At 34.4% G+C, this 114528-nt stretch overlaps 6 protein-coding genes, 1 long non-coding RNA gene and 3 other non-coding genes across 11 annotated transcripts; 8 read left to right on the top strand and 2 right to left on the bottom strand.

The window, feature by feature from the left end:
• The first annotated feature begins 9217 nt into the window (after positions 1-9217).
• On the top strand, positions 9218-9324 carry LOC131182653 (small nucleolar RNA R71). Its single transcript, XR_009150915.1, has one exon. It is a non-coding gene; the product is annotated as a small nucleolar RNA R71 (small nucleolar RNA).
• A 17078-nt stretch (positions 9325-26402) lies between these two features.
• On the top strand, positions 26403-26509 carry LOC131182772 (small nucleolar RNA R71). Its single transcript, XR_009151032.1, has one exon. It is a non-coding gene; the product is annotated as a small nucleolar RNA R71 (small nucleolar RNA).
• Positions 26510-33813: 7304 nt separating this feature from the next.
• On the bottom strand, positions 33814-33920 carry LOC131182775 (small nucleolar RNA R71). Its single transcript, XR_009151036.1, has one exon. It is a non-coding gene; the product is annotated as a small nucleolar RNA R71 (small nucleolar RNA).
• Positions 33921-41807: 7887 nt separating this feature from the next.
• LOC110638858 (beta-glucosidase 12) lies at positions 41808-45295 on the top strand. Its single transcript, XM_021789578.2, has 13 exons — positions 41808-42013; positions 42133-42199; positions 42543-42601; positions 42715-42790; positions 42909-42986; positions 43206-43293; positions 43445-43706; positions 43808-43923; positions 44019-44236; positions 44372-44406; positions 44503-44605; positions 44701-44809; positions 44894-45295. The coding sequence occupies exons 1-13, from the start codon at positions 41858-41860 to the stop codon at positions 45129-45131; spliced, it is 1605 nt and encodes a 534-aa protein (XP_021645270.2). The 5' UTR covers positions 41808-41857; the 3' UTR covers positions 45132-45295.
• Positions 45296-47765: 2470 nt separating this feature from the next.
• LOC110638824 (beta-glucosidase 12) lies at positions 47766-51019 on the top strand. The gene is made up of 13 exons (XM_021789515.2): positions 47766-47974; positions 48097-48166; positions 48285-48343; positions 48438-48513; positions 48636-48713; positions 48926-49013; positions 49161-49416; positions 49525-49640; positions 49734-49951; positions 50048-50082; positions 50179-50281; positions 50385-50493; positions 50579-51019. Exons 1-13 carry the CDS (start codon positions 47807-47809, stop codon positions 50862-50864), a joined length of 1662 nt encoding a protein of 553 aa, XP_021645207.2. The 5' UTR covers positions 47766-47806; the 3' UTR covers positions 50865-51019.
• Positions 51020-73893: 22874 nt separating this feature from the next.
• On the top strand, positions 73894-75429 carry LOC110638823 (uncharacterized). The gene is made up of 2 exons (XM_021789514.2): positions 73894-74304; positions 74852-75429. Exons 1-2 carry the CDS (start codon positions 74097-74099, stop codon positions 75079-75081), a joined length of 438 nt encoding a protein of 145 aa, XP_021645206.2. The 5' UTR covers positions 73894-74096; the 3' UTR covers positions 75082-75429.
• Positions 75430-75987: 558 nt separating this feature from the next.
• LOC131182199 (thylakoid lumenal 19 kDa protein, chloroplastic-like) lies at positions 75988-76824 on the bottom strand. The gene has a single exon (XM_058150906.1). The coding sequence runs from the start codon at positions 76753-76755 to the stop codon at positions 76039-76041; it is 717 nt and encodes a 238-aa protein (XP_058006889.1). The 5' UTR covers positions 76756-76824; the 3' UTR covers positions 75988-76038.
• A 394-nt stretch (positions 76825-77218) lies between these two features.
• LOC110638822 (putative RING-type E3 ubiquitin transferase C3H69) lies at positions 77219-81427 on the top strand. 2 transcript variants are annotated; one of them, XM_058150904.1, is made up of 5 exons: positions 77219-77571; positions 78287-78374; positions 78481-79271; positions 79626-79695; positions 80816-81427. In XM_058150904.1, exons 1-5 carry the CDS (start codon positions 77561-77563, stop codon positions 81065-81067), a joined length of 1212 nt encoding a protein of 403 aa, XP_058006887.1. In that variant the 5' UTR covers positions 77219-77560; the 3' UTR covers positions 81068-81427. The 2 variants fall into 2 exon arrangements, with proteins under 2 accessions (XP_058006887.1, XP_058006888.1); XM_058150905.1 differs by lacking the exon at positions 77219-77571 and having other exon boundaries at positions 78287-78384.
• A 3827-nt stretch (positions 81428-85254) lies between these two features.
• LOC131182200 (uncharacterized) lies at positions 85255-87108 on the top strand. The gene is made up of 3 exons (XR_009150447.1): positions 85255-85446; positions 85560-85626; positions 85801-87108. It is a non-coding gene; the product is annotated as an uncharacterized LOC131182200 (long non-coding RNA).
• A 10138-nt stretch (positions 87109-97246) lies between these two features.
• On the top strand, positions 97247-97837 carry LOC131182440 (arabinogalactan protein 23-like). The gene has a single exon (XM_058151993.1). The coding sequence runs from the start codon at positions 97314-97316 to the stop codon at positions 97608-97610; it is 297 nt and encodes a 98-aa protein (XP_058007976.1). The 5' UTR covers positions 97247-97313; the 3' UTR covers positions 97611-97837.
• Positions 97838-114528: the final 16691 nt, after the last annotated feature.

Genomic DNA, 114528 nt, shown 5'->3' with positions numbered 1-114528 from the left:
TTCATCATTGCTTTTTGGATATGTTTAAGTTCTATATATCTAGAAGTCATGGTTAAATTTGGTAATTTTTCAACCGTTGGATTTGGAGAAGTAAATTATTATACATAGGCTGTCTAGATTGGAATTCTGAATTTTGGGGCTATGGAAATTTGAGGAAATTAAATAGTTAAAATATTAAAAAAATTATGAAATTTGGTAGAGATGATCTTCAGAATGTTGGGACTATTGTGTTAAAATTTGGTAAATTTTAGACTTGTGGTTTGTGAGATATAATTTGAGAAAGATTTATTTCTAAAAAATTCAGAATTTGAAGGATTGGATAGATTATTTGATATCTCATGATGTAGAGATATTTTAATGCTAAAATTTTTGCTGTTTTTGAATTTGAATGTTTCGAACTTATGGTTAAAATTTAGAGTTTATTTGATGATTGCGTACTCTGCAAGTATACGGGTGGTTCAAGTAGTAAAGAAAAGATATCGTCCCACAGAGATTTGTTGTTTGAGTACCAAACTATAAAAGTCACGATTATTTGGGCTATTGATAATTTATGCCAAAAATAGAGTAAGAGATGCAGTAAATTAAATTAGAAAAATAAAGAAATTATGATAAATGAAGCAATTAAAATTCTAAGCACTATACTAATTTACTAAAATTTTCAATAGGTAATTAAGGATTTAATTAATTAATGGCAAAATTGATTCCAGAGTTGAGGTTCATGAAGTAAATTTTATTAACATTTGGATAGGCAAAACCAAGATTAAGGAAAATACAAGCTTGAAGGAAATTGATTCTGATTTTCTTTAATTTCTCTTTCAAGCAAACTAAAGAGTGTTTTAAAGGAAACTAAACCCCATTCTCATGCGATGTTTAATTACCCAAAACCCTTTAAGCATTTTAATCAACTTGAAATTCTTCTTAACCCACTAGTTTATTTCTAACACTAGGTGATTAAGTTCATTATCTTGATTATATATCATAGATTTTCACCTCTCGGTTCTTCAATCTAAGATTAAAAACAAAACCCAAAGGGTACCAACAATGGGTATGTAAATAAGCACACAAGATAAGAATCAAAGCTTATATATACTAAAATCTGGTTAAAACCAGTCGAAATTCACAAATAAAACTTAAATCATTATACCCAACTATGAAATCTTAAGTATCTACTCACTCATGCTTGTATTTACAAGTAGAAAATATGAAATAGAGCAAGAAAACATAAAAATAAAATTAAAAATAAAAAAACCCAGAAGAAGAGAATCTAAATCTCTGAAAATGGAAGCTGGAAAACGTCACTTTGTAGGTGTTCTTCCTCCAAAAATGGCGTGGTTCCTTCTTTCCTTTTTTCTTTTGATTTTTCTTTCTCTTTCTCCTTATGGTAAAGATGAGAATATAATGCTTATATATTCCCTCAAGGTTTACCCTAAAAATGGCCTCTAAAGGGATAAAGACAAAAGGTGTAAAATGTGTGAAAGGATAAAATTTTTCCATGTCAGCATATCTGCCAGTGCCATCACACATGCCTCACGTTGATTCAAGTTATTTTCAACATGCCTCATGTTGATTCAGAAGAGGAGCCTTTAGATTCTACGACCAGCTACACGGGGCATGTGGGAGTCCCTGAAACTTTCGATGTGTTTTGTTCTGAAATCTCTGTTTACACGACCCGCTACACGGGGCATGTTGAAGCCCTTGAAACTTTTGGCGTGTTTTGTTCCAAAATCTCTATTTATATGACCCAATGTGAATTTATATGCCTCATGTGGATTCCTGCTGGCTGATTCTTATCTTCACACGACCCTCAACACGGGGCATGTTGAAGCCCTTGAAAGTCTCGGCTGGACTTCTTCTTTAAGCGAATTTTCTTCATTTTTCACACCACTTTAGGCTTCCAAATCACTTTGAATTTCTTCTATATGGACCTTTTTGCCTTTAAACCTTATTAAAACCTATCAAAAACATTAAAATTCCGAAAATCAAATATAATGAAACTAAAATTAACAAATTAACTAAAATAAGCATTAAAAGCATAAAATTACTAAGCTAAAAAGGAAAAATGGATGCAAAACTACTCTAAAATACTTATATAAAATGAGTTTATCAAATTCCCCCAAACTCAAATCTTTGCTTGTCCTCAAGCAAATTAAAAACAATTGTATGCAATTGGGGTACCTTTTCTTAAATTCATGAAAATCACTCATTCAAGCTTTCAAACTTACCTCTAGTCACTAATAAACCATATACCCACCTTTAAGGTATAAGGAATTCAATTCTCACCAAAGTTATCACCGCTTAGCCTTAGGTCAATTATTCATTCCATCAAACCCAAGCCAATCAATTACATAGAGAAATCATGCTAAAATAGACTCTAAAACAATCCATAAACTAATGCGTCTCAAATGATGATGGAAATAGTTTAAATGGATGAATAATGTGCCAATCCCATAGGCAAACTAACTATTCCAATCTCCACTAATGTAGCAAAACACAGTCAAGAGATCAAAAGGACTTTTAATTGTTGTAATGGGGTTAAGGGGTAATAATGTGGCTAAAAAAGAAAAGGCAAAAGGGAAGCAAAACATGAGAATAATTAAATTGTTAAAAAGATTAAGATATACTTTTCTTTTATTTTTTATTTTTATTATTTTTTTTTTGAATTTTTATTTTATTTATTTATTTATTTATTTATTTTTAGAATCAAATGGGAGGAAGAACTTTATAATAAATCACCAATGTTAGCATACAATTTTTGCAACTCTTTTAGGACTACATAAATAACATTGAATTTTGCATTGCAATTGTCTCTTTTTAATCTACCCCCAAACTCATTTCTTTGTATACTTGGGTGGTAAATATTTTTTTTTTTTTCGCAATATGATATGATTGCTAGCCAATTTTATGTTAGTACTTCTCCCACTTGATTGTTATATACCTTTTTTTTTTGGCATATCTATCACTTAAACAAATTATTTTCATGAAGGGTAGGTAAGTGTTTAGGTTTATGGCTAGGAAAATTATGGGTGCCAAGGAAATAAGGGGTATAAATGAAGGCCCAAATTGGTTTCAAAGGGAAATTTTTAAAGTGAGGTTGGTTAAGGCTAAAAATGTGGGTTTAAAATTCAAAGAATGCCTTAATCATCTCTCTTTTCAAGTGAATGCTAAAACTTCGCCTTGAAAGGTCTAGAAGGCTTGTTCTAGGATTGGTGAGACACAATTAGTTATTTCTTACTCTAAAGTTTTCTATAAGCACTCAAAACTCAATGTAATTAATTGGGTGGCCCTTGATACGGTGTTGTCCACAAGTGCACGGGTCACAGTAGTATAGTTTTTAAAAAATGATATCGATCCCACAAGGAATTGTGCTTAAATTAGAAATAAAAGTATAAGCTAATTAGAATGACAAAAATTAAAGATGTAAAATGAAATTTGGAATTAAAATTGGTATTTGAGGAATTAAAACTAAATCAAACAATTAACTAAAATTAATTAAACTAGATTACCAAAAATTAATTCGAAATTTCTATTTATGAAATTTGAGAGGAATTAAATCTAAATTCAATAAAAATTAAAGTGATTCTAGAGATTGGATTTTCAATATTGTTTGCATGTGGTTTATCCCTAATTTAGCCAAACACATGAGAATTGCAATTTTGAGGGAAATCAATTCTTAAATTTTTGAAACCTTTTTCAAGCATTTCAAAGTTGGTTTTCATTAAATCAAACCCTGTTTTCACGGTATTTCAAACCTAACAAAAACCCAATTAAAGCTCTAATTGATTTTGGAAAGTCCCCTTAATTCTCCTAGCTTATCTCTAACACCAAGAAAACAAAGTTTATTGCAAGATTATCTATCCCTAATATTCACTTTTCAGTCCATCTATTAAGGATTAAAGCTTAACTTAATGAGGGCCCATTCATCAAGCAAGGCAACAAGCTCACAAGCAATAAATCAAAATGTAACAATACTCATTTAAATGGCTAAATCAGTTCAAAACCACAATACAAAACAATATTTACAAACCCATCTCTAGAATCTCAAACAACTACTCACTAATCATAGTTTCAATACAAACCCAAATGTATAAATGAAGAAATAATGGAAATCTAAGTTAAGGAATAGAAAAACCCAGAAAATTGCAGAAGATTCTGCTGCAGAAAAGTGCAGAACGAGCTCCTGCTGCTGCTGCAGAAATGCCCTTCACGTGCTCCCTCTTCCTCTCCTTCTTTTCTTGCCAAAAATGCCTCTCTTCCTCCCCTCTTTTCTTGCCAAAAATGCCTCTCTTCCTCCCCTATGGAAAGAAAATGATAAAGGGGACTTTATATAGGTGAGGGGACTGCCCTAGAATGGGTAAAAAGGTGGAAGATTCCAGAGAAAGTGTAATGGCCCGGCCCACTAGTGATATTGTCCGCTCTGGGCCGAAGCCCTCACGGTTTTAAAACGCGTCACTAGGGGTTAGGAACCTCCATCTTATGAACCCAGCATCTCTCCCGTGTTTTACCGATGTGGGATTTGCCTAGGGTGTTACAATCCACCCCCCTTATGGGACTCAGCGTCCTCGCTGAGGTTTGCCCCACCATCGTTCAAGGTTGCACGCGGAGCGGCTCTGATACCACAAATGTAATGGCCCGGCCCACTAGTGATATTGTCCGCTCTGGGCCGAAGCCCTCACGGTTTTAAAACGCGTCACTAGGGGTTAGGAACCTCCATCTTATGAACCCAGCATCTCTCCCGTGTTTTACCGATGTGGGATTTGCCTAGGGTGTTATAGAAAGTGAGGTATAAAATCAGAGTAACGGAAATGCCATGTCAGCCATTTCCAGTAAAAGTGACATAAGCTGCATCGGTTGTGTCGCGAGTTGCGTAACAATCTGCCTGTATATCTGACGCTCGACACAACCTGCGACATAAGCTAAATCGGTTGTGCTGCAGGTTGTGTCGCTCTCGGCCATTTTTTTTCTTAACTCTAAAAATTTTTGCAATTCAACTCTAATCTCCTCTAAATGGCTACTTTGATCAAAATACACCAAATTTCTCCAAATTTAGCCTACAAAACAAATAAATTCCAAAAATTAGACTAAGAAGTGTGAAAATTATAAAATTGACTAAATATATGCTAATATCTATAATAATAGCTATGAACAAGGGTAAATTATGTGCAAAAATTACACCTAAATGATGATCTAAAATGCATGCATTAAATTCCCCGATACTCAAACTCTTGCTTGTCCCCAAGCAAAATTTCATTACAACTCATTTGGAAGGGAATAGAATCAGTCTTTGAAAACTCAAAAATCACTAATCCAAACCACCAACTTACCTCTAGCCACCAACATTCCAAATTCCCACCAGCAAAGCACAAAGAATGAAGCAATCACTCTCAACAATTACAAAATAGCTAAGAATTAACCAATCAACCCAAGCAACAAATACCAACCAGCTACAAGAGTCAATTGTGCCAAAACAAACCTAAATGAAATAGATAGCCAATGTGTCTCAAATAGATGGTGAGTAATGTATGGAAGATTATATTGCCAAACCCATATGCAAGCATAAAAGATCTAACTCTACTAATGTAACAAGCATTTTTCAAAGAATCATTAGGTCTTTTTAAGGGTTGTAATGGGGTCAAATAGGGTAAAATTGTGGTTAACAAAGAAAGGGAATAAGGAAAACAAAATATGAGAATAATATTAATCATGAAACTCAAAGTGCATCCATTTTTTTTAATAGAATTTTTTTTTTATCAAGAGGAAAGAAATTCACAATGAATCTCAAGTGCTATCACAATAAAGGGACTACTTTTATAATATATATATATATATATATATATATATATATATATATATATATATATATATATATTTTATTATTTTGTATGCGTCCCTATTTCATGTCACACCCAAAAATTACCTTTGGGATATTTTGGTGACCATTTTTTTTTTATCAACTTTTCACAATTACTCTAGCACTTTTCAAGATGTTTCAATCCTCCAAGTTTTTTTTTATATCATTATATATTTTTTATGCACTTAATTGCTAAAATATTATTCTCATAAATAGGTGGTAGTGTTTAGGTTTTATGGCTAGGTAAATGATTTGGGTTCCAAAGAAATTAGGGAATTGAGGTTCAAGGGGGTTTGCATGATAGGAGCTGTTGTTAAGGCCGTCTTCAACCTGCAAAAAGCAACCATACAATCTTGATTAAAATCAAATTTAACATCATGATTCAAAAGATTTGTTAAGGGTTTAGCAAGTTTAGAAAAGTCCTGAATAAATAGCCGGTAAAACCCAGCATGTCCAAGAAAACTCCGCACTCCTTTGACAGTGGTTGGAGGGGGTATTTTTTCAATAATTTCTATTTTAGCTCTGTCCACTTCAATTCCCCTATTTGAGATCAAATACCCTAAAACGATCCCCTCTTGGACCATAAAGTGGCATTTCTCCCAATTCAACACCAAATCATTATCAGCACACCTCTGCAAGATTTTAGACAAATTAGTCAAGCATGAATCAAAATTAGTGCCATATACTGAAAAGTCATCCATGAAGACCTCCATAATTTCTTCAATAAAATCAGAAAAAATGGCCATCATGCACCTTTGAAATGTTCCAGGCGCATTACACAATCCGAATGGCATCTTTCGATAGGCAAAGGTGCCATAGGGACAGGTAAAGGTAGTTTTTTCTTGGTCATCAGGATGGATTGGAATTTGAAAGAAACCAGAATATCCATCTAAGTAACAAAAGAATGAATGCTTGGCCAATCTCTCTAACATTTGATCCATAAAAGGAAGGGGAAAATGGTCTTTTCTTGTAGCATTGTTCAACTTCCTATAGTCTATGCACATTCTCCAACCTGTAATAGTTCTAGTGGGTATCAATTCATTATTCTCATTTTTAATAACTGTCACCCCACCTTTTTTTTGTACAACATGCACAGGACTCACCCACTCACTGTCAGAAATGGGGTAAATAATTCCAGCAGCTAGTAATTTTAGGATTTCCTTTTTCACAACATCCTTCATTTTAGGATTCAATCTTCTTTGATGTTCAATGGAAGGTTTACTATTTGGCTCTAGGAAAATCCTATGCATACAAACTGTTGGACTAATTCCCTTTATATCATCAATTGCATAACCCAAAACTCTTCTATATTTTCTCAAAACTCTCAACAATTTGTCAATCTCAATATCAGTCAAACATGCATTAATTATAACAGGATATGTTCCATTGGGTCCAAGAAAAGCATACCTGAGGTTGGAAGGAAGAGGTTTAAGATCTACCTTTGGGGCATCTTCTACCTTTAATGATGGTTGTTTGATCTCCAAATTTTGCACTTCTTCAAGCTGAAAAATCATGGCTTCAGGATGTGGTGGAGAACTCTCCAAGTGTTGTGCAAAAGCAGCTATGTTATGATTGTCATCATCAATGCTCCCACCATGGACTAAGCAATTTTCAAGAGGGTCTTGTGGATAGCTTTTTCTGAAATGCTCTTGAACAACCTCATCAATAATGTCTACCTGCAAATAAGACTCAACTTCTTCATGTTTCCTTTTCATGGCTGGATTGATGTTGAATATCATTTGATCATCTCCCACTCTAAGTGTCAATTTCTCACCCTTTACATCAATTAATGCACCAGCTGTTGCCAAAAAGGGTCTTCCCAATAAGATAGGAACTTTTGTGTCTTCTTCCATATCTAAAATGACAAAGTCCACCGGAATGTAGATTTCCCAACCTTGATAGGCACATTTTCTAGAATGCCTTCTGGATACTTAATTGAACGGTCAGCCAATGAAAGATACATATTTGTGGGCTTCAACTCTCCCATATTCAACTTCTCATATATTGAAAGTGGCATTAGGCTGACACTAGCTCCAAGGTCACATAAGGCATTGGCCACACAATTATCACCAATATGACAAGGAATGGAAAACACACCCGGATCTTTGAGTTTGGGAGGTAACTTCTTCTGAATTATAGCACTGCATTGCTCTCCCAAGTTGATGGTATCATAATCTTCTAGCCTTCTCTTGTTGGAAAGAATCTCCTTCAAAAACTTGGCATAACTTGGCATTTGGGATAGTGCCTCAGTGAATGGCACATTGATATACAACTTCTTTAGCACTTCAAGGAATTTGCCAAATTGTTTGTCTAGCTTATGCTTGATGAATCTTTGAGGGTAGGGAAGGGTGGGCTTGTAAGGTTCAGGTGGGATGTATGGTTTCTCTCCCTCATCTTGCTCACTTTTGCTTTCTTCTTCTTTTTCATTTTTCTTGCTCTCAACTAAATTTTCTTCTTTTGTGCTCTCTTTTTCTTCTCTCTTGTTTTCACTCTCTTGATCAACTTTCTTACCACTTCTCAAGGTCACAACCTTACATTGTTCATGAGGGTTTTGTGGTTGGCTAGGTAGTTTGCCATAGGAATTCCTTCCCGATGAGCTTGCTTGTTGAGCCAATTGAGTCTCCAACATGCGGTTGTGGACTTGTAATTGATCCATGGTTTGTCTCATGTGTTGCATTTCTTCCTCCAATTTGCTATTCATCTTGCTTTGTTCAGCGAAAAATTTCTCCATCATGCTTTCCAAGTTTGGCTTCGGTTCATGAGGTGGAAGGGATTATTGTGCTCTTGCTCGATATCCAGGTTGTGGATGCCTTGTGGGCTGAAATTGAGGCTGAAATTAAGGCTTATTCTGCTGCATAAACTGCTGGTTATGAGCATAATTTGAGCTTTGGCCTTGTTGAGCAAAAGTTGCTTGTGGTCTCCATGTTGAGTTGTTCACATTAGAGTAAGAATTTCCCATAGGTTTTTGTTGATGACCTCCTGCATAAGCAGCTTGTTCTTGCAAAAAATCATCACCATAAGAAGAGTAATCAACTCCACAACTTTGGGTTCCATCTGTGAAGGCAACTTGTTGCATAGTTGTAGGAGTTGAGGTTGTTGCCTTTGTGTAAAAATCACTAAGAAGCTGAGTCAACTGATCAAATCTTGCATTCATGTAGCTAACTGAGTCAAGTTCATAAATCCCAGCCTTCTTTGGCTCAAGTGCTCTAGGATTTCCCCACAAATGGGTATTATGAGCAATCTTCTCTAATAAATCATAGCATTCTTCACTTGTCATTCTCATGAAATCTCCTCCTGCTTGTGAATCAATTGTGTTTCTTATGGTGGAGTAACTCAGTGTAGAAATTACGAACAATCATCCATTTCGGTATTTCATGATGAGGACATTGCCTTTCAAGCTCCTTAAATCTCATCCAAGATTCATACAAAGTTTCATCATCTCTTGGTTTAAAAGCTACCATCAAATTCCTCAAATGAGTGGTCTTCCCAGGTGGGAAAAATTGAGACAGAAAAGCTTGAGATAGCTGCTCCCAAGTAGCTATAATAGCTTGTGGAAGTGAGTCATACCACTCCAATGCTGAATCCCGAAGAGAGAATGGAAATAAGGTGAGCCGAATCACTTCATCTGAAACTCCAGGCTGCCTTTGTGTACCATATATCATCAAAAATTTCTTCAAATGAGAATGAGGATTTTCAAGTGGACTACCTCTAAATTGTGAATTCTGAACCATTTGAATAAGACCAGTCTTTAACTCAAATTGATTAGCTCCAATAATAGGTCTGTTATCTCTCACATCAACACATCTAGGAAAAGCATAATCTAACATGGATCTTCTCTGAGGATCATTTTGATTAACAACTTCATTATGCCTATTTTGCTCATTTCCTCTATTGTCTCCACCAATAGCTCTATTTTGATTCTCCATATTTTCAATTGTCACCTCTTGCTCAAATCTTTGTTGTTCTTCTTTTTCTGCTTCCTTTCTTCTCTTATATTCCTTTTTGTTGGCTCGACTGAATTTTTCAATTTCTGGGTTGAACAACAATTCAGTGTCACTTGTGCTTTTCGACCGTCTCATAAACAAGAAAAGTACCTGAAAAACACAAGGAGCAGTAGTGAAAATAAAAGAAAATAAAAATTTTAATTAGCTTAAAACAATTAAAATCCAACTTAAAAAAAAACAATTCCCCGGCAACGGTGCCAAAAACTTGATACGGTGTTGTCCGCAAGTGCACGGGTCACAGTAGTATAGTTTTTAAAAAATGATATCGATCCCACAAGGAATTGTGCTTAAATTGGAAATAAAAGTATAAGCTAATTAGAATGACAAAAATTAAAGATATAAAATGAAATTTGGAATTAAAATTGGTATTTGAGGAATTAAAACTAAATCAAACAATTAACTAAAATTAATTAAACTAGATTACCAAAAATTAATTCGAAATTTATATTTATGAAATTTGAGAGGAATTAAATCTAAATTCAATAAAAATTAAAGTGATTCTAGAGATTGGATTTTCAATATTGGTTGCATGTGGTTTATCCCTAATTTAGCCAAACACATGAGAATTGCAATTTTGAGGGAAATCAATTCTTAAATTTTTGAAACCTTTTTCAAGCATTTCAAAGTTGGTTTTCATTAAATCAAACCCTGTTTTCACGGTATTTCAAACCTAACAAAAACCCAATTAAAGCTCTAATTGATTTTGGAAAGTCCCCTTAATTCTCCTAGCTTATCTCTAACACCAAGAAAACAAAGTTTATTGCAAGATTATCTATCCCTAATATTCACTTTTCAGTCCATCTATTAATGATTAAAGCTTAACTTAATGAGGGCCCATTCATCAAGCAAGGCAACAAGCTCACAAGCAATAAATCAAAATGTAACAATACTCATTTAAATGGCTAAATCAGTTCAAAACCACAATACAAAACAATATTTACAAACCCATCTCTAGAATCTCAAACAACTACTCACTAATCATAGTTTCAATACAAACCCAAATGTATAAATGAAGAAATAATGGAAATCTAAGTTAAGGAATAGAAAAACCCAGAAAATTGCAGAAGATTCTGCTGCAGAAAAGTGCAGAACGAGCTCCTGCTGCTGCTGCAGAAATGCCCTTCACGTGCTCCCTCTTCCTCTCCTTCTTTTCTTGCCAAAAATGCCTCTCTTCCTCCCCTCTTTTCTTGCCAAAAATGCCTCTCTTCCTCCCCTCTTTTCTTGCCAAAAATGCCTCTCTTCCTCCCCTATGGAAAGAAAATGATAAAGGGGACTTTATATAGGTGAGGGGACTGCCCTAGAATGGGTAAAAAGGTGGAAGATTCCAGAGAAAGTGAGGTATAAAATCAGAGTAACGGAAATGCCACGTCAGCCATTTCCAGTAAAAGTGACATAAGCTGCATCGGTTGTGTCGTGGGTTGTGTAACATAAGCTAAATCGGTTGAATATATTTCTGCCTGTATATCTGACGCTTGACACAACCTGCGACATAAGCTAAATCGGTTGTGCTGCAGGTTGTGTCGCTCTCGGCCATTTTTTTTTCTTAACTTTAAAAATTTTTGCAATTCAACTCTAATCTCCTCTAAATGGCTACTTTGATCAAAATACACCAAATTTCTCCAAATTTAGCCTACAAAACAAATAAATTCCAAAAATTAGACTAAGAAGTGTGAAAATTATAAAATTGACTAAATATATACTAATATCTATAATAATAGCTATGAACAAGGGTAAATTATGTGCAAAAATTACACCTAAATGATGATCTAAAATGCATGCATCAACCCTTGGCTAAGAAGATATAAACCTAGATAAAAATCTTATAACCTCATACTAATCCGGAACTTTCAATCCATCAAACCCATCTAGAGGTAAGCTCAATTACTTTTCAAAATGATTCTCAATCTTCTAAGAATTAGGTAAAAATTTATTTATTTATATTTTTTTATGTATGCATGATTCCTAAAAATTAAATAAAAAAAAGAAATAAAAACTATACATAATCTATATGATATCTATATGCAAGTATATATATTTACATGGTGTAAATGTATAGTGTATGTGAACTAAGTAACTAAGTATAAATAAAATACAATGAAATGCAATTTAAGTAATGTAAATAAAAAGGATTAAAAATTTTGCCCTCCCCTAAATTCAAATTAGACAATGTCCTCATTGGCTTAATCGAAGTGGCAGAAATATCAATGAAATCAATAAATGATAACTTGGAGAGATATAAACTAAGAAAGAGTGGAATAGAGTTATCATGTAGAATGTACATGCCTAGTGGTGAATGATCAGAATATGTACATGAGGCATGTGAATTATAAGTATTGGGAGCATGAGGCATGTTAATAAAAAAGCATGAGGTGTGTTGAAGTAAAGGTAAATTAGCATGCCCTGTGCCAACTGCTAAGGAACTGATATGGGGTATCAACATGGGGCATGTCATGCTCCATGAAAATTTCGGTGGGTTTTCAAAAATTTTGAAAATTTGAGGGAATGCAAATAGCTCATAGGAGAGCATAACGCTTAGCATGAGGCATGGTAAAGGGAAGAAGTGTCAACATGTGGCAGATGAATGTCGAGAAGTTACCTTAGAGGCTGAATTGTCAAGGCTAAGAAGAAGCATTTCTTTGTATTGTCAATAATTCAGTCATATGACTATTAAAAAACAATATCAGTAATGCTATTACAATAGCCAATAGAAACTGAAATTAAAGAAAATGATCAATTCAATAGAAATCTGGATAACAAAGATAGTGCAAGTATCATAGCAAAAGAAACCAAGGCAGCCAGTAACAATGAACAAGCCAACGTAAGATTCATGAAACAAACAGAATTAAAAGAAACAAAAATCAAATCATTTACAAATAGATAAAACATATAAAAGTTCCAATAACCAGGAAATTAACAGTTGAAAAATAAAGCAAACTGACCAATGTGCTCAATTAAAGGCAAAAGTTTCAGAAACTAACTGAAATTAACAAAAACAAAATTTCAAAACTAGACAGCTGGTTGGTCTTCTTCATTGGTGGATGGCACTGGCTCATTTGCTGCTGCAGGTGCTTGCTCATTGGATTTCTCAGAAGCAGTATCCAGGTCTTCTACCATAGCCTTCATCTCTTTAAAAATGTCTTGGCCCCATTTGTACAGCTGGTTGAAAGAGGCTGCCAGTTTGTTGTAAATGTTAATCATTTCTTTTTCATGAATTTTCTGCTTTTTCCTAAATGAAGAAAACTTCTTTTTAATCTTTTTCTCAAGCTTGGCTTGCTTCTGACCAAGAGTATCAACCTTACCTTCTAAAGCTTTTAAAGCAACCACAATATCACAATTAGCATCAGAAACAGGCTGTTGTGCTGCACTCATTTTGTCAATTTTTGCTTCCAAATCTTTAAGAAAAACAAGTTTGATTGTCCAGCAGTAGGTGGGTGTGAGCTAGAAGGACCAGCATTAGTATGCTGTCCTAAACTCTGTGGTTGCTGTTGCTCTGTACCCTCATGTCTCCCATTTACCAACACATAAACATCACCCCTCTTTACACAAATTTTCATTTGAGTCATAATAATTCTATCTAAAAAAAACTGGCCAACCATAGACAACACAGCATACTGGTCAGAGTTAAAACCAAATGATTTGGCAATTACAGTCACCATCCCTCCAATAACTATACTGCCAGCTGAATGCTTAAAGACTATGTATTCCATATGAGAGCAAAGAAAATAAGAACCATTTATTTTTTTTCTTCTCTTTCATGCACCATAAAAAGAATAAATCATTCTTTCCTATAACCCCATTATTGTGCCCTCTACCTAGTATAGTGTAAGACATGAATCTTTGCAAGTATCTCAGAGCAGGGTCTTGAATAGCTGAGGCCTTATCAGAACTAGGGTTGTAGTATTTCCCATATGGTGCAATGAACTTCCAAAATGTAGGGGGGTCATAAATAGTCATTTTCCACTCTATCACTTTTGCTCCATCATTTCAAAAACCAAATAAGGCATTCACTTGAATAGTGTCAAGTTCTCTGTCCTGAACCAAACACCTAAAGGAAATGGTGTCCCTATGGTTACTTTGCATAGGCTGGAAGTCCAATTGCAATGAGCTTAAAAACTCAATTGTCAATTCCCTAGAAGCAGGTCCTTGAATCCTAGCAAAATCACTCCAACCTATATTTTCCAAATATTCACTAACAGATTCATAAAGCCCTATCTATCTCTCTAAGACTGTGTTCATCAATGTACTTGGTGACTAAAATTTTCTTTTTAGCCAGAGCCTTATAATTTTTCCTCATTTCAAAGTCCCTAAAAGTCCATGGGTAAGATGAGTTTACCTGATTTCCAAATTGAGGGATAACTGAAGCAGTTTGAGACACTGTTGGTGAGTGATGCAGGGACGATTGGACCCTAATTGGAGCAGAAGAAACCTGCGGTGAGATAGGATTTTGGGCAGCAGAGCGGGTTCTGGCACTAACGGGCCCTGGGGAAACAACTCTAGGCTATTTCGGTGCAACAGAGGAGTGGAAAACTAGTTTCTTTCTTTTTCGTGTCTCATATACAGCTGAAGGGGCAAATTTGGTGTGTTTTTGGGAGTGAGGTGTGGTGTTTTTGGTGGAATTGTCGGGATTAGGGGTGGAATGAGAGGATTGGCAAGGTGGAGAATTGGGTTCGTATTGGGAATTTGGGGATTTGGGGACGAAATGGGTGTTTCGGGTTGAGCATTGGGTGGTGTAGGGTTTGGTGTTGGGGTTGAAGAATTACTATTAGCAACCATTTTTATGGCTCGCAGCTTGGGTATGTGGGTTGAAAGCTGTTTGGTGCGCACTGTAACGGTCGGGCTCCAACCACTAGAGGAATTGTCCGCTTTGGCCATAAGCCTCACGGTTTTGTCCCATATGTGGAATGGAGAACTTTCCAGGAGGTCACCCATCCTAGGATTTCTCTCAAGCGAGCCTGGAGTTCTTCCAACTCTCCAAGCCATTCCACCAAAAGGCGCCTCTAGTAATTAGTTCCCCATTTTATATATCATTACTTTTGGAATCCAAGACCATCTCCGTACTTTGCCGATGTGGGATTTACCTAAGGGACCTTTCTCCCTCCCTTTCGGGACTCAGCGTCCTCGCTGAGGTTTGCCCCACCATCGCTCAAGAGGACAAGCGAGCGGCTCTGATACCAATTGCAACAGTCGGGCTCCAACCACTAGAGGAATTGTCCGCTTTGGCCATAAGCCTCATGGTTTTGTCCCGAATGGAGAACTTCCCAGTAGGTCACCCATCCTAGGATTTCTCTCAAGCGAGCACGCTTAACCCTGAAGTTCTTCTAACTCTCCAAGCCATTCCACCAAAAGGCGTCTCTAGTGATTAGTTCCCCATTTTATATATCATTACTTTTTGAACCCAAGACCATCTCCGTGCTTTGCTAATGTGGGATTTGCCTAAGGGACCTTTAATTCTTCCCCTCTAAATAAAATTTCGTCCTCGAAATTTACACAGTGTAAATAATCAAGGGATCGCTATCTCCTTGTCTTTTTGCCTTTTTGTGTTATAATACTTTACTTTTTCTTTAGTCTGTCTTATTAATCCTAGTTCTACAATCTTATCCTTATCTCGATTTACTATTGGAAATACGTAGCTCTACACAATAGTCCTAAGTCGGTACTATAATCTGCAGCTTACAGCGCAAACATCAAGAGCATTGCATAGTTACCACGGTATATCCTAATAGACTAACTCTTTTTTTTTTTTTTTCCCTCAACCAGTTCTGTACTCATCTTCTTTCATCTCATATACAGCTTCCTTCTCATTTCCATCTATTATCTTTGATACGATCCTTTTCGGTTGATAATCTACCATAACCTTATGGTTTAAAGGATTGGTGACAAGCATGTCATCTTCTAACCCATCTCTTGGTATTCTCTTTTTAACAGGAGATATAATGTATATATAGGGGTGAATATAGTTAGGGTCTATCAATACATACTTAAAGGTATTACAATTAGTAAATGTACCTTTGATAACGTATACCGAATTTGGCTCCTTTTAAGCCATAGCGTACACACGAGGTGCTACTCCAGCCTCAGGCCGTTCTGCAGTCTCATAAGCCCTCTGTGATGTACCAGCTATCTCAGGCCTCACAGGTCTTCTACCCCTCTGTGCTGCCGGGGTAGTCCTCTCTGTCTGTGGTAGTGCTGTGGGAGCACTCCCCAGTGGACAACTTCATATGAAATAATCCGTAGACCCATATCTGAAATATCCACCAGTCAACAGTCGACACTCCCCTTTGTGTATCCTGCCATAGTGGGTACATTCTGGCACTAAAATTGATTCTCTTGTTGTTGTACCTGGGGAACTAGCTATAGATACTCCAGACTAGCCCCTCTGGCCTTGTGTCTGGCTCTGTGAACCCTTATGCTTCTTACTAATAGTAGCTGGTGCACTAAACTGGTCCTGTCCAGGACCTCTCTTATGCTGTCTGTCCCTCCTGGACTGCTCCTCATTTCTGACTCTCTCCAAATCCAGAGCTGACGCTACTAATAGGGAGAAATCTGTGAAGTGGTGAGATGTAACTATCAGTCGGATGTTGTCATTCAGTCCATCCTCAAACCTTCTGCACTTATCAACCTCTGTAGGCATTAGATCTAACGCATATTCACTAAGTCTCACGAATTTCCGTTCATATTCGAAGACTGCAAGTTGCCTCTGCCTCAGTGCCAGGAATTCTCTCCTTTTGGCCTCCAAGTACACATGGCTGATGTATTTCTTTCTGAATTCAGCTAGAAAGAATTCCAAGGTGATCTGTGCCATCAATCCTATAAAACAGACAAAGAATATATTTGCATTAGTGTCACCTTGACTCTTTCTAAAGGCCCATGCATGTGATGCAACTATTTCTTTCTATCTATCTAGGTCTAGGACCACCTAAACCTCTACTCTGATACCACTAAATGTGATGCCCCTTACCCGTCTACTGTATAGCCGAGCAAGAAGTGCCACATTCGGTGCTGGAGCACCCTATCTTGTTTTATCATATCTATTGTAAACTTTTGATGTCATTTAAAAAATATATTCTGTAACGGCCTGGCCCACTAGTGATATTGTTCGCTCTAAGCCGAAGCCCTCACGGTTTTAAAATGCGTCACTAGGGGTTACGAACCACCAACTTATAAACCCAGCATCTCTCACGTGTTTTACGGATGTGGGAAAGGTTGCACGGGGAGCGGCTTTGATACCATAAATGTAACAGCCCGGCCCACTAGTGATATTGTCTGCTCTGGGCCGAAGCCCTCACGGTTTTAAAACGCGTCACTAGGGGTTATAAACCACCAACTTATAAACCCAGCATCTCTCCCGTGTTTTTCCGATGTGGGATTTGCCTAGGGTGTTACATATTCTATGTGTAGAAAATTTTTTTATATCTTATTTCTGTGGAGACCCGGACAGAGCCTCCCCTGTTTTATTAGCATCTGGCGGGTTTCCACTAATCACCTGTTAACATGTCCATATTCATTTCACACATTTCCATATCATATTCTCTTGTATCATATCATTTACAATTATTTATGAGATCTAAAAATGAAATATCATCTATTGCATTCATATAGAAATTCATAGATAATAAATTACAAGTTTTCATTTCAATCTCAAAGTTTAATTACAAGTCCAAAATGAAATACATCATGACTAGGCATAATGAACCAAAATACTAATCTATACATGGGCCCTACCAAAATACAAAAGACCGGTGAGGTGACTCTGGACAGTGGCAGATCTGGTCAGAGCTCTATCAGTGCACTACTGGTGCTGCTGCTGTGGCTGCTGGGACTAATCTCCAGTACCTACGCGATGGAAAACCAACGCGCTAAGCATAATGCTTAGTAATGCATAATTTATAATAACAATAATTTAACAATTGAAATAATATCTACAAATCATAATTTCTGGGTCTTTTACATTTTTATTACTCTTTGGAAGCAATTAACATTATCGGGATCTTTTATGATTACTTATTGTATTTTAAGTCTTAATTAATTTTTATCAGTGCCCAAGAAACCTATAATAAATTATAAAAGCTGGATGCACGGGTGTATACTAGTTAGACAGTCATATGTCTGTCCAGTATACGTCTGTCATGCATGAGGCCAGCTGTCGGGTACGAGACCCGCTGTCAGGCTTGTAAAGCCAGAAATAAAGTTAGGCATAATGACCAATAAGTAGGCATATAGCCTGTAGAACAATCATACCAGACATATTTTGTCAGTTCATGATTTTTTCGGTAGGCAATACTGCTATCTGTAGTCCCTAATTGGTATACCAATTTATCCAAACTAAATAAATAAGTCTAGGTATACTATGGGCAATTAAACATTTTTAATTATTTTAGCACTATTCACTGTTACTATTTTTTGGTACTGTTCATTGATACCATTAATTTCATATTAATAAGACATTAGTCCCAATTTACATATTCATATCATTTTTAATATTTAATTATCCTTATGAGTATTTTAATTATCATATATAGCATTTTTTCCATGAATCTTTCTTTAAGTTCATGTTGATGTGTTATCTTTATCTAGGAATTTAACTAGGTTAGGATGTCTATTTAGTCATACTTCCTTCATAACAATTGCTCCTCTATGTTTAAACTTGAATTTCAATTTTTGAATCACTAAATTTGGGTTATAGAACTCAAGTTATGGTCAAAACACCATAACTAGTCCCTTTGCCTCTAAGCTGTCCAGAATTTACAATTTCTGGTCAATAAACTTTGACCAGTCATTTGATCATTTTATTGTCATTTTTAGACTTAGGTTCCTTCACAATATATGTTCCTCTATGTCTTAGGGACTCCCAGGTACAATTTCATAATTTTTCAAACTTGGTGTAGTGAGTTATGGTCAATGTATTAACCTGGACTCTCAGTCCTATAAGGGTAATAACCAACTTCAGGGCAGTATGTTTGACCCTCTTTTTAGGGTCTTTACACTTAAAATTTGATAAAGGTGTCTGAATCAATGTTGTAGCCCTAAGTATCATGTTTCCAGATCATATTGGCACATCTCAAATGGAATTTCCTAGTGAGAGTTATGGCCAAATGAACACACGGGTATCAAATAGCATTTTGGGTTCAACTTAACATTTTCCAGATTTTAATTCCTAATTTTGGCTAATATTTTCCCAGGAAGCAATGGTTTCTAGAGCTTGGTCAAAACATAAAAATTGTTGTGCTATGTCTTATAAAACTTTTGGCACTAGTTTCACTCAATTTGCAGGTTTGGAGACCAAGTTATGGCATTTTTGCCAAAACTGGTCAAGCATACCAAAGGAACAGTATTTTGGACAATTTCTGGGTTGGCAGTTTTAGTGACTTAACTTGTGCTAACAATTTGATTTGGTTAAAAGCAAAACTGGGTCAAGTGGTCTTCATGAAAAGTGTAGCCCTATGTCTAAGCTTTCCATTGATGTAATTTTCGGTCATTTGGACCAGTATAGAGAGAGTTATGACCAAATGAACACGTATTTGGTCATTTTTTGGGTTGACAGTTTTAGTAACTCAACTTGTGCTAACAATTTGATTTGGTTAAAAGCAAAACTAGGTCAAGTGGTCTTCATGAAAGTGTAGCCCTATGTCTAAGCTTTCCATTAATGTAATTTTAGGTCATTTGGACCAGTATAGAGAGAGTTATGACCAAATGAATACATACTGTTCATTTGATCATTTTCTGGGTTTGGTGCAGGGTAATCCGGATTTGGGTAGTATTTAGGTCAAGTTTTGAACAGAATTTGGCCATGGTTTCTTCATGGAAAATGGGCTATTTTGGGTCTAGTTTCACCTCCAATAGGCCTCATACCAATTGGAGTCACATATTTTCAGTTATGGCTCAAAACTCATGCTGGACTCATGAGTCCCAAAACCTGCAGAAAACAAGTACTTCCAAATTCAATTTCCTCCATCTTCCTCACTTCAATTGGCATGCATAGCACTTCTATAAGCAACAATCTCAACTCAACCAAGTCAATTTCAAGCATTTGCATAAAGTCCCCACATCATATACATAAACCCTAATTCCAATCACCCAATTTACACAAACTCAACTCTTTTACACTTCTTATTGTATCAACTATCCAAACATCCTTATGGAACCATTTTTCATCATTTAAAAATAGCAAACCTCACAAGATTCATGGCTGCCAAAATTAGGGTTCTTCAATTCCTTTTTATTTGTTTTCATTTCCATGGAATACTCACTCACCTCATCATTCTTACAAGATTTAAAGAAGAGAGGGAGTGGTATTTTTGCACTTACCTTGTGTCCCAACTTGCAAACTTCAATTTCACTTCTTCAAATGGGTATCTAAAGCTTCCTTATGGAGTGGGCAGAATTATTTGTGAAGAGAGCTATGGGTTTTGATGGGTAAATGAAGAGGAAATCAAGCTTTAAGCTTGATAACAATGGTGGGGAGGGAGAGACCAAGGGAGACGGTAAGGGGAGAGACAGAGAGAAGAGGAAGAAGAAGATGGTTGGAGCGATTTTGTCTCTTGTGGGTATTTATATATATATATATACATTTATGTGTACTTTATTGTTTTTAAATTTCATAAATCTATTTCTTTTCTTTTCTTTTCTTTCCTTTTCTTTTCTTTTCTTTTCTTTTCTTCTTCTTTCTCTTCTCATTTTTCAAATTCAAATTCACAAATTTAATTTATGTTAATTATTTTATTTCCTAATTTTTAATTTGACATTTAGGTCAAAATTCACCTCTAGAGGTGAAATGACCAAAATGCCCTTCATGGTACTCATTGGGTTATTTTTATTATTTTATAACAATTAATAAAATCTCTAAATTTTTCTTATATTTTCTTAACATTTATTTCTTCAATATATGCCTTCTCACTATAGTTTAGGTGTAGTTCCAGATATTTTTGACTGTCCGAACAGACATGAGTTGTCAGAACAGTAAAATATACGGACTACCTATGGTGAGGGTGCTACACGCACCATGGAAGGAACAGTGAAAGCTTAGGTCGTGTGGCTGATGAGATGAAATAGGATAAAATGGCTAGGGTAAAGGTTTAAGTGGTGATATACCTAGTGTCTAACATGAGGCATGTTGAGAATAGTGAGGGGTGACATGCCCTGTGTGATTTGGTGTAAGATGAATAACATATTGAATGAGTGGAAGCATGAAAAACACAAGTTTATACCATTGAATTCAAAAATTTTCACCTAGGGTCACATGCATCATGCAAGATTTATTTTTATCTATTTGATTTCAATGATAAACAACATATTAAAACACTTTTAATATGTTTTTAGATCTGTATTTGCCATTTAAGATTTTAGAATTAATCAGATTAATTTTAGAACCCTAGATTAGATCAAGAACAAATATACTAACCTCTTGATGCACTACAGTGTATTTGTGCCTTTCGGATGCGTCTTCAGGACACCAGATGTTGTCCCTCTAGCTTGTCCACACCAAGATCACCTATGGCAGCCCTTGAACAGCTTCTAAAGCTTTTTTTATGAATTAAAAAATCAAGTTTTGCCTTTTAAGAGATTAAAGATGTAAACAGGACACTAGAAATGATTTCTAGTATTTTTAATTCAAGAGATTGTTTGTTAATCTCTTGGAATAGATGAGAGAAGAAGATGAAGAGAAGGGAGAGCTTCTTGGGCGGTGGCACCAAAGATATCAGCTGCTGGTTGTATTGTTTTCTTTTCATAACAACACTTATATAGCTAGGTCAACACATAAAACCCTTGCCACATGTCACCCTCTGATTGGTTCTAGGTTTAATTGAGCCAGTCACATTGTGCCAAGTGTCAAACCTATATTTAATCTTAATTTTAATCATCTTACATGATTAAAAGATATTTGACAAGCTTAAGTGTAGTGCAATGTGTCACCATCTCATGGTGCCACATGTCACCCTGTGAAATGACCAAAATGCCCCTGTGTCTTAATTTTGAGTTCTCAACCCAAAATAATTATTTCTCTTCTTCTAATCAATTTATATCAAATATAAATCAATTAATTAATCTTTATTAATTAATTTCTCATTAATTAAATTCATATTTAAACACTTTAAATATAAATTTAACTTATACTGTACATCCAATAACCTAGATTTAGTTTCAAGCCATGCTAGGGACTTTGCAATCTAATTGCAAACCAAACCTATTTAATTAATCAATTAAGCTCTTTAATTAATTAATTAAATCATATTTAATTTGGTAATTACTTGTGTATGTGTGTGACTTACTAGGCTCATCACTAATTGGCAATGAGACATGATATTAACTCTTAATATCATCAGAACTCTTTCTTACCATAAATGATTTCTCTAAATCATTTTATGCACTTCATAGATCATGGTTAACACCTAGCATAGCATGCCATGGCCACCCAATCAGTAATAAGGTTTACCTTAAATGAACCTATAATCATATGTTACCATGCACTAGAATCTCTCTGTTACAAAATCCCAACTCAAGCTAGAGTCATGGTTTATTTCAAACCCCATTTGCTATGAATATTATGTTCTCTTTTAATTCTAGTTCTTGATTAAAAGATTTTCTCATTAGAAACTCTTTTCTGATTAAATCTATCTGTCCTAGCCAGGAACTTGAAACATCAAGAATAATTAAATGAACATGGGATTTTATCCCTATTTACTTAGAGGAACAGATTCCATCTTGATTAATACCTACCTCTATATATAACTAGTAGGAGCCAACACATGCCCATATACCCATACATAGTACAAGTATGAAAGCAGTATCAAACTCAAACCACCTATATACAAGATAACTGTGCTATCTCAGGTCCAAAAATTATATGCACTGATATGATTTATGACAATGCATTGACAAGAGTAAACTCTAAGTGCTTGTCATAAGTGTTACTGGTTCGGCCTACTTATCATGTATAAGTGCCTATCATGTTTGTCATATGGCATGAGACTCACCATTCCATCTTATTTATATCTTATATAAATAACTTGGGAACAAACATGAATACAATCTTTCTGGATAAGTCATGTCCTTATTATGAAGTATCCTCGATTGTGAACCTATTTATGATACTTTGTACTAGAAATACTGTCACTCATATTCTTAACAACTTAAGAATAGAATTTCTAACAAATTATCAATGGACCTTTTCTATTACACATAAATATATTATGTAAACGAAAAAGTGAAAATGCCTTTTATGAATAAAAACATGTACAAGATACATACTAAATGATATGCTCTAGGGCATACTACTAACACGTGAGGCATGTTGGAATAAAAGGAAAAAATGACATGCCCTGTGTTATTGTACATGAAGTGCTACATGAGGCACGTGAGACCCCTTGAAACTCTAGGCAGGTTTTACATTTTTAGCAATTTAAAATGCCAAGAATAGGTTTTGGTGGTGACACTACCCCCAGCATACAACATGTTGAACCTAGTGTTAAATGACTTGATAAAAAACCCAGAAATGTGATCCCAAACACACTAAACCAAACCCAAAACACAATTTGCACAGAAATTTCACTCAAAATTCAATTGAAACCCAATTAATCGCTAAGAACAATTAAAATCTATCAATCCACCAAACACAAACTAAAACATTATTCAAGTAATATTCACATTAACAATCACACCACAAGGAATAACACCCAAATTCACCCTAAACTCATCATTAAAAACTCATGAATAAGGAATAAAATTCTGCTGTAGACACTGTTCACATGATTAAAAAAATATGCAGCAAACTCAATCTTTAATGCATGCTTGAAACTCAAAATAACAAAAATCAATACCTTGACACTTTATATTAAATTTCTACCAAATTAACACTTCAAAACACATATATCAACCAAACGTCCTCATTCCATCAAAGTATATTCAAACTAATAGTAATTTGGCATAAAAAAAAATACTGTTCACAATGAGATAAAAGTGCAGAATACTTCCCCAAATAGCAGTTACCCTTTCTTCTTACAGCATATTACTTACTCCAAATTATAGCAATCATCCTTTCAAGATTAACAAATTTAAAATAAGTTGAATTGGCCAAACTAACACATATAAACATAGCTAAAACACTGAAATAAGCCAAAATTAAATATAAACATGTTAAGCATCATTGGACAATCCTAGAGCAAAATTTAATCCTTATCATCAATTTCTCTCAACTAAATTTTCTGATTTCATTCTAGCTCAAGCAACACATCATCATGGCAAAAAATTTACTATTTACCAACAAATTAAAAGAAACATAGAAAACTTCTCCTAAATCAGCAACATGGTTTTCTTTGCAGCAATTTTTAAAACATCCAATCTTTGCATTTTGCCTACAAACCAAAAATTAGACAAATATCAAAATTTGAGTTATAAGGGATGAAATAAGAAAAAGAAAATTAACAAACTACTAAAAACAAACTTGGGTTGCCTCCTAAGAAGTGCTAATTTAAGGTCATTAGCTTGACCCCTTTTCAGTTCATAGTGGTTGGAATTGGAAAGTGTTGCCTCCCTTCTTAACAAATGATGTAATAAATTTGTACTTCAACTTTTTCCCATTGACTATGAAAACACATGTTGCTTTGTTTAGAATCCCAACCATACCTTGCAAATTACTCTTACAAACTTGAGATGAACCTTCTACTTTGAGTTGTTTAGATGGAGCCTTAAGTTTTACTCTTAGAGTTTCATTCTTATCAAAAGGAAGTGGCAAAGGAGACTTTTTTTCGCATTGTATGCCGATTACACTGAGAATGAAGAGTAATTTGACTTCCCTCCAACTTAATATCTTCCATTCCAATATCATTTTCTATAGCATCCACCCTATAGCAAGAATTTACTACAGTCGATTCCTTGGAATCTTGGAAAAAATTGAATTTTATTTCCTCTTCTCCCACTTTCAACTTTAATTTCTTATTCTTCACATCTATATTAGCTCCTGCTGTAGCCAAAAATGGTCTTCCAATTATGATGGGTGTTCTTACATCCTCCTCCATCTCTAGAACCACAAAATCCATAGGAATAAAAAATTTTCCAACCTTCAATGGCACATTTTCCAAAATTCTCACTAGATATTTGATAGATCAAATTTATCAACTAGTTGCAAAGAAATGGTGGTGGGCTTCAAATCTCCTACCTTCAACTTTTCACAAATGGAGAGTGGCATCAAACTTACACTAGCTCTAAGATCACACAATGCCTTTTCAATACTTGTCTCTCCAATGTGATATGGAATAGAGAAACTTCCTGGATCCTTCAATTTTGGTGGAAGTTTATTCTGTAAGAGAGCACTATACTCCTCTGTTAATGCCACAGTTTCATAATCTTCTAATCTCCTCTTGTTTGACAAAATTTCTTTCAGGAATTTAGCATATGAGGGCATTTGAGAAATTGCATCTGTAATTGGAATGTTGATGTATAATTTCTTCAAAACTTCCAAAAGTTTTTCGAACTGCTTATCTAGTTTTGCTTTCTGAAACCTCTGAGGATATGGCAATGGTGGCTTGTATGGTGGTGGAGGCACATACTTTTCCTCTTCTTCTTTTTCAACTTCCTTCTTCTTGTTTGCTTCCTCATTAACTTCATCATGATTTGAAATAGATTCATTTTTGTCTTCATCTTCTTTCTTCTTTTCCTCTTTTATCTCATCTTTCTCTTTTCCTCCCACAATTTTCCCACTCTTTAGGATCACTGCGTTGCAATGTTCTCTAGGATTCTCTGGTTGACTTGGAAGTTTCCCTTGTGCTTTGCTAGAAGAACTTGCTTGTTGAGCTATTTGGTTTTCCAACATCTTGTTATGAGTGGCAAGCTGGTCTCTCCTTTAAGTTAATTGTTGAATCATTTCTCCTTGTTTTTATTGAGCAGTTAAGAAATTCTCCATCATAGACTTAAAAATTGAATCTTGGTCTGAAGACTGAACTGGTGGTTGTGGAATAGGTGCATTTTGATTCCTTTATGGTGGAAATCTAGGTGGTACTCTATTTTGCTGAAAATTCTGCTGTTGTTGCTGAAAATTAGGAGGTTGTTGATAGTTCTATTGCTGCCCTTGTCGACCTCCCCAAGAAAAGTTAGGGTGCTTCCTCCATGCTGGATTATATGTAGTAGAAAAAGGATTACCAACTGGTTTCTGATTGTAATTCCCAACAAAATCAACTTGCTCATTTCCAAACTCTTGCCCATAGGAAGGAAAATCATTGATACAATGCATATTTCCCGCACCAACATCTTCTGTATGACTAGATCCTCCAATTGATGAGTCAACCTTCATGCTTAACTTATCCATTTTTCTCGTCAAAGTATCAAATTTGGCATTGAACATACTCATGGCATCTAATTCATATACACCAACTGGTGGCTTCTTCATTTCATTTCTTTCACAGCTCCATTGATAATTGTTGTAAGCAATTTTATCCAATGCTGAATAAGCTTCATCTTCTGACTTTTCCATAAGATCACCTCCTGAAGATGCATCAATTATACTTCTAATTGCTGGAGAAACACCATTGTATAAATGTTGAACTAGCATCCATTTAGGGATTCCATGATGTGGACATCTCCTTTGAAGATCCTTATATCTCTCCCAAGCTTCATAGAGACTCTCATCATCCCTTGGTCTGAAAGAAGTTAATTCATTTCTCAATTTTGCAGTCTTGCTAGGAGGAAAGTATTGAGCCAAGAAAGCTTGTGACAACTCATCCCAAGTAGTTATTGAACCCAGAGGTAATGAATGCAACCACTCCCTAGCATGATCCTTCAAAGACAAAGGAAATAATCTCAATCGGATGGCATCATTTGACACTCCATTTATCTTCAGCATGTCACTAATCTTAAGAAAATGTGCAAGGTTCACATGTGGACTCTCAGTAGGACCTCCCCCAAACTATGATTGTTAAACCATTTGACAAAGTGAGGGCTTCAACTCAAAGTCGTTTGCTTCCACTCTAGGCCTTGTAATACTCAGTCTAAAATCTCCAAAACTAGGAAAAGCATGATCCTTAATTAATCTGTTGTTGTTGTTTGCCATAGCAGCAAATCTGTCAGCGCCATCCCACATGCCTCATGTTGATTCAAGTTATTTTCAACATGCCTCATGTTGATTCAGAGGATGAGCCTTTAGATTCTGCATGACCAGCTACACGGGGCATGTGGGAGTCCCTAAAACTTTCGGCTTGTTTTGTTCCAAAATTTTTGTTTACACGACCCTCTACACGGGGCATGTTGAAGCCCTTGAAACTTTCGGTGTGTTTTATTCCGAAATCTCTATTTACACGACCCAGTGTGAATTTACATGCCTCATGTGGATTCCTGCTGGCTGACTCTTATCTTCAAACGACCCTCAACAAGGGGCATGTTGAAGCCCTTGAAAGTCTCGGCTGGACTTCTTCTTTAAGCGAATTTTCTTCATTTTTCACACCACTTTAGGCTTCCAAATCACTTTGAATTTCTTCTATATGGACCTTTTTTCCTTTAAACCTTATTAAAACCTATCAAAAACATTAAATTTCTAAAAATCAAATATAATGAAACTAAAATTAACAAATTAACTAAAATAAGCATTAAAAGCATAAAATTACTAAACTAAAAAGGCAAAACGGATGCAAAACTACTCTAAAATACTTATATAAAATGAGTTTATCATTTGACAGTTGAAATATTATATATAAATTTGAATATACAAATTGCCAGATTTGGTATTAATCATTGGGTTAAGTTGAATAAGTTATTTTAATAGAACTAAAATTATTTTGGGATAAGTTATAAAGTTAGTTGAATTTTTAGGTGATTTTGGATTACTTTTGGGAAATAAATATATGTGTTTAGTTGGATTTTTGGTTTTTGGATATATTATGAAATATTTTGATTGAGATTTGATATGAGGTATTGGAAAGAATATTTATATAGAGATATGAGTTAAGAATTTGAATATATTGATATAATTATTGAATTGTGGATTGATTTTTGTGGCAGGGAATTTAGTTTAATTTGAAGAGGGAATGCTATCAACTTTTTATTAGAAATTTAATATAGAATTAAGTTTATGGTTGAACCTGATTAGAATTTATATCATAATATTTTTAGGAGGAGCTTTGAATATGGTTTTACGTGGATGGAAGAATGATATTTATGAATTGGGATATTGCAATGTAAGTGAGTGGATAAATATTTAATACTAGTAATTTTTATTAAATATATTTATGCATGTTATTTTTCTTTATGCAAAATTGAGAATAAATAATGATAATTATGTGTTTATTAATTAAATAAAATGATATTTATAATTACAGCTGAATAGATGGCTAAATGCACTTAATATATGCATTGAATAGATAGCACCTTGATGGCAAGTGATTTATTTTCGGCTCAACTTATATTGATATTTTCTTTGTGACAATGCTTAATATACATTTTGGCTTTAGGGCTTATATCAAGTGATCCGCCTTTAGAGGTAGCTCTCCACATGTGTATAACCAACATTTTTATTGTTTTTTAGCCGATAGGGTTATCATAGAGCTTAAGATATCAGCATTGTTCTCAAGCTACTAGAGTATATTATATGCACTTGAAATGCCAGCATATCTACAGGAAGCGAGTTGCAAGTGTATGAGAATTTTGTAGATTTTATAATTTCAGTATATTTATTTCAGTAATATTTTTACAGCATAAATTTTATTTTAATTCAGCTATTTTATTTGATTTAAATGATATTTATTCAACTGATTTATTATAGCATAGCAAATTGGTATTATTATTAAATGCCAAAATTTTATATGTTCTTTGTTCTCCTTTTATTATTTATTTATTCGCTCACTAAGTAATTATATTCATCCCTCCCACCTCAGTAGTTTTGCAGGTGATATAAAGTGAATATTGACTAATTATCAATTCGAGATTTTAGAGCTCCGACTGATTAAACTTCACAACCCTAGAAAGCAAAAGAAGAATGATTTTCAGTGGGGATAAGGGTGTTACATTCCACCTTTTGATTCCTTCAACTACAAGCATTAATTGAATACGGTGTATGAGAAGTAATCATTCACGCATTTCATTCATGCCGCTACCCTGTGAAAAATTATACTACAAGGAGAAATGTGACTGCATGGAACCGCATTATTGAAATTCATAAGTTCCCCTTGACTTGAATATCTGCATGATAAGTCATCTAATATGGAAGTAGCCAGAATAGCCTTTAGTTTCACGTTTGGAATGCAAGTCTTTCTTTCATGTGCAAAATATTAAAATTCCTTGCAAGATATGACTGAAAAAATGTTTGAGCTTATAAAATCTATATTTTTTTATTTATTACAGAAATTAAAAATTAGATAATAAATTATAATTATGATAGTAGACGGGCATGGTTTCTAGGGATTTTCATTCGAATTGAAAATCGTAGTACCAAATTAAATTTATTTTATTATTTTAATTTGATTCTATTTTTTAACAAAGAATTGATTATATATATATAATTGAATATTTTCTTTCATTCGATTACCTTTTCTTGAAAATTTTAGTTATAAATATATTAAATTATTTTATATTTTTTAATTATAAATATATTAAAATAATATATAATATATATTATAATTATTAATTATTCACTCGCCGGTTAACTATTATCATTTTCTTCATACTGTGTAGTTAACTATATATTTAAGAAATAGTTGGAATGTATATTATAAAATATATTATGTTATTATTAGCAACTAACTTTAAAGTCTAAATTATAATTTAGCTTCATGACATGCAATAATTGCATATAAAGAATCAAAACTCGAATTAAAATTCAACAAAATTGAATCAAAATTAAAAATCCAATTGAATTTATATAAAATATTAAAAAATAAACTACATTACAATACTAAATTTAATTCGATTTCAGTTTTTATTTAAAAGAAAAAGTGAAATCAGATTCGAATGCACCCAGTGGCTGGTAATCCGTGATACCATTAACTATAGATAGGGGAAGATCAAACTTGTATATCAATTCATAAAATATTATTATCTAATAACGCTGTAACTTTTTTCATTTCTGAATTAGATTTAAAAAAAGTTAAAAAAAGTTATTTTTGCAAGATATATTAATAGCTGAAATAAATAGATCTCAATTCTCCCCCTCTGAAAAATTACTGTGTGCTTCTAGAGCACATACTTCTTCTATTCAAAATCATAGGTCATACTTTATATTAACATGAAAAAAGTAAAAATATATGTCTAAGTGAGTATTAAAATTTAGTGCTCCTGATATATTGTGTAATTAGCTCTCCTCTCCTACATCCGGGCATGGCTTTACTAATGACCTTCATGATCCGTTCATGATCCAGATTGATAATCTAGGACATTATCAATCCTAGAAAGCTTTGAGCATTTTATCCTTGAATTTGATGGTAATTAGCATGTAACATCTGCCTAAGACCCAATCATCAGACATATCCAAAACATCCAATCTAGAACGATGAATACTAAGTGAAAAAATATGAATAAAGACAAAATAACAAAGCAGAGAAAATGGTCCCAAAAACAAACGAAGAGTTCAGCAATTGGGACCCAAAGGACTCCAAGAACCTTTATCACTCAATACTGTAATAGATCATTTGTCATCAAAACACACAAAATCAATATAACCGATCCCACATCCAGACATCCTAAAATTAAGTCCAAGGCTTGTTGATGAAATCAACAATTAAAAGAACCACCTCTTCATGGATAATCACCTCAGCACCTCTATCAACAGTCAAGAGTGTAACACCCTAGGCAAATCCCACATCGGCAAAACACGGGAGAGATGCTGGGTTTATAAGTTGATGGTTTGTAACCCCTATTGACGCGTTTTAAAACCGTGAGGCCTAGTATGGGCTAGGTCAGAGCGGACAATATCACTAGTGGGTTGGGCCATTACATTTGTGGTATCAGAGCTGCTCCGCGTGCAACCTTGAACGATGGTGGGGCAAACCTCGAGTCCCATAAGGGGGGTAGATTGTAACACCCTAGGCAAATCCCACATCGACAAAACACGGGAGAGATGCTGGGTTCATAAGATGGAGGTTCCTAACCCCTATTGACGCGTTTTAAAACCGTGAGGGCTTCGGCCCAGAGCGGACAATATCACTAGTGGGCTGGGTCGTTACAATTTGGTATCAGAGCTGGACTCCCTCTAGTACGGTGTGTGGTGCGAGGACGCGTGGGCTTGTCACGACCCAGGGATGGGGTTGGGACGTGCTTGTTCAACCAGCTACGCACTGGGGTGGAAACTTCGTGTCCCACATCGGAAACGAGAAATCTCTCCCGTGTTTTGCCGATGTGGGATTTGCCTAGGGTGTTACAATTTGGTATCAGAGCTGGACTCCCTCTAGTACGGTGTGTGGTGCGAGGACGCACCAGGCGGAAGCTGGTGGGCTTGTCATGACCCAGGGATGGGGTTGGGACGTGCTTGTTCAACCAGCTACGTACTGGGGTGGAAACTTCGTGTCCCACATCGGAAACGGGAAGGAAAGATTTGGGCCATATATGTGGGAGTCTTCCTCACCTGGTCAGCGCGCTTTTGGGAATGAAACCTCCCAAGAGACAAATCCGTGAGGCCCATGGGCCAAAGCGGACAATACTAACTGGAGAAGGATCAGGCTGTTACAAAGAGAGCGTCACAAGTTCATCAGCTCTACATTACCGAACCTCATATTTGATAAACTCATTTTATATAGATATTTTAGGGTAGTTTTACATCCATTTTGCCATTTTTAGTTTGGTAATTTTATACTTTTAATGCTTATTTTAGTTAATTTGTTAATTTTAGTTTCATTATATTTGATTTTTAGAATTTTAATCTTTTTTATAGGTTTTAATAAGGTTTAAAGGCAAAAAAGTCCACATAGAAGAAATTCAAAGTGAATGGAAGCTTAAAGTAGTGTGAAAAGTGAAGAAAATTCACTTAAAGAAGAAGACAAGCCGAGACTTTCAAGGGCCTCGACATGCCCCGTGTTGAGGGTCGTGTGAAGATAAGAGTTAGCCAGCAGGAATCCACATGAGACATGTAAATTCACACTGGGTTGTGTAAACAGAGATTTCGGAACAAAACACGCCGAAAGTTTCAAGGAATTCAACATGCTCCGTGTGGCTGGTCGTACAGAATCTAAAGACTCCTCCGAATCAACATGAGGCATGTGGAAACTAACTTAAATCAACATGAGGCATGTGGGATGGCGCTGACAGATTTGCTGACATGGAAAAATTTTCTCTTTTCACACCTTTTGTCTTTATCCCTTTAGAGACTATTTTTAGGGCAAACCTTGAGGGGATATATAAGCATCATATTCTCATTTTTACTATAAGGAGAAAGAGAGAGAAAAATAAAAATAGAAAGGAAAAAGGGAATCACGCCATTTCTAGGAGGAAAAACGCCTGCAGAGTGACGTTTTCCAACTTCCATTTTTCAGAGATTTGGATCTTCTTCTTTTGTTTTCTTTTATTTTTAGTTTTATTTTCATGTTTCTTGTTCTATTCCATATTTTCTACTTATAAATACAAGCATGAGTGAGTAGATACTTAAGATTTCAGAGTTGGGTGGAATGATTTAAGTTTTATATGTGGATTTGGACTGGTTTTAGCCAGATTTTAATATATATAAGTTTTGATTATTATCTTGTGTGCTTATTTACATATCCATTGTTAGTACCCTTTGGGTTTTGTTCTTAATCTTAGATTGAAGGACCGAGAGGTGAAAATCAATGATAGATAATTAAGATAATGAACTTAATCACCTAGTGTTAGAAAAAGCTAGTGGGTTAAGAGGAATTTCAAGTTGATTAAAATGCTTAAAGGGTTTTGGGTAATTAAACATCGCATGAGAATGGGGTTTAGTTTCCTTTAAAACACTCTTTAATTTGCTTAAAAGAGAAATTTAAGAAAATCAGAATTAACTTTCTTCAAAATTGTATTTCCCTTAATTTTGGTTTTGCCTATCCAAATCCCAATAAAATTTACTTCATGAACCTCAACTCTGGAATCAATTTTGCCATTAATTAATTAAATCCTTAATTACCTATTGAAAATTTTAGTAAATTAGTATAGTGCTTAGAATTTTAATTGCTTCATTCATCATAATTTCTTTATTTTTCCAATTTAATTTGCTGCACCTCTTACTCTATTTTTGGCACAAATTATCGATAGCCCAAATAATCGTGACTTTTATAGTTTGGTACTCAAACAATAAATCATTGTGGGATGATATATTTTCTTTACTACTTGAACGACCCGTATACTTGCGGAGAACCATCAAGTTTTTGGTGCCGTTGCCGGGGATTTGTTTTTGTTTGATATTAGACGATTGATTGTTTGGTTAATTTGGGCACTTTATTTTTTTTTATTTTAATTTCTCTTCTTTATCATTTTACTTTGAGATTTTCTTATTTTGATTTTTTAGGTACATATCTTTTATATGAGAAGAACAAAAAGTGCAGAAATTTAATTTTTGATCCTGAGATTGAAAAGACAGCTAAAGCTTTAAGAGCAGAGTCTAAAAGAAGAAAAGTTGAACTCAGAATTCAAAGATAGCAAGAGCAACAAGTGATAGAAGCTATGACAAACAACAACAACCGATCAATTAAGGATCATGCTTTTCCTAGTTTTGGAGATTTTTGATCGAGTATTACAAGGCCTAGAGTGGAAGCAAACAACTTTGAGTTGAAGCCCTCACTTTGTCAAATGGTTCAACAATCACAGTGTGGGAGAGGTCCTACTGAGAGTCCACATGTGCACCTTGCACATTTTTTTGATATTAGTGACATGCTAAAAATAAATGGAGTGTCAGATGATGCCATTCGGCTGAGATTATTTCTTTTTTCTTTGAAGCATCGTGCTAGGGAGTGGTTGCATTCATTACCTCCGGGCTCAATAACTACTTGGGATGAGTTGTCACAAGCTTTCTTGGCTCAATACTTTCCTCCTAGTAAGACTGCAAAATTGAGAAATGAATTAACTTCTTTCAGACCAAGGGATGATGAGAGTATCTATGAAGCTTGAGAGAGATATAAGGATCTTCAAAGGAGATGTCCACATCATGGAATCCCTAAATATGCTAGTTCAACATTTCTATAATGGTGTTTCTCCAGCAATTAGAAGTATAATTGTTGCATCTTCAAGAGGTGATCTTATGGAGAAGTCAGAAGATGAAGCTTATTCAGCATTGGATAAAATTGCTTACAACAATTATCAATGGAGCTGTGAAAGAAATGAAACGAAGAAGCCACCAGTTGGTGTATATGAATTAGATGCCATGAGTATGTTCAATGCCAAATTTGATGCTTTGACTAGAAAAATGGATAAGTTAAGCATGAAGGTTGACTCATCAATTGGAGGATCTAGTCATACAGAAGATGTTGGTGGGGGGAAATATGCATTGTATCAATGATTTTCCTTCCTATGGGCAAGAGTTTGGAAATAAGCAAGTTGATTTTGTTAGAAATTACAATCAGAAACCAATTGGTAATCATTTTTCTACTACATATAATCCACCATGGAGGAACCACCCTAACTTTTCTTGGGGAGGTCGATAAGGGCAGCAACAGAACTATCAACAACCTCCTAATTTTCAGCAACAATAGCAGAATTTTCAACAAAACAGAGCACCACCTGGATTTCCACCACAAAGGAATCAAAATGCACCTATTCCACAACCACCAGTTCAGTCTTCAGACCTAGATTTAATTTTGAAGTCTATAATAGAGAATTTCTTAACTGCTCAACAGAAACAAGGAGAAATGATTCAATAATTAACTTCAAGGATATACCAGCTTGCCACTCATAACAGGATGTTGGAAAACCAAATAGCTCGTCAAGTAAGTTCTTCTAGCAAAGCACAAGGGAAACTTTCAAGTTAACCAGAGAATCCTAGAGAACATTGCAACACAGTGATCTTAAGGAGTGAGAAAATTGTGGGAGAAGAAGAGAAAAATGAGGTAGAAGAGGAAAAGAAGAAAGAAGATGAAGACAAGAATGAATTCACTTCGAATCATGATGAATTTAATGAGGAAGCAAATAAGAAGAAGGAAGTTGAAAAAGAAGAAGAGGAAAAGTATATGCCTCCACCACTATACAAGCCACCATTACTATATCCTCAGAGGTTTTAGAAAGCAAAGCTAGATAAGTAGTTTGGAAAATTTTTGAAAGTTTTGAAGAAGTTATACATCAATATTCCATTTACATTGGAGAGACAAGTATTGAAAAGGCATTGTGTGATCTTGGAGCTAGTGTAAGTTTAATGCCACTCTCCATTTGTGAAAAGTTGAAAGTAGGAGATTTGAAGCGCACCACCATTTCTTTGCAACTAGCTGATAGATCTATCAAATATCCAGTGGAAATTTTGGAGAATGTGCCATTGAAAGTTGGAAAATTTTTTATTCCTGTGGATTTTGTGGTTCTAGAGATGGAGGAGGATGTAAGAACACCCATCATACTTGGAAGACCATTTTTAGCTACTGCAGGAGCTAATATAGATGTAAATAATGGGAAATTAAAGTTGAAAGTGGGAGAAGAGGAAATAGAATTCAATTTATTCTAAGATTCCAAGGAATCGACTGTGCTAAATTCTTGCTATAGGGTGGATGTTATAGAAAATGATACTGGAATGGAAGATATTAAGATGGAGGGAAGTCAGATTATTCTTCATTCTCAGTGTAATCAGCATACAGTGCGAAAGAAAAAGTCTCCTTTGCCACCTCCTTTTGATAAGAATGAAACTCCAAGAGTAAAACTTAAGGATCCATCTAAACAACTCAAAGCAGAAGGTTCATATCAAGTTTGTAAGAGCAATTTACAAGGTATAGTTGGGATTCTAAACAAAGCAATAGGTGTTTTCATAGTCAATGGGAAAAAGTTGAAATACAAATTTATTGCATCACCTGCTAAGAAGGGAGGCAACACTTTCCAATTCCAACTACCATGAACTAAAAGGGGTCAAGCTAATGACCTTAAATTAGCACTTCTTGGGAGGCAACCGAAGTTTATTTTTAGTAGTTTATTAATTTTCTTTTTCTTATTTCATCCCTTATAACTCAAATTTTGATATTTGTCTAATTTTTGGTTTGTAGGCAAAATGCAAAGATTGGATGTTTTGAAAATTGCTGCAAAGAAAACTATGTTGCTGATTTAGGGGAAGTTTTCTGTGTTTCTTTTAATTTGTTGGTAAATAGTAAATTTTTTTCCATGATGATGTGTTGCTTGAGCTAGAATGAAATCAGAAAATTTAGTTGAGAGAAATTGATGATAAGGATTAAATTTTGCTCTAGGATTGTGCAATGATGCTTAACATGTTTATATTTAATTTTGACTTTATTTCAGTGTTTTAGCTATGTTTATATGCGCTAGTTTGGCCAATTCAGCTTATTTTAATTTTGTTAATCTTGAAGGGATGATTGCTATAATTTGGAGTTAGTAATATGCTACAAGAAGGAAGGGTAACTGCTATTTGGGAAAGTATTCTGCACTTTTATCTTATTGTGAACAGTATTTTTTTTTTAATGCCAAATTGCTATCAGGTTGAATATACTTTGATGAAATGAGGAAGTTTGGTTGATATATGTGTTTTGAAGTGTTAATTTGGTGGAAATTTAATATAAAGTGTCAAGGTATTGATTTTTGTTATTTTGAGTGTCAAGCATGCATTAAAGATTGAGTTTGCTGCATATTTTTTTCATGTGAATGGTACTTTCTTGACTTTTATTGAATAAATTGAATATGCTTTGATGGTATGAGTATATGGGTTGACAATACATGATATTAAGTTAAACTTTTGTGTTTTGAGGTGTGAATTATGGTTGAGATATATTTTGAAGTGTTTTGGAAAATAATTCATACTGATTTGATTGTTCTTTGGTAGAGTATTTTTAGAATTTTGGGTTTTATAGTGAAATCTTGAGTTTTATATCAGGTCTGATAGCATTGAGTATGACATGCCTCATATTAAGGGTTATGCTATCATGTGAGCTATTTGAATTGCTTAAAATTGCAAAATTTTTGAAACCCACCGAAATTTTCAAGGGGCATGACATGCCCCATGTTAGTACCTAGTATCAATTGATTAGCATTCAGCACAGGGCATGCCAATTTACCTTTACTTCAACATGCCTCATGTTACTTAATTAGCACACATGTTCACCTAAAAATCAAAAAAATATAAAATTTTCTAATTCACTTTTCCCTTTTTCACCTCACTCACTTCCATTTAATTTTATATAATTAGGATACTTTTGCATATATTTTCTTCAAGCTACATTGTTCATATTATTTTGAGCTTAATTTTGAATTAATTATTCTTATTTAATTCCCAATTGTACATATTGTACGAGCTGATTAGTTTATTTACTGTTTGTCCATATTTTCACTCATTTAAGCCAATGAGGATATTGTCTAATTTGAGTTTGGGGGAGGGCAAAACTTTTGCAAATTTTTTAATCCTTTTTATTTACATTACTTAAATTGCATTTCATTTATACTTAGTTACTTAGTTCACATACACCATATACCATACACCATACACCTACACCATGTAAATATATACACTTGCATATAGATATCATATAGATCATGTATAGTTTTTATTTCAATTTTTTCATTTTATTTAATTTTTGCATTCATTTTAGGAAGCATCCATACATAAAATATATATATATATATATATATATATATATATATATATATATATATATATATTTTTACCTAATTCTTTGAAGATTGAGAATCATTTTGAAAAGTAATTGAGCTTATCTCTAGATGGGTTTGATGGATTGAAAGTTCCGGATTGGTATTGGGTTATGAGATTCTTATCTAGGTTTATATCTTCTTAGCCAAGGGCCACCCAATTAATTACATTGAGTTTTGAGTGCTTAAAGAAAACTCTAGAGTAAGAAATAACTAATTGTGTCTCACCAATCCTAGAATAAGCCTTCTAGACCTTTTGAGGCGAAATTTTAGCATTCACTTGAAAAGAGAAATGATTAAGGCATTCTTCGAATTTTAAACCCACATTTTTAGCCTTAACCAGCCTCATTTTAAATTTTCCCTTTGAAACCAATTTGAGCCTTCATTTATACCCTTTATTTCCTTGGCACCCATAATTTACCTAGCCATAAACCTAAACACTTACCGTCCTTCGTGAGAATAATTTGTTTAAGAGATAGATATTAAAAAAAAAATGTATATAACAATCAAGTGGGAGAAGTACTAACGTAAAATTGGCTAGCAATCATTTCATGTTATTTATGTAGTCCCTAAAAGAGTTGCAAAAATTGTATGCTAGCATTGGTGATTTATTGTAAAGTTCTTCCTCCCATTTGATTCTTAAAAAAATAAAAATAAAAATAAAAATAATAATAATAGAAGAAAAGTGCATCTTGATCTTTTTAACAATTTAATTATTTTCATGTTTTGCTTCCCTTTTACGTTTTCTTTTTTGCCACATTATTACCCCTTAGCCCCATTATATCCATTAAAAGTCATTTTGATCTCTTGATTGTGTTTTGTTACATTAGTGGAGATTGGATTAGTTGGTTTGCCTATGGGATTGACACATTATTCATCCATTTAAACTATTTCCATCATCATTTGAGACGCTTTAGTTTATGGATTGTTTTAGAGCCTATTTTAGCATGATTTCTCTATATAATTGATTGGTTTGGGTTTAATGGAATGAATAATTGACCCAAGGCTAAGCGGTGATAACTTTGGTGAGAATTGAATTCCTTATATCTTGAAGATGGGTATATGGTTTGTTGGTGGCTAGAGATAAGTTCAAAAGCTTGAATGAGTGATTTTCATGAATCTAAGAAAAAGGTACCCCAATTGCATATAATTATTTTTAATTTGCTTGAGGACAAGCAAAGATTTGAGTTTGGGAGAATTTGATAAACTCATATAGGTATTTTAGAGTAGTTTTGCATCCATTTTGCCCTTTTTAGTTTAGTAATTTTATACTTTTAATGCTTATTTTAGTTAATTTGTTAATTTTAATTTTATTATATTTGATTTTTAGAATTTTAATATTTTTGATAGGTTTTAATAAGGTTTAAAGACAAAAGGTCCACATAGAAGAAATTCAAAGTGATTTGAAAGCTTAAAGTAGTGTGAAAAATGAAGAAAATTCGCTTAAAGAATAAGACCAGCCGAGACTTTCAAGGCCTCAACATGCCCCGTGTTGAGAGTCGTGTGAATATAAGAGTTAGCCAACAGGAATCCATATGAGGAATGTAAATTCACACTGGGTCGTGTAAACAGAGATTTCGGAAAAAAAACACACCGAAAGGTTCAAGAACTTCAACATGCCCCGTGTAGCTGGTCGTGCAGAATCTAAAGACTCCTCTGAATCAACATGAGACGTGTGGAAAACAACTTAAATCAACATGAGGCATATGGGATGGCGCTGGCAGATTTGCTGACATGGAAAAATGTTCTCTTTTCACACCTTTTACACCTTTTGTCTTTATCCCTTTAGAGAATATTTTTAGGGCAAACCTTGAAGGGATATATAAGCATCATATTCTCATTTTTACTATAAGGAGAAAGAGAGAGAAAAATCAAAAGAGAAAGAAAAGAGGGAATCATGCCATTTCTAGGAGGAAAAACGCCTGCAGAGTGACGTTTTTCAGCTTTCATTTTTCAGAGATTTGGATCTTCTTCTTCTGGGTTCTTTTATTTTTAGTTATATTTTAATGTTTTCTTGTTCTATTTCATATTTTCTCCTTGTAAATACAAGCATGAGTGAGTAGATACTTAAGATTTCAGAGTTGGGTGTAATGATTTAAGTTTTATCTGTGGATTTGGACTGGTTTTAGCCAAATTTTAATATATATAAATTTTGATTCTTATCTTGTGTGCTTATTTACATACCCATTATTGGTACCCTTTGGGTTTTGTTCTTAATCTTAGATTGAAGGATCGAGAGGTGAAAATTTATGATAGATAATTAAGATAATGAACTTAATCACCTAGTGTTAGAAATAAACTAGTGGGTTAAGAGGAATTTCAAGTTGATTAACATGTTTAAAGAGTTTTGAGTAATTAAATATCGCATAAGAATAGGGTTTAGTTTCCTTTAAAATACTCTTTAGTTTGCTTGAAAGAGAAATTAAAGGAAATCAGAATCAACTTCCTTCAAAATTGTATTTTCCTTAATTTTGGTTTTGCCTATCCAAATCCCAATAAAATTTACTTCATGAACCTCAACTCTGGAATCAATTTTGTCATTAATTAATTAAATCCTTAATTACCTATTGAAATTTTAGTAAATTAGTATAGTGCTTAGAATTTTAATTGCTTCATTCATCATAATTTCTTTATTTTTCCAATTTAATTTGCTGCATCTCTTACTCTATTTTTGACATAAATTATCGATAGCCCAAATAATCGTGACTTTTATAGTTTGGTACTCAAACAACAAATCTCTGTGGATATCTTATCTTTACTACTTGAACGACCCGTGTACTTGCGTAGACGCATCAATATTACAAACCACGAAGACAATTAGCGAAATTCCACCCCTCCATAATCAAAACAAGCACCAAGCCCAGAATCAAAGCAACAAATATATAAATTCGTCCCTGCATTAACTTCATGACTGAAACCCAATCCAAGCCTCAACCAGCAACAAAAGAAGGCCACCTGTACAATTTCCTTCTTCTAATCCTAATGTTACTTTTTGGTCATTTTTCTTTTGCCAACTTTAAAACTGTAAAAGAGAATATATATATATATAGTGCATTAGAGCATAGACAAAGAAAATTATAGGGCATTTCCTATGTTTGTTTCTAGTATAGCGACTTTCAATTCTTTAGGCTTTGTCACAAGGCTAAAGCACCAATAATTATAAATGACATATTTATTACTTCCTATGCGAGCATTATAGTTATTTAATTTTAATTTATTTTAATAAGAATATTTATTAGTTATTCAATTTCAATTAAGATTAGTTATCTTCCTATTCTATCTAGATTTCCTATTGTATTTAAATTTATCTAAAACTCTTATATAATAGTTATCTTATTCTAATTAGTTTAGAACGATCAAACCCTATAAATATTCCCATTATATTCAGTTTTTGTAACTTTATTTATTTCTTCAATTTTTAATAAAACTTTTTTACTTATTTTTATCTCTTTCTTGGTTTGGATTAAACCTTTGTTGTTCTTTAGAGATTTGTTCTCATGATAATCTCTACATGCTACAAGTTGCGTCAACTTGGATGAGTTTTCTTTATTTAAAATTATTACCCTAATTCAAACAGTGATTATTGGTAGTAATTAATTTTTATTTAGCCTGTCAATATAATATAAACACGTCTTATTTGAGAGAAATATATAAACTGTTTATACTCACAATCAATTTTAATTAAGTAGTCTAAATTTAAAACACTCGTAAAATTAAATAAAATCAAAATTAAAGATTAATCATATAAATTTTATGATCCAATTTAAAGTTCATCCGTTTTGATTTCACCCAGATCAATTCGAATTTAACTTTAACGAATATTATTCAATTTTCTCTAAAGAAAATTAACAAATTGATTCAAAATGATTGCAATCTAAAATTGGTTCGAATTTATTTTAAAATCTTTTGCATACACAGAAGATGTTTTAAAGTGTGGGCCATGCTTACCAAAATGTGGGCCAATTTACTGATTATGTTTTAAACTGAGATGATTAGTTAAATAGGTAAGGAAGTGTAGGCTAAGCCAAGATATTAAATTATTACCATAGAAGTTTCATATAATCCTTGATTAATTAATATAGCGAATGATGATCGGTTGTTTCAGAGAGTACAGAGTTCCTGTCAAAGGTTACTTTTGTTGGACAACTTGAAATCATCGATGGTTATACTTGAAGGTTCAGTATAATTTCTTAAGGATAATTTCTTTGCAAATTGGAACAATTTCTAGCTTTGCATGAGCTCTATATAAAGGGGGCATTTCCATAAGCGAAAACCACAGGCACTTGAAACCATAACAGCATCAATTATGGCTACTAAACACTCTCTTCTATTATGGATTCTTGTCTTCCTCGTAAGCTGGGTGCCTCCTACGATAGCAGATGATGATGATATCCCATCAAACTTTAGCCGTGGTTATTTTCCAGATAGCTTCATTTTCGGGTCTTCCACTTCTGCTTACCAGGTACAAACCTTCTTTAATGTGACCTATTTCCTGTTCAGATAGAGTGGAATATGCACAAATTGTTTACACTTACAAACGTGCAAATATATATTAATCACTATATTGATTGACCTATTCAGATTGAAGGCGATGCACTTGAAAAAGGCAGAGGACCTAGTGTATGGGACATATTTTCCCATACCCCAGGTATGCATGTTTGAGTGTATGTTGCCTATTTATATATATTGGTATATCGGAAACATATAAGGGATGCCATTATCAGGGTTTGAACATTTAACTTCACATAGTACGAGACAAACACTCAACTACAAGGCTATTTACTTAATAAATAAAATTCTTATTTATATCTAATCCACTATAAATTTAAAATACAAATATGTAAAATTATATATTTAACAGATGGATCTCAACATATAACTTGTATCTTAAATTTATAGTTAACTGGATTTAGATAAGAAATATCCTAGATATTATATATTATATATGCAGGTGAAAAATGTTAATTATTTCTGTATGTAAAACCTTGCAGGGAAGATATTGGATAACAGCACTGGAGATGTAGCAGATGATTTTTACGACATCCACAAAGTATAATTTTCGTTTTTTTTTTTTTTTTTTCTCTCTCTCTCTCTCACAATCATTGTTTACTATTAAAACAGTAAATTATTAATTGTGCAAGATCTCTAAAACAAATATTACAGGAAGATATTGAAAGAATGAAGCAAATGGGTTTAAATGCTTCTAGATTCTCCATTTCATGGTCCAGAGTAGTACCTAGTAAGTACTTCAATCATCAAAGTTTGAATTTTTCCAGATATTTGTTGACTTGATATGAAATTTTGCTACGTTGCGTATTTGAAATTTTTTTCTTTTTTTTTAATTTTTAAATATTCAGGTGGAAGGGTATGGGAAGGAGTGAATCAGCAAGGAATTGAATTTTACAACAATATTATCGATGAAACTATAGCAAAAGGTGATGGTTATCTCTTTTCTCCTTCAAAGATGCAAAATAGCAAATAAAAATAAATAAATGGGATGTGCCCATATATAAGGTTTTATTTTTCCCCACAAAAAAAAATTCTTTGGAAAATTTGAATAACGCTAAATAACTAACCATCTTACATCATCTTTTAAATCCTTAATGATGCTTCAACGTTCCAAAAACTTCTAATTTATTCCACTGCAAAATCAGGTCTTGAGCCTTTTGTAACTATTTTCCATTGGGATACTCCTCAAGCCCTGCAGGATAAGTATGGTGGCTTTTTAAGTCCTAATATTGTGTAAGTGTGCACAACTTTATCTCATATTTTCAAAATATCAAAAGTTCAAATCATACATTCTTATCAGTTTCTTTGAAAAGTAATATATTCTCTTCTATGGCTCATTAATTACTATTAATAAAGAATCTTATTAAATAATTGAATAAAATAGGGACGATTTTCGTGACTATGCGGATCTTCTCTTTGAAAATTTTGGTGATCGAGTGAGGTATTGGATGACTTTAAATAATCCATGGGCTGTCATTGAATATGGCTATGATGAAGGTATCTACGCCCCTGGTCGATGCTCATCTTGGCTGAATCATAATTGCAGTGCTGGAGACTCAGCCACTGAACCTTACATAGTTGCCCATCATTTACTCCTTTCTCATGCTGCAGCTGTACAAGTATATAGAGAGAAGTACCAATACCAGGTATGTAAAACACATATATATAATAAATTACATTGATTTGATATTTTTCTTTCTCAAATAGAAATATATGTAGTTTTGAGCTTATTAATTATTATGTGTAGGGAAAACGAAAAGGCGAGATCGGGATAACACTCTTTGCCTTTTGGTATGAACCTATATCCAACAAAACTGAAGATAGGGAAGCAGCAAAAACCGCCCTTGATTTTATGTTTGGATTGTGAGTCTTCCTTCTAAATCAAGTTAGTAAATAAGCCTTTGTTATATGCATGGAGTCGTCAATTAATATACAAGTTTCATTTTCATACTTTCTAGGTTTATGGAGCCTATGACAAATGGTTGGTATCCAAGGAGCGTGCAAAGGCTAGTTGGAGATAGATTGCCAAAATTTACTGACAGAGAATCTCAATTACTTAAAGGATCTTATGATTTTATTGGATTACAATACTATTCATCTTATTATGCAAAAGCAAATGCTACTACTGATCCAAATCATACTAGATACAAAACGGATAGCCATGTTAATGTAACAGGTAAGTTCATATAAAAACATTGTAAAAAAAGAGTATATGTGTGTATGTGCACGTGCTGATAAGTGGTTTCCTTTTTTTTAAAAAAAAACTTAATTAATAACACAGTAATCTTCATTTTCTTTTTTAAATTTACAGCTTATGATGAAGATGGTCTACCCATTGGTCCAAGGGTTAGTATATATGCAAGAAATTGAATTAATAAAAATATAACAAAGAGAATTATATTTTTTTTTAATAATATTGCTGATGTATGTTAAAACTTACAGGCTTACTCACCATGGCTTTACATTTACCCGAAAGGCATTCGATATCTTTTAAACTACACCAAAGATAGATATAATGATCCAGTAATTTACATTACTGAAAATGGTATGTTGTTGATACCTTTTATCAAGCTTGTTAATTTGTTAATATTAAGTATATTTTGGAATGATTTTTCTAATAATTATGTACATAAAACTCAGGGGTGGATGCGTACAATAACAAAAGCCAAACTGAGCAGCAAGTGGCTAAGGATGATTTCAGGATAAATTATCATAAAGAACATATGTGGAATGCGCTTGGATCCATTAAGTTTGTCCAATCTCCAATATTTAATTATAAAGAAGTTTTGTATAATCCTAAATTAATTAGACTAATGATGATTGGTTTTGGCAGGGATTACAATGTTAGTGTCAAAGGTTACTTTGTGTGGTCATTTTTGGACAACTTCGAATGGAATATGGGTTATACTTCAAGATTTGGTTTGCACTATGTAGACGATAGCTTGAGAAGATACCCCAAGGATTCAGCTATTTGGTTCTGCCGATTCCTAACAATTGTGCTTCGCAAAGGTGATTGTGAACTGAATCCATACAACAGCTCTTCCTCAGAGGTCACTACTGCTCAATTCTAGTGACCTTGTGTTGTAATAAAACTTGTAATGATCCCATGTAATTCCCTATGTGAATTTCGTCTCCTGTTGGTTTTTGATGTGATAATAAGCTGTCTAATGCATACTTATGTACTAGTATTGTGCCTTTGAAATAAAAAATAATAAATTGTGTTATTTTCGTAAAATTGATCCCAATACTAGTTTGTTGTAGGAAAGTAATAAAAAATTCATTTAAATAAAAAAAAATGTTAATACTTAATTATTCTCAACATTCCAGCATCATAATTGTTTCCAATGGGTTGTACAAAGAAGGCTAATTTACAATTTAATCCCTGGGGTATGACAAGAGTCATAATTTCGTTCCTTCATTTTTCACGAGAAACAAGTTAATCTTTAAATTACGCTTCTATTAACAAAATAATCTATTTTTTTAATTCACTATTAATTAATTGAAAATTGCAACGGCTTACTCCATCATATTTCATTTTTTGTAATAATCTCAAGCAAAGTATTCTCCTAAAGGGGTATGAGAAGGTGGAGCTATATCCCTTCAGAAGCGACATCGATAGAATTGCTATACTTTGCTAGAGAATAAAAAACTGTAAAAGAGAGGTTTTCTTCGTTTAAAATTATTACCATAATTCAAAACCACGGTTAGGGGTAGTAATTTTTTATTTGGCCCATCCATTTAATGTAAACTTATCTTCTTTAAGGATGATTTTATATATATATATATATATATATATATATGAACAAAGGAATTTTTTTAATATTAGAAATTACGAAAAACTGAACATGATCACACAACACTAAAATTCACTAGCCATTGAGCTTCCCTAAAATTGTCCAGCCAGTAGGCTTCCCTAAAATTCCCAACTTAGGCACGGCATGTTAAGTGAAAAAAAAATTGGTGAGAGAGTAGGATACAAAGATGAAACGAGATGGAACAAACAAACAGGATGCAAAATTGGCTCCAACTATAATAGACCAAAGTAAAAGATTAAAACAAAACTTCAACAGATATAAAAATGCAGTCCAGAGAGGTGGGATACGCCCAGAAATCTCTAAAGATTATTCCACAAAACTTGTTACTATACAAGCAACCCCAAACAATCAACAACGACTGGTGAGCATCACTTGAAGTAGTTATTGCATTAATAGGAAAAGCTAGTAGTACCCGATCCTGCACCTTTCACCAAAACTCAAACAACAACACCCTTATAGCAGTAACCATCATTATTAAAGCAGAACCACAAAGCTCAAACAAATCAGAGGCACCTAAATGATAATCAGCAACAGCTGCTCTCACAAGAGTTAAAGAAGTGCCACAAAATCAGAGTTACGAGGGATACCTTGCTTTGCCAAACAATCAGCAACTGAATTTGCCTCTTTTGGGATATGGGAGAAATTAACTCGAGGCAATGATTCCAAGCAACAAGCAATCGAATTCATAATCGAAGAGAGGCGCCAGGGTGCTGTTTCTGAGTTTAAAACCCAGAAGATTGCATTCCTAGAGTCTGATTCAACTTGAATGCTTAAACCATTTGATAGCTGAGGTGTCAATAGGGACAATTCGAGTGCTTAGAGAATTGCCATTAATTCTGCAATATTTGAATCAAAAGAACCCGTTGGACAAGAAAAAAGGCAAAGGAAGTTACCAATGGAATTACGGAGGACAACCCCCAGTCGCACTTGGACCCGGTTTGCCAATAGCCGATCCATCGACATTCCATTCGAATAGGACCATTGAACTTCTGGTCTTTCAAATTTCAAATTGGTCCAAAATTTGATGATTTATAAAGTATTTAAACTCGTACTCAAATTAAATTAATTGATTTAAATTTAAAAGACTAGTAAAAATGCAGGTCAAAGTTAAATTGAATGTCAACCTGATAAATATGATCCAATTTAATGTTCACCAATTTTAATTTCACACAGATCATTTCAAATTAAATGAAAGTATAAAATTTTTTCTAAAGAAAATTAACAATTTGACTCAAAATGATTGCAATCTAAAATTGGTTTGAATAAAGTATGAAGTCTTTTCTATATAGATCAAGAGTTGAATCAATATGATTTGAGAAAAAAAAAAACTGCACAATCCATCTCACATTAATGTCCCGAATCCAAAACAACTTAAACCCCTTGGCAGCTTTTCTTGATAATCAGAATTTTTATTAATACAATTATCCAAAAATGACTTAGCACGTGAACATTCAACTAGATTCCCAGTCATCAGACCACCCCTCTTGTACTCATCCTCAGATGTAGCATACCAAGTGAAAAAAAAATCTAGAGATGCAACAGAACTCCAAACTCATGACTAACCATGCTTACCAAAGTGTGGGCCAAATTATAGACCATGTTTTAAAGTGGGATAATTAATTAAATAGGTACCGAAGTGTATGCTAAGCTAAGATATTGAATTATTAATGTACAAGTTTCGTATAATCCTTGATTAATTAATATACGTAATGATGATTGGTTGTGAGGGGAAATAGCAGAGTTACTGTCAAAGGTTACTTTTGTTGGACAACTTGAAATCATCCAGGGTTATACTTGAAGGTTCAGTATAATTTCTTTAGAATAATTTCTTAGCAAATTGGAACAATTTCCCGCTTTGCATGAACTCTATATAAAGGGGGCATTTCCATAAGCGAAAACCATAAGCACTTCAAACCATAATAGCATCAATTATGACTATGGCTACTAAACACTCTCCTCTATTAAGGATTCTCATCTTGCTAAGCTTGGTGGCTGTTACAATGGCAGATGATGATGATGACAGTGTTATCCCATCAAACTTTAGCCGTGGTTATTTTCCAGACGGCTTCATTTTCGGGTCATCTACTTCTTCTTATCAGGTATAAATCTTCTTCAATGATGACCTATTCCCTGTTCGGATAGAGTGGAATATGCACAAATTTGTTTACGCTTGCAACATTCATATATATATGTTAATTAATTTATTGATTGGCCTATTCAGATTGAAGGCGAAGCACTCAAAGATGGAAGAGGACCCAGTGTATGGGACATATTTACCCATGAGACTCCAGGTCTATACATATGAGTGTGTGTTGCCCATTTATGCGATTATTAACTTGATATATACTACATGGAAAACACTCGACCACTAGCAAAATATTAATTATTTCTATATATGAAACCTTGCAGAGAGGATATTGGATGGCAGCAATGGAGATGTAGCAGATGATTTCTATAACATCTTCAGAGTATAATTGTCAACTTTTTTTTTTCCCCTCAAAATCCTTGTTTTCTATTAAACACTAAATTAAGTAAGCATGATCCGTGAAACAAATATTGCAGCAAGATATTAAAAGAATGAAGCAAATGAGTTTAGATGCCTTTAGATTCTCCATTTCATGGTCCAGAATAGTACCTAGTACGTACTTCCAACTATCAGAGTTTGAATCTCTCTACATATTTTGTTGGCTTGATGTGAAATTTTGCTACATTACAAATTTGTAATTTTTTTTTTTCTTTTTTTAATTTTTTAACATTCAGGTGGAAGGGTATGGGAGGGAGTGAATCAGCAAGGAATTGACTTTTACAACAATGTTATCAACGAAATTATAGCAAATGGTGATGGTTATCTATTTTCTACTTTAAAGATTCAAAATAGCAAATAAAAATTCCCTTCTCTCAACATTTAAAGAAATATGTTGAGAATAGTAACAATAAATGGCAACTTTCCTATTACAACAACACAATTAATCCCTTGCCTATCTTCTTTTAACCCCTTAATGATGCTACAACACTACACAAACTTCTAACTTATTCTATTGCAAAATCAGATATGAAGCCTTTTGTAACTATGTTCCATTGGACTACTCCTCAGGCGCTAGAGGATAAGTATGGTGGCTTTTTAAGTCCCAATATTGTGTAAGTGTATATAACTCTATCTCATACTTTTGAAATATCAATAGTCCAATTAATACATTCTTATTAGTTTTTTTGAACAATAATATATTCTCATATATAGCACATTACAATTAATAAAGCATCTTATTAAATAATTATGTAAAATAGGAATGATTTTCGTGATTATGCGGATCTTCTTTTTGAAAAATTTGGTAATCGAGTGAAGCATTGGATGACTTTAAATGAACCATGGACTGTTGCTGGATTTGGCTATGATGATGGCATCCATGCCCCTGGAAGATGCTCACCTTGGGTGAATTATCAATGCCCTGCTGGAAACTCATCCACGGAACCTTATATAGTTGCCCATAATTTACTCCTTTCTCATGCTGCAGCTGTACAAGTATATAGAGAAAAATACCAGGCATGTAAAACACACACCCACAAACATATTACATTGATTTGATCTTTTTATTTCTCAAATAGAAATATATGTGGATTTGAGATTCTTAATTAACTTACTGATTTGTAGGGAGAACAAAATGGCACAATTGGGATAACACTCTTTACCTTCTGGTATGAACCTATCTCCAATAAAGCTGAAGATATGGAAGCATCCCAAACCGCCCTTGATTTTATGTTTGGATTGTGAGTCTTCATTCTAAATTAAGCTAGAAAATAAGACTTTATTATATGTATAAGTCTTCAATTAATGTACAAGATTTTTGTCATACTCTTCAGGTTTATGCAACCTATAACAAATGGTTCGTACCCATGGCGTGTGCAAAAGCTAGTTGGAGATAGATTGCCAAATATCACTGCCAATGAATCTCAATTGCTTAATGGATCATATGATTTTGTTGGGTTGCAATACTACTCTGCATATTATGCAAAAGCAAACGCTTCTCTCGATCCATATTATGTTAGATACAAAACTGATAGCCATGTTAATGTAACTGGTAAGTTAATACATATATATTGACAAATTTTTTTCTTAAAAGAAAAAAAAGAGCTTAATTGATAACACGATAATTTCATTTTCTTTTTAATTACAGCTTTTGATGAGAATGGTACAGCCATTGGTCCAAAGGTAAGTATACAAGAAAATGAATTGATTTGATAAAAATATAACAAAAAGAATTATACATTTTTTAATAATATCACTGACGTAAATCAAAATATACAGGCTTACTCACCATGGTTTTACATTTACCCGGAAGGCATTCGATATCTTTTAAACTACACTAAAGTTACATATAATAATCCAGTAATTTACGTTACTGAAAATGGTAAGTTGTTGATACCTTTACCATGTCGGAATGCTAGCTTGTTAATTAATAAATATTAAGTATATTTTGGTGTTTCTCTAATAATTTTATACGTGAAATTCAGGGGTTGATGAGTACAATAACCGAAGCCAAACTCCAAAGGAAGCGGCCAACGATCCGTTCAGGATAAATTATTATAAAAAACATATGTGGAATGCGCTTAGATCCATTAAGTGAGTCCAATCTCCAATATTTAATTGTATAAAAATATTTGTATAATCCTAAATTAATTAGACTAATGGTTATTGATTTTGGCAGGGAGTACAATGTTAATGTCAAAGGTTACTTTGCATGGTCATTTTTAGACAACTTCGAATGGAATATTGGTTATACTGCGAGGTTTGGTTTGCACTATGTAGACTACAATCATAGCTGCACAAGATACGCCAAGCATTCAGCTAAATGGTTCTGCCGATTCCTAAACAATTCGGGAAGCGATCCGGAAAGCGATCCTTGTCCACTTCTTCCATACAATGGATCAACTGATCTTCCTCAAAAGCTGGGAGATACAAATAGAGGTGCACTGCTGCTGAATTCTAGCTAGTGACCTTGTGTTGTAATAAAATTTGTGATTATCCAATGTAATTCCCTATGGGAATTTCATCTCCTGTGTGCTTTTGATGTGATAATAAGCTATCTAATGCATAATGTACTGGTATTGTGCCTTTGAATAAAAATAATTTGTGTTACTTTAGTCAAGATGTGTATAAAGTTGATTCGAATAGCATCTTATTACTGTACCTTCATAAATTCTCAACATGAGAAGAAAAAACAGAACATGAGAAAATATTGTGAAGAAAATGAAGTGTTCATATCATTGTTTAGCTCAATTGTACTGGAATCATCTCCAATACTATGAGGTCTCAAGTTTAAGTCCAAGTAAGAGCCATTTGTACCCCAAAAAAAAATTCTTAATATGAGAAAATAATTTATTCCATAAGCACACAGCTCACAAAATAGAGGAAAAAAAAAGGATATTCGACTCTAATGTCGACGTTTACATTCTCTTAGAACTTTTTAAACCTAAATTCCAATAGGTTTAGCCAAGTCTCACTCTGGTGCAACAAGCAAAATTTACAACATATTGCAGCACAAAGACAATCAAAACACAGTAACAAAATCTTCACTGCGATTTAACCCCTACTTGGCCAACGTATCGGCGATAGAGTTAGCTTACCAAAGAATATGACTAACATAAATAGGGGCAAGAATACTCACACACTCGCTAATAAAATTAATTGGTGATGCAAATTGCCAAGGAGCAGATTATGGGTGCAAAACCCAGGAAGATGCAATCTTAAGAGTCTGATTCTATATAAATAGAGTGACCAAAGCTACATAAATCAGGCATGGTTACAGATAATGTAACGCCCTCACCATAGGTAATCCGTATATTTTACTGTTTCGACAACCAATGTCTGTTCGGACAGTCAAAATGTCTGAAACTACGCTTAGACTATAGTGAGGAGGTATAAATTGATGAAATAAATGTTAAGAAATTATAGAAAAAATTTTAAGAAAATAAAATAATAAAAATAAACCGCTATGCACCATGAAGGGCATTTTGATCATTTCACCCCCAGAGGTGAATTTTGACTTAAATGTCAAATTTAAAATTTTGACAAATAAAATAATTAACATAAAATATTTTTGTGAATTTGAATTAGGGAAATGAGGAGAGAAAGAAGAAGAAAAGCAAAGAAAAGAAAGGAAAAGAAAAGAAAAATGGATTATGAAAAATTAAAAAAATTTAAAGTACACAAATAAAATATATATATATACCATAAGATGACAAAACCCACCAACCTTTTCTCCCCATCTTTTTCTTTTTTCTCCATTGCGCCGCCACCCCTGGTCCTCATTTCCTCCATTCATATTCAAGCTTCCAAGCTTGATTTCTCAAGCTTAATCCACCCAAAACCTATAGCCCACTTCACAAAAAATACTCCCCACACCCTAAGGAAGCTATAAATACCAAAAAGAAGCAAAGAAAGTGAAGTTTAACAAGTTACAAAAAAAGGTTATTACTCAAAACTTTTAATCTCTTCTTTAAGCATGAAAATCATGCCAAATCAAGTGAAGATTTACATGAAATTAAAAAGAAAAATTTGGGCAAAAAACCCTTGAATTCGGCAGCCTAGAGGAACCATGAAAATGATGGATTTTGTTTTAGTTAGGGAAGTTAATTAACAAGGTATTATATGTGGGAATTGATTTCATGGTTATATATGTGAATTTGATGTTTGAAATTAGGGTTGTACACTTGAAAGTGGGGATTTTGTGACATTTTTGAATTTCACCTAATTGTGTTGAGATTGATGATAATAGATGTGACATGTATGCTTATTTGGAGTTTGGAGAAGGAGGAGATTGAATTTTGGGAGTATCAAATTTTCTGCAGGTTGGGACTCAATGAGTCTAGTGTGTTTGTTGAACCCTAACTGACAATGTGTGACTCCAATTGGTATGAGGCCAATTGCAGGTGTTTTGGGACATCGAAACCTTCATTTTTCAAGAAGAAACCCTGCCCAAATTCTGTTAAAATCATGACCAATTCTCTGCCCAAACTTGGATAACCAAACACTGTGTTCATTTGGTAATAACTCTCTCTATACTGGTCCAAATGACCTAAAATTTCATCAATGGAAAGCTTAGACATAGGGCTACACTTTTTATGAAGACCACTTAACCCAGTTTTGCCTTTAACTAATTCAAATTATTAGCACAAGTTGGGTCACTAAAACTGCCAACCCAGAAAATGACCAAATGAACAGTACGTGTTCATTTGGTCATAACTCTCTCTATACTGGTCCAAATAACCTAAAATTTTATCAATGGAAAGCTTAGACATAGGGATACACTTTTTATGAGGACCACTTGACCCAGTTTTGCCTTTAACCAATTTAAATTGTTAGCACAAGTTGGGTCACTAAAGCTGCCAACCCAGAAAATGACCAAATGAATAGTACATATTCATTTAGTCATAACTCTCTCTATACTGGTCCAAATGACCTAAAATTTCATAAATGGAAAGCTTAGACATAGGGCTACACTTTTCATGAAGACCACTTGACCCAGTTTTACCTTTAACCAAATCAAATTATTAGCACAAGTTGAGTCACTAAAATTGCCAACCCAGAAATTTGTCCAAAATACTGTTCTTTTGGTATTTTGACCATAACTTGAGTTCTATAACCCCAAATTTAGTGATTCAAAACTGAAATTCAAGTTTAAACATAGAGGAGCAATTGTTATGAAGGAAGTGTGACTAAATAGACATCCTAACCTAGTCAAATTCCTAGATAAAGATAACACATCAACATGAACCTAAAGAAAGGTTCATGGGAAAATGCTATATATGATAATTAAAATACTCATAAGAAAAATTAAATATTAAAAATGATATGAATATGTAAATTGGGACTAATGTCCTATTAATATGAAATTAATGGTACCAATGAATAGTACTAGAAAATAGTAACAGTGAATAGTGCTAAATTAATTAAAAATGTTTAATTGCCTATAGTATACCTAGATTTATTTATTTAGTTTGGATAAATTGGTATACTAATTAGGGACTACAGATAGCAGTACTGCCTACTGTGAAAATCATAAACTGACAATATATGTCTGGTATGATTATTCTACAGGCTATATGCCTACTTACTGGCCATTGTGCCTACTTTATTTCTGGCTTTACAAGCCTAACAACGGGTCTCGTGCCCGACAGCTGGCCTCGTGCCTGACAGACGTATACTGGATATACATATGGCTGTCTAACCAATATACACCCGAGCATCCAGCTTTTATAATTTGTTATAGATTTCTTGGGCACTGATAAAAATTAATTAAGACTTAAAATATAATAAGTAATCATAAAAGATCTCGATAATGTTAATTGTTTCCAAAGAGCAATAAAAATATAAAAGACCCAGAAATTATGAGTTGCAGATATTATTTGAAATGTTAAATTATTGTTATTATAAATTATGCACCACTAAGTGTTATGCTTAGCGCGTTGGTTTTCCATCGCATAGGTACTGGAGATCAGTCCAGAAGACAACACCGATGAGTGCAATCGACAGAGCTTTGACCAGATCTGCCATTGTCCAGAGTCACCTCACCGGTCTTTTGTATTTTGGTAGGGCCCATGTATAGACTAGTATTTTGGTTTATTATGTTTAGTCATGATGTAATTACTAGTTTATGATGTATTTCATTTTGGACTTGAAATTAAACTTAAGATTGAAATGAAAACTTGTAATTTATTATCTATAAATTTTCATATAAATGCAATAGATGATACTTCCTTTTGAGATCTCATAAATAGTTGTGAATGATATGATAAAAGAGAATATGATATGGAAATATGTGAGATGACTATGAATATGTTAACAGATGATAGTGGAACCCGCCAGATGCTAATAAAACAGGGGAGACTCTGTCAAGGTCTCCACAGAAATAAGTCAAAAAAAAAATTCTACTCATAAATTACCTGACTTAAATGACATTAAAATTTACAATAGACATGACAAGACAAGATAGGGTGCTCCGGCACCGAATGTGGCACTTCTTGCTCGGCTATACAGTAGACGGGTGAGGGGCATGACATTTAGTGGTATTAGAGCAGAGGTTTAGGCAGTCCTAGACCTAAATAGTTAGAAATAAATAGAGTGCATCATATGCATGGGCCTTTAAATAGAGTCGAGGTGACACTAATGCAGATCTATTCTTTGTCTGTTTTATAGGATCAATGGCATCTGATCCTTCAGAGCACAGACCTCCAGGACCGATAGAGGAGAAAGTAGAGAGTCACACACCTGCTCCTAGTCGGGGGAGAAGTGTAACACCCTCCCGGTAACCACTCCGTACATCCTACTGTTCCGGTGACCGGTGTCGGTCCGGACAGCTAGAACGTTCGGAAAAATAATTAAACTAAAGTCAGGAACCATAATTAACCCAAATATTAATAAGAAACACTTAGTAAAAATTTTAGAAATAAAATACAATCAAGTAAAACGAGCCGGTGCCCAAGCGATGGGTAACCGGAGGGAAGTTGCGGTTCTCGCAACTAGGAGCCCTAAACCCAGGGGAAAAATTATAAAATAATTTTTGGGACTCCAGAGAAGGGTAATTGAGGTTCCCATGGCATTAGAATGCCAAGAAAATACCTAGAAAAATTTTTCAATCGGTATAGACGATTTTGACCCGTTAAGCCAAACGGAGGGCATTTTGGTCATTTCGCCTTCCGAGGTGATTTTTGGCCGACTTGCCCAGTTGATTAAATAATTAATATGACATAAAATATGAATAAACATTACTAGAAATCAAATTGAAAATGAGTAGTGGAGGAAAGGAAAGAAAATGAAGAAAAAGATCAATTATGGCATCATGGTGATGTCATTAAGGGAGTTTGGACCAATCACACTTAAGCCATTGTTTGACTAACTATTAAAAGAGATTAAAGAAGACCAAAATAACACCAATTGCAGCAGCTACCTCCCTCCCCAAAGACCAGCCGAAATTGCCCTAGACACCTCCATGAAAATTTTTCAATCAAGCTCAATCTCTCCCTTTCTTACACCACTAAACCCTAACCCCTTTCATTAAACCTTGACCATATCACTTGGAGAACCTCTTGGCAGCCAACAAGAGGAAGGAAATTGGAGTTTAGGGCTTTGGAAAATCTGCCACTCAAGGTTAGTGCTACAAATTTCATTCTTCTTCTTTTAATTTTAGTTAGAACATCATTTGAGCTAAGAGATTTTAAGGAAATTAAAGTAAATTGCATGTGTTAAGTGCACTTTCAATTTTTGGCAGCCCTATTGGAGATTGAGTTTGATTGTTTAACAAACTTAGAAGTGGTTGGAAATCATGGTTAAGGTATTAAAATGCATGAAGATTGAACTAAGTATGTTAGACAAGGTTTATGAGTAAATTTAGTTGAATATTAGGGTTTGGGAAGGTGACATTGTGACTTAGCTTTGGAAATGGTTAGAGGACTTTTTAATGGTCAATTAGTGACCATTTTAGGTAGGTTGACCCTAATTAGAACTGAAAAATGGGATGGTAAAGTGAAAGTATAAACTGCCCTATGGATACAAAGATAGGACTGAAATTTGATCCTTTGCACTGCCATAACTTGGGCTGTGCTTGTCCAATTGATGTTTGGCCAATTGGACATGAAACTAGGCTTATAATGGCACATTTCTGAAGAAACCATGCCCAAAAGACCAAAGAAAAAGGGTCAAAACTCAGCCACAATCCGGAACCCTGAAACTGCCTCTGCAGAATTTGACCAAATGAACAGTAACTGTTCATTTGGCCATAAGTCACTGTAGATTTGGTCAATTGGTCTGAAATTTTTACAGCAATAAGTTAAGACATAGACAAACAACTTTCATGAAGGAACCTACTCCAAATTATGGCCAGAACCCATTCAACCAAGTGACTCAAGTCACTGTTCATGCACTGTAGATATGGTAAATTTCTGCAGACTGCATATCCGGACAGCTTGGGTTTTTGAGCCATATCTGGAGCTACAAAACTCCAAATGGAGTTATTCAAAAAAGGAAATTCAACTAGACAAAATAAGGAACAACTTTCATGTTTTACATTTCTTCAAATTCCAACAGTAACAGTGTCCAATGGAACAGTGAAGTTGACTCACCAAAACTGAAATTTTCTGCTTGTGTGGGTTACACTTTGAAATTGCAAAAACACTTAATGCCAACAAGTTTTAAACATCAAATGTGGTATGTTGGGAGTGCCAAAGTTGATGTACACATTTTTATGCTAAAAGTCAACATTTTTGTTGACCAATGATGAATAGTGACACAAAAAAAGTTGAAATTCACAAATTGAAGAATTTAAAAGTTTCAAATGCCCTAGTATACCTAACAAGATTGGTTTGGATAGTTTGGCATGCCAATAGGGTTCGATTAGCGATCGCACATGGCAAAAATGCCATTCGTGATTTCATGGCTTTTAGCCATTCGACTTTGCATTGAGACTTGGCCTTGTGCACGATATCATTTACGCCTTGTTAGCCGCTCATGCACACCGGGAGATGCATATGTGACCGATGGTGTGACGGCCCGAGGTACTAGGTACCCAGTGCCAGTTTACCCGTTATCCAGTCCAGTCGTCTAGTGTAGGTTACTTGGGCAATCAAATTAATGAAAATGAGCAATGTAGAAGAAATAAATGAATGGATATACAAATACATGACAAACAAAACATGTACATGCAATACATATTTATATCTGTCATTTCTTGTTATTTTATTATTGCACCACTAAGCATTATTGCTTAGCGCGTTGCTTTTGCCACGCGTAGGTACTGGAGACCCCGATCGTGAGCCCAGTAGACCACAGACTGGGTGAGGCCATCCGACAGTTCTGCTCAGTGTCTGTGTCACCTCGTCACCTGCAGTGCATTGATAGGACACTAGATGCCATTTTGTCATCTTGTAATTAACTTTTTATTTTCTCATATGTATTTGGGGATTTATGTAATGTATTTTGAGGTTCATGTAAATAATAAAGATTTATGGTTATGTATGGTATTAATTTGAGTATTTAATGGTTGTTTATGTATGAGAACCCTGAGAAAGGGATGTTTTGAAAAATGAAAAGGTTGTTGAGACCTGAAATTGACAAATTACTGAGATATTGATATTGAGTTTTATTGATGATATTGGAGTTGAGAATGAATGAAATAAAAATATTGGAAGTGTTTTTAACAGGTTTCGAAGAACGGTTTTCTCCATTTTTAGCCGGTACTCCGCCGGATTTTCTTAAAAATTTTCGGAACCTTAAATGAATGATACTTTTGATAAATGGTTTAAATAAATTGTATTTCATAAATTATATGCAAAAGCATTGTCTAAATTAATTGGGGAATATTAGAGTGTGCCGGTACACCAGGTGGCATTACTTACTCGGGTATACTGTACACGGGTAAGGGGTGTCACAAGAAGTGGTAGTAGAGCAAAGTCATCTCGAGGTACTGTGAGTAGGGCACAGCAGGCCTTCTATGAACAGATGACACAGCTGTTCTGTCAGATCACCGGAGTCATTCCCCAGCCACAGCCACCTCCACCTCCACAGCCACAGCCACAGCCACCACCACCACCACCACCACCTGTACAACCACCTCCACCCTCACAGCCGCAACCTGTACATAGATCTCCACTAGAGAGACTGTGAAAGTATGGGGCAGTTGACTTCAGAGGTAAGAGGGATAATGATCCAACCGCAGCAGAGTATTGGCTGGAGAGGACAAAGAGGGTATTGCAGCAGTTGCACTGCACCCCAGAGCAGCAGTTGGAGTGTGCTTTGTCACTGCTACAGGAGGATGCATATAGATGGTGGGTGACAGTATCTAGAGTGGTACAGCCTGCACAGATCACCTAGGATTTCTTTCTGGCTGAATTCAGAAAGAAATACATCAGTCATGTGTACTTGGAGGCCAGAAGGAGAGAATTCCTGGCATTGAGATAGAGGCAGCTGACAATCTCCTAATTTGAGCGGGAATTCGTGAGACTTAGTAGATATGCATTGGAGTTAATGCTGACAGAGGTTGATAAATGCAGAAGATTTGAGGACGGACTGAATGACAACATCAGGTTGATAGTGACATCTCACCACTTCACAGATTTCTCTCTATTGATAGCATCAGCCCTTGATGTGGAAAGAGTCAGAAATGAAGAGCAGTCCAGAAAGGATAGGCAACGCAAGAGGGGTTTTGGGTTTGGTCAGTCCGGTTCAGCAGATACGGGTAGTAAGAGGCCCAAGGAGTCTCAGGGTCAGACTCAGGGTCGGGGCAAGAAACAGAAGTCTCGGTTTGCTCCAAGGAGAGGAGGAGGACTATCTGGTGCATCAGTGGGTAGTTCACCTGGTGCAGCTACATAGGGATCAGCCCCACCACCTGCTTGTGTGCATTGTGGTAGACCCCACAGAGGAGAGTGCAGATTGTTGACGGGTGGATGTTTCAGATGTGGGTCTACGGATCACTTCCTGAAGAATTGTCCACAGAGGAACACTAGTGCTCCCACTGCTCCACCTCAGATAGAGAGGTCTACCCCAGCAGCACAGAGGGGTAGGAGACCTGCGAGGCCTGATACAACTGGCACATCACAGAGGCCTACTGCAGAGACAGTCCAGAGGCAGGAGATTAGGGTAGCACCTCATGCTTATGCCATGAGAGCTTGAGATGAGCCAGAGCCAGCTGATGTCATTAGAGGTACATCTTCTTTTTATAACCTACTAGTATGTGCATTGATTGATCCGGGTTCCACATATTCATATATGTGTATCACACCACCACTTAATAGAGGGGTACAAGTAGAGGAGCTAGAGGAGGACATACAAGTCACAAACCCTTTAGGCCATAATGTCATGGTGAAAAAGGTCTACAAGGGTTGTCCTCTGAAAATACAAGGGTATGAGTTTTTAGCTGACTTGATTGAGCTACCATTCTATGAGTTCGATGTGATATTGGGTATGGACTGGTTATCACGTCATCAGGCGATGGTAGATTATCGGCTAAAGAGGATGTCACTATGGATAGTAGATGGGGATGTGATTACAGTTGTGGGTGAAGGAACGGGTTGTCTTTCCACTATCATAACAGCCACAACAGCCAGGAGATTGATAAGAAAGGGCTGTGAGGCTTTCTTAGCACATGCGGTTGACACCAGGAAAACTAGCCCAAGCATGCAGGAGATCCCCACTGTATGTGATTTTTCGGATGTGTTTCCGAAAGAGTTGCCAGGTTTGCCACCCGATAAAGAAGTGGAGTTTGCTATAGAGGTTATGTCGGGTACTGCACCAATGTCCATTGCTCCATATAGGATGGCACCTACTGAACTGAGAGAGTTGAAAGTTCAGTTACAGGAGCTACTAGACAAGGGCTTCATACGCCCTACTGTGTCACCCTGGGGAGCACTAGTGCTATTTGTGAAGAAGAAGGACGGTACCATTCGGCTATGTATAGACTACCGACAGCTAAATAAGGTGACTGTGAAAAACAAATACCCTTTACCTAGGGTAGATGACCTGTTTGATCAATTGAGGGGAGCTAGAGTGTTCTCTAAGATAGATCTCAGATCAGGCTATCACCAGTTGAGAGTGAAGGAGACAAATGTTCCTAAAACTGATTTCAGGACCCGGTATGGACACTATGAGTTCCTAGTGATGCCATTTGGGCTAATAAATACACCAGCAGCTTTCATAGACCTAATGAACTGCATCTTTCATCCCTACTTGGATCGGTTTATTATGGTCTTTATAGATGATATATTGGTGTATTCTAAGAACCGGGAGGAGCATGATGAACACTTGAGAGTAGTACTACAGACACTACGAGAAAAGCAGTTGTATGCCAAGTTATCCAAGTGTGACTTCTGGTTGGATGAGATATCTTTTCTTGGACACATTGTGTCAGCAGATGGAATCAGGGTAGATCCAAGGAAGATTGAAACAATAGTTGAATGGAAGCCTCCCAGAAATGTAACAGAAGTCAGAAGCTTTTTGGGGTTAGCTGGATACTACAGGAGATTTGTAAAGGGATTTTCCCTTATAGCAGCCCCACTGATTAAGTTACTGTATAAGAATGCAAAGTTTGACTGGAATGATAAATGTCAAACCAGCTTTGAGAAGCTGAAGGCTATGCTTACAAAAGCTCCAATGTTGACACAGCCAGAGTCAGAGAAAGACTATGTGATCTATAGTGATGCCTCTCACAATGGGCTTGGGTGTGTTCTGATGCAGGAAAGGAAAGTAGTTGCCTATACTTTTAGACAGCTAAGGTCACATGAAAAGAACTACCCAACTCATGATATAGAATTGGCGGCAATAATATTTGCATTGAAGATATGGAGGCATTACCTATATGGTGAGAAGTGTTACATCTACACTGATCACAAGAGTCTAAAGTACTTGCCAACTCAAAAGGAACTTAATTTGAGACAGAGGAGATGGATTGAATTCCTTAAAGACTATGACTGTGTGATCGACTACCATCCTGGGAAAGCAAATATAGTGGCTGACGCCCTAAGCAGGAAGTCCATGATGGCTTTGAGAGCATTGAATGCTCGGTTGTCTTTAGCACAGGATGGGGTACTTTTGGCTAAGTTGTGTGTAAAGCCAAGTTTGTCACAGCAAATACAAAAAGCACAGTTAAGGGATGAAAAGTTGCTAACTGTTATGGGCAAAACTCAAGAGGGGAAGGAGACTGATTATGAGTTGAAAGGAGATGGGTGCCTGTACTATAAAGGCAGAATATGTGTACCAAAAGATAAGGAACTGAAGAAGAATATCTTGAAAGAGGAGCACAGTAGCTTCTATGCTATGCACCTAGGAAGTACCAAGATGTACCAAGACCTGAAAACACATTATTGGTGGTCTAGAATGAAGAAAGAGATTGGTGATTTTGTGACTAGATGTTTGACATGCCAGCAGGTTAAGGCTGAGCATCAGGTTCCATCAGGGTTGTTGCAACCTATATCCATACCAGAGTGGAAATGGGACCGCATCACCATGGATTTTGTGACTGGGCTACCATTGACACAGAGGAAGCATGATACTATATGGGTAATTGTGGATAGATTGACAAAGTCAGCTCATTTCCTACCAGTTAGAACCGACTACTCATTAGAGAGATTAGCAGAAATTTACATAGATGAGATAGTCCGGCTACATGAAGTGCCAACATCGATCATATCTGACCGAGACTCGAGATTTACTTCGAGGTTTTACAAGAGGCTACAGGAGTCTTTAGGCACTCGACTACACTTCAGTACGGCTTTTTATTCACAGACAGATGGACAGTCAGAACGGGTGATTCAGGTAACCCTTAGAACCTAGTAAATTATTATAGATGTTAAAAGACTACTAAAAATGACATGAATCACATGATAGGTATTGGAGGATATGTTGAGAAGCTGCATCATTGATTTTGAAGGAAGTTGGGAGAAGTATCTTCCTTTGGTAGAGTTTGCTTACAACAACAGCTACCAAGCCAGCATAAAAATGGCTCCATATGAAGCATTGTATGGGAGGAGATGTAGGACTCTCTTATGCTGGAAAGAAATGGGTGAAGAGAAAGTAGTGGGCCCAAATTTAGTGAGACAGACTGAGGAAAAAGTGAAACTCATCAGAGATAATTTAAAAGTCGCCTCGGACACACAGAAGTCATATGCCGACCTGAGGAGGAAGGATATAGAGTATGAGGTTGGCGATAAGGTGTTTCTTAAGGTATCACCTTGGAAGAAAGTGCTGAGATTTGGTAAGAAGGGTAAGTTGAGTCCTAGGTTTATTGGTCCATACGATGTGATTGAGCGTGTGGGTCCAGTAGCCTACAGGCTAGCTTTACCACCTGAGCTGGACAAGATCCACAGTGTATTCCATGTGTCGATGCTCAGAAGATATAGATCAGATCCTTCACATGTCATTTCAGTAGAGGAGATAATTGTGCAACCTGATTTGACATATGAAGAAGAACCCGTCAGAATCTTGACATGGGAAGTGAAAGAACTCAGAAACAAGAGGATCCCACTAGTGAAAGTCTTGTGGAGACACCACAACACAGAAGAAGCGACATGGGAGAGCGAGGAGACGATGAGGCAATAGTTCTCTCAACTCTTCACATCAGGTAAATTTCGAGGACGAAATTTTTATTAGAGGGGAAGAATTGTAACGCCCTCACCATAGGTAGTCCGTACATTTTACTGTTCCGACAACCAATATCTGTTCGGACAGTCAAAATGTTTGAAACTACGCTTAGACTATAGTGAGGAGGCATAAATTGATGAAATAAATGTTAAGAAATTATAGGAAAAATTTTGAGAAAATAAAATAATAAAAATAAACCGATATGCACCATGAAGGACATTTTGGTCATTTCACCCCCAGAGGTGAATTTTGACCTAAATGTCAAATTTAAAATTTTGACAAATAAAATAATTAACATAAAATATTTTTGTGAATTTGAATTAGGGAAATGAGGAGAGAAAGAAGAAGAAAAGAAAAGAAAAGAAAGGAAAAGAAAAGAAAAATGGATTATGAAAAATTAAAAAAATTTAAAGTACACAAATAGAATATATATATACCATAAGATGACAAAACCCACCAACCTTTTCTCTCCATCTTCTTCTTTTTTCTCCATTGTGCCGCCACCCTTGGTCCTCATTTCCTCCATTGATATTCAAGTTTCCAAGCTTGATTTCTCAAGCTTAATCCACCCAAAACCCATAGCCCACTTCATAAAAAATACTCCCCACACGCTAAGGAAGCTATAAATATCAAAAAGAAGCAAGGAAAGTAAAGTTTAACAAGTTACAAAAAAATGTTAGTGCTCAAAACTTTTAATCTCTTCTTTAAGCATGAAAATCATGCTAAATCAAGTGAAGATTTACATGAAATTAAAAAGAAAAATTTGGGAAAGAAACCCTTGAATTCGGCAGCCTAGAGGAACCATGAAAATGATGGATTTTGTTGATTTTGGTTTAGTTAGGGAAGTTAATTAACAAGGTATTATATGTGGAAATTGATTTCATGGTTATATATGTGAATTTGATATTTGAAATTAGGGTTGTATACTTGAAAGTGGGAATTTTGTGAAATTTTTGAATTTGACCTAATTGTGTTGAGATTGATGATAATAGAAGTGACATGTATGCTTATTTGGAGTTTGGAGAAGGAGGAGATTGAATTTTGGGAGTGTCAAATTTTCTTCAGGTTGGGACTCAATGAGTCCAGTGTGTTTGTTGAATCCTAACTGACAATGTGTGACTCCAATTGGTATAAGGCCAATTAGAGGTGTTTTGGGACATCCAAACCTTCATTTTTCAAGAAGAAATCCTGCCCAAATTCTATCAAAATCATGACCAATTTTTTACCTAAACCCGGATGACCAAACACTGCCAACCCAGAAAATGACTAAATGAACAGTATGTATTCATTTGGTCATAACTCTCTCTATACTGGTCCAAATGACCTAAAATTTCATCAATGGAAAGCTTAGACATAGGGCTACACTTTTCATGAAGACACTTGACCTAGTTTTGCCTTTAACCAATTCAAATTGTTAGCACAATTTGGGTCACTAAAACTGCCAACCCAGAAAATGACCAAATGAACAGTACGTGTTCATTTGGTCATAACTCTCTCTATACTGGTCCAAATGACCTAAAATTTTATCAATGGAAAGCTTAGACATAGGGCTACACTTTTCATGAAGACCACTTGACCTAGTTTTTCCTTTAACCAATTCAAATTATTAGCAAAATTTGGGTCACTAAAACTGTCAACCCAGAAAATGACCAAATGAACAGTACGTGTTCATTTGGTCATAACTCTCTCTATACTGGTTCAAATGACTTAAAATTTCATCAATGGAAAGCTTAGACATAGGGCTACACTTTTCATGAAGACACTTGACCCAGTTTTGCCTTTAACCAAATCAAATTATTAGCACAAATTGAGTCACTAAAACTGCCAACCCAGAAATTTGTCCAAAATACTATTCCTTTGGTATTTTGACCATAACTTGAGCTCTATAACCCCAAATTCAGTGATTCAAAAACTGAAATTCAAGTTTAAACATAGAGGAGCAATTGTTATGAAGGAAGTGTGACTAAATAGACATCCTAACCTAGTCAAATTCCTAGATAAAGATAACACATCAACATGAACCTAAAGAAAGGTTCATGGGAAAAATACTATATATGATAATTAAAATACTCATAAGGAAAATTAAATATTAAAAATGATATGAATATGTAAATTGGGACTAATGTCCTATTAATGTGAAATTAATGGTACCAATGAACAGTACTAGAAAATAGTAACAGTGAATAGTGCTAAATTAATTAAAAATGTTTAATTGCCCATAGTATACCTAGACTTATTTATTTAGTTTGGATAAATTAGTATACCAATTAGAGACTACATATAGCAGTACTGCCTACTGAGAAAATCATAAACTGATAATATATGTCTGGTATGATTGTTCTACAGGCTGTATGCCTACTTACTGGCCATTGTGCCTACTTTATTTCTGGTTTTACAAGCCTGACAGTGGGTCTCGTGCACGACAACTGGTCTCATGCCTGACAGACGTATACTGTATAGACATATGGCTGTCTAACCAGTATACACTCGAGCATCCAGCTTTTATAATTTGTTATAGATTTCTTGGGCACTGATAAAAATTAATTAAGACTTAAAATACAATAAGTAATCATAAAAGATCTTGATAATGTTAATTATTTTCAAAGAGCAATAAAAATATAAAAGACCCAGAAATTATGAGTTGCAAATATTATTTTAAATGTTAAATTATTGTTATTATAAATTATGCACCACTAAGTGTTATGCCTAGCACATTGGTTTTCCATCGCGTAGGTACTGAGATCAATCCCAGCAGCCGTAGCAGCCGAAGAAGCAGCACCAGTAGTGCATTGACAGAGCTCTGACCAGATCTGCCATTGTCTAGAGTCACCTCACCGATCTTTTCTATTTTGGTAGGGCCCATTTATAGACTAGTATTTTGGTTCATTATGTTTAGTCATGATATCATTACTAGTTTATGATGTATTTCATTTTGGACTTGAAATTAAACTTGAGATAGAAATGAAAACTTGTAATTTATTATCTATGAATTTCTATATGAATGCAATAGATGATACTTCCTTTTGAGATCTCATAAATAGTTGTGAATGATATGATAAAAGAGAATATGATACGCAAATATGTGAGATGACTATGAATATGTTAACAGGTGATAGTGGAACCCGCCAGATGCTAATAAAACAGGGGAGGCTCTGTCCGGGTCTCCACAGTAATAAGTCAAAAAAAAAAAATTCTACTCATAAATTACCTGACTTAAATGACATTAAAATTTACAATAGACATGACAAGACAGGATAAGGTGCTCCGGCACCGAATGTGGCACTTCTTGCTCAGCTATACAGTAGACGGGTTAGGGGCGTCACATTTAGAAAAGGTCCCTTAGGCAAATCCTACATCGGCAAAGCACGAAGATGGTCTTGAGTTAAAAAAGTAATGATATATAAGATGGGGGAACTAATCACTAGAGGCGCCTTTTGGTGGAATGGCCTGGAGAGTTGGAAGAACTCCAGGGTTAAGCGTGCTCGCTTGAGAGAAATCCTAGAATGGGTGACCTCCTGGGAAGTTCTCTATTCCACCTATGGGACAAAATCGTGAGGCTTATGGTCAAAGCGAACAATTCCTCTAGTGGTTGGAGCCCGATCGTTATAATTGGTATCAGAGCTGCTCGCATGTCCTCTTGGGCGATGGTGGGACAAACCTCAGCGAGGATGCTGAGTCCCGAAAGGGGGGGAGAAAGGTCCCTTAGGCAAATCCCACATCGGCAAAGCACGGAGATGGTCTTGGGTTCAAAAAGTAATGATATATAAGATAGGGGAACTAATCACTAGAGGCGCCTTTTGGTAGAATGGCTTGAAGAGTTGGAAGAACTCCAGGGTTAAGCGTGCTCACTTGAGAGAAATCCTAGGATGGGTGACCTCCTGGGAAGTTCTCCATTCCACCTATGGGACAAAACCATGAGGCTTATGGCCAAAGCGGACAATTCCTCTAGTGGTTGGAGCCCGATCGTTACAGATAACTCTAAAGCTTTCTTGATGGCTAATAGGTCAACACCATTCGAATCTAAAATACCTGTGGGGCAAGTGAAGATACATATGAAGCTGCCTCTTGAATCCCTCAAAACACTACCCATAGCACGTCTACCAGGCTTACCCAGAGAGGAGCCATCAACATTCCATTTGATAAAGTTAACAGTGAATCATAGATGTAAGAGGCATGTGAAAATGATGAACATATCAAAACTATTCTTCTCAAGAATCTTTGTTATATGAAACCATCGGTGTCTGAAATCTAAGACAACGGCAATGCAAAATGCTTTAATCGGATGTTAATTTGAGAAAGAAAATTTGTTAATATTTATATTAATATATCAAATCATATGCAAATTACTATTGGAAATTCCAAGTTAAAACAACGCATTAATATAATAGCATATTGAAAAGCTCAATATGATAAGAAATGATCAATGGAATACCTACATAAAAGCTAATTTCCTGAGCTTGCTCTTCAGATTTGAACTCCATTGCAATCTTGCTCCAATCTTAACCAATGCAAGAATTCACTCTGCATATCTGTTCATACAAGTTCCAACCATTGATTTATTTGCATGAATACCCTTTAGCTTATCTCTAATGACCTTGATTTTATAAGCCATTTTAAGACCAGAAGCAAATTGATTAGAACTAGAAAAGAAAAGGCGTAGCTCCTTGGCTATTCTACTTCCAGCCACCAATAAAGCCTCTGTGGAAAATTCATCTAACAAATCATCTGCATCGTAGAAGGCTTCTTTTAATGATTCAACCCAAATCTTCTCTTGGTTACTCTTAGAGTACTGCTCCTCAGCATCAATAAGCACAGCTTGGATCATTAAACGGTTTCCTCAAGCTTCTTAAGTTCACCTTTGACACCTCCCCATAAGCCAACCGCATGAAGGGGTGGAGAACCCAGCTTTGTAATGAGTTCCCCTGCAATGTTGAACAGGACTCCTTCTGCCATTGCTTTCTGATTGAGTAGAAAAATAAAGCTACAAGGCACAGTGTTTCAGAGTTCAGACTTAAATCATTGTATTCATAATCCATAATCCATAATTGACTATTCATAATACATAATTGAACATTTAAATGACTTTTCAATAAAAAGGACAAGGATACTTGATAAATAAGAAAACAATTTACTATTCATAATACATAATTTACTATTCGTAACACATAATTGAAAATAATTTTCTATTTATTTTAAAATGAATTAATTTTTTTATTAAAAAAATTAAATTTTTTCATTCTAAAAATAAGAATTAATAAAAAAAAAGAGAAAAAAATCATTTAAATTGAATTTTTACAAAATTACAATTTCCAAACAAATATATAAATTCAAATTTCAAGGAAGTAATCACATTCAATTCTTAAAACACACACACACACACATATATGTATATATATATGTCCAGAGTCGTTCAAATGATATCTCAAAATGAAGCTATAAGCTGCAGAGTGTGTTTCAGAATTCAGACCTAATTTTTGTATTACTAATTAAACAATTGAGTGACTATTCGATATAAAAATAAAAAAAAAAAAGAACGACTTAGCATTTTTTTTCCCTTTTCAAAAGTAAAGTTTGAATCATCTTTTTATCTTATAAAATAAAGTATTATGTTTGATTTTGATAATAACAAATTCATTAATTCTAATTATTAAAATTACAAGAATATTAAATTGAGAGTTCGAATCCTACCATCTTCCTTAATAAGTACTTTATAATCCTTAAAGGAGAATGGTAATATGGTCTGGCTGGAACCATGAGCCTCCTCACACTAAACTTATATATATGTGTGTGTGTGTGTGTAAAACAATTTATTAGAATTATGACTCAAAATTCTAACGGAATTTAGAGAGCGATCTTTTTTTAATTTGAATGGGAGAAATATTCCTCAAAAGGATTGAGGAATATTTCCTATATTAAGTAGAACTCTTATTTTAGTGTTATTCCTAAATTGAGTAGGACTCCTAATCAGATTGGAATTGAGGGAATTAACACCATAAATAGGAGAATGGTAAAAAATATTATTTGGCTTTTGCCCATTGAAGATAGTAGTTTTCAGCCCATGCAATACAGCCGTCGCCCATTGTAAAGAGGAGCCTTGTCAATTGCTATGGATTTGACTTTATCCATTGGTAAGAGGGCTTTTGCCCATTTAGTTGAAGACACCCTTGTAATGTAGTGTTGTAATAGTAAATATATTAGTATTGGTATTTTATGTGTTTACTTTTTTTTTTTTTGCAGTTTATACGCTTCTACAGTGCACAACAAATTGGTATCAGAGAATGGGGATGATCTTGATGAGTTTAGTTGAAAGTAGAGCTGTTGCGACATGTAGAAAATCGCACATGAAATAATGGTGGTGGTGGAGAGTTGAAATTGAGGTGGAGCTTTTAATGCAAAATCAAAATGGTTGATGATGTGAAGATTTTTTGAAAAAATGAAGCAAGTTACACTCAAGATGAAGATTCAAGAATTGATGATTTGAAGGGTTTAAGCTCAAGCATAGAGATTTAATGATTTGATGACACCTAAGAATTTGAAGTATACAACGGTTGATGGATTTTGAGTCAAGGTGGAGATTGTTAGAATTATGACTCAAAATCCTAAAGAGATTTGGAGAGAGATCTTTTCCTAATTTGAGTGAGAGAAATACTCCTCAATAGGATAGAGGAATATCTCTTATATTGAGTAGAACTCTTATTTTAGTGTTATTTCTAAATTAAGTAGGACTCCTAATCAGATTGAAATTGAGAGAATTAACACTATAAATAGGAGAATTATGAAAAAGTTTATTTGGCTTTTTCCCATTGAAAATAGTGGTTTTCAGCCCATGTAGTGTGGCTGTCACCCATTATAGAAAGGGGCCATGCCAATTGTTACGAATTTAACTTTGTGAGAGAGCTTTTACCCATTTAATTGAAGACACCCTTTGAGGTGTAATATTGTAATAGTAAATTTATTAGGTTATGTCTAGAGGAGAATGAGAGAGACTAATTAATATATTTATTATAAGTAGTTCCATGTAGTGTGGATTCTCTTGGGTGTAATTAGGTTGATAGGTAGTATAGTTTTGAGCTTGTAATGATGATTTATTATTGATGATAGTGGACGATGGCATGCCCGTGAATGTAACCCTATGTTGGAAGGGTAACTACGTAAATATTGATATTTTGTGTGTTTACTTTATTTCTTTGCAGTTTATACACTTTCACAGTATACAACAGAATTAATTTATGGAGCTTACCTACTATCTAAGAAAAAGATCTTTTATATCAGCCATTAATGGTAGAGTGCTCACCTTGCATATGAGAGGCACGGGGTTCGATCCCCCACGTCTCCATTTTCTTAATTTCTTGGCAGAAGATCAGTTCAAAACCCACTAAACTCTTGTCCAATCGTGGGCCAAAATACTCTTTTGCTGATGGCAAAAACCGCAGCAAATTTTAGAAGGTTTCTTTCATTATTGTTTATTGTGTAGAGGCTTAATTGAAGTTATTAGAAATGCACACCTTGAATGCTACGTAGAAGTATTCAATTTGAATAGTATCGCTAACCTGTGAGAAAGGCCATTCTCAATGCCCGTTGATGGGTGTTATGACCTGTTCCTATTAACAGGCAAAAATACCCACCTAGCCTGAAGCCTGATGAGGGTGGAATAACTAGGCTTGGCATTAGTGAATGTCTCTGGTTTTTGTTCTTTAAAGTTGAAGAATAGAAAATTCTTATTTGTTTCAGGGTTTTAGTACATGCATTTGTTTTTCTTTTGAGTGGGGTCTCAATTATTTTCCATACCACATGCTGCTGTAATTACCTAATAATATATACATGGTTGTTTTTAACCCCTAATTTCGGATGATCCATTCCCCCATTTTTCTTCTTTTCTTGATAGTTTTTTATAAGGCCACAACATAGCCAATTGGGATCGATGATAATGTATTGAGATTGCCTTGAATAAAGCTCTTGGAAGTTGTCTCTTTCATATTTCAGCAGTGGAACTCATTGAGTGGTCTATTTTCTGCCACCTTAAAGTATCCTTCTTGGCTAGCCATTCAACTCACTCAACTTGCAATATGCTCTACGTAAACACTACAATAATCACTCACTATTTTGTCAAGACAAAAGTAAAACTTCTTTTCTTTGCTTTGTATATGTATCCATTGAATGCAAGGGTATTAAGTTCCCCATATATATCCTAATGTTTGTGAAATGAGAAGCATTATTGAATCAGACAATGATATGCCACTTATTATACGTAGAACTACCCTAAGTTTCTAAAGTTTCTATAGCATGGAATCGATCAGCACTCAAAACCCATTAAGCTATTCAACTAATGGAAAGGTGTTACTTCTTTTTCATTTTTCCAACCGTAATTTCTTGTGATCTTTGGTGTTATTTCCCTTCAACTAAGTGGCATCAAAGTCAAGGTATACTTACCTAATAGCAGATGTTTTCATTTTGTTGTATTAACGTTCATTGATTTGTATTATGGAATTGAAAATTAAAATTAGAAGTCTGACGTTTTTTCAGAAGAATGCCATGGAAGTGATAGTTTGCTTGATAGATTTTTGATAGAGTAAAACAATTTATTGCGGACCCAATACTGACTTTTGTGGATTGTTTATATGGACCAGTACTTAAGTCTTCTTTGACATAAAAAGCTTGCAGGCTGCCAGAGACTGCATGCTGTTAATTAATTATTACCCGCAACTGCAAGGTTCCATTTTCTTAAATGACAAGTGAAATATTAATGTTTCAAATTATATATATATATTGCAAATCAATCTCTATATAACTTGTAAAACTAGAATTTGTAGTTGCTTTGCTTATAGATTAATTTTAGTCCTGAAGCTAAGACCCATTAAGGTACAGCATTTCACGAGACTTTTTGTTGATGTCATAACTAATAACCCAACATTGATGAGAGGGCTCTTGCCCATATGGTTGAAAACATCTTTTATGGTATAGTATTGTAATAGTAAATATATTGGGTTATGTCTAAAGGAAAATGAGAAGTACTACCTAATATATTTATTATAAGCAATTTGATGTAATATGGGTTCTCTTGGGTATAATTAGGTTGATGGGTAATATAGATTTGAGCTTGTAATGATAATTTATTATTGTTAATAGTGGAAGATGGCATGTCCGTGGATATAGCCCTATGTTGAAAAGATGAACCACATAAATATTGGTGTTTTGTATATTTACCTTATTTCTTTGCAGTTTATATGCTTCTACGGTATACAACATATATCCATTAATTGCAGGTATTTATCTGTCATCCTCCATGCTCCATCATATCCCTTGTATTTTCAACTCACTATAGCTTCTGTTAGCCTGCATTCTTGTGGGGCGAATTGTTAATTACTGTCAAAATTCTAAATTAACAATAATTTAATTAATTTTAGGGTAACTTCAACTAAACTTGATTTTTATTTTGATTATCATCTCATTATATAATATAATTTTAAAATTAGGATAATTCGATTGACTAACTATGAATTAATTCAGTTACCAAAATATAAATTTATAGATAAAAAAACATAAAATTCAAGTTTTATTTGAAATTCAATATACATTTCAGCTTTTATAATATGCGAACGTTATGCTTGTGCTTGCTAGCTATAGGTTGATAGTTGATTGTTTGTCTCAAAATATGAGAAGAATATTAAGCAATTAAATTTTGATACATATAATTGGAATAATGAATATGTTAATTACACATGAATCTAATAGTAAATATTCGATTTAAGGGTTTTTTTTTTTAATAGTGCAAATAGGAACACATTACTATTTATACGCATTCATTTAATACAAATGCACATTTTCTCATCCCATTGGAATGCATTTATTATTAAAAAAATTGATACACTATGAAATAATCACATTTAATATATTTAGAAATATACTTCTAAAAAATATTTCTTAAAATATGCTAAAAATTATACTCCTATCACTTTCTCATATAAATAAGATCAAGTAAGAATCTAAAAGGATTCATTCTCTTAATATCCTCTTTCTACCTTGCTTCTCTTCTCTCTACTGCTCTCTATTGTATTTTTACTGTACTACTGCCCTCTCTAATTTGAACTTTGGAGTGTCTTCAACAGGAACCTCCCTTTCTTTTTTGATAAGCATAGAAATTTTACTAATTGAAAAACAAGAAGACAACAGGTGGCCAAAAACCAAGAGTATAGGATCACTAGATACTAGTCTATACACCCGCCTATCAACTATTCTGCAATGTTGGTGAAAACCCCAACAAAATACTAAAATAAGGTGTAGACAATGAAATCAAAATTGTAGAAATAAAAACAAAGCAAAAGATTACTTTTTTTGGTGAATTTCTGACTATTTTTTTTCTTTTTTTCATAAATTTCTTTAATTAAGACGATTAAAGAAAAACCTTAAAAAGGAAGGAACACATGGTTATTTGATTGGGTGTTTATTGGAGTTAGTATCCAAATTGTCTTTGGACACAGAGACTTAATAAAGAAAAAAGCTTCTATCATTTCCCATTTTTCACATACACACTCATGCCATCGGTTTGTTTACTTACTCCATCATCAACTTGCTAGTTGTTTAAATATTTTTATTAATCAATTTCAATACACATCTAATTATTTCTTACGAATTTCGGATGTATAAAAAAAAAAAAAAATACACGTTTATAATATGCGCGGCCATCAGCTAAAAGTGTCACGTTTCATTCTCTACTTTCCCAATTTTCCTTTTTTTTTAAAAAAAAATCTATAACACCAAAGTAGGAGTGAAAAAGACAAATGGGCTTCTTAAAGAGAAATGACAAGAAAAAAATAACAAAAACTAGGCCCAAGTTGTGTATAAGAATTTAAAAAGGAAACAGAAGGAAGCCCAAGAGTGAAAGGATTTTTCATCTTAAAAATAAAAAATAAAAAAAAGGAAAACCAAGAGAGAGGATCACTTCTCCATCAGTCTCAACTGTAAAAGAGGCATCTTCCTGAGTTCGCTCTAACCATTCTTGTAAAGCGGCGCTGGTCAACCACTCAGGATACTCTCTGTCTCTCTCCCCACCTTCACCAACACAACACCCCCAACACCACAACCCAAAGTGAATTAGCAAAATGGCTTTGACATACTATCTTTCTCAAACCCTTCATTGCAAGCCATTCAATCTATCGATAATAAGGTCATCTTCAAAAATTGATGAGACAAAACCAAATATATCTCAAATTCAAGCCACCAAGAAGAAGCGTTGCTTGAGGTGTGAGTCCCTTTACCTTGACAAAGATAACTCCCCAACTGTTTGCTATTTCCATGGCGACACCACAGGTACTGTTTTTCTAATCTTATCTCTCTCAGAAACTCATTAGTGGGTTTCTTTCTTCTAATTTTCTGTTCAATATACTGTCATTTAGTCCATGTCTTGACTGCCAAATCCCAATATTATGTCTTATTAATTGATTTCTTCTGTAAATTTCCAAAGTATGCCTATTTATAAAAGCAGGATCATTATTTTTTATTGGAGGTTTACTTGAGAAGCATAGGAGGGCACACTACTGGAGATAAAACTATAAAAGAGTTGTAAATTTTCCCTTTGTTCTTTTTTTTTTTTTTTTTTCCCACGGCCCTTCTCTAAGCTCAATGGGATTTGAACTTAACCGTATAGCAAAAATCCCAAGTTTCAATTTTTGGGATGTACCCTTGGCTTCAGAAAGACTTGAACTTTCAAAAGTCATTTCATGTGACAACTAGATTTCCAGACTCTTTTCTAAATTCTCTCTGGCTATTCTATTTTTGATGGGTCATGATTGTTAGTGATCTTTAATTGTGTTACTTTGATATAGAAGTGATGTTTAGTTGTTTACAATGCTTGCAGGGGAAAAGGGATTATTTTCTTTGGCTCCACCACACCAAGGGATTGATGGAGAATGGTCTGATCGTTCTGGGGTGATTGTCTATAAATGGAACGAGAAGAGCAATAGACCAAATACTGGAAGTGCAAATTGGAAGAAAAGATGGAGCTGCTGTGCTGAGTATGATGAAAATGCACCACCTTGTCGACGGGGATGGCATGTTTCCTACGATGATGGCTTCACTTTTTATTAGCCAAATACTCACTTTTTATTAGCCAAATACTGGCCTTGAGACTGCAGTTGGATTGCATAAGAGGTATAATGTAAAATACTTCTTGTATGGGTAAAACTTGTGGGCATGCTTCTTGTTTTCATGGTAGCCATTCTGTAGCACTTAGGTGAAGTGGAAATGCATTCATAGAATTTGCTTGGACGAAACTTTGATGCTTAGGTGATCACTCAAAAGGGTTTAGTCTGGAATCTTTTATAGTTTGATTGTGTTGTTGAAGAGCAGGTCCATTAGGCATGGATGCAATAATGTACACATTTATATTACAATGAACCACTAATTATATTTCCCTTCTTGTTCTTTTTGAGATCATGATATTCTCTTAAGCTGCATTTGATTTTCCAATGGAGTTTTCTTTATTTCAAATTCTTATATTTTTGGGCTGCAAGGCTGGCATATTACAGTGGCAGAATAGTGAATGGGATTGACAACCCCTGCTCTGAAGCTGGAAATAAATGGAGGAGAAAAATCCATGTAGCTAAACCCAGTTAGATTGAATAAAATCTAAGAACTAATAGATATTCACCACAATACCAAAGAAACTGCAGCCAGATGAACTCTGTCAGATGCATTGTAATTTTTTTTTTTCAGGGCAAATTGTTACTGAAACCAGAGATCACAAAACAAAATAAGGATTTACAAAACCATTTAATGGAAGGGGGCTTCCTCAACTCTATTTGACAGAAATCATATGTTAATTGGAAAATGAGAAAAGAAGAGTTAGGCCCTGTTCACAAGTTTTGAAGAAGCAAAATCCAAGCATATAAACCAGAATTAAATGAGACGCTAAAACAATAGCTTTAATCAGTACAGAAAATCTTCCTCTGCATATATATATATATATATATATATATAGATCGAGTGCAGTCAAAACAAGCAATTAAGCTTCAATTCATCTCATATATGCGTATAGAACTGTCCCTAAAATGAACCAACAGTCTTGAAAGACTCATGGAGATGCCTCAATGTTTCTTCATCCCTATTCCAATCAGGGGTTGGTGCATTCACAAAATGAGCATAAAGCTTATTCTTAGCACAAGTAACCTTAATCAAGCTATGTTTCCCAATCCCATCAATCTCATATACATAATACAATTGCCCATCTCCATCTTTCTTCTCTTCACTCTTCACACTATCTGCTCCAGATATCAAGTCCTGCAAGTCCACATCAGACAAGGCCAAGTTGTTTAACACGACATCTTTTGGAGCTAGCTGCCCGAATCCTGCAAGAAACGTCAAGTATTCCTTTTCAGTCCTCTTCTTTGGTTTGTAGAACTCGCTATCGGTTCCATTCGTACCCTTTTCAACTTTGGAGACTAGGCGTTCTTTCCACCCTTCAGGGACATCGTAGACGTATTCAGCTGAGGCCTTCTTGTCCGAGTTCCCGCCATATCCGCCGTAGTTGGCCGCGCTGGCTGCATTGCCGTAGTAGATGTTGTAGGTTTGTGCCGAATCTGCCAGGGAAGGAGTAGTGGTGGTTAATATAGCGGTGGCAGCAATAGTAGCCGTTAGTGTAGTTAGGAGGGGTTTGTGGGATGGGATAGGGAGGTGGGTTTTGGATGGTGGCGGTATCAGAGGCGGCTTTTGGGTGGAGGCGGAGGAGGAAAGGCTGGCTGATGGTGAGAGAATGGCGGCCATGAGATCGGATTGGCTAGCAGTGGATATTGTATTTTATTTTCTTTTCAGTTTTATGTTATCTCCAATCCTTTTTCGTTGAACGTCACATTATCTCCAACCTTGGGGAATATGTCTTCGGCCAATCGAATGCTGCCAGGTCATACCCGTTTTAAAAGTAAAATTAAAATTTCATAGTGAAGTAAATTATTATTGTTTTAAACTAAGAAAATTATTTGTCAAAATTGAATATTTAATTAAAAAAATCATTTAGTTATTATTTTTTTGAGGTAATTAATTTTATTTTTTTTAGATAATCATTTTTTTTTATTTTAGTGGTTTTGACGTGCCGAAATTTACTATGGCAATGCCCACGTTATGATCCATCAAGAAAACCCGAATATCCTCAGAAGAAACCGACGGCCCACTATCACCAAAATGCCATTCATGCTCTATCATAATTACAACATCACCCTTTCGTGCACAGCGGCAGAATCTACTAGGAGGACATTTCCGGAAATTAGTCCAAGAAATTCGATGGTTTCGAGAGCCAAGCTTCCTTCGCCCACCAACAGCCAAAACAATGGAAACCCTAGGCGATATAGAGCACAAAATTGAGAGAGAGATGGAAGAGACGCAACTTCTCTTAATTATTCATTGCATTTTCACGTGATTGCGTCCTTTAATTTCTCTCTGTCTCTCTTCTCTTATTCTCTAGTGATCGAATTTCAAATACGATCCTTTTCAGCTTCAAATCAATTCTCTCACATCAAAAAAGCGATAGATAGGGGAAAATTCGCTATTTTTTCACCCTCAAGCTTCAGTCTCAATGTCTAGGAGGTGATATTCCTTTCTTCGTGATTGTTTGTTTTTATATTCGTTGAAATTTTATCGTTATTTTTTCATGATCATCATGATTGTTGTAAGTTCACGACTTTTCCAGGCGAGGATTGTGTAATTAAGATTTGAATGGATTGTAAGTAAATAGGAAAAAGTTTTTTAATTTTGTTCATTGATGGGTTTTGAAAGGGTAGAAACGTGGTTGTGCTTCTGAAAATTGAAGTCGATTGCTGTTTGGTTTCTGAGAAGAATTATGAAGAGTGGAATTGAATTTAAAAAAAAAAAAAAAGGGTTCATTTTTTTTTTTCCCCTGCTCTACTGGAAAATTCCCCCTTCACACACAACCCACCGCGCCCGCGCGCGCCCCCCCCTCCCGGCGGGGGTATTTGATTTTACTCATTAATGGTAGGTGCTTATTTCCTTGCGTGTAGCAATTTGTGGTACAAGTTAGATAAATTCAATAGAGAAAATTATTTTATCTCAGCGAGAAGAATAAAAAAATTGGAGAAATTGCATTCATTCATGAATTAGAGAGAGGTTAATGTGAAGGGAATAGCTTTCTCTTCTATCATTGGGGAATGGAGGTGAGAAAGAATTTAACAATTTGCTGTTGATGGAAAGTGATCATATCATATAATATCATGCCAGTCTTAAGTTGTTATTAGGTTAGCATAGTTTTTTTTAATTAATAATTTTGTTTAGTTTATTGTTCCAGGGTGCTTTGTAAGTTCTTTGCACATGGAGCATGTTTAAAAGGGGAGCATTGTGAGTTTTCACATGACTGGAAAGATCCGCCAAATAATGTAAAGAAATGTACTTCTGCTTGTTTTATCTGCTCTCCTGCCAATTATCAATGAAGTGATTGTTTTAGTTTTCTCATTATTAGTTTGTGCTTGTTTATTGACACAGATTTGTACCTATTATCAAAGAGGAATCTGCTCTTATGGCAGCCAATGCAGATATGAACATGTTAAACCATCTAGGTCAGATCTTGCTTCTTCTTCAACAACAACTCCTCAGCAATCTATGGTATCAACTTCTGTTCCTGTGGTCCATCCTGTGAGAACTGGATTTAGCAGGGGAACATCAGTCCCAGGTGCTTCTGGAGAGCTTTCTGCTTCAAGTAGACCTTACTTTCCTCCCACCAAGCCAGCATGGAATTTGGTGTTTGCGCCTAACAACATTTTAGAAAATGGTGGCATTATAGAACCTAGGAATGTTAAACCAGAAGGCCATTCTCTCTGTTCATTTGCTGCTGCTGGTAATTGCCCCCGTGGAGTTAAATGTCCTCATATTCATGGTGACATTTGCCCCACTTGTGGGAAACATTGCTTGCATCCTTTCAGACCAGAAGAAAGAGAAGAACATTTGAAAACATGTGAGAAGAAGCAAAAGCACCTTGAGGCATTAAAACGTAGTCAAGAAATTGAGTGCTGTGTATGCCTAGATCGTGTTCTTTCAAAGCCTACGGCAGCTGAACGAAAATTTGGGCTGTTATCAGAATGTGATCATCCATTCTGTATATCCTGTATTAGGAACTGGCGTAGCAGTGCCCCTACTTCTGGAATGGATGTCAATACTGCATTGAGGGCTTGCCCTATATGCCGCAAGCTGTCATATTTTGTTGTTCCAAGTGTCCTTTGGTATTCCTCTAAAGAAGAAAAGCAGGAAATTATTGATAGCTACAAGGCAAAACTAAGGTAATCTTTTGATTGTTGTGCATGCTTACACTTTATCTTTGACCAAAATTCTATGCCTTTGGCAATCTAATCCTTAAAGTCTTTTGAAGTACTTTACAAGATCAGTGCCTTGAAAGGAAGCATTTTAAGATGTCAATGGTCTTATTTATTGACATGGTTTTATATATCTGAGTGCATAGTGGTGTGGTTGCTTCATAGTTCAAAGCTACGTAGAGGGTCTATATCATTTCAAATGGTTGATGGTTTAGATAACTTAAAAACTGGGGGCGTTTGAATGTGTTGTAGTTCTTTCTTGTCCTGTTTAAATGAAGTAATGTAATGTATATTTATGTTCATTATTCATTCTGTTGACAGGTCTATAGACTGCAAGTATTTTGACTTTGGGAATGGGAACTGCCCCTTTGGGACAAGTTGTTTTTACAAGGTAAAATAATTGTCTCATTTGAATTTGCAGCTGCAACTTAGATACTGTGATGCATTCTTTGTCTTTCTATCGGGCATCATGTGTAGATTTTGTTGTTGTTTGGACATTTTGCTTATAATTGCTTGAAAATTGAAGACTAATCTTTTTGTCAACAGTACATGTGCTTTTCTTTTTTTTTTTTTCTGTTTCAAGCAGTGGCTTCTGTATATTTGCCTCACTCTGTCATTGGTTGTCTTGAATGTTGCTGCCCTAGGGCATGTGTTATCTTTTCCCTTTCGGGACTATGAATGTGCCTTTGAGAAGTCAGAAGTGCCTTGTAAGTTTGCTAGAAAATATTCCGACCTGAGGAACACAGAAATTTGAGATAATGCATTTTCCTTCAGCATATCTGGAGTTAGGAAAATAGGTTTAATCTGGATGTTATAATTGATGGATGGCATGATTTGAGTTGAGCATAAGGTAATATTCTCGTGCTATTTTGAAAAGACTGGTTTTTGAGACTGAAGAATGGAGAAACTAGAAAGTATAATGGGGGATGGAATGCAGAAGACCAGTGATTGGTTGATACACTGTTTCTACTTTTTCTTTTTTCTTGGGTTGGGGATGGTGGGTGAAGGGAGGTTTAAAGCTTGTAGGAAACTCAATCTTTTATTGAGAAAAGCGTATTGGTTTTACCAATACAGCTGTCATTTATCACCTTGGTCTCATGGATAATTTAACCACCAACTGTTGCTGCCTGTTGCCCTTTTCATTGGAACCGTTCAACAAAACCAGCCCTGATTGTGGTGTGTCTACCAGCATCATGCAACTTTCGCTCACCATCATTTTTACCATGTGATACTTTATTCACCATGTCTGCTTGTAATGGTACTCTTCCTCTTAAATATATGAAAAAAATATATATTAGCTTGAGGATAGAATTCCATGTGCTGTTTTGTTTATCAAATTTTCACATTTCATGACATACATGAAGGTGCAGTTGAATTGACTTCTTCCGAGTATTTTAGCTTCTACATATAGTTCTCAGAATTATGAACGTTTAAAATCATTTACTTTTTTTTGCGGAGAGCGTTTTGCTTTATGTCTCCTTTAATGGATACAATGTTGTGTTGTGTTCCAGCATACTGTCAAGCCAGGCTCATACACATGGAAATATCACAGACCTCCTCCACGGAGACCACGTCCTCGCAGAACCAGTTTTGCGGATAATATGACATTGTTTGATGTTTTTGAACACTTATTTGAAGAAGATGAACTGGACATCTTTGATGCTGAGGATTATTTTGATGAAGATGATATGGCTTTTTTATTAATGCAGATGGATATTGGATCAGGCGACACCTCCAGTGATGATGAAAACTATCTCTTTTAAGCTATTAGCTTTAGCCATATTGCAAACTTTTCATTCTTCTACTGGAATTTTGAAGTTGGTGGCTTTGGACGTCTTAGTATTTTAAGCATTTTGGAATATATGAAGCTTGTAGTTTGTTTCTTATAAGCCCATGTTCTGTGTTATGTTTAGACAATGAGTATTCAAAGTAAATCTATGGTGCCTGCCAGGACATTGGTTCCATCTATTTATATGTTTGTAGCACTATGGTGTGGAAGATAAACAGCCTGGAAATGTGTTTGTTGGTTGATGTATTGTCATTAGCTCAACTGAAGGCTTAGAGCACATGCTTATACTTTAGCTATATAATATATAATGAAAAGGTTGAAATTCTTAGAGTTTTGATCACTCCGAATTTATTAATTTTTTGTTTCTCAGAAAATTTCATGCTGCCTTAAAGTTTATATTAATGCCTCTTTTAGGCTGATTTGTGCTGTAGAAACTTTTACAATGAGCAGTAATTCTTAAATACTTGGAAGCCATTGTTGAAGAAGAAATGCATTTTGTGTTGGATTTCCTACTAGTCTTCTTTTTTAGCCTACTAAATCTTTTCTTTCAGGGAGGATGGAAGTTTTTTATGCTATATGATAATAGTTGTCATAGTGAGAAGTTGCTCTATTTTCTTTCTTTCTTTTTTAATTTTTTGGTACTTTGGAGGAATGGCAAAGTGAAATTTGCTCTTTACTGTACAAGGAAATAATAATGTGGTTTTGTGCCTAAAGAAAAAAATTGTAGCAACTATTATGTCATCACATGGATGGGCCATTATGGATAAAACATTATGTTTGAAGCTATATTAATACTTATGGTTTGTGACTTATTTAACAACAAATGATGTTATCCAGTAGCACATTATTCTCATAATTCCCATTTGAATACTCAACTCAACTCAACTCAACTAAGCCTTTATCTCAAAAATTTGGGGTCGGCTATATGGATTCGTTTTTTCCACTCTGAACGATTTTGGGTTAAATCCTCAGAAATGTGTAATGCTTCTAAGTTATGCTGTACTACCTTCCTCCAAGTCAATTTAGGTCTACCCCTTTTTTTCTTTCTATCCTCTAGCCTAATGTGCTCTACTTGTCTAACTGGAGCCTCCGTATGTCTACGCTTCACATGACCAAACCACCTCAATCTCCCTTCTCTCAACTTATCTTCAATTGGCACCACTCCTACCTTTTCTCTAATACTTTCATTGCGGACTTTATCTAGTCTAGTATGGCCACTCATCCACCTTAACATTTTCATCTCTGCAACTCTTATCTTAGATGCATACGACTCTTTCAGTGCCCAACACTCACTACCATATAGCATAGCCGGTCGTATGGCTGTACGGTAAAATTTTCCTTTTAATTTATTGGGAATCTTACGATCACATAAAACTCCCATGGCACGTCTCCACTTCAACCATCCGGCTTTAATCCTATGACTAACATCCTCCTCACATCCCCCATCTACTTAAAGGACTGAGCCTAGATATTTAAAGTGATTACTTTGGGACAGTGCCACTCCATTCAAACTAACTCCTTCCCTATCACCAGTTTGGCCTTCACTGAACTTGCAATGCATGTATTCTGTCTTCGTTCTACTTAACTTAAAACCCTTTGACTCTAGAGTACTTTTCCAAAGTTCTAGCTTCCTATTGACTCCTTCTCGTGTCTCATCTATCAGAACAATATCATCCGCAAACATCATGCACCAAGGAATACTCTCTTGTATATGTTTCGTCAGTTCATCTAAAACTAATGTAAAAAGGTAAGGGCTTATGGTCGATCCTTGGTGTAATCCAATTGAGATCGGAAAATCTCTTGTGTCCCCTCCCACTTGCGCACAATAGTAGTTGCTCCTTCATACATATCTTTCAATACTTGTATATACCTAATAGATACCCTCTTTTGTTCTAACGCATTCCATAAGACCTCTCTTGGAACACTATCATAAGCCTTCTCCAAATCAATAAAAACCATGTGTAGATCTTTCTTCCCATTTCTATATTTCTCCATCAAGCTTCTAATGAGAAAGATCGCTTCCATAGTTGAACGACACTGTGCATGAAACCAAATTGATTGAGAGAGATAGAAGTATCAAGACATAGTACATGCTCCACAACTATCTCAAACAACTTAATACTATGGCTCATGAGTTTAATTAATATATATTTTGAGAAACTCTGTATGTCTCCCTTATTTTTAAAAATAGTTAATAAAAAACTCTTCCTCCATTCATCAGGCATTTTCTTTGAGTTTAGAATCTTATTAAATAATTTAGTTAACCATGCCACTCCCATATCTCCCAAATACTTCCACACTTCAATTGGTATTTCATCGGGTCCACAGGCTTTACCTACTTTCATTCTCTTAAGTGCTTCCTTTACTTCTAAAGATCTAATCCTTCTAGTATAATTTACATTCTTTTCTATTGTTCTATAATCTATATTCACGCTATTTCCATTTTGACTATTATTAAAGAGATCATTAAAATAATTTCTCCATCTTTCTTTAATGTCCTCATCTTTCACCAACACTTTTCCTTCTTTATCCTTAATGCACTTGACTTGATTGAGATCTTGACATTTCCTTTCTCTACTCCTTGCTAATCTATAAATATCTTTCTCCCCTTCTTTAGTTCCAAGTTTCTCATATAACTTTTCAAAGGCCTGTGCTCTTGCTTGGCTAACTGCCTTTTTTGCCTCTTTCTTTGCTATCTTGTACTTTTCATATGCCTCATTATTATCACATTTAGGTAATTTCTTATACCATTCCCTTTTTCTCTTCAACGCTTTTGTACTTCCTCATTCCACCACCATCTCTCTTTTGAGGGTGGTCCATGTCCTTTAGACTCCCCAAGTACTTTTCTAGCTACTTCTCTAATCTTTGATGCCATCTGTATCCACATATCATTGGCCTCCATATCTAGCTTCCATACTTCGGACTCAAGAAGCTCATTTTTGAACTTCACTTGCTTTACTCCTTTGAACTCCCACCACTTTGTTCGAGCTACACTATTTCTTCTGACCTTACTTGAATTGTTCCTAAACTTGACATCCAAGACCACCAACCTATGTTGACTTGTTAAATACTCTCAATGAATGACCTTGCAATCCTAGCATAGAGCTCTATTTTTCTTCATGGTTAAGAGGAACTCGATTTGGCTTCTATGTTGCCCACTTTTGAAAGTCACTAAATGTGACTCTCTTTTATAAAGTAGGTATTTGCTAGTATTAGGTCGTATGCCATAGCAAAATCCAGGATGCTTTTTCCCTCCTCATTTCGACTGCCAAAACCAAAACCTCCATGAACATTCTCATAACCTTGCCTATCACTTCCTACATGTCCATTCAAATCTCCACCAATGAAAACATTCTCTTCATTCGGTATGCTTTGCATTAAATCATCCATATCTTCCCAAAACCTTTGTTTACTCTCACTGTCTAGTCCTATTTGTGGGGCATAAGCACTAACTATATTTATTGTTTCTCCGTCTAGTCTTTACTAGTATAATTCTATCTCCTACTCTTTTCACAGCTACTACTGCGTCTTTCAATGTCCTGTCTATGATTATACCCACTCCGTTCTTGTTTCTCTCCTTTCCTGTAAACCACAATTTGTACCCTGAATTACCCACTTCCTTACTTTTCTCTCCTACCCATTTAGTCTCCTGAATGCAAGCAATATTCACCCTTCTCCTTTCCAAGGTATCCACAAGCTCCATTAATTTTCCTGTAAGTGACCCAACATTCCAAGTACCAACCCTGATCCTCCTCCTATCCTGCTCCTTCCTAATTGGTCTCCTTCTATAATATCTTCTATTATTTTCTATGTCTATCTTGTGTTCTGTTCCACTATTTGTTCTATTATCTGTCTTATGGACTAACTTCTTTACCCACACCCGTCCATGATGTGGGAACCCTTGCTCACTTAACACCACACACGGGCGCCGGCATGGCGCGTCGCTTTCGGTGAACGCCCTACACCCTTGCATATTTATCACTACACCCGGGCTCCGATGTAGCGCGTCGTTAGTAGAGGACGCCTCAACGTTTATATCATTTGAATCCATATCATAGGGTGTGACGAAATTTTTACGCTGGTTGTCACCTACCGCAACCCTCCTCCTTTATCCGGGCTTGGGACCGGCTAAGCGCAAACTACTTAGGCTGAGTTATAATTCCCATTTGAATAAATAAAATTATTCCTTATGTGCTGGTTTGCTTGGAATTGCCAGTCTGTGGGGCCTTGAAAGGTATATATTTAAGGTATTCGAACTTTGCAGCATGCATATCAAGATGGCCGTGTAGAGGAAGTTGCATCGCCTCATCTCGGGGCTGAAGATGGAAATACTGTGATCGCTAAAAATATCAGGTTTGATGGAAGACTTTCTTACCCTTATGCTTCATAACCAACTGATTGCAGTCTCGTTTTCAATTGCTCTCTTATTATTGTATTTTTATTTGATAAATATATTGTACTTTCAGGCTTTCAGATTTCCTTGGTAGCTTGCAAATAAGTTGAATCACGCTGCTTAATAATTCCTGTGTAAGTGTAAGTGTAAGTGTGAATTAATAACTTCCTTTTTTCTGATCACTGATTTTAAGTGTGTGCATGTGCGGACAATTGCACGTGTGCAGTTGCATGCATAGGAACACTTTTACATGCATGCATGATCAACCAAAAGTATTCTAGTTACTTTTAACCCTGCTATCTTGAAATATGCAGGTTATCAGATAATGCAAACATATTTATATTTTCAACTTGTGAAAGGTCTTCAATTTCCTGTGTCAAGCTCTTGTTTTTTGTGAGGTAAAAGGCCATTGTTTATAAGTATGGTATTCCATTCTGACAGTTCATTTTTCTGAGGACCATTATCTTGCAGGGATTTTTCTGTGGCCTCAATATACCTGCAATGTTTCCATTTCCTCTTTACATCCTTCTGTTTGGAGATCAGAATTTTCAAGAATTCAATTTAATCGATTTCTTTTTTATCAATTCTTATGTTTGGAAACTTAATCAGTTGAAGAATTCAATTCTTTTTATGTTAAAAAAAATTATTTTAAAAGAAATAGAAATCATGCCAAAAAAATATGATTGTGTGAAAATTGAATTGAATTTTTTTTTGGCAAATTATTTTTTCCAAATTTAGCCAACAGCGTTTAACGTGGGATCTATTTGGGCTTTATAACCCTGCACTGCTTTATGTTTGCACAGTTGTTTGCATGAAAATTCATTTTAACGAAAGCTTATAAGCGATCAAAATAAAACAGTGGTTGGATGATGGGTCGCGGGTGTACTACAAGTTACTTGCAGTTCTTTTTAAAGAAGTGCTAAGCATGTATAGTGTCTGTATAGGTGTTACACGACATGTTTTCTTGTCAAATAACATATATATGTGTCACTGCAGTCACAGTGTGAATGCTAGCATCCTCTCTTTCTCTCTCTTCATTAGTTGGCCGTTCTGGCATAATTTTGGGGTCACTCGACATATACCTGCTTATCTAATGTGATGTGGCATTACTTGAGGGTATTTTCCCATAGAATATGCCCTCTCTAATTTTATAGTTGCTGTTGTTTCCAAAAATGCAGGATTACTTACTCGGTTGGGACTTAATTATGGGAAGCTAGAAGGTGTGTAACAAACTGCATATCACGTTAAGATGAAATAACAGTGAAGAAAATGTCAACCCCACGCAAAATTACATTTAATGATGAGTTATGAACTTGCCGATGAAAATCAATTTGAATAATGGATTTTTGCCAATACAGCTTACTTCCCTCACAGCAGAAAGGGAAGTGAACTATCTTTTGCTATAGGATTTGTTCCCCTTATCATCCTCAATGTTTGGAGGTATGGATATCATAATTTCCAAGAACTCGATTATCAGGGTAGGTGTGTCGAACCCATTTTAGATCTTCCTTGGTAAAGATTGCATTGTGTGGTTGACTGTATAATAATTTTGACATTGTGAAATATGTGAATGAGATTTTAGTGGAGTTATGCTATAGACTTGTGCTTAAAATTTCTTAAAACTTGCCTAGTTGTGTCAGTGGTTACAAACTGGATATTTACTCGTCTTCAACCTGAAACAGCTTTCAATTCATTGCTGTCAGAGACGAGAACAGCAGTGTTTAACATACTGTATAACGTTGTTATTAAGTTGGACTGGCAAATCGAACCTGAAATTGGTTTGGATTTGTATTGAGCTAAACAAAAAAAATTATCTGATGTGAATCGGTTGACTCGATAGTTGGATTAATGAACTGGTGTGATTTAATTGACTAGCTTGGTTCAACCAAGCAATTGGAGAAATTTTTAAGTGTTAGCAAGGAGAATTAATTCAGAACATGATGAAAGGCAATTAAACTAATTTAGTAGTTATTACATAATAATGTAATAAATTTTATAAAATAGTGGTTTTTTTTTAACATATAGTTAGTATTTTATAAATATTATAGAAATTTTTTATATATTATTTTACTCGAATATTTTTATATAAAAATTTTCAAAAATTATTAAAATTTTTATAAATATAATTTAATAAATGTTAAAAAATTTATTTTAAATGATTAAAATTAATTAATTGTATTTACTTATTTATTTATATTAATAAATATTATAATTAATTAATTTTTTAATAATACACTAATTGAGCTATTATCCATTAAATTAATTAAATTATTAAGTCATTCATTGGTCCCTTCATTCTTCTAAACCTAATTTAATAACATTAATGTTCACAATTGCTGCATCCCATCTCTCTCTCTCTCTCTCTCTCTCTCTCTCTCTTGGTGGTTAATGGCGTTATTTTAAAACTTCAAATCTGAAACCTGGTGCCCTTATCATCGCATAAGGTTGCTTGGGTTACTATTGATGACAATACAACTAGAAATTATTTATTGAATTGAGCATTTAAAATAAGCATTAATATATTTGGAGCTCTGTATGCTTTTGCTGTCTTCTTTCCATTCAATCATTTTAGTTTCAAACTTATTGCGACACTATACTAAATTTAATATATCAAGATTTTTTTTTTAAAAAATTTATTTATTTATTTTTATATTATTTTAGAGATAAATAGATATTTATTTCAATTATTGTTCTTAAATGTAATTAGAAATAAATATATTTGACATTTATTTAACTTTTAATAATAAATATATTTGGATATACAAATAATTTATAGGAGCAAAAATTTTTTCTTTTTATATATTTTTATAAATTATATTCTTTGCCCCTGAAATTATTTTTAGAGATAAATAAAATTACTTCCTTTTTGTTTTTAAATTTATTTTCATAATCAAATCTCTAATAATATTTATTAAAGACAAATTATCTTGTCTTTAAATATTAATTACAACATATTTATTTATCTCTATTTTTTTTTTATAAAATTTAATATTATGTCATTAATTTTAGCTTAAATATAATTTAAGTTTTAATATATTTGAAATATTGTTTAAATTAAATATAATTTAAAAAAAAAAAGCTAAAAAAGCCCACTTTTAGCATACCTTTAATTTGAATCGAGAGGAGGGTGGCTTCCCTCCTCCTAAGGCAATTTCAAAACGAAGTGGGACCAAGTCCCACACATCGTTCTTTTTTTTTAATAATTTTTTTTATTTTTTATTTTTTAATTTGAATTTTCGAGTCACATAAGTAGTTTATCACTTAATAATATCTTAAATTTAAAAAAAATGTTAAATTTTATTATATTTATTATAATATTTATAAATTTTTAAAATATAAATTTCATTAAAAGCAGTATTTAAAAAAGAAAAAATACAATTTCATTATTTTTATACGTATAAATATAATATAATAAAAGTATATATATATATATATATATGTGTGTGTGTGTTATATATTTAATTTAAAAAAAAAAATTGTTGTTCAACACTTTATATACTTAACACCTTACAAAATTTATTTACATATAGTTAACTAATTGTAAAAAAATTTTTGACATTTGGAAGAGGAAATTTTTAGTGATAAATTTAAATATAAATATATACATATATATTTAAAACTTTCTTATACAATAAAAGTGTACGTTATTATATTAGAAATAAATAATATAATATTTAAATACTAAAGAACTTCTTATTTAGACTCAATCTATCATATATCCAATATATAAATATATATGAGCCGTGTATTTAATAGGTGAATCACACTATTCATCTTTTGTCTTAAGTCTATAGTGGATTAGATTTAAGTAAAAAAAATCTTACAAACTAATTAATTTTTGCTTCAAAAAAATTATTTTTAGAAGCAAATAATATAACATTTAGAAACTAATAAAATGTCTAGACATAGCAATCTAAAGTCAAAAAGAAAAAACAATTAAAAAAAAGAAAATAAACAACTTTAAAATTAATTATGCAAACAGTTCAAAATTTGGAGTTTATATCAACCTGTTGAATTGCTAAAATTAAAATAAAATCAAAGTTTAAGGATTAAATTGATATACTCAATAGTTTTTGGGTAGAAATGAAAATTTATGTAAAGATTTGAAATTTTTTATCATTGAGATTATAAGTGTGTCTAATTGTTGAATAAAAAAAATAATATTTAGATTATGAAGATATATTAATGGTCCCAAAACTTAATCAATTATTAAGGCTCAAATATTCTTCAATCATTATTTTACAGTGGGTTCTCTATCTTGAAGCATAAACTATATTTTTTATGTACTTAGATCCACTGCAAGTTTTTGTTTTGTTCTGCATTATATCTTACCATATGAGATGGAATGCCAAGCAATTGGCAACTTCCTGGAAATTACTTGATTTACATTGATTGGCTAATCTTCTTATAATTCACCAACTTTGATACTTCATAGCCTATAAAATTGTATTTCAAAAGAATACATGACAAAAATTAAGGAATGTCAAGTATTTATCTTGTATGTTATAATTAATCTACGCTGATAAAAATAATTAAAAAAACAAATAAAAAGATTCTTCCTCTACCTCTTTAGCAGACAGATATTTATTCAGCTCCCAAAAGAAACCTTTCCATGACAGTTGCTTGTATATTTTGTTGGTATCCAGACTACATTTTCTTGAACCAGTTAGCTTAATAGTTGGTTTATTTTTCCATTAATTATGATGATCTTTCTAATTCTCTGTGTAAGCTTAGTATTTTACATTGCTTTCATGTTTGCATTTCTTCTTGTTTCTACCAAGTTCATGTTTGTTCTTCTTTGTGTATTTGGTCCAAGATTGTTCAGAGTTGTGGTCTTGTTCTGTTGTATTCTTTTCTTCTTCTTCTTTGTTGGCCAAGCCATAGATAAATCCATCGTCTCCATTTTGTGACAAGCAGATTAAAAATTCTCCAAGCTAACTAGAGGGCAGTGGCGTAGAGTTTATGGCAGGATGACAGAAATTATTATCCTCTCTCTGAGTTGGAGAAGTGAGTAGAAATATTCCTGAGAGTTACTGTACAACTCCATGTTCAAAGAATGATAAGGAAAATGTGCAGTTGATGTATTTGTAAGCTCCACAAATCTTGCAATTCCAACATTTTAACACCTTTTTGCAGATTTTTTTTTTTTTCCAATTACTTCATATATATATATATATAATTTGATTTATACATTTAACTAATAGAACGTTATTTTTCTTTTTCTTCTTCATTGAACTCTTGAACTTTACTAGCAAGATTCTCACCCACACTCTATATATATATATAATTTGATTTATGCATTCAATGATTTATCACAATTTTTTATAAGATTTTCTATAATTTTAGCTTTTCTTTTTCTTCTTCATTGAACTCTTGAACTTTACTAGCAAGATTCTCATCCACACTATATATATATATATATATATATATATATATATATATATATATATATATATATATATATATATGAATTCAATGATGTATCACAATTTTTGATATGATTTTCTATAATTTTAGCTTTTCTTTTTCTTCTTCATTGAACTCTTGAACTTTATTAGCAAGATTCTCACCCACACTCTATATATATATATAATTTGATTTATGCATTCAATGATTTATCACAATTTTTTATAAGATTTTCTATAATTTTAGCTTTTCTTTTTCTTCTTCATTGAACTCTTGAACTTTACTAGCAAGTTTCTCACCCACACTCTATATATATATATATATAATTTGATTTATGCATTCAATGATGTATCACAATTTTTTATAAGTTTTTCTATAATTTTAGCTTTTCTTTTTTTTCTTTAATGAACTCTTGAACTGTGCAAATAACATTCTTACCTACACCCTATATAATTTGATTTTATACATCCAATTAATGAAAAATCAATATGTCATTATTTTATGTAGAATCTATCGTAATTTTAGATAAGATTTCCCATAATTTTAGCTAATGTACCATTTATCTATTGAATAGATATATATACTCGGTGTGGACAAGAACAACTCCCTTTACGAATCAAATTAAGCTTATTAATTGTATTATTTCTATGTTAAAACTTTTTAATTTTATTTAAAGTTATTATAAATCAAATCAAGTCAGTTCCATATCAAATTAGTATATACAAATATTTATAACCAGAAATATTAAATCTCAAAATGCTGTTTCAATTTAGCTTGTTTTGATAGGCAGTCGGGTTGGGCATTCGGTTTAAACTGAATCGAACAAAATCAAATCATAAAAATTAAATTAAATAAATTAATATATTTTAGAAATCGAATCAAATCGAAATAAATAAAAAATTAAACTAAACTAAACCACTCTATTTAAGTTCGATTCAAATTGATCGGTTTTTGAGTTTTGATGAGTTTTTTAATTTAAATTTTATTTTTAAGTTATTTGGTCTAATTTTAACCTTGGTTTGAACTTAATAACTATTAATCAATGAAATTAAACAATTCATATATATATAATTACATATAATTCATAAATTCCCTATAAAAATAAATCAATTTAAAAAGTCAATAAAGCAATTTAGTTCGGTTCGGTTCAATTGATTTTTTTTTCTATTCAAAATCAAAGCAAACTGAAATAACCAAAATTTTTAAAATTAAAAATCAAATTGAACCAAATTATCTTAAACGCCGAACCAAATTACTGAATTAATTAAGGCGGTTCAGTTCAGTTTAATCGGTTCAAACCAAATAGTACTCACTTCTAATAAGCAGATTAAACATGGAGATAAAAATCAAATAAAAATTTTTGTTTAAATTTGATTTATCAAAAATTGAAAAAAAAAAATCCTAAAATCTAGTCTTGAAGCTCGGCATTTTGCAAACCATAGCAAATCTTTAAAACTCTCCAACCACATCTAATTTTGTTCATGGTTCTCCGTCTCTCTTTGAGATTGTTACACCATCTTTAGCCTCAGCTTAAACAAGCAATACAATGCCAAATACTGAAAAAGAGTGAGAGGAAACCACTAGGTATTATCGAACACCCACACACACAAACAAAGCTCTCAAAGAGAATATGCGACTGGTAACTCTGGATAATACTAGGGAAGAAAACTCAAGATATCTCCTGTCTCCATTACAATCCTTCAGACCAATATATACTGAAGGATTGTAATGGAGACTGGAGATATCTTGAGTTTTCTTCCCTAGTGTTATCCAGAGTTACCAGTCGCATATTGAGTTTTCTTATATATTGGTCTGAAGGATTGTAATGGAGACTGGAGATATCTTGAGTTTTCTTCCCTAGTATTATCCAGAGTTACCAGTCGCATATTCTCTTATATATATATATATATATATATATATATATATATATATATATATATATATATTGTTCTTTCCTCCTTTTGGACTATATTAAGAGCGAAGAAGAAGAAAGACAAAAAAAAGTTGATATCAAATTTCATAAATTATTGTGTTTATGCTTTTTTTTTTTTCTCCACTGTCAACTTATTTATATTTAAAAAAAACATATTATAATATTATTTATATTGATTCATATTGCGAGTGCAAAGTATCCAATTTAAATAGCAATCCAGATTTTTCAAATCAGCTAACATTCATGTAAATAAAATTATATTAAGTGCAACTCACATCATAATAATGTCACATGAAGAAACCGAAATGAAAATGGGAAGGAAATTAAAAGGGAAAATTGAAATTAAAAAGAGGGGGTAGTTCTTTTATAACTTATAAAACAAATTATTTATAATAAATAAATATGAACCCTTTTATTTATGTTCTCTTTATTTTTATGTATATATGAACTATATATGAACATTAATTATATGGATAAAAATAATAATAATAATAATAATAATAAACCAAATAAATAGAAGAAGGCCATCCAATTCCAACTCAATAATCAATATCCTTGAACATTCTCAAAAGCAAAAAAATAAATGAACCCAATCAAGAGTAGATAGATTCTAATCCATTTAAAGCTCGAGGAAAGCAAGCAGAGACAATAACAGGGAAGAACAAATCATAGCCCCAGACGCCCACAGAGTAAGCAGCTCCCTTGTCCATAGCTGGTGCTGGAGCTGGTGCCAATTCTTGAGCATTAACGCAGGCAAAATACATTGCCACAACCAAAAAGAAAGAAGCCAAGGCCTTGAAAGAGCTCATTTGTGCCATGGAGACAGAAAGATTTCTAAACAGATTAAAAAGGTTAAAGAAGACAGAGAAAGAAAGAGACTAGTGTTTATGTGATTTGATGAAAAGGGTTGGTTTTTAAAAGGGTATTTATAAGGACCCAAAATGAAGACTTGGAACAGCTTTTAGCGGCATATGTTGACAGGCCCGGGACAGGTTGAGGCCAGGAAGTAAAGGGGAAGTTTCATATCATATCATACGTGTGGTAGCCACATGGGCTTGTGAGTTTGTGTTGGTTGATCTTCTTCCACATTAAGGATCTTTAACGTGTGGTGAAAGTTCTGAAAGTAGAAATTTGAAAATTAGGCTTTGGTGTTTTTCTTTGAAAAGTTCTACCTTCAATGTCATATTCACCGACCTTTAAAGTCCAATTATAATTTGGTTTTAGATTCAAATTATGTTTAAATTTGTGCTACGTGGTTTGATTAAATTCAAAAAACTGAAATTAATTAATATTTTTATGAATTTAAAATAGATTTAAATCACTTCTCTCAATTTTAAATCAGATTAAACAATTTTGATTTGAGTTGATATTTTTAAAGAAAAAATTTTAAAATTTTTAATAAATAAATAGACTCAAATCAAATTGAATAAGAACCAAATTAAAATTCAAACAAAAATCAAAACCAAAACTATCAAAAAAAAAATTACTGTCCTATTTAAGATCCTTCATTTTAAAAACTAAAATCCCGAATTCTAAACTCAAAATCAATTTAAATTGGGTCCTTCGCCGGAACTGCTTCTTAAAATATGCAGGTTTAGACAAGATTCATGTGTTTATGGGAGAGAATAGATTAATCTTATATGGAAATCATTCATAACCAAAAGAGAAAATATAAATATAAATTGACCCATTTAAGTAATTTTATATTCTTTTACCATATCTTTTGTCTTTTTATTTTATCATATTTTCTTTATAACATGTCATATTGTTTAGTAAAAATGATTTTATATGATAATATATGTAAAAAAAAAAAAACTTAAATCTCATAAATAATAATTTTCCAGGCACACATGCATATTAATAATTTTTTTTCATTTTATTTATTCCTTAAGAGTAGATGATTGATTATCTATTCCTTGAAATTTTGGAATTAGTTTAATTAAAGAATTACAAGGGATATATATATGGGTGGATTTGAATGAGTTTATGTATTTTATTAAATCAAATTAATAAGGTCGATTTTAATAGTATTCAAATTAAAACCAACAAATTAAATTACAAAATGATATATGTTTAATTTTCAAATTAAACGAGTTGGATTCGATTTGAATGATTTTTACTTCGCTTTTTAGGCTTTTATAATTTAATTCTATTAAACCTTTTTTCATATATATATTATCAGTGGTAGATCCACTTTATTAAATTAATTGATCCTTTTTTTCATTTAAACATATGTGTTTTTAAATTTACCCCTCAATAAATTTAATTATGGACCCCTCTTTTTGTTAAACATTAAAATAAATGACTTATAATATTTTTCACATAAAAATATTAGTTAGATTGATTAAATTTTATCCTATTAATACTCCAAAATCAATTTGAAAATTTTATTTTTAATATGCATATTTCTTTTAATATATTCCCCTACTGTGCGTACATTAATTGAAAAATAAATCTTCATTTAAATTTATTCCAATTGATTAATTTGGTGGTTTTTTTTTTTTTTTACACCCCTACTAAAGCAATAATGAACTGAGGAATGGTGACAAATTAACAGCTTCCATACTTCTTCCTTACTCTAACCTTTCTTGTCAAAAATCTCCCGTGCTTAACAATCCCCATCCAACACTGAGATGGTAGGGAAGCCTCTGTATTTCATTCATATTTGCCTCAAAGCAACACAATCAGAACTCATCCAATAATACCAGGAAGAAAAAAAGGGAAAACCATGTAATTAATTAAGATGGAAATTGAAATGAATCTTTGTTTATCCAACTAACAATCAAATAATTATACATAAACTCTAGTGTATAAAAATAATCCTCATCATAATCATAGTGATACAATACAGCTCATATCAATCCTTTATTCCATTCTGTAACTAAACCAATGAATCAAATGAAAGTAGCTCTCAGCTCAATCCTTCAAAAAATCTCTCTTCAAATAGTATATTTGCAATAATATGTATATCCCATAATGTATAAACAATAAAAAAACCCATCTCAGATCTGGAAGAAAAATGAGATCTTTAGTGCTTCAAGAGAGCAAGCATAGACAAGAAGAGAGAAGAGCAAATCACAGCTCCAGACATCCCCAAAGAATAAGCTGCTCCCTTATCCATAGCTGGAGATGGTGCTGGTGACAAATCTCCCAAATCTTGAGCTGAAACAGAAGCAGCAGCAAAGACTGCCACTATGAAAACAACAGCCAAGGACTTGAATGAAGCAGAAGCCATTATAAATCTTGAAATGAAGATCGAAACAGAGAGATGTTTGATTATAAATCTTGAATTAGAGATGTTTGATTCTTGAAAAGGAGAAGTGAAGAGAAAGGAAGAGGCCAGAAAGGTATATATGGGGAAAGAAACCGTGTGGGGCTCCACAAAGAACGTGAACAGGTGGATGGGAAATCAAGAAACGCAGTTCAAGTCCAGCAAGAAAGCGGCCGTTGATTAAAAAATTCGAACGTTAATGGGCAGCTGTGCGGTGTCAGTGTTTCTTTTCTTAAACTATTAGGCAGCCGTTAACCTACTATTGGCTATGGTTTCTGGACTTCTACTGGGTCTCAGCCTCTCAGATCTTCGTTACGGACGAGGAAGAAACGGTCGGTGAGTCTTAATAGAATTCTTGGGCTCGACTGAACCATAGTTCATGGGCTATTTCTGCCATAGTATTCCTCTTTGCAGCCAAAATAGTTCCATCTTTTCCTTTTAATTCCCTCCTCATTGCTGTATTGGATAGTCCAACCAGGTTAAACCCCTTTGGATCCTCATCTGAATAGTAATTGAATTGACCCATTTGAGTTTGGGCTTTCACTAAACAAACCCTTATAAAAGAACAAGTTAATGCACATGAACATAAATATATAGGTTTCGGCTGAGCCTTTTTCTTTCATTTACCAATGATCCATTTCTTGATCCTCTCCATATCTGTTGAACTCACCACAAATGTGGATCCGGCCATTTTTTGCAAGCCTACGAGGGTTTCAGTACCATTAAACATTTCTTGCGAAGATCTTCTTTTCCACAATTCCTTCAAGAAAATCTCCTCAAGCCCATGTGCATCTTTTATCACACAGTGATTAGTGAGGCCCATGCCTTTATGAAACTATTGATGTCCTCCCGTCAGCAGCCAAATGGTGATGTGAAAGCCCAATACATATACCCATGTGAGAAAAATTGGAACCCTTTCATAATACAAGATTCAGAAATTTTCTCTCATTCTCTATATTATTCAAATACAATTCATTTAGGAATTACTAAATTAATCATAAAATATTATTACTATTATACAATTTTTCAATAAAATCAATATGCATACGATTTTATTCTATTTGTTAATTTTTCATCTCTTGATCAACTCCCCCCCACAAGACTCGTTCAAAAGCAATAGGAATTGAGGGATTTTACCATGCAAACCCAAAAATAGCTCAAGAAAAACGGTACTATGCCAAGAAAAACTCAACTAATCCACCTTTATATACCCTGCCATGCAGCCAATGTTCTTCAGGCTGCAAATAAACTCCATACTCACAGGCAGATTCGGCTTGAAGGTTTTCGATAATTTTTTCGAGCTTTTCTGTCGATCTCTGCCTAACCCGGAAATGGAAATGAAGAAGGTTGCCTGTGCTATCCTCTTCGCTGCCGCCTCCATGAGTGCAGTGATGGCTGAGGAGGCTATTTCTCCTGCCCCAGAACCAACAAGTGCCGCCTTGGCTAACTTGCCGGTTGTTGGATCTTTGTTCGGAGCCTCCCTTGCATCATTCATTGCCCTCTACCTCCAATAAAGAAAAAAAAAAAAAGAAAAAGAAAAATCAAAGAGAGGGCGAAAGTTTAAGAGCTTCAAGAAAAAGATGTTCTAGCTAGCTTTATTTGGTTAGAATTTCTTTTTTCTTTTAAATTTTATTTTATTTTATTCTTTTTTTTCACCTTGGAGATAGTTTCTCTTCCTCTCATGTTAATCTTTTGCTAAAATGGAATGGAATTAAAAAAACCTTAATTGTTATTGGGGTTATTAATTTAACTTTTATTTTATTTTATTTTATTTTTATTATTATTTTGTCGACTCCTGGGATCTCTGACTGCCACCCTATGTCTCGTCCAACTATTTTGACGGCTTTCTTTCTTCTCACTTCGGGCAAATATACACCGCCTATTCCTTCTTTGTTTTCCTCACAAATGTCCAATGGTTTAAGAGGGTGCTAGAGCCGGGCGAATGGAAGCCCACAAATTTCAACTCCACCATTTCGTGTCTTTGAATCTCAGCCAAATTAAAAGCTAGGGAATGTCTACGTGGTGGATAAAGGAGGTATGGGGTGGCCAAGGGCTCTTGATGGGAGAGATTATTCTGTGATTTCATATCAGCATTTAATATGGAATGGTAAATTAATTATGGAGTAACAATTAAATATAAAATTATAATTATTATTTAAAAAAATTATTTTTAACACAAATAAAACTGAATTTTATAAAACTCATTATAACATAATTATTATTCTATGATTAATTTGTCATTCTATATAAGCTATCCTACATGCAACCATTGTTGTATGATATAATTTTTCCTTGATGACGTTGGAAACGCAGTGGACGACGAGGAGACAACAGCTGGTTCCTCGTAATTCTTTCATTGATTTCATGAGTTTTAGGTGAGCAAAATTAGCAATTCTGCTTAATTGAAGATAAAGTAAGGCAAGGTCTCTGTTTTGTGGTGGTGGATGGCCAGTAATTTGACCGGAAGAAATTGTGGGCTATTGAAATTTTTTTATCTTCCCTATTTTTTTGTCAACTATTGGGGGCCCTCCCTCCTCTCTATTTTCTCTCCTGTCGTGATGGGTCATCTGTTCGTAGTTTTTAATTTTTTGCAGCTTTTGTAAATTGTCTCTCTTTGAAGCAAGTTTTCACTTTACTCCCCTGTCGTTTGGAATCAGACCTTGCAAAATTGAGAGGTAAGAACTACCCTCTTTGTTTGCCAAGAAAAGAAGGGAAATAATAAGTGAAACAAGAAATTGAATGAGAAACTGTGGATGGCGATGGTGACAGACATCGAGAGATAGCGGCACACGGCTGGAGTTGGGACTAAGAATTGAGTATATTATTTTGTTGTGTATAATGTCAACAAGAAACAATGAGAATATTGTTTTGTTGTGTATAGATTTGTTCGAGAATTGAAATTTTTGTTCATGGAATGCACTTTTTTGTATTCATGTAATTTAAGAGAGAGATGGTGAAGAGGAAGGAAAAAAAGAGAGGGATGGGCAGGTGAAGGAGTGACGAGATCATTAACTTTTTTTTTCCTCAAATTAATGTTAAGAGAAATATTGTATTACAATATTGTTATAGTGTTTGTTTGACATCATAGTCGAAATTGTTTTTCTAAATAAAAGTATCATTTTAGATGTTATAAAAAAATAATTTTAAAAAAATTATTTTATTATTTTAATATTTTTATGATTAAAACTTATTAAATTTAATTTTAAATTATTTTTTAATACTCTTTAATTAGTACATTTAAAAAAATAATTTTCTACACAGCAACTTTAATGGCAATACTAAACAGCCTATAGTTTCTATAAATTCAAGGGGGATAGGTGAAATTTATTAGGAACAGCAAAAGGGTTGGGTTCACTTTCATTTCTATCCCACAAGAAATCGAGGTCAAATTTGAAATTTTTGATTGAGGTTGGTGTAGATTTCACTGTGATTTTTTTTAATTTATTATATAATATTAATTTTATTTATTAATAAATAAATTATAAATTAAAAATATAAGTTTTAAATATAATTTTAATATATATATATATCTTAAAATAAAAAATAATAATATATTATTTTCATATTAGATTATGAGAATTTGGGATGAGAAGACTTTCTACTAGTTCCTGTTTCGCACAATATCAAGGTCAAGGTCAAGGTTGGGATAGAAAAAAATTGATCGGAGTGCAAGGCGAATTGAATTGGGTTTATAAGCAATTGTCTTTTCTAGTTCTTTCCCCCCTCCCTCCTCAGATCTACCTAGCTTTTGTAGGTTTTCTACTTCAGAAATACCTAAATCCACTTTATAAAACGTAGATTACTCTACAAATGTTCCTCGTCTAGTCTATACAAATTTACAAAACAAGTTTGTTCAGGTTGAAACCCAAACAGAGTCAGAACCTACTTCTCCTACTTTTTCGGCCATTACAGAAAATATAAACAATGAACTTAATGTGCTTGAAAAAGAATTTAAAGTAGACAAACAATATTTGCATGATAATTTTTATTCTCCTAAAAATCATAAAAAGGAAATGTGATTTTTCAAAAATTTCAATAATCAAAGGAAAGAAATTCAAAAAGAATATTATGACTTTATATACCAACATAAAGTTCATATTCTTTTCTTTGACTGGTTTAAAATGTATGCCAAAAAACATAACATTTCATATTCATTTTCAAAACTTCCAAAAAATCAAATGCAGTTTCAAAACCTTCTTCTTTGGTATCAGAGCCTGGGGGGGAAAAGGTTCTATTTAATTGACTGATACCAAAGACGCACTGGGATCGAAAGGGGGATGAGCTAATAAGGAAGAAATAAAATCTAAATCTTGAACAATATATAAATAATTAAAGAAATAAACAAAATGCACAAAAAAAGGAAATTTTTAGAAATGAAAATTAAATTTGTAAGTGTAAATATGAAGTGTGTGTATATATATATATATATATATATATATACAAATGAAAATTAAATTTGTAAGTGTAAATATGAAGTGTATATATATATATATATGCAAATTAGGCGGTTAAACAGACTATATGCATGTAAGATTTGTAAATTTTGAAAAGAAAAGAATTGAAGAAAAACTTACTTCAAAACTTTATAAAATTTGTAAGTTTTGTACAAGGTTTTGGAGATGTAATTCCAGGCAGGACTTTTATAAAGGATGCTCAGCACATGAGCTTCCTAAGATCTACTACAAGGAAGTACAGGGTTTGTAGGTTTTGTAAGTAAGGCAGAGGTAGGACAGGGATGAATGACCTTCTTCCTTCCTTCGATGCCTCGGGTGAGCTTTCTTCAGAGTCTTCTTCAGAGTTTCTCGGATTTGAGAGAAATGGAAGAAGTCTTGAAAGAAGAAGCTTGATTTTGCGTTGGATAAGTGCCTCCTTATATAGAAGTGACCAGGGGCAGTTTTATAATTTTTGGAATTTTGAACAATATCTGCCACTTACTTTTTCATGTGTGAACAGTGCTCGAATAGTGTCTGAATAGTTGTTCCTGTCGGGTGAATAGTACTTAAACAGTTCTTCCTGTTGTCTTCACATGTGAATAGTAAAAGTAAATAGTGACAGGTGAACAGTATCCTATCAGATTTTTTGTAAGAAAAAAAGTAAAAGTACAAAATTATAAGAGTAAAGATAAAAGCAAAAAAATTCAAACAAGAATAAAGAAAATGAAAAGTAAAATGCATAATTTTACCGCCATAAATTTCTTTTGCCGGTCTTAATTTTTTTTTTTACAAGAGATTTTGTATATGTGAAGAGGTTCCACAACCTTCTTCATCATCGTCTCCCAAATCTATGATGGGTTCTAAATCAAAATCGACTGCAGAAGAATTTGTTCTGTTTTGTAATAATTGTTCCATTATCGCAAAATATTCTTCATCACTTTTAGCTCCCACTAATCTTGCCATAGCATGTGATATTTGGGCGAAAAATAACTAGTTTGAAAGGTTTTGTACAGGAGTTGGTGACAAAAGGTTTTTCCCCTTAAACCAATTTTTGATGCCTTGATTTGTAATTGCTTCTGGGACATATAGTGAATCCCACCATTTTACCTTGAATCTTTTGATGATGGTGTTTAATCCATCATGGGGTCGGAATTCTAAGAACCAGATTAAAACCCAAGGTAAAAAAAATTTTGAAGAAAATAAGAGAAGAGGCGGAAATCTTTTCTCTTTGGGTGAAGGTTTGTAATGGGTTTTGAAAAGGTTTAAACTTTCTTATACTTCTGGTGTAAGGATTTCAGGTAAGACACCAAAATACTTCCACTATTGAGCAAACCACGATGGGGTTTTGGAAGGGTCAAATGTTTTTTGGAAATAGAAAAGCCAAGAATGGTTATTCTTATGGTTTTGTATGAGGAAGGCATTGTACCATGCCTACTGGTAGTCCCAGTAATTAAAATGTTGGCAATGGTCAATTCTGTTTTGGAAAGATAAAAGGAAAATTTTTAGTTTTATAAGTTCTTGTCCCCAATCAGAAGGATTAAGGATGTTTTGTATGTGGCAAGTTGAATATGCCGAATCAGCATGGTTTTCTTTTAAATAAAAATGTTTGAATTTAGCTGAGCCAACAAATTCAAGAATTGCCTGGTATTAGGCTTGGGTCTTGGTAAGATCCCATGGTTTGTAATGTCATCCATTTGGAAAAGCTTTTGAAATTGCTATAGAGGCGTCTTGGTGTGAGAATTCATTCTCTATAATCAAAACATTTTGAAAATGGTTTTTTGTAATCCACTCTGAAGACTTCTTTTTTAATTTTGTCTAGGAAAAAACTATTTGAGAAGAATTCGGTTGGGAAACACTTGTATGAAAATCAATTTATAAAATCTCATTTGCTTGAGAAATGTTTTGAGAAATGATTTTTTTAGAGGAAGACTCTCCTTTCTTAAGGGTTTTGAAAATAGGTTTTATAGATTTACCTTTCTGGGCCTGATTGGCCTGAGTTATGTTTTGTAAGGCCTGAAGGACTTTAGGAGATTGGGACAGAGATTCTATCCATTTTTGAATCTGGCTATCTGTTTTTGGAGCCTAAGATTCAATGAATTTTGTATGGTCTTCTTCTTCTGCTTTGACCATGTCTGCCCAAGTTTGAATAGGTTTTGCAGAAGAGTTGGCTGGTTTTGTAGGGTTTGGTTTTGTAGAGGCTTTAGCTTCAGCTTCAGCCTTGGTATTTTTCTTTCTAGGTATTGGCCTGTTTTGAAGAAACTCTTTGGTTAGAAAGTCTGGGATGGAATTTGTATATCCTTTTATAAATTCAATTTCAAAATAAAAAATACTTAAAATTGCTTGCCATCATGCAAAAATCTATTTTAATGCAAGATTTTGAACATCTTTTTGCAAAATTTCTTTAGCGGATTTGCAATCAATTCTAAGTAAAAATTTTTTATTTAGTAAATCACTTTGAAATTTTTGTATGCACTGACAATTGCACGTAGGGTGTACGGTTGAGAACGCGATTCTGATTCTGAACGCGGTTCAGGTTCAATAAAATCATGAACCTGAACCAAACCGTCATGGGACGGTTTGAAAGACGATTCCTGAACCGCCGGTTCCGGTTCGAGCCCCGGTTTAAAATGGTTTAAAAGATGGTTCAAAAAATAACAGTTCAAGACGGTTTGGAAGCGGTTTTAGAGCGGTTTAAGAGCGACTTAAAGGAAAAAATTAGAGGAAAATTTTATTGATTTATAATTTAAGTTATATTTGTAAAAATATTTTAATTTTCTTAGAAATCTTTTAATCAAAATAAAATAAGAATAAAAAGAATAAAATTAACTTATTTTTAAGAAAAATTTAATAAGCAAAGACTTGAACTTATTAAAAACTAGAGATGAAATTAATTTTAAAAAAAAAATTAGAAAAAGGTACATGAACTTAGTTTTGCCTATGTATCCCTTTAGGATTTAGAGGAATCAAAATTTTCAGTTATAAGTTGAGAGAAGGGAGATTGAGGTGGTTTGGTCATGTGAAACGTAGACATAGGAAAGCTCCAGTTAGACAAGTAGAGCACATTGGGTTAGAGAATAGAAAGAAAAGAATAGGTAGACCTAAACTGACTTGAAGGAGAATAGTACAACATGATCTAAAAATATTACACATTTCCGAGGATTTAACCCAAAATCATTTAGAGTGGAGAAAGAGAATCCATATAGCCGACCCCAATAAATTTTTGGGATAAAAGCTTAGTTGAATTGAGTTGAGTTGAGTTGAGTTGAGTATTACTTGCCATTTTTTAAAAAATTATATGATAATTGATAATTAAAAAAATATAAAAGAAAAAAAAATCAAAATAGAGGATATTGAAAATTTTATTGAATATATAAAATAATAACAGAGTAATTAAGATAGCATTAAAAATTTTAGTGAGCATATAAACTAATAAAGTAGGAGAATTATGAAAGTACTGAGAATTAAAAGGAGTGTAGAAAATAATTATTTTGAAAATTTGAGAGAAATTGAAAGAATATTGAGAATTAAAGAGAGTGTGGAGAATAATTGTGTAGAGAATTAATGATATATATATATGAATGAATTAGGAGTGGAGTGAGGTATTTATTGAATTTCTTTATATTTAAACCGCTAGTTTGGTCCGGTTTAGAACCGTCGGTTTAATCCGGTTTGGAACCGCCGGTTCACGGTTTCTAAAAAATATGAACCTGAACCAAACCGCAGAAGGACGGTTTTGGTCCGGTTCGAAATCGATTCCGGTTTTGACCGGTTTCGGTCCGATTTTGATCGAACCAGTTCCGGTTCAGTTCCGGTTCGAAACTGAACCGTGGCCACCCCTAATTGCAAGAATCTCTTTTTTAATGGTAGAGTTTTTCTTTTGACAATCATTCCAATGTGCATAATGGAATTAAACAATTTATTCTTTTCCATTTTGAATCTGTTTTAAAATTCCACCATAACCTAACTCTGAGGCTTCTATTTCGACTACCTTAGGGGCTAATGGATCTGCTAAATGCAAACAAGGAATGGTTTGGACCTGTTATTTTATGTGACGGATCACTTCAGTGTGATGATCTGTCCATGAAATAGGGTTTTTCTTTAACCTATCATGCAAGGATTTTGCTAGACGGTTAATATTTGGACAAAAATCTAAGATATAATTGAAGCTACCTAAGAATCTTTGTAGTTGGGTTTTATCCAAGATTTTATCAGGAAATTTGTTTGCAAATTCTAGACTTCTCTCTATTGGAGTAATGGTTCCTTGGGATATGTAATGACCTAGAAACCTAACTCTAGTTTGGAAGAGGGAAATCTTTGATTTTGAAATGGCAAGGCCTTTTCATTTTGTAACAGAGAAGAATATTATCAAGTGTTTAAAGTGTTGTTCAATTGATTCTGAAAACACGAGAACATCATCTATATAGACTATACAGAATTTTGAAAATGAATTAAAATTTTCATTAATAATTCTCTGGAATTCTGATGAGGCATTTTTCAAGCCAAAAGGCATGACTTTCCACTCATACTGTCCAAAGACAACTGTGAATGCAATTTTGTATTTATCTTTTAGATCGATTTGTATTTGCCAAAATCCTCATTTCATATCAAATTTGGAAAATACAAATGCAGAATGAAGTTTTTGTAAAAGATCTTTTTTGTTTGGAATTGGATATCTGATCCATTTCAAAGCTTTATTTAAGGGTTTGAGGAGTGCCTCTTTCTATTTCTGAATTTTTATTCACATAAAAAGCTGCACAACTCCAAGGAGACCTAGATTCTGTAATTAATCCATTTTTCTTCAAATCCAAAATTTCTGAACGACAATGTTGTTCCAGTTCAGCATTCATTTGGATAGGCCTAACTTTTGTAGGTATCTGTTTTTCATCGAAACCATTTTCATATGGCAAATCTACCATATGTTATTTTCGATTCCAAAAGGCATTTGGTGAATCAGAATAAATTTCTTTTTCAATTTGAGTTTTGAAATAAGAAAATTTCTTTTTTACCAAATCATTTTGTAATTGTTTTTCAATTCTTGTTAAAGAAACATCTTGCTATAAATACAACAGATATTACTTTTTCCCTTCTATTAAAACATTAATCTCATTATTATAAATGGAACAAGCTTTTACAACATTCAGATTTCTTGTTTTTGGTTTTGTAACGAAAGGGGAAACAAGAGTTTGTTTTGTAGTTTTGAAAGAGATATTATTATCGTTAACCTTGTAAGGAGTTATCAAGTTGATGAAAGGGGTCCCTAAGATTATACTATGATGAATATCTTGGACAATTACGAATGAGGTTTTGAAAAGAAAATCACCATTAGCTATGGAGGCTTATGTCTTATAGCTAATAGCCATTTTCGAATTATTTGCTACTGAAAGTTTTTCTGTGGTTTTTCCATAAAATTTCTTTGGAATAATTCCTTCTTTAATACAGTTCAAATCTGCTGCTGTATCAAATAAGGCAATTGTATTGATTTTGAAGTCTTTTGAAAAAACAATGGCAATTTGTATTAAATATTTCCTGGAAGTAATCTGGTTGAGGATAAAAATAAAATCTTCTGGAGGTTTTTAAGTTTCCAAACTATTTTCTTTATGTAACACCCCTGATTTTTTTATATATTATTATGGGGCTTCGTGTAGGTATCCTCAATTCGCGGAAATTCGACAGTTGTCCGGATCTGTGAATTTCCGGCCAGACAGACCAGCTACCGGAAAAGTCTCTGAATTGGATCGAGGTTTTGGCTACTCCACCATTGTCAAGCATCACGAGCGCATTCCTGAAGTCGAGATCGGCAAAGGTAAACCCGAACCTTGCTTTTTCGTAATTTTCTAGTGCTTAAATAGGATTAAAAATCCATAAAATATTCGTGGTAACTTAGAAAATTACGATTCTTTTTGCAATAGCTTAGTAATATTTCTAAGGACCGCGGGGCAGAGTTTTATAATTTTTAGAGCTTATTTGAGTAGTTTTTGCAAAAATGATCAATTATAAGGACTAAATTGAAATTTTACATATTGTGATGGATGATTGATTTGATGGGCCCAGGAGGGGCTGTGTGATGTGATTGATTGTGGATATAGAAGTGTGTTTTGAGCCCTTTTGCAGGTTGGGTAGGTCCTAGGTATAGGGGAGACTCTGCCGGATTTTCGGCACGACTTAGGACGTATTGGGTCTTTTCTTGATTTGTATTGAGTCATTTGTATTAAATAATTGTAATATAATTGTCAGGTGAGGCGGACCTTCTTCCTCCGCCCGCCACACGGTGATTGCCGTCAAGTCTGTGAGTAGAATATTAATTTTAATTGTAATTTCGATATTATTATATGTTCAAGCATGCCCATGCATCACTTATATGTATATATTTATGTAGTTAAACTCTAGGCACAATTTATGTTGCATTCATAACTGTTGATGTGCCATGGATGTTGTTGTGGTAATTTGGAGCAGTGTGCGTGCGTTGGCGTGCGTGTGATGTGGTGTGGACTATGGATAGGACGGGTAGTCACGGCTTGAGTTCTTCGCTGGGAACCCGATCCTTCGAGGGGTAGTCACGGTTTGAGTTTTTCGCTGGGACCCTCAATTTGGTTTATTAAGCGAAAGTCCGGCTTGAGTTCTTCGCTGGCACCAGGTTGGATTTAAGAGAGCTGTATAGGGGATTAGTTCCCATATGTTATGATTGATGCTACAGGGTGCGTGAGTGCTCCAAATTACCTTTTTGATGTGATGATGTGAAAATGTTGTTGCTGTTGCATTTCACTCCACAGGTTGCATTAGTACTAGATAGTTATAGAGATTATGGTTAAAATTGATATTTTACTCTCTGAGTCGAACGCTCACTCCTGTTCAATATTTTTTCAGGCTACAGGAGGATTTTATTGTGGTTAACCTGCTTTTCTCCTTCACAGGTTATTTATCAATAGTTTTGTAATTTTATTTACTCCTAGAATTTCCGCATGTGTTAGAAATATTTAAATGATTCGGGTCTGTAATATAAATTGTCATGTGGACCTGTAAAATTATATGTATGTTTGATGGATTGGATGAGGGAGCTGAGCTCCCATTTATTTTATCTTGATATGAGTATGTGGAGGGTGGTAGAGCTCCCAATTGATGATATATTTTGTTTACAGTCGGGTGAGTCAAAACTCCCGTTGAAAGGTCCACTTTATGGCCGAACTCTCTCCGTTTATTTTCTTGAAATTGGTCCCAAATGGTCATTAGAATTGGGTAAATGAACAGGTAGGATTACTACGTGCCTCGGGGCTTTAGGGTGGCCAGTCCTAGTCTTGCCCATAGGTTGGTCGTGACAAATGTGGTATCGAGCTTAGGCTCCAGATTCATAGGAAAAATTATCTAAGTGTTGGGAAGAGTCTACTAGGAGTCACATGCGGAGTATAGGATTACATTTGTCTTTTCTGTAATTCTTTGTTTCTAGATTCTACGTTATACCTCGGGAAATATAAGATTACCTCAGTTAGTGTCTTGATTTTCGTGGAGTACATAGAAACATGAAATAGATTTAGCAAACTTATTGAGGTCTACCTTGGAAACACGTACTCAAATAAATACTATATTTTCGTCAGTATGGGTTTAAATGGTGTGCCCATTTCGTGCAAGGCACGAGTACATAAAAGTGAGTCTTGAAAGTACAGTTGCCCTAGATAAGGATGAGGATACCATTCTTTGGCGGTCATCGATGGATGACCCGCATGAGAATAAGTTTATGATAATAGAAGATTCAAGAGAGATAAGAGATTAAGAGACCTAGTCTGCCAGGACGTATCGTAGTAACTATACAATATTCTCGATGTCTGTTCTGTAAGCTGCAGATTACAGTACCGACATGAGATTATTGTGTAGAGCTGCGTACTTCCCTGTAGTGCTTATGATGAGGATGTTGTAGGCAGTCTCTGTTTTGGTACAGTAATGCCAGCGAGTTCTATATCTGCAAAGGAGTTGGGAACTCCTGGTTAGGGATCTAGAGCTAGAATATCGAAGGTCACAGTTGGGTGGTAACTAGAGTCAGTGACCCAGTTACCCTAGCATGAGCTAGAGTTACAGTAAGAGTTGCTATCAGACCAGAGGTTTCGGACTAGTTGCAAAGTAAAGGTGACACCTATAGAGTGAGACCATCTAGTCTTCGGTATGGAATTTTGGATGGTTTTTGCAGTATGACAAACATTTTGCTTAGAGCTTAGTGAGAATAGTATACCTTGTGTGTATCGATGGAATAAAGTACAACCCTACTACCTAGAGAAGGTCGAAACTATGAATATATGATTCTGAGCTATGATATGATAAGAGAGACATTAGTTTGACATGGTTTTGGGCAAGGTGGTAAATGTAGTACCTTTGTTGCGACAAGTTAGGGTATAGTCCTATCTTTTGAAGGATCGAAAGTTATTACTAATAATGGTGACCCACAAAATAGTGCCCCGGATGGGTGTAGAGTGTGGTAGAGAGTAGTTGGCTCGGGTATCTGGAGAGGATACAAGTTCCATTATAGAAATCATATATAATCGAATCACGATGGATGTAAATCCTTTGAATTGGATGACGGGTTTGGGTGCCCGAAATCTTAAGTTTTGGAATTGAGTAAACATGGAAAATAATAATAATAATAATAAAAATAATAATAATCAATAAAATTACTGCAGAATCAGTTCTTGAGGTAGTAAGGGTATTATGTAAGCTAAAGGATAAGAATAGAAATCATACGATAAAGGTATGACTGCAATTTCCTGAGTTCCTTTCTGACTTCATATTGTTCAAACAGTAGTAAAATCTAATTATAATAGTGTTAAGAGTAATAAATTAGCGAAGATAAATCACAGAAAGCCAGTAGATAGAGAAAGTGTAGAATGAAAATTGGGATAATTGATTACAGATGCAATATAATCTAAGTGCCAGTGGGAGTACTAGCTAGAGTGGTCAAAGGACCAAATCTGAGTATACGGACATATGATAACGCGATAGAGACTCTGAAAGATATAGTTAGCAAATGCAATTTGTTATGTTAGGAAGAAGAATGGAACCGAGGATAGAATAGTCAAGTTCTATTTTGGGTAAGACAAAGGAAATAAATGAAAGGACAATCTAAAGAGAGCATAATAAAAGGAACAAAGTTAAGATATACGATACGCTAAGTGTTATTCTTGGCAAGGAGAATGACAAGGATGGAAAACCCAAAATGAGACCACATTAATGAGAAAAGTGATGGAGGTATGGAATACAATAATAATGAGTAACTGTTAGAAGGTGTGCGATGGTATTGCGGACTACCTAAATATGTAGAGAAAGAGAAGTTAGTAAGCGATAAGTTGAATAAAAGTCGGTCTAAGGGATCAAATAGGTATGATGAGAGGAAAAGAATGATAGATAATGACACATAGGTTTTAGGTTAGACTTTTGAGATAGTGAGAAGGTAGTTAGAGGTTAGTTATGAATGTCGGGCAAACATTTTTAGTGTGATCAACATAATCACTTTGCGGTGAAGCAATAACGACAGAGCAACGATGAGGGGTAGAATAAAAGTGACAAGTATGGATGGTAATAAATCACTAGAAAGTTTAAGGATCAAATTAATGACCATAGATAAGGGTGGAATTAGTGTTGAAAGAATCTATTAGCGAGAGAAATCTTTCGAGATTCAACAAGGGTTAAGGGCACAATATAAGCGATGATGGATATGAATCATAGGTAGAGTATAAGTAAAGTTAATAAATTATAAAATATTATGTCGGGAAGGACGATGGTACGATAAAGGGTTCATGCGGATGATACCTTATAGGTAGAGCACAATTGTGCTAGGAGATGATGAAATTTGAAGAGAAAGACTAAGAAACATAGGTTAAGCGTTATTATATGGACAATCGGCGTAGTTGAATATAGAGGATATTTTTCTTTCTTTTCAAGTTTAGCTCGTGTTTTTATTCTAGAGCGTTATATAAGGAGGCCGAGGCAAGGAGACCTAGTTATTTGAGATTTTGATAGGCACCAATTCATATACAATTTCTGATATGAGAATGATAGTAAGTGCATACCTAGTGTTAAGTATGAAAGGACGATCGAGTAATGACAGGAGTTAAATTGAGTTAGCTACTAAGGCTTATTTTGTTTTAAACTATGAGCTAGATGAAGTACTATTTATGGATGAGTTTCAATAGATGAAATTGTTCTTGATGGGTAATTTGAGGTTGAAGTTTAGAAAGCTATGGGCGTATATATGATTATATTAAGGAGAATGAACACGTGAAGTATCTTGTTTGGAATTAAGGCATGACACATATTTCCTACAGTGTTAGTTCGGATGGAACTTATAGTTTATGGGGCTCATATTCATCCAGGATAAGCAATTTCCTACTAAGGCTTTGGTAGGGAATGATAATGTTACGATAGTTAAGTTGGAAAAAGGGGATACAAGAAAAATTTTCTATGGGTAATTATAAGTGTTACATAAGGTGAAGAATGTGCTGGTAGGAGTAAATCATAGGGTTAGAATTCTTGAAGTAATGAAACTAGTAATCAAGATAAGACTAAGAAATAAAAAGAAAGTTAAAGTTGATGATGGGATAGACATCTTTGAAGGAAAAGGTGTAAGGATGAGATAGGACTAAAATTAATGAATAAGTACAGCAGGTTGAAAAGATACCAACAATACAAAAAATAGGAAAAAGGGAAGTGGATAAGATGCAAAGACGGAAGAGAGCTCGATAGAGTCGGTTATAATGATGAGGATAAGGAGTGTCTAACCACTTTGCCCTGTGTTAACACTACCTATGAGCGGTGAAGGATACAGGTGTCTTGTGACGCCGTCAGAGTTGGCATAGGGTGTGTTTTGATGCGAAATGGAAAAGTAGTGGCTTATGCTTCAAGGCAGCTGAAGAGGCATGAGCAGAACTATCCCACTCATGATTTGGAAATGGCGGCTGTAGTCTTTGCACTAAAAATCTGGAGACACTACCTGTATGGTGAAGTGTGCGAGATATACACCGACCATAAGAGTTTGAAGTACATCTTCCAACAGAGGGATTTAAACTTGAGATAGAGGAGATGGATGGAGCTTCTGGAAGACTATGATTGCACCATCCAGTACCACCCTGGGAAGGCTAATGTAGTAGCAGATGCTTTAGCGAGAAAATCTTACGCGATTTGGCGCACATTTCATTGAGAAGAGACCGTTGATTCACAAAGTACAAGAGTTGATCGAACAAGGTGTAATCCTAGATATTTCTGAGGAGGGGAACTTGTTGGCTCATTTTTGGTGAGGCGGACTTGCGAGATAGAGTTAGAATTTCCCAACACAGAGACCAACAATTAATGAAGATCATAGAAAGAGTATAGCAAGGTGAAGGTGGTGAGTTTGGATTTGCCAATGATGGTGCCCTAGTGCAAGGTCCTAGGATATGTGTGCCCGATGTGGACAATCTCAGAGATGAAATCATGTGAGAGGCACACTATACAGCATGCAGTGTCCACCTGAGTTCCACCAAGATGTACCATGATGTGAAAGATAGCTATTGGTGGAATGGCATGAAGAGAGACATAGCAGACTTTGTGTCCAAGTGCTTGACTTGTCAGAAGGTGAAGTTTGAACACCAGAGACCGTCAGGGAAGCTGCAAGAGCTCCCTATCCCAGAATGGAAGTGGGAAATGATTACTATGGATTTTGTGGTAGGTTGCCTCGTACGCGAGGGTATGATTCGATATGGGTAATTGTGGACCGCTTAACCAAATCAGCTCACTTCTTGCCTGTGAAGACTACATATTCTGTGGCACAGTACGCCCGGCTCTACATTCGAGAAATAGTCAGATTGCATGGAGTTCCGGCTTCCATAATATCTGACAGAGGGCCCCAGTTCACTTCTCGATTTTGGAGAAAGTTGCAGGAGGCACTTGGCACCTGATTGAACTTCGACGGCTTTCCACCCTTAGCAGACGGACGATGCGAAGGACAATCCAAACATCGGAAGACATGCTTCGCATGAGTGTCTTGGATTTTGGAGGTCAATGGGATGAGCAACTAGCTTTGGTGGAGTTTGCCTACAACAACGATTATCACTCCAAAGATAGGATGGCACCCTATGAGGCATTATATGGAAGAAAGTGTAGGTCTCCTCCGTGTTGGGCGAGAAATGGGGAAGCGAAGTTGCATGATGTAGACCTAGTGCAAGACACTTGAGGTAGTTCCTTTAATCGAGCCAAAAGCTTGATTTGAGGCGAGAAGAGTTATGCACCCAGACGGAGGGATGTGGAGTTTGCAAAGGCGACTATGTATTTCAAGGTTTCTCCAATGAAGGGAGTCATGAGATTTGGAAAGAAGGGCAAGTTGGCACCTCGGTATATTGGACCTTTTGAGGTTACTGATAGAGTTGGAGCAGTTGCCTACCGGTTGGAGCTACCACCCAACCTTTCTCACGTTCATCCCATGTTTCACATCTCCATGCTCAGGAAATACATTCCCGATCCTTCTCATGTACTACAGTCGGATGTAATAGAACTAAAGGAGAACTTGACATTTGAGGAGCAACCTGTAGCCATAGTGGACTACCAAGTGAGACAGCTAAGATCAAAACAGATCCCTATGGTTAAGGTTTTGTGGAGGAGCCAGTCAGTGGAAGAGTGCACCTGGGAGTCAGAACGGGACATGCGTAGCAAGTACCCTTATCTGTTCAATGTGTAATCATGTACTTTATTCTGCCTTGTGTAAAATTCGAGGACGAATTTTCTGTAAGGGGGGAAGAATGTAACACCCCTGATTTTTTATATATTATTATGGGGCTTCGTGTAGGTATCCTCAATTCGCGGAAATTCGACAGTTGTCCGGATCTGTGAATTTCCGGCCAGACAGACCAGCTACCGGAAAAGTCTCTGAATTGGATCGAGGTTTTGGCTACCCCACCATTGTCAAGCATCACGAGCGCATTCCTGAAGTCGAGATCGGCAAAGGTAAACCCGAACCTTGCTTTTTCGTAATTTTCTAGTGCTTAAATAGGATTAAAAATCCATAAAATATTCGTGGTAACTTAGAAAATTACGATTCTTATTGCAAGATCTTAGTAATATTTCTAAGGACCGCGGGGCAGAGTTTTATAATTTTTAGAGCTTATTTGAGTAGTTTGTGCAAAAATGATCAATTATAAGGACTAAATTGAAATTTTACATATTGTGATGGATGATTGATTTGATGGGCGGGAGGGTGTGTGATGTGATTGATTGTGGATATAGAAGTGTGTTTTGAGCCCTTTTTCAGGTTGGGTAGGTCCTAGGTATAGGGGAGACTCTGCCGGATTTTCGGCACGACTTAGGACGTATTGGGTCTTTTCTTGATTTGTATTGAGTCATTTGTATTAAATAAATGTAATATAATTGTCAGGTGAGCCGACCTTCTTCCTCCGCCCACCGCCACGGTGATTGCCAAGTCTGTGAGTAGAATATTAATTTTAATTGTAATTTCGATATTATTATATGTTCAAGCATGCCCATGCATCACTTATATGCATATATTTATGTAATTAAACTCTAGGCACGATTTATGTTGCATTCATAACTGTTGATGTGCCATGGATGTTGTTGTGGTAATTTGGAGCAGTGTGCATGCGTTGGCGTGCGTGTGATGTGGTGTGGACTATGGATAGGATGGGTAGTCACGGCTTGAGTTCTTCGCTGGGAACCCGATCCTTCGAGGGGTAGTCACGGCTTGAGTTCTTCGCTGGGACCCTCGATTTGGTTTATTAAGCGAAAGTCCGGCTTGAGTTCTTCGCTGGCACCAGGTTGGATCTGTATAGGGGATCAGCTCCCATATGTTATGATTGATGCTACAGGGTGCGTGAGTGCTCCAAATTACCTTTTTGATGTGATGATGTGAAAATGTTGTTGCTGTTGCATTTCACTCCACAGGTTGCATTAGTACTAGATAGTTATAGAGATTATGGTTAAAATTGATATTTTACTCTCTGAGTCGAACGCTCACTCCTGTTCAATATTTTTTCAG

Source organism: Hevea brasiliensis, chromosome 8 (assembly GCF_030052815.1).
Source record: "Hevea brasiliensis isolate MT/VB/25A 57/8 chromosome 8, ASM3005281v1, whole genome shotgun sequence".
NCBI classification, from domain to species: Eukaryota; Viridiplantae; Streptophyta; class Magnoliopsida; order Malpighiales; family Euphorbiaceae; genus Hevea; species Hevea brasiliensis.
This window is presented reverse-complemented; position numbering and strand designations above follow the sequence as displayed.

Coding starts and splice junctions, on each gene's coding strand:
- LOC110638858 (XM_021789578.2), top strand. CDS start 41,858: ATGGCTACTAAACACTCTCTTCTATTATGGATTCTTGTCTTCCTCGTA. Junction 43,707..43,807: donor GAGAGAAGTACCAATACCAG/GTATGTAAAACA, acceptor TATTATGTGTAG/GGAAAACGAAAAGGCGAGAT. Junction 44,237..44,371: donor TAGCCATGTTAATGTAACAG/GTAAGTTCATAT, acceptor TTAAATTTACAG/CTTATGATGAAGATGGTCTA.
- LOC110638823 (XM_021789514.2), top strand. CDS start 74,097: ATGGCTTTGACATACTATCTTTCTCAAACCCTTCATTGCAAGCCATTC. Junction 74,305..74,851: donor TTTCCATGGCGACACCACAG/GTACTGTTTTTC, acceptor CAATGCTTGCAG/GGGAAAAGGGATTATTTTCT.
- LOC131182440 (XM_058151993.1), top strand. CDS start 97,314: ATGCAGCCAATGTTCTTCAGGCTGCAAATAAACTCCATACTCACAGGC.
- LOC131182199 (XM_058150906.1), bottom strand. CDS start 76,755: ATGGCCGCCATTCTCTCACCATCAGCCAGCCTTTCCTCCTCCGCCTCC.
- LOC110638824 (XM_021789515.2), top strand. CDS start 47,807: ATGACTATGGCTACTAAACACTCTCCTCTATTAAGGATTCTCATCTTG. Junction 48,344..48,437: donor ATTTCTATAACATCTTCAGA/GTATAATTGTCA, acceptor CAAATATTGCAG/CAAGATATTAAAAGAATGAA. Junction 48,514..48,635: donor ATGGTCCAGAATAGTACCTA/GTACGTACTTCC, acceptor TTTAACATTCAG/GTGGAAGGGTATGGGAGGGA.
- LOC110638822 (XM_058150904.1), top strand. Junction 78,375..78,480: donor GGAAAGATCCGCCAAATAAT/GTAAAGAAATGT, acceptor TTATTGACACAG/ATTTGTACCTATTATCAAAG. Junction 79,272..79,625: donor AGCTACAAGGCAAAACTAAG/GTAATCTTTTGA, acceptor TTCTGTTGACAG/GTCTATAGACTGCAAGTATT.